The sequence below is a fragment of the Chionomys nivalis genome, chromosome 6 (genome assembly GCF_950005125.1).
Source record: "Chionomys nivalis chromosome 6, mChiNiv1.1, whole genome shotgun sequence".
Classification (NCBI taxonomy): Eukaryota; Metazoa; Chordata; class Mammalia; order Rodentia; family Cricetidae; genus Chionomys; species Chionomys nivalis.
Window position 1 is genome coordinate 89,912,190 of NC_080091.1, and position 144,179 is coordinate 90,056,368.

General features: G+C 41.3%; 3 protein-coding genes across 11 annotated transcripts; all 3 read right to left on the reverse strand.

The window, feature by feature from the left end:
* Window positions 1-1,172: 1,172 nt before the first annotated feature.
* LOC130875474 (THO complex subunit 2) lies at window positions 1,173-32,669 on the reverse strand. Of its 7 annotated transcripts, XM_057771332.1 has the most exons (9): window positions 32,480-32,669; window positions 18,974-24,293; window positions 17,484-17,525; window positions 17,197-17,373; window positions 14,032-14,185; window positions 9,143-9,319; window positions 6,333-6,452; window positions 4,226-4,333; window positions 1,173-3,036 (listed from the first exon to the last, which is right to left on the reverse strand). In XM_057771332.1, the coding sequence occupies exon 2, from the start codon at window positions 24,064-24,066 to the stop codon at window positions 19,300-19,302; it is 4,767 nt and encodes a 1,588-aa protein (XP_057627315.1). In that variant the 5' UTR covers window positions 24,067-24,293; window positions 32,480-32,669; the 3' UTR covers window positions 1,173-3,036; window positions 4,226-4,333; window positions 6,333-6,452; window positions 9,143-9,319; window positions 14,032-14,185; window positions 17,197-17,373; window positions 17,484-17,525; window positions 18,974-19,299. The 7 variants fall into 7 exon arrangements, with proteins under 7 accessions (XP_057627315.1, XP_057627318.1, XP_057627314.1 ...); XM_057771335.1 differs by lacking the exon at window positions 17,197-17,373 and having other exon boundaries at window positions 1,173-3,032; window positions 17,395-17,525; XM_057771331.1 differs by lacking the exon at window positions 17,197-17,373 and having other exon boundaries at window positions 17,395-17,525.
* A 3,507-nt stretch (window positions 32,670-36,176) lies between these two features.
* Pkd2 (polycystin 2, transient receptor potential cation channel) lies at window positions 36,177-75,469 on the reverse strand. Its single transcript, XM_057771471.1, has 15 exons — window positions 74,800-75,469; window positions 66,989-67,102; window positions 59,578-59,711; window positions 57,925-58,175; window positions 56,354-56,578; window positions 54,051-54,279; window positions 50,635-50,802; window positions 48,606-48,787; window positions 47,298-47,418; window positions 43,739-43,837; window positions 40,859-40,980; window positions 40,513-40,630; window positions 40,099-40,262; window positions 38,275-38,422; window positions 36,177-37,767 (listed from the first exon to the last, which is right to left on the reverse strand). The coding sequence occupies exons 1-15, from the start codon at window positions 75,398-75,400 to the stop codon at window positions 37,531-37,533; spliced, it is 2,913 nt and encodes a 970-aa protein (XP_057627454.1). The 5' UTR covers window positions 75,401-75,469; the 3' UTR covers window positions 36,177-37,530.
* A 13,861-nt stretch (window positions 75,470-89,330) lies between these two features.
* On the reverse strand, window positions 89,331-96,060 carry Spp1 (secreted phosphoprotein 1). Of its 3 annotated transcripts, none has more exons than XM_057772316.1 (7): window positions 95,930-96,060; window positions 94,834-94,901; window positions 94,699-94,737; window positions 92,697-92,777; window positions 92,172-92,213; window positions 90,842-91,135; window positions 89,331-90,156 (listed from the first exon to the last, which is right to left on the reverse strand). In XM_057772316.1, exons 2-7 carry the CDS (start codon window positions 94,885-94,887, stop codon window positions 89,752-89,754), a joined length of 915 nt encoding a protein of 304 aa, XP_057628299.1. In that variant the 5' UTR covers window positions 94,888-94,901; window positions 95,930-96,060; the 3' UTR covers window positions 89,331-89,751. The 3 variants fall into 3 exon arrangements, with proteins under 3 accessions (XP_057628299.1, XP_057628300.1, XP_057628298.1); XM_057772317.1 differs by having other exon boundaries at window positions 94,834-94,913; window positions 95,930-96,025; XM_057772315.1 differs by having other exon boundaries at window positions 95,876-96,005.
* Between the last annotated feature and the right edge of the window lie 48,119 nt (window positions 96,061-144,179).

Genomic DNA, 144,179 nt, shown 5'->3' on the forward strand with positions numbered 1-144,179 from the left:
TTTGAAAACTTAAAATTGCTCAGATTCTTTTTCTTCTTGTTTATTCAACAGAGACCACTCTGCTGTGGAGCAAGGCGCTTTGTTAAGAACCTATTACCTCCCTCTCTCTGCTGTGTAAAGCTCAGTTTGACCATACACACCACAGGAAAGGCAAGGTATGGATTCATCTTCCAAACTTAAAGATGACAAAGGAGGACTCATGTAAACCAGGTGTCCTGACATGATCGCATGGCTAGTAAACACTGTCGGGGCAGAACCTCAGCACAGTGTTCTCACTATGCTTCCTTCCAGCTTCTCCGTGGGCTCTGGGTGGACTACAAAGCCAGGCAGTTCCAAGTGCACAGAATTCTAGGAGGCTGAACTGTGAATGCTACACCTAAGGGATAACGTGGCACTGTGTCCAAATCATTTGTGCCACACATCTCAGTCTGTATCTACCCATCTTCAGCTATGGCTTTTTCTACTTTTTTTTCAGCCAGTCTCGTAGCCCAGGCTGTCCCTACACTGTTGATCCTTCTGCCTCCACCTCCCAGGTGCTGGGACTGCAGTCAGGCGCCATCATGTTCAGCTACAGCTCTTTTCTTGATCACAAGTCACCAAGGGCTGCTGTTTACTGCATGAAATAGATACCATTCTCCCCAGAACAGCTGTGAAACCTACTTCCTCAAACGGGGTATGTCTGAACTGTGTGGTTTAGTGTTTCCCAGAGTGGCAAAAAGAAACTACAGTTCTAATAGCCTGCAGTGCTAGTCAACTTGACAACACACCCTCTGTACACCTCCCTTTCCAGTCTTCCTCAGCCACACTATTATCCACTGTCCTGAAGGTACTTGCCCTTCAACTGCCTCACGTTGCAGCTATAAGGGATCTGAGGAGTAAGATACCCGAGTGACAGCCTCAAGCACTGCTACTGGTTGGTTACAAGCACTTGCTGTCATAAGCAGGCTTGTTTCATTGTGTGCCCCATCCCGCACATACAGACATTTTCATAATCTAGGCTATTACTAATACTCTAATAAAGGGAAAACTTAATTGATTTTAATTAGAAAATAGACAAATTTATTATATATGTAATCTTTATTAAGTCAAGTGACTAGTATCCCCTACTTCTGAAATTCTAATTGCAGAGATTTGAACAATTCACTTCCTACTTACACCAACAGAGGGCAAGGTAGAGGAAAGGGATTAAACTTTATTCTTTGACTCAAGAAGAAAAAACCCAAACAAACCAAAAAACAAACAGATGGCACTCATGGGTAAAAGGAAAGAATTTTGTACAATATTATAATAAAAGACAGTACATAATATATATCATAAATACTCTCTAGGGACTGCAGTGAATATGTGGCACATGATCAATAAACATGGATACCACATAACGGCCTCACTTAAAGTTGAAAGTTGTTTTCATGTAACAGCAGGTATACACGATAAATATATAAACTCAATATGCATGGAAGACAAACTTTATCAGGAAGGAAGAACTGTTCACCATACTCATAGAAGAGATGGAGATGAAACATATGAAAATCCCGTTAAAATCAGATGTTTCATTCATTAACTGACTTGTCGGCTCCTGTTTTCATTGGAGACATGACTAACATAGTCTAGTAATTAATACAAGAATGTAAGACAAGCACTAAAAATAGGGTTTCTCTACTGGTTCAAGAGCTGAGGGTAAATCACCCGTCCTCAACTGTATCCTTCTTATCCCTTCAGATCGCAGAGGACCATACAATACACAGTATGTTTGGAAAACAACCACTTCCAGTTGAGAACAGACTTTTACAGAGTTAGTGGACGCCTTCCTCTTCTACTAATGCAAACTCTACCTGACGCTTTCTGAGAACAGATGGGACTTGCAGCAAAAAAAGTCTTTTAATTAAAGCAAACTTTGTTTGTATTATAAATTCTATTCTGACATACTGGACCAAGAATATCTGAGACCATGTCTCTGAAAAATTAAGACTTTTGTTTTATGATTCATAATGAATTTCAAAACAGTCTCATTCTTAAACAGTTGCTTAACTGTTCACTGCACACTAAAGTAACATTTAATAAGTTGGTTCTACTAGAGAGCTTTGAATATTGAGTTTCAAATAAACTGAGACATGAAAACATTCACACTAAAACTGTTCTAAATCAAATTTAGTGTGAATTTAAGGAACCATACAATTCTCCTTTGTTGTAGTTAGAGACACTATTTGGAGATTTTCTAGGGCCATTTTATAGAGCTAAACAATACAAAAAACCAAGAAATACAGCTAGTCCCACAGATATCAGTTATGAGAAAGTAGGCAAAAAAAGAGTGCAGTTTTAACATCTTAACTATTGATACAAACTCCAGCACAATGGGGACATGGCCACACTATGGTTTATCCGTATGGTTTAAAGTTTACAAGTAGAGGGAGCCTGAAATGCACAACCACATAGTTCCGTCAGCATGGAAAGACATGCCCTCCTTTCCTTCTACACACTGGCTAAAAATGGCAATGCTGACTTGTGGCTGTAAGTGTACTCAGGAGTCTTTACAGTTCCAGCTTTAAAAAGCTACTTCATTGTCTCCTGAACAGAATTAGGCAGGGCAGCAATTGGGCGTACTTCTCAACATATTTTCCAGTTGTTTTTTTTTTTTCTTGGTTCAATATTTCAAAGTCAGATCTGTCATGTGAGGAAGTCTTCCTTCTTCCATCCATAGGTAAAGTTTATAGAAAATAAAATCAAGTGCAGAAGATTAATGATTAGTTATAAAGACCAGCATCATATGATTATCAGGCATAAATAATGTACTTGTTATGGCAAATCCACTCAGAACCACACAGTGGATTACCACATGTAGATCCTGGCACCCCCGTTTCCGTCTCCGACTTCTAGGTCCACTGCAGACTGGAAGGAGGGGGAGGACTTCTGGGTCTCACTGTCATCTGAGGATGCTGACCTGAAGGGGGCGCTGCATCATCAGCTCCAACACTCCAACCCTTGGTGCACTGCATTAGCAGATCATCTGTTCCCTGTGACCTCACTGTCACCACCTGTCTGCCATCATTAAAAAAGAAAAATAACTGTTACCATTCAGGTGATGCATACACAGAAATTATCTTAGAAAATCTGGGATCAAATAACGTTTACAGTTAGAAAAGACTCGACAGAAACAGCAGTCCCTAGCAATCCTTGTCATTGGAGTCCCAGCACGACAGTCACATATGGAGAGCCAGGCTTTCCCACCATCACTTGGTCCCCGACAATCAAAGGGTGGGGTATGAGGAGCCATACTTTCACATCATGCTTTGGTCTGCGCTCTCAGAGGAAGAAAATCTTTTCTTTGCAAAGGTTACAGAAGGTGACTACTATGACATTTCATAGAATTAAGGCTTTCTCTTTCAAAAAGAGATCAAAAAATTGGGACAAAGTAAATGAAAACAACATGTGACTGTCTAAAACATTTTAAAACTATTTTTCTTTATTGAAAACAGATTTTCTTCATACAATATATTCTGACTACTATTTCCCCTTCCCAAATCTCCCATCTGAATCCACACCCTTTGTGACTCTCCTTAGAAAACAAGCATCTAAAGGATGATAATAAACAAAGCAAAGACAAACAAACTGTAATAGGACAAAATAAATAGAAGAAAAAGAACCAAAGAAAAAGCACAAGAAACATATACACACATCTGTACACACAGGAATCCCATAAAAGCATACAACTGGAAGCTCTAATATGCTGCAAAGAACCTGTAAGATAAAGACAAATGGCCATCTATTGTTGTGAGGTATCCACCAAAGAAGACTACTCGGACAGAGTCAAGCCACAGAAGTCTTTATTAGCCTGATACCAATTGCACTGGGTTTTCAGGACCAGACTGTAGTCCTGAGCCTTTCTCAGAGTGGGCTTTTAACTACAAAAAACACATCCTGAGTTGACATACCCCAAACCCCAATTAGCCAGAGGTCCATCTAGGGATGTACTGTGGACTTCGATGGATTAGGTCTTTGCTCTAATTCTGTCAGGTGTCGCTGCCTACACACCAGGTTCCAAGGTCTGAATGGCATTTCCATCACGGCATCAGTTGTGCTAAGGTCTTGGGGCCTGTAACATTACTGCTGGGAATAGGGCCTACCCTTAAGTCACTCGTCTTCAGTATTACCAAAGAAAACTGTCACTAGCAAATCTACACAGAACAAAACACCCTGTTCACCAACAGCATCGAGGAGTCTTCCATACCTCATGTCTCTTCCAGCTCCACGATCTCGTGCCTTATGATCAACACCTGGGACTGGGACACCATACTGCAATGGAATGTTCCATTCCTCTGTTCATGCTCTTCCCAGGCTGTAGGAGACCACAATTCAGAGGACCACACTACTCAGGGTTTGCTGCTATACTGTCTTTTGAAAAACAAACAGTAATGTTTTCCTGTTTAACATTATGATCTGAAACACTTTCTAAGTGGTTTCAGCATTTAGAGAAAAAGTCATGGTCCGGTTGGAGAGAACTAAGAGCTACATCTTCACCAGTGAACATGCGATCTGAAGTCTTCAAATGTACACACCCCTACAGTCAGACACTACATTAAAAAAATATCCCAAAGAACACTTTTTATATGTGAAGTGTTTTGGCTACAAAGATATTCATTTGGAGTGCTAATTTTTAAAGAATGGTGACATGAAAAAAAATCAATAGATAGGAAACTGCTTAAATATATTGTTTATCCACACAACAAGTTTCTAAGGTGATACCAGAAATTATACTGTAAGAATACACTTAAGAAAACAGATTATACTCACAATGTATATTAAGTAACAAAGCAGTATGAAAATAATGCTCTCTAACTCCATTACTTTGTATAAAAATATTACATACATGTCTTAAAATCATGAACTGAAGACTTCTTGAACAGAGCATGTCTGTTGTCTTCCCATTGAAACAACTGTCCAAAGCTTTATTTTAAAAGAAGTGGTATGTGTGTGCAGTGTGCACATAAAATATAAATATGCCAGGTGAGACGGACTGCCTGTGCACATGCATGTGGAAGCCACAGGTCACTATGGCTGAGAAGAGATCTCTCCCTAACCCTGAACTTGCTATCTGGCTGGCGAGTCCTGGCACCTGCCCATTCCATCTCACTGCCTGGCTTTTATGTGGTTGCTGGGAATCTGAACTCGGGTGCTCATGCCTGCCTATGCAGTAAGCACTATTTTATCAAGTCATGTCTGTAGCCCTTAGAAGTGTTTTTAAAATTTTATTTAGTTGTATTTCATATACATTGGTATTTGCCTGCATGTATGTCTGTGTGAAGGTGCCAGATCCCCTGAAACTGTTATGAACAGTTGTAAGCTGCCACGTGGGTGCTGGGAATTGAACCTGCGCCCTCTGGAAGACAGCTTGTGCTCTTAACCACACTGAGTCATCTCTCTAGGCCCATGTATCTTTTAAGAACCAATTTTTGTAAACTTTTATGAAAATGAAAATTCCAATGCCCTAAAATTTTTCTTAAGGTCATACAGCAAAAGAAAAAAATTATAAATAAATAAATAAATAAATAAACCAAGCAAACAAAGGCAGGCAAACCCTGCTTAGCTCTCTCCTAGCGTGTAAGACCTTAGTCCCTCCCTTCTAGACCTTTGCATCAGCTGCCTACTCCTAAAAACACTTTCACCAGGGACCCTTAGTGGCCACACTGGCCTGGGACTCAGGTAAGAGATTCTCACTATCCTTCCTGACCTGCATTACAGTCCTGCCTTAACTTATTCCTGTAGCAGCCTGCTTTCAGTAGCCCGCCCTCCCACTCCAATACCAATCACTGGGACCACTTCTAGCCCTTTCCTGCTTTCAGAAGCCCACCATTCAACCAAAGGTCCACTCTCTGGGGACTCAGTCTCCTGGTGCAGAACCCATGCCCCCAGCTTTTGCCCTAACCTACTCTCATGTGGCCTTGCTTCTAGCCCATCTCCATTCCCTCTGCCACCCGCTGACCTGCAGAAGCTCTCTCTACTAGGGACCCACAACCACCTCACCCTGCCTAGGATCCAGATAGGACAACAGTCACCAAAGACTGGAACAGCCACCCAACAAAGACAAGACTAGATATCAACACCAAGAAAAATTTCAAACATCGTAACTCCAGAAGTACAAGACACAAACATGAACAGCCAAGACAATATGCTTCCACTAGAAGTCAGTGATTTGTTTTGCGGCTTCATAGCAGGTCCTGAGAAATACAATATAGCTGAAGCACAAGGAAAAAAAAACAAACCCTACTATAATTGAAGTACCAACAAACACTGCATGCCAGCTGAGACAGGAGATGGGAAGGATGGGAAGTGGATACCAGTCAGGGCAGGCATGAAATCCAATGGAGCCCTCTGTACTAGACTCTATCCATCATCTGCTGAAGATCATATCTGGTGTCAAGTCTGGCCATGCTCCATGATGACTGCCTCGGTCCCTCCTAAAGATGATTAAGACACAGACCAGCTCTTTACTATCCCTGGTCAAAACCAAACAGTGACTTCACCATGCAGGGGCAAAGGAGAGCGGGCTAATGGAGCCCAGTTCTCCTCTCACAGCCATGTTTCAGAGAGATTTCTGACTCCAAACAAAAGTGCTTTTCTAAGAGCACTTGGGTCAACAACACCCTTGTCACCAAGAATTCATCTTTAGAATTAGGCACTTTCCAGAGCAGAAGAGAGGCCCCAGGTTTATAACAGTACTAAAAAGAAGAAAACAAACAAACAAAAAAACAAAGGACTTTTGTTTACAAAGCAGTGCAGGACTGACTGTACCAGGGACACTGAAGGCCTCAATTCTGCATGCAGCATGTACTGAGTAATCAAGGTAGGTAAGTTCTTTTTAATAAGATACTTGAAAGAGTTACGATAACAACTACCCATTGCTTGCATAGCAAATGCTGCTTATCAGCCCTATTGAGAGATCTCTAATGCTTTGTCAATTGAAAACTCCAGAGCAAATTACTAAAAATATCACTCAATGCTTTGCAAAGGATCTCTCCAAATCTGCTGACTATGGAAACAATGCTGGTATTTACAAAGGATGATTTCTCACTAAACTAAGTCTTAAATGTTAGATTATACATACACACACAATATGCTGGTACTTTTAAAGGATGATTTCTCACATAAATTAAATCTTAAATGTTAGATAACACACACAATCTAAATTAAGCAAAATAGCTTAATTTAAAAAATCTTAGTTAATATAAAATAGTTAAGTGTTAGGTTGGGGACAGGCATGGAGGCACACAACTTTAATTCCATCACTTGCAGAAGCAGGTGGATCTCCGTGAGTTTGAGAGGAACCTGCTCTATATGGCAAGTTTCACGCTAGCCAGAAGTATATAGTGAGACTGTCTCAATCATGATGCCATAAAAAAAACAAGTGCTAAGTTAAAACAAACCAAGAGAATCAAAGCTTTTTTATTTTGAAAGTAATTTCCATTTATTATAAGATTTAAAGTATAGATAGATAGATACATAGATAGATTCTTTGCAAGCTCTTGCTACACGTGAAATTTGAACTAAGTTAGAATAAAGTACCTTACTCTTGACACGTAAATAATTCACTAAATACCACTCCTGGTACCCAGCTCTAGTCTGCCCTGTTAATTCAAAGCAAAAACAGTGGAAGGGGAGAGGAAAAGAAGAACAGTCAGGTAAGCCAGTGACAAGGACAGTACTGTCAGCATTCCCTGTGCCCAGGAAAATCTCCATTTAAGGCACCTTTACAAACAGGCACCTGCAACTTTTTTTTTTTTAAACAAAAACATTGACTAGGCATATGTAGTAACTTGGATAAATGAAAAATCACAGGAAAGATACAGCATTAAGGCTCAAAACTGACTCAATGAAAAATAAATTCGATTTTCTGAAATAAACATTTTTCCTACTTTCTTGATTTCTATTTGAAAGATGGAGTACTGTGCATAAGAGACAAAGACAGTGATTTGAACTTAGGGTCTCTCAGGATGAACAGCAGTGCACATGCCAAAAGAACAAGGCCAGAGGGGAGAAAAATAATGTAGTCCTGAAACTCGATTAACTTCCTTAACAACTGCAAAGCTTAATTCCCAAGCATGTGGGACTATGTAGAAAACAAAGTGTATTAAGCAACACGGTAATATTGAAGGATGACTTCCCCACGAACGAGGCAGCAAAACAGAAGGAAATTATTGACCTTGGAAAAATTCTTGCTGTTTGGATCAATCAATGCCTTCTGCACTAGTAGAATGTTTTCTGATTGCATGTAATTTTCACCTGGTATAAACAGCACACAAAATGTTATTTAATTGGTCCAGGTCGTGATTGGGTCTAGAATCAAATGTATACTCTGTATATATGAAAACACTGGGGAAAGACTCTAAGAAATTCCTGTGCCATCTATCTTTAAATATTATAACTTCCTTTTTCTCATTACATTATCTGAAGTTGAAACTCGATGGAAATAATAGTCAACAGGTACAAAAATATAAACTACTGGTCTTTTGTTGTGACAGGATGACCCAGAACCAAGTATTAAAGAACTGAGCTTCCACAGCCCGTACCTACAGTGCAGCAGGGTGACCCGGTAAAATACTTGCTGTCCGTACTGTGACCAGAACCCACATGGCGCAAGGAGAGACCTGACTCCTGCAAGTTTGTTTTCTGACTTCCATGTTAGTGTACATGCTAGTGTGTACACACCTTCAATAAAAAAAAAATAATAAAAACAGTTCTCACTGAGCATTAAAAAGATGTCGACCATTTCAACAGTGCTGGCTTTTTCTATTTCATGACACCTCACTATCGAGAATTGCTTTCTGTATATAAGAGACAGGTTTCCAGGTATTGGAGGTTGACCGTGAAAATCTGCTATGTAGAGGAAAGAGGTAATCTTGAACTCCTAATTCTCCTGTCTCCACTTACAGGCATGCTCGTAATGCCTGGTCCATGAGGACTGCTTTCCTGAGCATCAGCATCCCACATTTTCTTAACTTCTTTGATGGGGATGTGTTTGTGAAACATGTGGTCATTCTTATTATAAACAATCATTTTTAATACAAGGTGGCCAAATAACAAACACAAATAGTTATTACTGAGAAGATAATAACAATTAAATTTTCTATATTACTTAACAAATACTTACAAGTATTCTTGGAAGGCACTTAAGTCATCCAATTAAGTGCCAAAGATGAGCTATGCCAACTGAGAGTGTGCCACAAACAGTGAAGAACATAACGGCAAAGCTACAGAGGTCTTTGGCACAGCATGACATGCTTGTGAGAGCTGGCTCATGGTCCTGTTAGAACATGAATTTGAAGAGCTGCAAAAGAGAGGGCCAATATTATAAGACGAATGGACAACATAATGTGGTCTAAACTCACACTTGAATATAATTCTACCATAACAGAAATAGATGTGACTTTAAAACCATGCAATTGACATATACGTATCACAAAAAGCCAAGTATATGGTTTTACATGACACATTTAGATTTACTCGATTCACAAGAAACAAAATAGTGAGTAAAGAGGCTGGCAAGAGGAGAGCATGAGAAGCTGTGGCTAACATATATGATAAAGAAACAAGAAAATCTCACAGGCTGCCAAGAAGAAATCAAAAGCTGTAATGTAGCAGATCACCTTACACCATACTGCCTGGCAACCAGCCATTTACACTGGCAATGGTTAGATAGACTCAGGAAAGGCAGTCCATGTATTGTCCTTCTATTACAAGGCTTAAAAAACAAACGACAACAAAAACACCCTGCCACCACAAGTTACATCAAACTGTTGAAATCATCATTACTCCACATAGGAGGAATGGCTATGAATGAAGTTAAGACTTCATAAGGTTCTGTACCTTTAAGTATTATTTCCTTCTTAGGGTGTGTACAGACATTAAGATCTGCATACACATATACAAATAAACATATGTATATATCTTAGGTTATCAAAATAAAATGAGTATGTGATTATATTTAACTCATCCTTCAATTACTGTATAATTTTAAATAAAAATAAATCAACAAATAAGCCTTTCTAGGAGCTGTGTAGCATTCTACAAACAAGAAAACATAAGTTTTGGACTCAAACATGTGACTGGATTGAAAACTAGCATATGCGGTATTAGGCTATCACTGTGGCATTTCTGAACAATTTGTCTTAGTAGATTCTCCTTCCCCTTTCATCTCTCTCAGCTCCCCGCTTCCCTCAACCCTGCTTAGTACCCCGCCCGTCTCTCCCAATTTCAGCCACAGGAGTCCTTTTGCAGCACTCCAATTCCTCACTTCTTTGTGTTTTCGATAAACAAAGTATGGACTGGATCACTCACTCCGTGAGCACCATCATATCACAAAGTTTGCCTCCAGGATAGTCTCCTCCCCCTCCCAGGGCTTCACAGTCCACAGTCCTCAAAACCTGCATTGTCTGAAACACCGCTGACAGCCACAATGATGGCATTCATCTTCTGTGCTGTAATTTAATGGGAAGTTGTTCTTAAAAGGTTCCCACTGTAGAGCTGGCCTACTGAGACAGTGAGATGAAGCACTCCATGGCACCATCTCACCATCAAATGCAACATCCGAGCTGCAGAATTTGGCAACATCTCACCATCAAAATAAAACACTCAGTTGCAGAATGTGTCAGTTTCTAAATTTTTCCATCAGTATTACCATTGCCTCCATTTCGGGACAAGTGGCCACACCTGGAAGCTAGCCTTCCAGAATCCATGTAAGGTCTAACAGTAGCCATCAAGACAGGAGCTGTGGTAAATGAGAATTCCTCTCTTCTGCCAAATCTTCCATTCTTTCTTTACTAGTTAACTTGTGAAATGTATTTTCAACCATTACATGTGACAGCCTCAGAGTGAACTCAAAAGAGAAGAAAGTGACTTATGTACCCTAAGACACTTCTTTAGGGCACATTGTGGCACTGTATCTGTCAACTACATCTAGAAACCGACAAACTGTAAAGTCATGGACGACCTGCCCTGATTATGTTTACCCTTAAAATCCTGTAAGTGAGAGACATACTCAAGACAATCTTTGACTTTGAGTTGTCACTTATCTGCCTATCATTCTCCTGTTCGGATTTTCAGAGGAATCATTGGAAAAAGCTTGACAGTAATTTCAATGCAGTTTGATTCTTCTTAGTAGTTCCAACTGGATATTAAAGCAGAGCTGTTTAATGTGAAAACTTCTGACAAAGTATACATAATTATGAGACTGTATGAGTAGGTAATCCATGTGAGTGATGTTCAAGTATTACAACATGATAGAGAACCTACGTTAACTGTGAATCTTCCTTGCTTTGCTTGACATTTTGCTCTCTTGTAGAAGCACTCTTTATCTAAAGTACAACACAGTTTATTTTGTTTACTGCCCATCCACCATCCATCTTAAAGCAAGCTGTGTGGGAAAGGGTTTGTGTTTCCCACTGACATGTCCCAAGAGCCAAGAACAGTACCCACACAAATACTTTATATCTAAGAAGCATAAATGCATCAGCAAACAAGAGTTCCCAGAGAAGCTAGTGAAGTTTGTTTCCTCACTGCCTCCCAGAGTGGTTATGGCAACACCATCAAAGTTTATGAAAGAACTTTGTTTTTTGGGAGATTCTTAAGCATAAGCAAGCAACTGGGAATCTACCAATTCCCTCAATTCTCTGACTATGTCCTGAAAGTCTGGCTGTCAACTGTAAATGGAGAAAAGAGGGAAAGGAGGCATGGATAAAGCAGAGAAACAAGGGTGAATGTACTGATCACCCAGCAATGGCTAAAGGCAGTTGCGAGGAGAAAAAGTGCCATTTCTAGAATTGGAATGAACTGGATTAGCTTTTTTGTTTTGAGCACTTGCATGTTTATGTGTATGGGTGCATGCAGAAGTCAGAGGTCTAGCATGGATGTCATTCCTCAGGAGCTATTCATCTTACTGTCTGAGACAGGGTCTCAGTAGAACCTGAGGCTAGCTAAACAGGCTAAGGTGACTGGCCAGTAAGGGCCAGAGCTTCTATTCTGTGTCTATCCCCACTCCCCCTCCTTCCCCTGATATGGGAGGTCCTTCTATGTATGTTTTCATTTTATTGCTTAATGAATAAAGCTGTTTTGACCAATGGCTTAGCAGAGTAAAGCCAAGCAGGAAATCCAAACAGAGATAGAGAGTAGGTGGAGTCAAGGAGATGCCATGTAATTATTGAAGGAGAAAGACACAGGAACTTTACCAATAAGTCAAAGCCTCATGGTGATACATAGATTAATATGAATGAGTTCAGATATAAGAGTTAGTTAATAAGAAGCCTGAGCTAAGAGGCCAAAAAGTGTTGTAATTAATAAAGTTTCTTGATGGGGAACCTTCAGCCAATGACCATTAAGAGCCTGGACAAGGTTGGGGTGTGACCTTTTAGGTACCCAGAGAAAACCACCCATCTGCCCAGCTATCTCTCTCTCTTGTTCCCACACTCCACACCTTGAAGTTGGACTTCCCATTCCTGTTCCGTGAGTTTTTCCCTTACAATAAAGAATAATATTACAATCTTTTGGAATTAGCCTGGGATTATTTGACTTGCTGTTTTCCCCCCTTATACACATTTAGCTACAGTTTTTGTGTGATTATTCAGGTCTGGGCGGCTGGGAAAAAACGCAGTCTCTGGTTACACTCCCCACTGCTGGGATTACAAGTGTGTGCTACCATGCCTGGCTATTTCTGTGGGCTCTGGGGCTTGAACCTGGATCAACAAGCTTCCTCAGTAAGCACTTTACAGCCAGAACTACCTCTACAGCCTCGCCTCTACTTAAAATGTTCTTTGTTTGTGTGGTTGTGACAGTGTTTCATGTTGACTGTGTTGGCCTTACCTATGCTAAGTAGCTGAAGACTGAGGCTTATGAGCCCCTGCTTTCACTTCCCAGGGACAGTATTACTGGCAGAGACCACCATGACCCATTTAAGTGGTCCCGGCAATCAAGACAGATTTGTGCATGTTTTATACACGCTAGGCAAGCATTCTATCAACTAAGCTACATCCCTCAGCACCCTGGATTTAAAGTCCTCTATAAATCACAATATTCTTCTATCTGTTTGCCAAATACTCTTATCTATCAATCATGCAGCTTCAACTCTCACCTTGCTGTCAGCCTGGATCCTTAACACTTTTTGTCTATGTAGTGGCAGGACGGGTATTTTTCCCTAGCCCACACTCACAATAGAAAATGTCTACAGACAGCCAGCTAGAGACAGGAAGGGCGTAAGCCTGACCATTCAGGACAGGTTGATGCTGATGCTGCACAGTGAAAAATCACTAAAAGTTGACTGGGTGTTTCAGCCAGCTGCTTTTCTGAAGCTAGCAATGTGAGCATCTGTTCCCTCCCTGGTTCTTCTGACAAATCCAGGTAGCAGCCTGCTCCACTGAGACTATTCTCCAGTGGTAACTCTTGTCTCCTTCCATTTTCTATACAATATCACCTGTGTAGATCAACTAATTAAAAAGAACAAACAAACAAAAAACAAAAACAGGCAATAGAAACAGGTAAAACCATCAGAACACTTAAGTCTTGTATCAACTATAAATACTTGCTTCCTGGTAAATTAAGGTTTTTAACATAAATTTTTTTCACTCTGGGTAAATATATATGATATGGTGATTTTTGTTTGCTTGTTTGTTTTTCGAGACAGGGTTTCTCTGTAGCTTTGGAGCCTGTCCTGGAATTAGCTCTTGTAGACCAGCCTGACCTCACAGTCAAGAGATCCACCAGCCTCTGCCTCCCGAGTGCTGGGATTAAAGGTGCTACCACTGCCCAGCGACATGGTGATTCTTACCAACTCCTCAAGAGTTACTGGCCTTCAGAAATGAAGGTCTCAAGATTTAGGAATGTCAGTTTAGTCCTTAAAAGTATGAGGAACCCACACCAGGGATTGTCTGTCCACAGTTTCCATGGCTACCTTCCCTGGTGTGTGACTCAGGGACTAGATGACAAAATGCACAGGGAAAGGTGCCTCATTTTCAGCCTTTGTGTTTCCATGTGAAATATAATGACCCTTACCTCAGAGGCATTCTGTGAGGGAAGAGGAGGTCGTCTGTGAACAGGGTCTGGCACACAGTAGGAGCTGCACACAGTTTCTTAGCAATGACGTGCGATGAAGTAGCACATAGGAAAAGGCACCGCAGATTGAGGATGTGCTTATGCTATCTAGGAACTAGGAAAAAGGAAAAGGTGTGTTAGAAGATCAACACTGTTATCAACACACACAGAAAACATAACAAAACAAAAAAAAAAACAGCTTTTGAGATCATTTAATACCTTTTCTCTAAAATTGACTTTTACTAAATTTCTGTCTAAACAATGCTAAACAGTATATACTGGTTAGTTGACATAATCTGGTCAAAAAAAAGTGTATACCATAATGTAATTCAGATATAGGTACCATAAAATGATTTAGATATCCTCACAGAACCCAGGATATAGGGTTAAAAAAAAAAGACTTTGTCCACAACAATTGCGCAGGGAAGAGATAGAAGAAGATACCAGGAGGTCCACTCTGAAATAGCCTGAGTGTGCTAAATTTCTTTGGATTGTCTTCAATAATTCTAAGAATAAGTACCTTCACCAATGCAAAAGGTATTTAAAGCGAAGGTATCAAAATGGACAAGACCCCTACAAATATGCCCTTGTACAATAGGAACTTAGTATCATTAGCCTAAACTAGAGAAGCATAGGTTTTCTATCAGACAAAAAGAATGAGTCCTCAGCAGCTCACACTTTAACAGAGGGAAGGTGGCAGATGAGAGCTATCCAGTGCATTCATGCAGCTCCTAGAGAAAGGCTGAAAGGCAGGCAGATGGCTTCGGGGACAGGAGGGCAGTGCAGAAAGAAAAGGGAGTACAAAATCAGACAGAATTTTGTAATAAAATACAGAAGTACTACACTTTCTATTTGTAAAAGAAAAACAATCCGATTTTGTACCTGGTGACAGGGCAGGTGGGGTAGAAGAATCTTGCTCAACGGGGTCTTAAGCAAAAAAGAGAAAGAAAACCCTGGCAAGAGGCAGACACAGAATCTGGTGCTGCAGAAACAATCTATGAGAAGTGTGATCTCCACAGAGAGCCAACACTGAGGAGGGGTTCCCTGCACTTTCTAGCTTGGGCGCCAAGGTGAGGAACCACATCCAAAGGATTTTTACCTCATCAAACCCTATGGCTATAGCGGGGGATTGGTGGTCCTAGTAGCCTCTACACCCAGCTAGACAAGTGACCACACTGAGAATCATATACCCAGGAACCTGGCTGTGATTTGGACTGGACACAGGTCCATGGGATAGACAATGAAAAGGTGGATCAAACAGAAATGTGGGCAGACCTCTGTGAAGAGGAACAAATACAGCCATGTGTGGATAACGGGGGAAGGCTCAGTGTACATGGAGTGCAAACTGCTCTGGTTGGATAACCTTGTCCACTTCAGTGCCCTGGAAGGATCTGAAGGAAGAAGAGCACTGTTCAGCCACTCCTCATATTCACGTGTGTAAAAGCAGAGCACCTCTGGTGAGAGGAGACATTCCAATTGGTCTATGAATTCTGTTGCCAGAAGCAGCTTGGAGGCAGCTCATTCAATCACTGCATGGCAGATCTGCTGGAGATCAGTGCCAAACATTCACCCAGAGCTCAGACACTGGTAGATTAAGGCAGGGCTGGATTATGCCTTCATATGATCCCGTCTGGGTCTGAGAGACAAAATGACCCAGATCCTCCATTACAATTATTAAATTTCAAAATGAGAAGATTGTGGAGGGAAAATCCTAGCTTTTACCTAAATTTTTAAGGAAACCTTGGAAGTCTAGGGAATGAAGGATCAAAGTTGGATCCTAGCATGTAACGACGTAAATGAATGCAGACAGATTATAAAAATATATACAGCTTTAATGGGGAAATAGACTTACAGGACCACAGGTTCCTGCGGAGAACAGGAAAGCAGAAAAAAAGGAGCTGCTGGGATCACACCAGGCAGATTTATCAATAAACATTAGCCCGAGGCGAACACGCCCCCTAATGGGTGGGGCTTATCCCTACACTAGCAAGCAGCCCCTGCGAGAGTGGCATGACACATGGAGCTGCGAGAGAGTAGCTAGGCTCCAGCTGAGGTCCAGAACTTGGACATGCCAGGAATAGGGAACATAAGAAAGCCTGTGGGCAATGAGCAGAGCCCACAGTGAGGCCAGATGGGCTTTAAAGGAAAATACTATGAAGAAGGCATGCTATGACCTCTTCTGAGGGTCTACAATCTCACTACCAGTTTGTACCACACCCCAGACATGGGGCTACAGTATTAATGTCTGCCTTCCTGGATTCTGGTCTTGCTCTGGTTCAGGTGTTTTTGCTATTCTACTGTTCTCTTCTGTAATGGGATTTTAATCTGTACTAGTCTATCATGGAAGAACACAGCACATTTTTGAGTTTTACAGAGGTAAACCTTAGCTTTGAGTCCGAGGCTTTAGATTTTTGAACACTAGAACTGGCACACTTGGAGGTGACAACGTATGTTTGCATTGTTAAGACGGACATGGGTGTTTTGAGGGCCAGATGAGGAACGCTGCAGTTGGGGTACCAATGGTCTCCCCAAAGGACTTACATACTCAAGATTTGGTCACACATTTTATGCAGTGTTCAGAGGAGCTTTAGGCATGTGATTTGGTCATGTGGTCTCTTTGCCTTTATCAAGAGATTAATCTATTAGATGAAAAACTATATTCTAAGTACCCCAAGTAGCAAAACTAGTATCTGAGAAAGCAAAATTCAAGCCAAAATTACTTAGATGAGACTAAGGTTAGTAAACAAGAGTAAAGGTGTCAATCTTTCCCAGAAGATCGGGTGTACATGCTGGTACATGACTAGGCAGAGGACTGAGGTGGATTTACAATTGCAGATTTTGAAAGATCTGCCAGGCACTCTCGGGAAATGAAGGTACATGTCACCATCTTATGTAAAAACATGGTAAAGGAACTAACAGAGAACAATCTGTCGTTTTTATGCCTTACCTCATGGAGAATCTCAGTATCTGCTAAGTCATTAAACAGAGTGAGTAATAAAGTAGAACTGAGAAGGCAGCTCAGACACACATGATCCCTTTCCCTCGCTTCTTAGCTATGTGGGGATACACAGCTAAACATTATGTATCTAATTTGCGTCACTTATAAACAGAATTGGTGCTGCTTACCTTGTAGTTTGCTATGGAGATTAAATAGGTAATGAGTCTCTGAAGACCTAAAGAGTTGCAAGGCACCTGCAAGATATTTTCTATAACTGGTACTAAGTCACCCTTTGAAGGCAGAACAGTAACTTCAACAATGCACCATAGCCTACTTCTTATATATTGGCAAACGCACAGCAGGCCCTAAAGAAATAGAAATGATACCTAAATTATTCTTAATCTTGTGCATTAATTTAAGACAGCAAATGAACAACTTCCAGGAGAAATGAGTGCTTTCAGTCAGTTTCAAATACCTCCCAGAAGTCTTCCATTGAAGAAAAGAGAATTCCTTTTTCCTACAAAGATATAATTTTAAGTGATATTAAAATACAATATTTGCTGCATTACAAAAATTATTTTAAAACATGTTGACTCAATTATATATATACATACACACACATTTCTTTTACTTTACATGTTTTTTTTCTCAAATAATGAATAGTGACATAAATTTAAAACATGATCATTAATATGATATATAATTTCTATTTGCCTAATGTTCTCATTCAAATTTCAAATAGTTAAGTCATTAACTTTTATTAATAAAAATACATTCACGTATTTCTTAAAACCAGAGCACTAAAATTGCCTTTAGAAAAACATCATATATGAAATACTGATAATCTACATGCCATTCCCTCCCCTGCCCCCAACAGGGTTTCTCTGTGTAGCCTTGACTGTCCAGGACTTGCTCTGCAGACCAGGCTGGCCTGGAACTCAAAAAGATCCGCCTGCCTCTGCCTCCCAACTGCTGTGATTAAAGGCGTGCACCGTCACTACCAGGCTTAATTATATATCATTTCTACAGAGAATTCATACTACGTATAATCCTGGTGTCATCTACTTTAACTGTGGATACACTAGTGTTTAAGTTTAATACTTAAAAATTATTATTCCTGTCCATCAATACATGGATAAACAAAACATACAGCCATAAAAAAGGATTATAAGTACACATTAAACACGGAGGTATAAAAAAACCCATACACAAAAGCCACAATATTTCATGATTCCATTTATGTTATACTCCAAATCAGCAAACCCACAGGCAGAAAATATATCAGCAGTTTCCAGAGGCTGAGGAAGAGTAGATTTGAAAGTGGAGGCTAATATACCTAGGGCTTCTTCTGCAGACAAGAGAAATCTTGTGAGACTAGACAATGGTGGTGATTTCACAATGTGGTGAACGTGCTAAAGATCACTGAACTGTGTGCTCCAAAAGGGTGAATTAATATCAATTTTAAATTTAAAAAGTAATGTTCCAATAAAGATCACAGTGTCCATGACTGTGAGTGGAAGCATAAAAAGCAAGTTCTCTAAGATGAAGACGACATATCAGGACAATTTCTGGGCAAAAGAAACTACAGTACTTTAATTATATTTATTTAAGGTGTATATAGGTCAGAGAACAATCTGTGTGAACCAAAGTTCTCTCCCTCCATCACTGGGGTACCAGGGATCCAATTCAATTCGGTCTTTGGGCTTGGTGGCAAGGACCTTAGCCCACTGAGCCATCTTGCAGGATTGGTAAGGTAAACTGTGATGGCATATTTAAGAGCACATTGAAGGAAAACACTGCTGTTGTGCTTTACATATATAAGAAAGAGCTTTCCTACAAACTGAAATTAAAATTTTTGCAAGAAGCCAAAATTGTTAGGTAACAATCATCCCAATGTTGTAACATTATACACAAATGAAGCCTGCCCTATAACAAGGTATTCAGCCTAGGAAACAACGAACTTACCTTTCCAAGGGTGATCCAAGAATCCGCTGGTGAAAATTTCATAAATGCTGTTTCTGGATGGTGTCATTTCAAGAAAAAAAAAATGTACGCACAGGGATCTTGCTGCAAGAAACTGCCTGGAGGTAAAATAATGTTCTGAAAACCATTGACTTTGCAATGTCTCAAGAGGATGGGATGCATATTCATCTTCTGATGTAACACAGATTCTCATAAGATGAACAGCACCAGGAGCTCGTAATTTAAGTTTTGAGAGTGACCCAGAGCTCTGGCATCCTCTGCTGGGAGCCCTTCAGCTTGGAGGCCTGCCCACTGGCTCAAAGTCTTCATTATCTGTGCTTGTCTGAGGACTTATGATGCTTCTTCTCGTCCTTATCTCCACAACTGTCCCATTTCTCTTTCTTTTCTACCTTTTCTTTATCATGTCCAGACTCCTTTTTCCCACTGGATACTTTATCCACCTTTTCAGGTTTAAAGAAATCACCCTTTTCTTTGCCTGAGGATTTTGACTTATTTTTTTCCTTGTCTTTCTCATTTGGATAAAGAGACTCACAGGGGCTTTCACTTTTGTGCTTTGAAGTCCCCAATATTCCATTTTCATCTTTCCGCCTTTTGACTAAGTCTAGAGGCACTTCCCGGTCACTGTTTGAATAATCCCTTTTCCGCTCTTTCCGGTCCTTTTCTTCTTTTTTTTCTCTCTCTCTGGATCTTTCCCTTGACTTGTCCAAATCTTTCTTGTCCATTTCTCTCTCCTTACTCTTGCACAACAGTGGTGGAGCATGGTTGATGTAGAGCTTTGCTGAAGACTCCTTCAGTTTGTTGAGACTGTCCTTTATTGTGGACGAATGGGATGGAGAAGGATGGGAATCTACCTTGCGACGTTTTTCTCTTTCGGGCTCTGCATTATCTGTTCGGGAAACAGGTGATTTCAAGGACCCAGAAACTGGTGTTTTTTCTCCTCCTTTAACATTTTCTTTTGATTTCATTTCCTTTGCTAAATCTCTTTCTCTTGATGGCTCTTTCTCTTTTTCTCTTTCTTGAGTAGACTTTGACTCTAAGTTAGGGACAGTGATCCTGAACTTCTCATCTTTAGCTTTTTCCTCCTTCTTTAATTTTTCCTTATCTTTGTCAGATTTAGGCATTCTTTCCTTGGTCTCTCTTATTTTCTCATCTTTATTTGGCTGCTCTTCCTTGGGTTTTTCTTTATTGTCTTTACAAAGTACCCTAACTTCTGGAATAACAGCTGAGGTCTTTTCTTTTTTTTCTTTTTCCTTTTCCTTCCCCTTTTCTTTGTCATTTTCCTTAACAGCCTTGGTGTTGGAGCCGCTGTTTCCATTGTTTGAATTCCCTTTTGGTACGGCACTAGAGGCTTTAGTGACAGCTTTCAGGCCACACTGAGACCTTTCCCTTGACTTGTCAGTCTCCTCAGTACTACTTTCATCTGACTTAGACGTGTTTCCTATGGAAGACGGCAGCCCGCTACTAGGTCCATTTGGTACACTTGAAGCAGCATTTCTTGGAGGAGGATCTTTGTGATGAAATTCATTTTCAGGTATCATGTATGACTTTCTATTTTTCAGCTGCCCAGAGTAGACCATTGCTAGTACATACAGATCTGGCTTCCTTTCTTTCTCTTCTTGGCAGATTTTATGTACTCTTCTTTCCAAAGCCTGTCCCAGATTTAAAACTTTGGGGTACCATGGCAGTATTTTTGTGAGCACAATCAAGATATTTCTGATATGAGTATATTCACCTGTTTCAAGGCAATGTACCGATGCCTTGGTTAGTTTATAATGCCACTTATGTACAACATGTCGAAAATTTTCATAATCTAACTGATCCGCTTTATTTCCACCATCAAATCCAGTTGCTCGTAATATAGTAAGGAATCCTGGATAGTTTCCACATTCCTTCTCATAGGTGGATCTGTCGCTATGCCACCTAGTCACTGTCTCTAACATGCAGCAAAGAAATCTACCATATCGACTAGCTTCATTTTCAGTAAAGCTAGCAACCATGTAAATTATATCAGAGAAAACTCGATCATAGCAGAGAAGTGTGGAGAAATTTGGAGTCTTCTGTTGGTGGACCAACTCAACAAAATGCGCACAGTAAACAGAATCAATTGCTGAAAAAATACAACGAGGAAATATACACAGCTGGAGAAACTTTGTGATGGTCTCATTTTTAGTAGATTTTGCTAAGAGCCAGTTGTCCTTTTCCAATTTCAGTCTCTGTAGAACTCGCTGCACATGCTCCGTCTGTTTCTTTTCCTCTTCAAGAAGCTTGTCTTGAAGGGCAGTACAGCGCTCTTTCTCTTTTTTCTTTTTATTCAGAGGCATTTCTTGATTGTCATCTATTGCTTTCATCTGGATCTTAAGTTTATTGACTTCTCGTTCATAGCTAGTGTGTGGAACTGCAAGGTCATACATTGTCAGAGACCAGAAAGTGGTATAAAATTGAGGGCTGATATCTTCCCAGACTTTGGAAATGTGTAAGGAGACCACTGCTTCATGGACAGGAGCCATCACCATCTCACATGATGTAATATATTTATGAACTTTATGTTGCTGTTTACTACCCTTTTCTGATTTCTTAAGTTCATCATACTTTGATGAAATATGGTGCGCATACATCGGCCGAGACAGAAAAAATGCTGCATCATGGGGCGTATGAAATTCATTACACAGTACATCAACTGAAGGTACTCTCTTTATGTAATCATCTGTGCTTAAATTTGAAGCTAAAAACCCACCAAACTGTACCAAAGTATCATGACACTGGTCATACAGCTTCCCTACAAGCTTCAAATGTTTCTCTCCGCCTTCCTGAAAGATCACACCATTCCTCTGCTGGGCCATAAGCAAACAGAGAGGAAGGGCAAGGTCATGGTCCAGCAGTGCATCCTTCAATCTCTGAGAGGATTTTTTAGTGTTTCTTATCTGGCCAAAATATCCACCCTCAGCTTTCAGTTGCTCCCCACCAGTCATAGCCTCTAGCTGGTCCATTGTCATTTCCTCTGTAACTTCTATTCCTGCCATTTTTTGTACCACTTCTTTCAATATAAGCAGGTCAAAACTTTTGCCTGCCTTTAATTGATTGGCTACATACTGAAGAAGACCAGCAAGATCAATTGGGTATTTACGAAAAACTGCACCACAGAAACTAGCCAGGCTCTGAAGCCAGCTTGAGATGGTTGTGTCATCGTGCTTCATTCTTTCTTTTTCTGGATTAGCTAATGCTTCAATGATACAATAGGCCAAAACATCATAATTCAACGCAGTGAGATATTTCAATGAGTCTACCACAGGTGTTATTAAGTTATCATATTTCTGTATTTGTGACAAGACATAATCAAACAAAATGGTTGGATTGCTGTGGCTCAGTTTCCCAATCTGTCTTCCTGAAGGCTTCACATTTTCCTTTGTTAGACGCTTCATAATGTACTTGGCTCTGTCTACTGTGTGAGCTTTGATTTTTACTAAAAGTGGGTGACTATGGTAAGTCTCATTCTTCCATTGGCCATATAAGCGGTATCTATGCTGATAAGGAAATGTTTTAAACATTCCCCATAGTTCCTCTGACATACACGCATTGCAATCCATCAAAGAAAGAGACGGAAGAAGTACCTGGTCAGTGATGCTAAGCAAACAACTAAAGATGACTTCCATTTTCTCTTTATTTTCTTGCTTCCCATCAGACTGAAATTCCTTCATAAATGACTTGCCTATGCGCACAACCTTTGCAAATAAGATGGGATCATGAGAAAGGTGAGGACCAAGATAACAGAACATACTGAATACATCTCTCCTTAAGTCTTCAAAGCTCTCTGCTGGCTTTGGTGACTTCTTGTTTTGCAAAGAATTGACAGGTGAGCCTTTAGCACCTTTAGGAACACCAACTCTTCGGTAAAGAGGCTCAATAGTTATGTGTATAAGATTGCAGATAGCAAGGGCTATTACTTTATGTGACGCTGCATAGTATGGAGGCATTCGATCCATAATACTCTGTGCATGCTGCCAATCACCAATAACTAACAAGGCTTCCAACAAACCAAGTTTTTGATTGTCGGGTGCCTTTTCTACTTTATCATCTTTTTTCTTTTCTTTCTCTCGTTCATCACTTTTGTCAGAAGGCAATACAACCATTGTAAGTTTTCTGACAATGTGCTTAGTTTCCACAATTTCTCGTTTGTATTCATTCACAATGCAACTATCAGCTGGAAGAAGGTGTACATAAAGATCATCCAAATCGATAAGATTAAACTGTAGAAGTACTGCTGCGACTGTATACAAAGATGATGGAGTCTCACCATTTGGTTCCTGGTAAAACTTGAATTTGAATCCAAGAATATGACACAATGTTTGTGGTTCACACATATTCATGTAAGCTTCTAATAAAGATATAAAGAAATCATGGTGTTCTGGCCTACACTCAAACACCTCTAATATGATATCCAAAACTCGATTGGGGTCTAGATTAAAGCAACCTATTAAAGATTTGAGAATTTCTAAGATTAAATCACTAGTAATATTTCCAGATAAATCTTGCCCCAATTCAACAATAAGCTTGGCATAACCTTCATTTTCTTCTCTTAACAAATTGAACTTCTGTTGTTTGTAAAAGAGTTTCGTCTTGATTTTAACTGACTTCTGACTGAACTGCTGTGATTGTTTGATAAGGCCTAATGACTCCAATGTTTCTGGATCCAAGCGTTCCTTTAGAACTGTGTCTGAAACTAAATATAAACATGCTAATACCAACTGTGTAAAATGATCTCTCTTGTTCTTTTCTTCTAAACAATTCGTCTCAATATCTAATATGCAGAATATGTCGGCAAGAATAAGTGGAATATCTTCACGAAATTCACTGATGTCACTGAGAACACTGGATGCCTGTTCCGGCTTTAAAGTTCCTTTAATGACATGGTATGACAACTCATAGAGAGCTTGTTGGAAATCTCTACAAGCCAAAGTGTCGCGGCTTTTACTTTCACTGAGAATCCGGCATAAACGCAAAAATTCGCTTCTCCCAGATTTCTCCCAGTTCTTGATCCACTCAGCAGGAACCACTACAGTTGCCGCAGTCATCGCCATCTTCTCTTTAGTAGTAACAGAGCCCCAGGTGTGTAGTATGAACTTGTGCGAGGTCAAAGGAGAACCCCGCTCACGGCAAATGCTGGGAGATGAGTGTTCTGAAGAAAGGGTTTTAGGGTTGAGTTTTTTGCTGATTCGGGAACCGGAAGCTGGGAGTGCTGGATGCACAATGGTGCGGTCTACTGTCTGGGTGTCTTTGTGGACTCAGCCACTCACACTGCAGGCCACTGCAACAAAGAAAGAGTCAAATAAGAGTCCAAAGGCAAAGCTCACAAGTTCCCTAAGCCAAATGCCTCCATGAGGGGAGCGGCTGGTGGTGAAGGACCGAGTACCTACCGAGGTCTTCTCTCAACCTAACTCCTTTCCCCATCAATTTTCTAGGTATCATGATCTGATTTTGGCTTATTCATATTGGCTTATGAGAAATAGCTGACGCCAAAAGGCTAGTCAGCAGACCCTACAGCTGTCTTCAGAATCCCATATAAGCCTTGTTATCTATTTCAGGCTGAACCTGTGCTTCATCTGCTGATTCTTCTGACAGATACTAGGGGACCCTTTTGGGTTTCCCGGGTAGATTTTCCATTCCTCTTGGTTCTGATCTTGAGAATGAATATTTGGTGACTTTGGGATTCTTTGATTTCTGTGGGTTAGGGGAAGTTGAAGTTGAGTTTCCCCACTTCTGTAGTTCATTCAGTCATACTTCTAGTGTTGGCCATGGCTGCAGGAAAATCTTTTCCCTTGCAGCTACACTACGACATTCTTCTCTGATGCCCCAAACCTGGTGGTGGTAACTTCGAGTGCATCTCCTTCCCAGTTGGTTCCCTTAACTCTAAACATCTCTAACACAGTGTCTTCCTTCAACTTGCTTTAAACATCACTTTGATTCATCATCTTTTCCCTTTTGGAAGTTGAGAAATACCCATCTGCCTGAGTCTGCTAATCAAATCCTGTGTGAAAATTTCTAATCTAACCCACAAACACTCTTATTTCACACTGACAGAACCAAGGAGGAGGCAAGAAAACACAAAAGATAGCCTAGAGTTAATCTGTCCCTGCAGAAGAGCTCACAGTAGCCCAGGTATCTCGCTCACCAAACTATCAAAGAGGACTATCAAAGAGGAACGGACACTGTGTAGACACACAGCAGCGGTTATCAGCCTGTGGGCCACATAGCACATAGCCTATCAGATACATACATCAGATTATGATTCAGAACAATAACCAAATTACAGCAATGAAGAAGCAACAAAATAATTTTATGGTTGCTGGGTGGTGGTGGCGCATGCCTTTAATCCCAGCACTCGGGAGGCAGAGACAGGTGGATCTTTGTGAGTTCAAGGCCAGCCTGGTCTACAAGAGCTAGTTCCAGGACAGGCTCCAAAGCTACAGAGAAACCCTGTCTCGAAAAACCAAAATAATAATAATAATAATAATAATTTCATGGTTGTTGGGGGTCACACAACATGAAGAACTGTATTAAAGGGTTACAGTATTAGGAAGGTTGAGAACCACTGCTCTAGAGTCAACAGAAGGTTGAAGAGAGCTTGAAGGAGTAAGACACAATGAATCCAAGGACAACTAAATGATTAAGATTACTTTCAATTAATGTAAAATTGTAATAAATGAACTACAAATCATACTGGAGTTTCCGGTGAGTTTATTGCTAAAAATACTGGCTGGTGTTGAACTTGCTATCTCTAGTGGTACTCTCCTCAGCAGTCATTTATATCTCACCAGGACTCTTCCTCAACCTCCAAGATTACAGTCCATATTTCATGAAACCCTAATAGGGAGACTGGTCAGAAGAACTTTATAGTGGCAACTCAAGTTCTAAATCAGCCAGGTCTACGAAGGTGAGGTTGCAAAGGTAGGCCTGATTTAATACATAAACTTCTTTAAAGGTGAGGTTGTAAAGTTAGGCCTGATTTAATACATAAACTCCTTTTAAGGCAGAAACTAGAAGTTAGAGAAATTTCATGTTTCAGAATAACTCAACTTGTTCTGAAAGGGAAGGGAAAATCATTTAGGGAAAAATGCTAAAAGCCTGGAGAAGCTGGAGGAAGCGGGCATAGGTCCTAGGGGCTTTAGTTCTGACATCAAATGGAACTTATTCCTCTTTTAACTGGACTTTGGAAGCATATTCAGGTAAGATTCTTTAGTTGAGTTCAGATGGCTGATACTTTTGTTAGGTCTCTGGTAAGTCTTGATCACTGCTGTTTTAATATACTTAGTAGTTATCTGTTATTTCATAATGAAAACAAATACACCTCTCCTCTGCACTTCTCTAACGGAACTCTTAAGTTCCGTGGGAGTCTGTCATTGTGTGAAACACCAGTACCAAATATGTGTCCTACTCGGTGACCTCAAACTTCATGCCTCAGTGGTTTCAGCCTCCGAGAGAAATTCCATTTGCCCCCTTGTGCTTGCAAATTCCTGGCTTCACTAGGATGATGAACTGCTTTCCACACTCAACTCCATTGCTCTATCTTTGGTCTTAGCAGAACTATATCCTGGAGTTTATTCGATCTCTCTACATTTATGGAGAGAGCCATACTTACTGTGGCTCTCATGCTACTGTATTTATATAATCTAGTCTTAGGGGTCCTAGAGAAGCTATTTAGTCCCACGATACTAATGTTGGAAACCTTTTTCTTACCCAACTTAGGTCCAGTGGGTAGAGATCTGGCAAGAGTAGACAGGTTAGGTTAATCTTGCACACTTGCAGATGAAGAGGTCTTTTAGGAGTGTGTATGCTGACTTAGCAAGTGAAAAGGAAGAGGCTGTTTCTAAAGTAAATTGGCCATGGAATTCCTGGGTGTACCTTGAGTGGCAGTTCCCAAAGGTATCTCAGTTTTCAGAAAGGGTTTTTCCTGCAAGTTTTAAAATCATTCAATTTACGTTGTTATAATAGGTTACCCTTTTTTCTGATAAAATTCTCTTCTGCTTCCATCATCTAATTTAGTATTCTATTTGACAAGTATATTCAACTTAATTTTTTTCTTGTGAACACCTCTAAGATATTAAACTACAGTTAGTATGGTTATCATGTAAAGAACTTTTTATTTTTCTTCTGCTGACTCTGGTTATTAAGATAACTTTATTATTTAAGGTCAACTGGAGTTTGCTACTTCAGGTAGACCTACATAGAATATAAATATTGAACATGATAACAAGGAAAAAGAGAAAGGGATGGGGGAACAAAGCAGGCCATTTAAAAAACAGATGCTAAAAAAACTGCTCTATCTGGAAAAAAGTAACAGAAATAAAAGATTTAAGTCAGCTCTAAGATGAAATACTGAAATATCAATGGCTAAATACATATTCAAGCACTCTTGGCTCCTTAATTTCCATGACAGGAAAATAATTATTTCTATTAATAAGTGAGCTTTCATAAATTGTTGGTATGAGGAAAATCAGTTTTAAATAGCTTTCTTCATAGGTCCTTACTAAAATGTGACAGTCAAAAAAATCTAACGAACATTCAATTTAATGGCAAAGACTATAAAAATAAAGTAGCTGTATTTCAATGAGAAACACAGCAAAAGATGTAAAGTGAATTATTTTGGTGACAAAAAAATATAACTGTGTCTAATTTCACCAAATGTAAGCATTGCTTCAAAATGTAAATTAAAGACAGAACTGTTCTGTTGGAACCTCCAGCTGGCTCTTGCATGGTGCGAGAAGCCCCATTCCTGTCTCTCTCAACCCCTTCCACGCAGACAATCTCTGCCCAGGTAAACATTCTTGGTGGCTAAGACAGCTTCATCCCCTGAAGTTGCCAGCCAGCCAAGTCCCCACCTAAAATGTTCAGCTTTTGACCACACTTGGGCACAAACCCAGCTTGTGACGAACATATCATTACCTGTCACCTACAACCTATATCATTTCCCTGCTTTAGTTCTGACATGCAGCTTTTCCAGCCTCAGTCTCTGGGAATGGAGAACCTGTCTGGGAGTTGTTTTGTTTAAAAAATTCTGTTGCTATACCTTTTCAATTCAGCTTGATCTGGCTTACTACGTCAGCAGAGAAACCTATCATGGGGGGGTGGGGAGGCAGAAAATTTATAAATAATTAAGAACTAAGGCTAAAAGAAAATTAAATGCTTATAAACATAACCTACTTTTGGGTAAATAATGAAAAACAAGTTGAACATATCACAAAAGGGTTGTACAAAATGAATGTATAAAAGTTTATCTATTTTATATATGAATGCTTTGTCTGCATTGTACAGACCAGATGAGGGAGGATCCCACTATAGACAATTGTGAGACACCATGTGATTGTTGAAAATTGAACTCAGGACCTCTACAAGAGCAGGAAAGCCAGTGCTCATAACTGCTGAGCCATCTCTTCAGTCCCCACAAAATGTTTTACAGAAGGAAATAGATGTATAATTTAGTTTGCTATAATTAGAAATGTACTTAAGTTTTTCTAAAGAGATAAAATTTTGATGAACTAATATATGAGAATTTGATTCTCTACACTTAAAACTAGCTTTCTGAACACAGATTTGCTCTTAATAGAATTTGCAAGAAATGAAACAGGAAATGATTTTATGTTGTGTTTTCTGTCGACATAAGGTTGAGACTGGTTAGAGAAAACTACACTTTAAAAGAGTTAAGATTTGTAAACATTTATTCTAATGTCTTTTAAGAGATTATAGCTCTGGTTAAATCTGGCTTATAACTCTGGTTAAGCAAATGCTTTGATAGTATGTTAATATAAATACAAAAATTACATAAAATTTATTTTTAAAAAATTATTATTTTATGTGCATGGGTTTTGCCTTAATGTATACCATATGTGTGCCTGGTACCTAAGGAGGCCAGAATAGGGTGTCAGATCCATCAAGACTGGACTTACAGGTAGGTGTGATCCTGCTACGTGGGTTCTGGGAAGAGGACCCCAGGTCCTCCTCAAGATCAAGTGTTCTTAACTGTTAGGTCATCTCTCCAGTACCATGGTTATAGACAATTATAAAAGCCTCCTGGTGATGGTAAACACTGTCAGCCAGAATTTTTATCTTAAAATTCTATATACAATAAAACTGACAAGATCTCCTGAGTTAACTGGGGTGTGAAGGGCAGTGAGGAGGGGGGACGATGAAAGGGAAAGAGGGAAGGGGAGTGGAGAAAAAAATGTATAACACATGCCTACCAAAACAATTAAAATGAGGATATAAAAAATAGAAAATATTAAACTGTCTTTGATATGGGATAATGCTCTGGTACACTGTAAAGATTTGTCACTCATATTAGTTTAACAAAACACCGACTGATCAGTAGCCAAGCAGGAAGTATAGGCAGGGCGACGAGACTAAGAGATTCTGAGAAGAGGAAAGGCAGAGAGACACAGACATCAGTCAGATGCAGAGGAAGCAGGATGAGGATGCCTTACTGAGAAATTGTACAAAGCCATGTGGCTACACACAGACAAGAATTATGGGTTAATTAAAGTTGTAAGAGCTATTAATAATAATCTTGAGATAATAGACCAAACAGTTTATAACTAATATAAGCCTCTATGTGTTTCTTTAGGACTGAACAGCTGCAGAACTGGGTGGCACAGAAATTTATGTTTACATGTCTTAACTGAGGAACTCATTACAATTCTAACCATGGCTATTCTAAGCCTTCTCATCCACTTTTGTTTCTTCTCTAAAATATCAACAATTAGATTCATAAAAAAAGATGTTAACAACTATGTTTAAATGAAGCTTTCTAATAAAGCTAATTTTACAAATTAATTTTTCTTGAATTGTTTTTTAATGACTATAAAAATAATTGTTTCATGGTTTAAATTAAGTATACAAACTAAATTTACTTGATACTTATTGGGTCACTTTATATTTTTCCTTAGATGTTATTCAGTAGTATAACACCTACCAAAGTAATGCTGACCCAGTTTGAGATAATAGATATCAATCCCCTAGAGCAGTGGTTCTCAACCTTCCTAATGCTGCAACCCTTTAATACAGTTCCTCATACTGTGGTGACCCCCCAACCATAAAATCATTTTTGTTGCTACTTCGTGACTATAATTTTGATACTGTTATAATCATGATGTAAATATCTGTTTTCTGATGGCCTTAGGTGACCCCTGTAAAAGGGTTATTCAACTCCCTAAAAGTGCTGTGACACAAAATACCGAAAGTAAAATCTGGGTTTTCAAAAATGGTTCAGTGGATACTTGCTGCTTAGGCATGAGAGCCTGAATTTGGATCCCCAAAACCCAAATAAAAATCAGAAGCACACATCTGTGACCCCACGGTTGGGAGACAGAGATGGGTAACAGATAGGTAGACCCAGGATGCTCATTAGCTAGCCAGCCTAGCCTAAACTGTTAACAGGAGATCCTATCTCAAGAGGAAAAAGTGGAAAGTGAGACACCTGATGCTGACCTCTGATCCTGGCAAGGAACTTGTGGGTGAGCACATTTGCAAATGCATGCATGCATATGTCACACACTTACCAAGTAATATTCTAAAAATTAGCTTCAAGGGCTGGAGAGATGGCAGGGTAGTTAACAACACAGGCTGGTCTCAGAGTGGATGGGAATTCAGTTCCCAGAACTTACACAGTGGTTCACACCTATTAGTAACTCCAGGGCCAGGGGATCTAATGCCTTCTTTTGACTTCCATGGGCACCAAGCCCACATGTGGTGTGTACATACATATACACACACACACACACACACACACACTTGGTACACATAGACACACACAAGCAAAACATTCATACAAATCAAATACAACAATTTAAAAAATAGCTTCCAATATGAGAAATTATCAATTTAAGATGATTAGTTTCATTACCAAACAGTATATTTATGAAATACAGGTTCTTTTCTGACTTTGTTCAATAAAAGGTGACAGCATTATGATTAACTTGAAAATTATTTGGGTAACGTCAGGAGTTAATTCAGGAAGTAAACTAATCTCTCAATATGAAAAATCACCAACTAAAATGTCTTAAAATTTTGAGCAACAATATGGTGAAAACTTCTTTGCCATGATTTAGATGGCTGGTTTTAGATCTATTCTGAGTGAGAGGAGAGAAAGGGAAGGAGGACAAAAAAACCCTTAAATTATCAGCCAAGTTAATATTTTCCTTATTTCCATCCAGCTGGTTCTGATATATAGGTATCTGGTATGTTTTACAGACACACACACACACACACCTCCATATTGGCAGTGTTGGAAATTAAACCTAGCCAACAAGCCTACATGGTTTATTTTCATAATACCAGAATCTTCCATTCAGCTCACTGTCCTGGTATGCTTTGTTATGTGCTTTCTTTTCATTTTTGTGTTTTCTTTTACCTCTCTGTCAGTGGCTCTCAACCTTCCTCATGCTGTAGTGACCCCCAAGCATAAAATTATTTGCATTGCTACTTCATAACAGTAATTTTGCTACTGTTACTAATCGTAATGTAAATATCTGTGTTTTCTGGCGGTCTTGGGTGACTCCTGTCAAAGGGAGGTTTGACCCTAAAAGAGTCGTCTCCCGTGTGTTAAGAACTCTTGGAACTACAGAGCTTGCTGGTATCAAAATAACTGTTAAGAGTAAATGAAGCATGTGTGTACTTGTATGAGTCTTTAAGACTTTTTTGAAAAGCATCCAAAAGAATAATTTCTGCCAAATGTTTGGGCATACCAAGAAAACAGACCTTACCGTTTGTTAAAAGCACACACTGAGTATTTTCAGTACTGTAAACAACCAGTGCTCGTGTCTAAACACCTTGGCTACGTTTCTTTCACTGGGCGAAGAATTAACAACAAGGCTCAGTGTTAATTTAACACAGCTGATAGTCTGCAAATGTGATCTTGAAAAGAGCTACTACAGGTGCTAAAATGTCTGAGGGTCAATGCAAACCCAGAGACCGCGATACACACTCCTAAAAGCCTGGTACCCCGTCCTTTCCTTGAATCTAAACTAATCGCTGCCACCCGGGTTGCCAGCATTTCTGCAGCCTCAGAATAGTGCAGAAACGTACTTAATACAACAGTGAGAGAAATACTGAAACCATTCCCGGTAATGTTTTCAATCTCTTCACCCCTTTCGCTCCCGTTTCCTGATTTTACTGAACCTGGGCCCCAGTTTAACTCTCCGAAGTTCACTGTCAGACCCCGCCTACTGCCCGTCAGGTGGGCATTTTGTACTGAGTGATGCCAACAGGAGCCACCAAACGCCCAGGCTCAGGGAGCGCCTGAGGACACCAGAGCTAATGGCCTCTGTTCGTCCGGGAAAGACTTGGAGTCCGCGGCTTCTCCCTGCGTGTTTCGCGACGGCCCGGTCCGCGGCTAAGCGCTTCGCGGAGGGTGGACGTCCAGGCCGAGCGGGATGGAGGCCGCTGCCCACGCCTGGCCCGCCCGCCCGCCCGCCCGCCCGCCCGCCCGCCGGCCGAACTCACCTCCTCGCCCGGCCCACGTCGTCGGTCGCGGCCGCGTCGGGCCCGCGCCCTGCTGCCCCAGCCACCGGGAACCGCCTCGAGGCCGCAGCTCGGGAACGGCCTTCGCCTCCCGGCGTCCACCACAGTCGGCTCGACGGAGACCCAACCAGACGCGGCCCGCACCACGGAGCGACGCTCGCGGGAAGCCGGGCCGGAGCTGCCCGGCACCTGGATGACGTCACTGCCGAGCGACAGCGGTTTCCCTCGCGTGCCCTGGGCGCATGCGCGGCCGGACCACGGTTAAGCGGCGGCTGAGCTGGGGCGTCCGAGGACGCTAGGGTCGCTGGGGTAGCTGTGTGGTCCCTCACCGTTTCATGAAGGAGAATGCTAAACTCAAAGGATCCAGAGAACTTTCTGACGGACGATACCTGGTGGTGTGTTAAGGGAGCAGTCAGTTTCTTTCTGCAAGTTGGCAAGTTTCTGCAAGTCTGGACTTTCTGCGAGTCCAAGCTACGACACAGGCCACGAGCTGGGGAGGCACGACGAAAGTGGTTGTTCAGCGTAGACACTGCTGTCAACATTTGCTCCCGACCGAACTCGGACGCATACTTCATTACAGAAACATGGACATATTTTACAAAACTACTGCAGGTTATACTGGGGGAACTGGGCTATTGACTAGTGGTTTTCTGTCATGATCTCCATCAGCCATGAAAAGGTTCTTTGATGAAGAGTGAGAGCTACGTCTTTTTCTTTAGATTAAAAGTCTTTTTAATAGCCGGGCGGTGGTGGCGCACGCCTTTAATCCCAGCACTCGGGAGGCAGAGGCAGGCGGATCTCTGTGAGTTCGAGACCATCCGGGTCTACAAGAGCTAGTTCCAGGACAGGAACCAAAGCCACAGAGAAACCCTGTCTTGAAAAACCAAAAAAAAAAAAAGTCTTTTTAATGTAAAAAGACATTAAGTTTTAAGTTTTAAACACATTAAGATTTGAACTCCTTTTTAAAATTATCTCTGAAAATTACCATTTCTATTGCTATCTGCTTAGTGTACATATATATAATGGTTCATATGTGTGTATGTATATCCAACCACTTTGTCATAAACCAGACAATAATGTATAAAATCAAGTAAGATATGCATCTTTTCTCCTGAGCATTAGTAAGGTTTTTTGTTTTCATTTTTTTTGTCTCAATAGTAGGCTCTGCACAGACGGGGACCTACTTTTTTAACCCGCCATCACCAGGAGGTAACACATTGCCATGCACACACCAGTAGGTACTGTGTAAGTGGCATGGTCACTCCCTTGGCAGTTGTTTTTAATTTAGATGCCATTCTCCACTGTGAAATAAACTGAGCACTTCTTTTTTAAAGGTTAAATCACTTCTTCAGGAAAATGCCACTCAAAAATCTTATTTTTAAAAATTGATTATTTTGTAATTTCATACACATACATAATGTTCTTTAGTCATCGGCTCCCTCATTACCCTCTTTTATTCTCCTCCCCTTCCTTGCCCTCTTCTAAGTGCCCCTCTGACTCTCATGTCTCTTGTCTCTATGGCCTACTGCATTTAATTAAATCTCCCAGCATGCATGAGCTTGGGTGGGGGATTACTTCCTTCCCTTCCTCCAGCAACCATTTAATGTCTTCAGCTTGGTGAGAACTATACTTACCTGCAAATTTCATGACTTTGTTTTTCTTTAAAGCTGAATATTATCCCATTGTGTATATACACATTTGTATTACCGATCCATCAGTCGAAGGGCATTTAGGTTGTTTCCATTTATTAGCTATTGTGACTAGACAAGCAGTGGATATTACTGAGCAAGAACAATGTCAGGTCCTCTAGCCATATGAGGAGTGGAGCTAGGTCAAGCGGTAGATTCTTGAGCAGTATTGGCCGTGCATGGTCTCTTGTATATGGTCCCCATTTGGTGGAACTATTTGCTAAGTATTAGAAGGTGTTACCTTATGTCACTGCGGGGTGGTCACTGAGGTTCCAGTAGCACACACCATTCCCATTGAGACCTCTCTGCCTAATATTTATTAACCAGATGTAAGTTGTGAACTAGTGCTCCAGTGCCATGCCTACCTGCCTGCTGCCACACTCCCCACCCTGATGGTCATGGGCTCATCCTCTGTAAGCCACAATAAACTCTATAAGTTGCCTTGGTCATGATATCCATCCTAGCACAGCAAAAGATAAGTGCTATTTTCTCCTCCACTATATGGGCAATTGAGAAAGTCATGTGAAACAAGTCCCCTCATTGTTTCCATTGTATCTAGGGGAACAAGAGCCCGTGGGACTGAACCACGCATGGTATACCTAGTACATGATATAGGCAAGCCCTCTGTGGCATATCTCTGGAATGTGCCTAGTGAGTGTCAGCTAGCAGGTCTACACGCTTTTCTTTACCCAGAACTCGTGAAGGGTTGCTTTGTTTACTACTAGTACACGAGAATTACAGCCATTCTCGGAGGGTGGAGTGAATCTGAATTGTGCATGGCACGCTGCTTCTCAGAGTTCCAGCAGCCAGTAACATTAACAGTGCACTAACACACCCTCTACTGACATTTCCCTGCTCTGTCTCTCACACTCTGACATTCCTATGACCTGTGTGTCCCAAATGTCCTCCTGTCCTGAAGTCTTTGTCCTGGATTATACTTCTGTGAGGAAAAAGATAAAAGACTGTGTGGTGGTTTGCTGCTAGTCTATAAATGTATATTTAGTGTAAAAAGCATAGAAACGTGTTACTTGTGTCCTTACTGGACGCAGAGAAGAAGGTACTTTTCCAGGGTCTATGCCACAATAAAAGGCAACTCTTTCTTATAAGGAAGCAGACACTTTTTTTATACCTTGGTACCATGTCAAGTCTTTATTAAGTAATGTACAAACTATTACAGTTAGGAAATTCTTGATTGTCAGAAGAACCTTGAATATATATCTTAACTATACCTATTACAGAGGGGAATACAAGAGAAAAGAGATTGGGACTGAACTTCCCAGGACCAAAATAGAAAAATATATAAATGTATATGTGAAAAGAGAAAAAAAGAGTTCTGCAAAATTTTACAAGTTAAATGAGAAACAGTATAATAACAAGCATCATAAAAAGATGTTCCAGTGACCATAACAGATATATGGCACGTGGTCGAGGCACATGGATACCACATAATGAATGCACTTCAAGTTGAAGTTTGTTTACATGTAACAACATGATACACATATGTAAATACATACATACAATATACCCCTGGACTGCAAACTTCAATACCCAGGGAAAAAACATTAGCATAGCATATTTAAAAGAGAATACAATAGACAGGGAGTCATCAGAATTAAGGAAATTCAACAAGCTTTGCTTCTGTAGAAGCTTCTAGAAAGGTCTGTCTGCTCGGCAGTTTGTTTCAGGTCTGATAAACTAAATGAGTGCTGGAGAATTTATTTCAAGAACAGCACTCAAGTCCGGAGCTGTCTTCTACCTGGTCTCTATCTGCTGAATGCCGACCAGCATGGCTTTTGTCCTTGGCTCTCAAAAGACCAGCCAAAAAAAAAAAAAGCTGGGCGGTGGTTGTGCATGCCTTTAATCCCAGCACTTGGGAGGCAGAGGCAGGCGGATCTCTGTGAGTTCGAGACCAGCCTGGTCTACAAGAGCTAGTTCCAGGACAGGCTCCAAAACCACAGAGAAACCCTGTCTCGAAAAACCAAAAAAAAAAAAAAAAAAAAAAAAAAAAAAAGACCAGGTTACTCAGCACTTTTCAAAACAATCATTTTAGCCTGGTGTGATTACACATGTACTTAATCCCAGCATGCAGGAGGCAGAGAGCAGATGTATCACTGTGCGTCTGAGGCCAGCCAGGATTAGACAGTGAAACCCAGTCTTTAACACCAACAACAGCAACATATATTGAGAAATAGATTTTTCCCATCAATTTAGAGAGACCCTTGCCTAATGAAACCATTGCTGATATTGCAACATTTAGCTGATCCCTTCTAAAAATGGAAAACCCCTTAATATTAGAGGCCCCTTACATGAAACTGAACTAAATTTACATTGTATGTTTTCATTCTGAAATATAAAATGAAGAATATTTGAGAACTATATTTTAGATAAAACATAAGCCAAACCTTTACTTTTATAAAGCTTTTATGCATTTTTAAACTTCCTTAAAGTACTGCTTCATATGTACATATTTACTGGATTAAAACTTTCACTGCATACGAAAATAAAATATTCAGTAAGTTTGTCTTACTCATTAGTTATCTTAATATTAGATTCAGGTGCAATGAAACAAACAGGAGAAATTCCTATGCTAACAAAGAATTGAAAAGTCAAGTTTAGTGACAGATTAGGACTCTTTCCAATTCTCCTACCTTTTAACCTATAATTTATCCTTTCGGCTTTTCTTACCAAGTGTCCAACAAAAGTTAAATAATACAAAAAATAAGTGATATGCTTAGTCCCACAAACTGGGAATATAATAGCAAAAAAGGCACAGCACTTAATATCTCTCCCAACTATTGATACACATTTCAGCAATGGCTCCATGTGCGTACTCTGCTTGGGACTTCTTTCCTACTCTGTCTGTGAGAAAAGTTCACCCGAGAAAGGTTGGTGAAATAAGACTCCTTTCTTAGAAGGAAGCTTGCAGTAATTTCTCAAGTTATGTCTCAGTGGGGAAAAAAGCCTGGTTTTCCCTAAGGCATTGTGCAGGACTGCCACTGCCGAATGCAGGGACTGGACATGAACTCAGAACAACTTTTAAAGGCTTCTTCATTGTCACCTGAAGACTTGGACAGGGCAGCTACTGGGCATACTTTTCAAATTTTTTTTGTTTCCTGAACTCAATATTTACATCTAGATTTCTCACATGAGAAAAAGTAAAACAATCCTCCTTGAACCATGGGTAAAGTTTACGTAAAATAAATTAAAGTGCAGACAATTATAACAATTGGTCACAAAGACCAGCATCCTCATGTAGCCAGGCATATAAATATTGTAATTAACATTACCATACTGGACATCACCTCTTCGTGTCTGAGGAACACACACGCAAACACTCGCGGATTATTACACGTGAACATTGGCACTTCCATTTCCACCTCCGCCTTCTAGGCCCTCTGCAGACTGGGAGGAAGGAGGCCGGGAGCTTCTGGGGTGCGGCTGACCATTGAGTCCCACTTGTGTGCCCAGACCATGACCTGTCTGCGACGCCGCATCATCTGATTCCCAGCGCTCCAACTCTTCCCGCACCAGGCGCTCCATCTGTTCCCTGTGGACCTCGCTGTCACGACCCAGTCTCTCATCCTAACAAAGAAATTAAAGAAACAGCAGAAACCTGGGCATGCTATTTGTTAAATTATTCCACAATGCAACTGAGTTTTATGTAAAATATAGTGCAGTTATGTAAGTCTGGAGGTGGAGACAGTACGCAATAACAGTTCTGAGAGATGGTGGACTACTGTTCACTTGATTGTTTGCTCCACTAATGGGAGCACTCTCAAACGGGTATCAAGAGCCATGCCTCCAGATTGTTTGATCTAAGGTTATATGAGGAGGATGATAGGAATCGGGTTAAGAGTTACAAAATGGGAGGATTACCTTTGTGCTCTACAGAACTAAAGAATGTTTCTGCTTAAGGGGGAAAAACCTGAAAACAAAAGTGGATAGAAAACAGTATTTGTGAATGATGTAAACGCAAACTTTAGTTTTTCCTCCTCTTCAATATTTCCAAGTGAAAAGTGTCGCGTGTGTCCATTCCTATCAATAAAGACCGAGTCCTCCAGTCAGCGTCTTACGCTCATGACTGCTCACCTCAGTCACTCCATCCAGCAGCCTCCCTAGCACCTCTCGCCTCTTGAGCTTCGCCCGCTCCATGATCTCAAGCTTGACAATCACAGCATCTATCTTGGACACGATGCTGCCTATGGAGTGCTCCATGCGGTCCACGCGTCTCACCAGCCTGCAGGGGGCGACAGCGAGCACAGAAGTCACATCTCCATGTCCTTCAGCCCACAGGACTCATTCACAGAAACGCCAAGTTAACGTGACAGCACGAAATACTTTCTAAGTGTTTGCAAGACTTAAAGACAAAAGTTTCGGGCTGCTTGTGGGAATGATAACCTCCATTCTTCCTGCCAATAAAATTGTGTCTGAAGCTTTAAAAGCCTTTATTCACAAGTACCATTTTTCGGAAAAATTCTAAAGGAAGTTTCATATATGTAATTTTGTGTTACAAATGTATTCACATACAGCATTGAACAGTGGCTATGGTAAACAACTAGTGGGAGATTATGTAAATAAATCATAATTCACCTAGACAGTAGGTGTCTAAGGTGACACCAGAAATTGCGCTGCATCATGTCTCCTGAGAAAGAATTATAAGCAAACAGAACTGTTAGAAAACAGTGCTCCTTTAACATCTCATTATTTTGAATACAAATATTTAAATGCCTTAAAATATGTCAAATGGCAACAGTTTGAATTCTCCCTCCTTGGCCCTTCTCCTTGTGATTCAGCCACTAACTGTAGCCCCTGAAGACAACTTCTCCAATGATAAGAATACTAACAAGGACCAGGTGGTGGTGGCGCATGCCTTTAATCCCAGCACTTGGGAGTCAGAGGCAGGCCAATCTCTGTGAGTTCAAAGCGAGCCTGGTCTACAGAATGAGTTCCAGGACAGCCAAGGCTACCATAAAGAGAAACACTGTCTCAGGGGGGAAAAAAAGAAAGAAAAAGAATTAGCTATTGAAAATTATTTTTAAAAACTCAATCCTTCTGAAGGTCTGGAAATTTTCTTACGAACATATGACAAATGAAAACCACTTATCAAAAAGGCAGCTGAAGAGAAGTGAGAATATATGACATCTAAAATGCTAGAATACTGCACCTTCTTCAAATAATACTTTCCCTAGGTTTGACAAGGAACATTGCAAATTGAAGACACTCGGGAAATTGCAAGTAGGATGAAGTAGCTACACATCTAGACACACAGTGAAGGAAGGAAAGATAAAAACAAAGAAAAACTGAAAACAAAAGTAAGGGTTCACAATGTACGAAGAATGTCCCTGAGTTACGCTCTCATGAGGAAAGCAAAACATCTCACCTAGGGTAAAGACATGTGAAAGGGGACCTGGAGTATCGAGACTTCTTGTTATGAACATGCATGCGCCTAGCAGCCTCATGTAACACTGAGTAGAACTTTCTAGAATTAAAGGGAGAAATGAATAATTGACTAATAGAGATGTGATTACCTCACTCTCTAAAGCAAATAGAAGTAAACAAGCATAAAGTCAACAGGGAAATAGAAGGCAGGAACTGACAGCTGTCTAATCTCCTCAAGGACAGACCCTGTGTTAGGCCGTAAGACGTTTAAAAACACTGACACATATATGTAAAAGGAGACATGGACTCTAAAATTTGTTAAGATATTTTGGTTGGAAGGAACAAAGAAGATATTAATGTTTTTCTCTGCTTCCCTAATTTCTTATAATGCAGATCTATTATAAAAATACTCTTAAAACCTATTTTAAAGAAATGATATTAGACATGAAAAGAATTAAATGTTTAACACCATGAGAGCCGTGTCATCTCACTTTGACCCTGGTCAACAGAAACTGGGGAAACCTTTGTACTTACACCTGGAACTCTTCATAGGAAACCCCGCTGGAGATGCTGCCCCTCCTCCTGGAGCTATGCCCACTGTCTTCATCATCCTCCTCCTCCGAGTCATCCAGGCTTCTAGGGAAACTTCTGCTGCTCATGGGACGTGGCAAAGAGCTGTGTTCTAAGTCCAGGTCCTCCTGAAGAATATGGAGTCTTCCAGTAGGGGCCAACATACCAAGACCTCGCAAAAAATTTTACCAACAGGAAAACTAGTGTGCTCCAGATCGGTTTCCTAGCTTTTATTTCATGGACTGACATTTTAAAACAGGGATGAACAAGGGAATAAGCAGACTATCAGTGTGTAGGTTGGGGGTGTGAGGAGAGAGGATGAGGAGAGAATACTAGAATATGGGGCTACTGAGTCCAGGCATCCCCTCAAGTGCTCACCCTCTCTTTCTCCAAGTCGTCTCTCATCTGTTGATGCTCACGTTCCGTCAGCTCCTGATCGCCATCCTGGTCATATTTAGTGAATATGGCCTCAATTTCTGCATCAGTATGGCCTTTCCTGAAAGCATTGAGAGGGTTGAGGTGAATTATTCAGTCTTTGGTCCAGCCCGAACATCGAAACATCGGAATGCAGGAGGAAGGGAGATATACAGCATGCTCCAGAAAGAGATACCTGCTTCCCCAAATGAAAAACATTTCTCTACCAGTACTTGGAGCAGAAACAACCTCTCGTCAGCGAATTAACATGTACAGTAGGCGCTCCCAGGTTCTACGGTGCAGCCCTCACCCTTTCAGGTCCTGCCGAAGCTCATCAAAGTTTAACTTGCCCCCACCTTGCCGGAGACTCTCTGAGATGTCGTCTACAGTGTTTCTTTTAAGTTTTAGTTTGACCAGTGCTTTCTGGTAGCCCTATTGAAAAGAAAAAAAGAAGACATGATTTTGTTTATTTTCCCTTTGAATTTTGTCAGTTACAGTGAAACTATTGAAAGTTCAGCACTAGGTAGAATATGGTAATTCAAGAAAAATCTGTTGGTGAATGAATAACAAATGTAATCTCAGTTTTCTATAAAACTTGCAGAAAATTCAGCATCTTTCAATAAATGAGGAACTAAAGATTTCCTCTTTATATATGTGTGTATGTATATGTATGTGTATGTTTACAATGAAATAAAATTGACACTTGAAATATAAAGTTAAATATACTTCAAATGTAAACCACCTTGAATTGTATAGCTGTTTGCTCCCCAGAATATAAGGGATTGTAGAGAAGCTATGGATTGTTCATTTCTCATACAATAGCGAAGAATTTTCTTAGAGGTAAAAACAACTTTTAAGTCAGTGAAATAAGCCTGAGGGTGTTCAAGAAACTGGAGGCAGGGCTAAGGAAATATCCCACTGATCAAGGATTGACTGTCATGTGTGAGTCCTGAGGCCATCCCAGTACTGCAGAAGGGAAGCAGAGAGACACAGTTTTGTATGATAAGCAGGGCTATAAGGCTGAATTGTGTAAAGTGATTGAAAAATCAAGAACAAAATTGTTTTATGACCTTTATTAATTATACATTTATAATTCTATATTCAGTTTTATATTTATAGAAACATAAAACCAAGTCCAATATTTACTGAATGAAAGGAAACATACTATTATGAGCTCGGAAAACAAGTCTTTAACGTCTTTGTAAACGTATCCAGGATTCACAACAAAAATGTGGGCTGAACACACTTGCTCTGTTGGTGAATTGTCACACCCTCTCTACAAACAGATCAGTTCCTAGCATTTTTTCTTTTTCTCATTTATTACTGAAAAACATCTCTCTGTTTGAATAGCGGCTCTCACCATATCACATCTTTAAACGCTTGGTCCACAGTTGGTGAAAGAATTGGGTGTGGCCCTGGAGGTGGGTAGGCTTTGAGGTTTCAAATGCTCATACCATTCCCAGTCTCCCTCTCTCTCTCTCTCTCTCTCTCTCTCTCTCTCTCTCTCTCTCTCTCTCTCTCTCCTCTCTCTCTCTCTCCTTTCTGCCTGCAGCACACAGATAAGACATAAACTCCCATCTCCTGCTCCAGTTCCAGGCCTCCTTGCCTGATGCTATGCTCCCACTGATGACCATGGACTCAGCCTCTGAAACTCTAGGCAAGCCCCTATAAATGCTTTTCTGACAAGTTGCCTTGGCCGTGCTATCTCCTCACTGCACTAGAAAGTTACTAAGACACCCTCCTAAGAGTTACTTTAACATGACATTTATTTGCATGTCATTTCCTCTAACACGTTTTCATTAAATTGTATATTATTTCTTTTGTGATAAACAGATCTTCGCTAAATTGTTTTAGCTGTTTACCCGGATCCTTCAATCGGCATCTGAGACTACCTTCCCACAGTAAGCTAATACTTCTAGCAACCACGTCTCTCTCTTTCTCAGTCAGGTCTTTTACAAAATATTTTTATGTGTGTGCATGCACAGGTGTATGTAGCACATGTGCCTGTGGGTGCTCACAGAGGTGAGAAGAGAGTGTCAAAATCCCTGAACTGGAACTACAGCCAGTTTTGAGCTTCCATGAGGGTGACAGGAGCCAAACGCCAATCCTCTGATAAAGCAGCAAGTGCTCTTAACCACCTAGCCACCTCTGCAGCTCCCTTCTCATTTCCTATAGAAAACATGGATTTGTCAGAGAGGCAAGAAGGCGAGGCCGCATGTTTTGCGTACGTGAACTGAAGCAGAGCTGCCCCGCGGCCATCAGAACAGATAAAGGATCACACCTGTTACTTAGGTGGGCATCTGTAGACTCAACAGCTAACAGGAGAGTCTGTACTCTACACCATGTCCCACAATATTTTGCAAGAAAACAAATTTGAGCCCTTGTGGTTGAGGGCCTGACGTTATGTAACCATGCCGTAACGGAACTTTCTGAATGTCAGAAGTCTGCTGTGTGGAGTGCTCTTGCTCACACTCAAAAATAGCAAAACGCCATCAACTGTAGTGGAACACTCAAGACAACAGGCACTTAAGTTCTGTCCAAGGAACTTTATGAAGCTGAAGTTTTCCCTTAAAACAGAATTCACACACCACGGGGCTTAGGCTTGAACAGAAAAACAGTAAAGGAGAGATTCCACCCTACTAGGATGGGAGGGTGTCTATACACCTATTTATTTTTATGTAAGTTTTAGTTTTAAGCCAAAGGAAGCCACAGAGAGAAGAACAAAGCACTTCCCTACCCTTCCCTCCTAGTTAAGGATTACAAAGAACTCAGCCCCCCAAGCTGTGGCCTGGAGTTAGGAACTTTTCCTTTTGGTCTTCTACACAGAAAGGCCAGAGTTAAAGGAGAGTGTCTGCCTTCCTTCCATCTCAGCTCAAGTGCTAACTGAGACAGAAGGGCAGAATTAGATGTATGTGGCCCAACCCCTTTTAGTTAGTGTGAATTCAGGACTATGGGGCACTAAGAACCAAAAAAAATCATTTTAAAATTAAATTCAGATCATAAAAGGATCCTCAAAATTTAAGTCCTAACCTATCTATCAAGCCTCCCAAAGAAAACATTTAAATTATTTCTGAAGTAAGGTGACCTACCCTTCAAATAATTTCAGGGAATCAGCATTGATTTGGTAAGCTGATTAAAATAATGTTCCTATATATGTACGAAAACAGCTGTGGGATTAGGCATGGCCTACCTTTCTGATAAGGTCTGAGAGTTCCATTTCCGCTTTCTGCTGGGCCAGATCCGACTTCACTTCCGAATAAGTATCATTGATGATGGCCAAAAACATGTTCTGTACGTAAAACAAAGAATGAGACTCAGATACATTTTGAAAGCAATCTAAACACTGACACATGCCCTTTTGGTTTACCGTTTTACCAAAACTGAATAACCATGCAGTTACTAATTAGGTTTTGCTCTCATACTCTTTGAAGCAGTATTTCTCCACTAAGTCACTTACAAAACCAAGCTATGCTGGTGAGCTGCTGTCAACTCGACACAATAGAGAGTCTCTTGCAGAGAGGGGACCTCAACTGAAAAATCAGCTCTCTCAGACTGGTCTATAGGTGAGTCTTGAGGGCAGGGCAGTTTCTTGATTGGTGATTGGTGTGAGAGGGCCATGGCCAGTACTGCCCCTGGGCACATAGGTGGTCCTGGGCTGTATGAGCAAGCGAGCTGAAGAAGCCATGGGAACAAGTCAGTAGGCACCACAGTTCTGAGTCATTCAGTTCCTACCTCGGGTCCGGCCCTGATCTCTGCACTGTCTGTGTTCACGATGGGCTGTTGCATGTAAGGCAAATAAACCTATTCCTCCTCATACTGAGCTTGGTCGAAATGTTTTATAACAGAAGTTAGAACACACCTTTTGACATATTTTACAAAGAGACAATAAAAAGCTACAAACTATTAGTGCATTTATGTATAGATGGAAGAATTATTGTTTTCTATTTTTAAAACATTTAAGTTATTGTGTAGAACTTTGAAGAGCTCTTCGAGTTTTAACAATCAACTTACTCAAACTTTTTCCAAATTCTATCATCTACTCATGTAAAATCACAGAACATATTTTAAAGAATTGAAATGACTTCAGCAAATAGGCACAGAGTAGGCCCAGTAGAAAGATCAAGGAAATCTCTGTGAAAAGGTGAAGACTTCACAGTCTGTCAAGCTTAGGTTCTCGTCTTGGTGTGACTGAGAGGAGATGGGGAATTACCTAGAACTCAGCAGAGATCAAAGGAAAAAGCAAACAACCAGCAACAATAGCCAGGAAGGAATGCAGAAGATGAAGAAACCCCCACAAAGTTCACCTCACACTATTTATCCTACAGCTGGGCTCAACAACAGGCAGATGGGCTCTGGGTTACAAACAACTCCATCATGTCAGACCTTCCAAGCCGAACCCTCACACAACAAAGAAATGAGATACCCCATGTCCTGACAGCTGAACCTTGGGCCTCTGTAACCTGGAATCGCAAGTCCCAGAATCATATAAAACCCAGGAAGGAAAGACTATAATATAGGACTCTCTCAGGAAACCTGCACTCACTCTTCAAATGGATACGTGCCCTCTGTAATAAACTTCCGAGCAGTTCTTCACTTGTACCTCTTCCCTGACAAGAGACAAGAACCAGGAATACAGGGCAGTTGAATCGCCAAGGTTCTTCAGCAAACAGGGCAAGACCCACATACGTCGTCTGGCCTGTGTGTATGCATTGTGGTGCATGTACGCCTGTGTGGATGTGAGCATCAATAAGTGCACACGCAAAGGCCTGAGCGAGTGTCCTCTCTATTGTCTCCATCTTACTGTCTTCAGGCAGGAGCTCTTAGGAACATAAAGCTCACTTATTGGTTAGGTTGGCTGATAACAAGATCCAGGAACCTGCTTGTCAACACCCGCCTCCCAGCCCTGGGGCACTGGCATACTTGGTCTGTTCTGGCTCTTTACTTGACTATGGAGACCAAACTCAGGGTCTCAAGCTTGCAGAGCACCACTCTTACCCAGTCAGCCATCTCCCAAGACCATGTTTGATTTTTAAAAAATATAATAATCTCTTTACTTTTTGAGATTATAGTATAATACAAGAGTTTGTTTGGGGATTTGTTGTTGTTGTTGTTTTGTTTCGTTTTCCCTCGTCTGGCAATGTAGCAATACAGGGTCCTTCTCTTGAGCCAGAGCTCCCTCATCTGGCTAGCCTAGCAATACAGGGTCCCTCTCTTGAGCCAGAGCTCCCTCATCTGGCTAGCCTAGCAATACAGGGTCCCTCTCTTGAACTAGAGCATACACCCGTGCGTTTATGTATAATTTATGTTCTGTTTTAATTTCTGGTGTCCAATCTTAATCAATATTCCTCCTTAATTGATGGATAATCATAGTTCTCCACTAAAACAAGAGTCTTAATCTTCATCAGTCACTGGATAAATATTGCCTGAGCCATTATATTCTCCTACACTATATTCTTACCTACATAATATAGAGTGTAACCTATAGTGCTTGTACATTCGGTGATGTGTTTTACAGCTGAGAAAGCCATGGGAAGGAAAATAGAACTTAGACCTTCTCAGATTCTATGGATTTGTGGGGAAAGCAGACAGAGTTAAGTATACCTCTATGCAGCTATAACCATCACCAGATACAAACAAACGGCATGCAGGCGGCACATCTGATTTATCAGGTACAATGCTCTGAGAAAGTATGTTGCAAACGTATGGGAATATTCATTACCTCTGGGAAGGGAAAATGTCAGAGAAGTGTCTAGACATCGACGAGTGACAGCAGCTGTAACATTAGCACTTAGAGCTGTCACTGTTAGGACCCGTCTTGAGCACTGCATAGATCATATCACTAGCCAACACAAGGGAGGTAATGCTTCCTTCTCCATTTTATAATTGCAAAGCTAGGAGCTAAGGAGATGGCTCCACGTGTAAGCCTAAGGACTCAGGATCAGATCCCCAGCCCCCACGCAAGTGTGGTTCGGACATGGCAGCCCGCCTATAATCCCAGCACTCAAAGGGGTAAGGCAGGACCCCTTCCACAAATTGGCTAGATGACCGTGTTTGGAATATGCCTTCTCCCGAAGTCAAGCAACTTTATTTTATACCTTTTCACTGGACAAGTAGAATGCAGAAATGTTAAGGAAAGAAGAAAACACCTTTAAAAAAATCTTAAAGTAAATGGTAAAAGTTGTTCCAAATCAAGAGACTCAAAGACACTGTATTCTTGGAACAATTCCTAATTGCTGTTAGATTTGCTTATAAGTTTAATACACACAGATTCTTTCTGACAGTGTTTAGGCCTGTGCCCTGTGAGAAAGCTGAAATTTTACCTTAGCCTTCACCAAACTATGACTCTTGACATTCTACTTCTAAGTTGCTTTATAAATTCCTATTTTCTCAAAGAAAAGGGGGGAACAGAAGTCACACTAGCAAATGGCGAAGGTGGCAGTAAGAGACAATGTACTGTATAAGCAGACAAGCACGTCCCACGGGGGAGGCAAAGTGCCACTTAGGAACTTGATAAACCTGCACTCGTAATTATTTTATAATGGCTAGATACACATATATAGATGATTGAAAGACCATGGGAAAAACAATATGTCTGAAAACTGTAAATCAATGAACATAATAAGTTTCTAGAATGAATATTTTTCTGTTTTCCATGTATTTATTTAAAATGATAGGTGATCATGCGTGAGAGAAAGAGCATAAAGTTTAAATCACCTCATTGTAAAATACATATATGTACATATACATACCAAAAGAATGAAGAACATAAAGAACACAAATGTAGTGAAATAAAGGGGTCCCAAAACCCGGTTAGCTTCCTCAATCTCTGCGAAGTTGATGTCACCCAAAATGATGCGAAACTGAGTGAAGCTATGGAAACAAAACAGAACACAATGCAAAACCAACCCGTTCCAGTTGTGGGCTCACATTTATTACAGATGATTTCATATGCTGGGACAGTTTGGGAAGTTTGAAATAGCTGCCAAGAAACTGAAAACTGTCGACCTCTTTGGGAAAGTCTTGTTATTTCTATTGTCAGTTGAGAATAACATGGTTTCATATTACATATGTCATCTCTACTCAATATTAAATCTGATTATTAGATGATTTGTATAGCAAGAATACATAATCTGGGTAAACGTGGTAACTCAAATCTTTGTAATAGTCACGCTTGCTTTGAAGTTAAAATATCTTTAAACAAAAACAATGACAATGCGCATATTGAAAGATGGACAAAATTGTAGGGTTCAAAGCTCCAGTGCTGTCACAGTCACTGAAAGTGAGGTCACAGCGGCTAGACATTGTCAGTGACATCACTTCCTTTCCTGGCTTTCATCAATAAGCAAGATTAACTAGGGACCCCATCCCCAAAGCCACACCAAGTCCTTTGTTATGATCCACTCTTTCCCTCAGTAACTCTGAATGGCACATAACTGCAATTCAAAATATTGTGGGGATTTTTGTTTCGTTTTGATGACTTTTTTTTGGTATATTTGGGGACACTGGAAAAAGACTGAAGACTTGTAAACTGGTTTTAGTTTTTTCTATAATATTAGAAATATGTCTTATTGCTTAGAAGTCGAAATTTAAGATACAAGGAAACACTGTTCAGGAGGAATGACAACGCAGGCAAATGGCCTCCTTATATGAAGGGAGGGGAGAACTCAGGGCTAAGCATTCCACACGTGTGTACCTCCCTGTAAACGGCCATTTAAAACTCCCACCTGGGCTGGGTGTTGAGGAGATCTCGGTCTTTGAACTAATGCTATCTTTTCATGGCGGTTCCACTCTCTCTCCCTACCTAAAGGCTGTTCCCTAAGAATCAACATTTCCAGACACTAGATGTCCTACGCTGCGACAAAGCTTGAAGAAGAAGTTTTCAACGTGTCTTTGTTCTGAACATTTGCTAGTCAGATAGTGACAGAACATTAGCTTGCTGCTAGAAATTCTATGCCAGCTCTGACTGAACTTATCCTAAAATAAATTTTAAAAATATTATTTGACACTTTCACACATTTATAGAAAAAACTTTTCAGTTTTATTTCATAGATACTTACATACACTCTTGGAAAGTGCTGAAGTCATCAACTTGAGTGCCAAAGACAAGGTATGCCAACTGAGCATATGCCAAGAAAACAATGAAGAACATAATGGTGAATCCAAAGAGGTCTTTGGCACATCTAGACATAGTTGTGGAGAGCTGGCTCATGGTCCTGTTAAAGCTGATGAATTTGAAGAGCTGTAACAGAGGAGAACTGTCAGTAGATGGATGGACGGTACAATGTGCTCTACACACACAATGGAATTGTCAGCACATGAATGGACAATGTGCTCTACACATACAATGGAACTGTCAGTAGATGAATGGATGGTACAATGTGCTCTGCACATACAATGGAACTGTCAGTAGATGGATAGACGGTACAATGTGCTCTGCACATACAATGGAATTGTCAGTAGATGAATGGACAGTACAATGTGCTCTATACACACAATGGAACTATTCTACCATAAGAGCAAGTGTAATGTGTCATGTCATATGGCATGAACTTTGAGAGTGTGCTAAGTGAAATAAGGCAGATGCAAAACCTCAAACGTCGTATGCCTTCATCTACTTGAGGTACTTTGAACAGTCAAATTCACTGGGACATGAAACACAATGGAAAGTTGATGAGTTGGGATACAGCATTTCCTGTTTGGATTGCAAGAATGTTTGGGGATGTGCAGTAGTCATAGATACAACACTGCTGGGTACTTCATGCTTCTGAAGCAAGCATGTAAAAGGGTGAAAATGGTATTATGTAATTTACATTTATCATAGGGGAGACATTATTTACTTTTTGTCTCTTTCAAGTCTAGAAACATCTATCTTACTATAAAATGTGTTTGTTGGGCACCTAGCCCATGCTAGGTACTGTCCTCAGGGTTGGGAATTGTAGCAGTATAAAGTATCTGAGCACCTAGTTCATGCTTGGTACTGTCCCCATGGCTGGGAAAGTAACAGTGTCAAGTATTTGAGCACCTAGTTCACGCTAGGTACCATCCCCATGGCTGGGAAAGTAACTGTGTCAAGTATTTGAGCACCTACCCCATGCTAGGTACTGTCTTTAGGACTAGCAATATATTAGTGTAAAGCATTTGTTGAGTATCTAGCCTATGCTTGCTACTGTCCTCAGGGCTGGGAATGTCACAGTGAGCAGAACAAAGCTTCTGCCTCATGACGTTCACATCCTGTATCAGTTATAATACAATAAAAACAAGCTTAAATGTGACTGATAAACAATGATAATGTCCCCCAAAGGATTAAACTGAAAGAGGGGGAAACAAAACGGTAACAAAAAATATACCAGAAAAATAGTTTTGGTGCATCGTTGCCATGTCAGAGTTACCCTACATAGTGGTAGTCAGGACATAACAACATGAGAAATGCAATGTGACATCCACACTTCTGGTTAGCCCCAGGCCTTGCAGTGTCAGCGTTGCTGGTAAGTACCCTCTCTGGAAGCTGCTTCTGAGAACCTGCTGTGATGGTCCTAAAACAGTTGCCATTAGCAACACGTAGATAAAATGTGGCTATGGGGACAAGGGAAGTCAAGTTTCAATTATATTAAAATCTTCGCTTAAATGTACACTGGACATGTGACCAGGAGTTACGTTTGCACGGCACAGTCACAGAACCTGGCCTGGTGCCAAGTTGGCAGCTGCCTCAAAATGGCTAAAGTTTTCTGTCTGTCTAGAATCTGGCCTCACTGTCCAAGAGATGCTCTGCCGTTTACACAGAGAACAAGTGGGAAAGCTAGGCAGAGCTTCCTCAGATCTGAAAAGAATCCAGCAGCCAACGTCATCTCATCCACAGTTACAGGAAGATTCACAGAAGCCACCATTTACACGATGTAAACTATTCAACAACCTTGGCTGGTCACGTCAACCCGGCCACATCGACCCGGCCAGGTCAACCTCGCCATAAGAGAATGGCCCGTGTGATTTAAGTTTGTGTGTGTGTATGTATGTATGTATGTATCTGTATGTGTGTGTATATGTATGTATATGTATGTATGTATATATGAAGAATGTGATATAACTTACCTTGATCCAGACCAAAAATACATTGACAGCGGCTATATTGTTGAACTGGATTTGCCAGTATGCCACATGCTCGAAGTTGGGAAAAGTATTTTGATCCTCAAGAAACTGCAATAGACCCTCTACATTTGACATTCGGTAAATGTTAATTACCACAGCCACTATGGATAACTGGAAGATAAAAAAATTTATATTTATTACATCATTTTAGAAACAGATAATCCCCCTGAAATGACTAGTTTTCCATACGGATTCGAGGCCTGACCATATCACTCATCAAAGTCATCCGCTAAAATACAAAAACAATATACAGCCAACATTCCCTTATCAACTGAAAATATGTGCACAGGTATGTGCATGTATGTACACAGAGCAGATCATACAAAAATAAGCTCACATGCAAAAGAGAAGGGCTTCTTCTTCCCAGCTGCCCATCACAGCTAAAGAACCAGACTCTCAATCCTGTTTCTCACACAGGAAGGCTCTGTAGTGAGTCCTATATCTTCTCCTGCTGGTCTTCATACTTTCTTTACACTCCTGGATGCTCTGACAATGTCAGGAGAAAGGGGTGAAGAAGCCCTTCTGTTGTTCGAGCAAATCCATCAACCTTTTATCTAAATCTCAGATAATTTATCATTCAATCAAGATGTTTTTAATACAAACAAAAACAAGATCACATTAACACACTGACTTTCCTTGAGTTTTCTTTCAAAATAGGGAAAGAGAAGGAAAAGAGAGTTTTTGTGAGTACACATGTTGTTTGAACACTAACATTTTTTGCAGTTCCCACTTCTATCTACAAAAGACCTTCCCCTCCCAAACTAAAACATGACTTTTAGGGGGGCAGAGGGTTGGCTGCCTGTATACCTCTGTGTCTCTAAGGCCTAGAGCACAGCTCTGTACCTGGAATCTTTGTTGAATAAATGACTTGTTTTCACTCAGTGAAGCCAAGCCAACAGCATTATTTGAATTAAGACTTCTAAAGTATTTTTTTCTAATAATCCCAAAAGATAATGAGCTATGACAAGCGACCAGCTAACTGACCCAAGCCTGGAAGTTTCAGTATACTTGCTGGAGAAACAGAACAGAAAAACACAGGGAACAATATAAGCGTGATTGCAAGATGTTGGGTGTATATATAATTTTAACGTGGACTTAAATTTCACCTGGGTAAAACAAAACCCCTGGCCTTCTTTCAGAGCGCTCCTGACCCAGGGGAGCAAGTTGCGCCAGCAGGGATGCCCCTCCCTCTATGTATGCAGCAAAGCTTCCAAAGGAGACCTGCATGAACCTGATCAAAGCCCAAGTGTCTGAATTGAGTACTGGCAGCACTTAGATTAAAGTAAAATTAAAATATGGAAGAGAGAAGCCTTCAAAGAGATGTTAGACCTACTGACACATTCAGTAAACCAGGGTACACAGTTAACTGTTGTAATTGGTGCGGCGGGGCTGCGTCCCCGTCACCCGGCCGCCCGCATGGCTTATGCCTCAAAATAATTACACGGAAACTGTATTCTTTTAATCACTGCCTGGCCCATTAGTTCCAGCCTCTTACTGGCTAGCTCTTACATATTGATCTAACCCATTTCTAATATTCTGTGTAGTACCACGAGCTGGCTTACCAGGAAAGATCTTAACCTGCGTCTGTCTGGAGTGGGAGAATCATGGCGACTCTATGACTTGGCTTCTTTCTCCCAGCATTCTCTCTGTTTACTCCACCCACCTAATTTTCTGTCCTATTAAAGGGGCCAAAGCAGTTTCTTTATTACTTAACCAATGAAACAACAGATAGAAAGATGACCCACCTCCATCAGTTAACTTTTTGACTGACCAGTGTTCAAGATTTAAAATGTTCAATATTGACTAATTTTGGTATTATTGGTTTAAAAAAATCTGAAATTAATTTCCATATAGCACTTGCTTTTTGACAGTTCTAGTCTCAGTAACTTGAATATAATTATATATAAGCCAAAAGGCAATTTTTCACATTCTGGTTCCAAGCATTGTCCTGTAGAATAATTTGAATGTGTGTAGTCTGTACTCTGCCATCACCAATACAGAAATATTCTTAACAATAATTTAGACACCTGTTGCCTCTCTTCTTTCCTTTAGTACTGATTTTTTTTTTCCTAACATTGCTCGGGTTTAATACTTCAGTAACACGTGGCTCAAGTAGTTAACTTGCCATGCATAACTGTGATATGACAAGAACACCATGAAGGGGGGTGGCACCGGAGTCTGGTGGGTCTCGGGCCGTGCATTCTGAAAGGACTTCTATTTCTAGTGGAAGCGCTTTCTGAAGCACACAAGTACACGACTCAGTAAGGAGGGGGCTGAGCAAAGGAGAGAGCCAGTGTATGGCTGGAACAAACCTTTTGCTATGAGACGTCTGGGCATGTGCCAAGCACACTGGTCTTAAAGCCTAAGCCATTTTCCTACTATTGTTATCATTGGTGCCGATGCCACTGTTGCCACGCAGTGCCCTCCCACACGGTTCTCCGTCGCGTCTTAAGTATTTGTTCTTTCACACATGAACAACATGCTCCGTATTTTACCAACAAATTCTAGTGGACAATACTTGATAAAGACTTAATAAATGGGTCACAACGGTGAAGCAGCTTTAACTTGGAATGAGGAAAGAATGCTGTCAGTGAGAGGGCTGACAGGAGACTGCTCATTGGTTAATGCAGTTCTCGCGAGATGTCAGAGAGCTCTGTGGAATGGTGAGACAGTGGGAATCGGACACACAATGGCACCTGGTACAGCTGTGTCAAAGACACTTTAAACATACAACAATTAGGCACACTGTTATGAACTTAAAAATATAAGAAGACAAAAGTTTATATGCTGTTGAAAAAGAAAACGCTTAGAAAAATGAATTTTTATACCAAGGCTCTGGAAGAGCGATGGATGTGACTGATGGATACAGTTTGAATTTTGCTTCCTCTGGACTGTGTGACAGGAGTCCCAAACTACAGGATGTCTTCTGCGTTACACAAAGATTTTCAGACTGTTTCTTCTTGTCATAATTTGATATTTGCAAAAAACTCAATTTTCACTAGCAGAAAAGTATTACTACAAAAAATTCCCCCCACACAAATCTCATATGACATATCAAAGACCAACTTAATTACTTATGTATTCAATTAAGTCAGAGTTCAATAAAAACATCCACATTATAGTCAGGAAGGTTCCTAATACAAAATGAGAAATGAAAAGGTGTAACACAGAAGTTAATATAACAGAAAAAAATTAGAATTTTTACTAAAAATATCAAGATCCCCAACATTGAGATTAAAGACTGCAAATTAGCAAGCTTTTAGAATACAGAGAGAAAATAAAAGAAAGACATCAGGGAAGTTAGGAGACACAGAGGAAGTGAGGGGTAGCGGGAATGTCCACATTTCTTTCCAACCTACCACAACAATCACAACATCCAGACAATTCCAGAAACTCCTGAAATAGTGTAGTCTGTGAATGCGAATCTCCAATATCTCTTCCACCACATAGTAAAGGATAAATAAACAAAAGATAATCTCACAGGCTGCCAGGAAGAAATCAAAGGCTGTGGCATAGTGGATCAGTTTCACAGGCTGGAACTGCCAAGAGGGCACCACGCCCCCTGTTGCTGGGAATTCCACCAGTAACCTGCATTGCAAAAAGAACAATTAAAATAGCAATGTGGGGGAGAATCAGGGAAGGAAGCATGTTCTGTCCCTGCACTGTGAGGTGAAAACCACGGCCTCAACAAATTACCTCAAGCTGGGAAACATGGATGACCTGGGTGGACACAGGACATGCATTTAGAACTATAAAACGCTGGAGTCGCTCATTTATTCAGCAACTATGTAGCATCTAATGAGCTCTTCAGCTTGCACTGCTTTCTCTTGAAAAGGCTGTCTATCTATGACTCAACACCCAGCTGCTGTCTGGAACTGGACGGTCCCTGTTTTATATTAATACCGTTAGCACTGTTTTGTTTTGTTTTGTTTTGACTACACCTCTAACTGAGCTGTGGACTTTTCTTGCCAAATTCCACTGTGCAGGTGTCACAGTGTGATGGTTCAGTGATTTTTTTTTTTTTTTTTTTGGTTTTTCGAGACAGGGTTTCTCTGTTGTTTTGGAGCCTGTCCTGGAACTAGCTCTTGTAGACCAGGCTGGTCTCGAACTCACAGAGATCCGCCTGCCTCTGCCTCCCAAGTGCTGGGATTAAAGGCGTGCGCCACCACCGCCCGGCCGGTTCAGTGATTTAATAACTAGAACTACCTCCGCATAAGTAGAATGTCTCCTCAATCATGTGTCTGGCCTCACAATGTCCTCACCCACAGAACAGTGGCCAAACCTCGAACCCAAGTCAAAGTCAGGACTCTGGAAGATGGGAATTCCTATCAGCTCACTGTCAAAATTTTCCTGTTTGATGTCGAGCACTATTCTAAAAGCAATGGGTATGATTCCAGCCTTAGTGTGAGCAAGAGGGAAGCAAGAGTCCCCTGTGCGTCACAGCACCTCTGCCCCACTGAGGCTCCAGGCTTGTTAACCACCTAGGGACTTGGAAAGAAATGGAGTAACTGCCTTGATGGCCATCTTAGAATTCTAGGGATAATGTGGAAATAAATAAATAAATAAAACAAAAACAAAACAACAAACTGAAGACATCCTGAAATCAAACATTTTCTAATGAGTCAGAGCAGCCTGCCTACGAGCTAGAATCCTCTTCAAATCAACACTGGGGTCGTTATGAAAAGCTTAATGGCAATTATAATCAATTCCCATTCATCTCATTCATTTCTAAGAAAAAGATCTATTTAGTTTAAAGAAGTATTATGTTCAGCAAAAGTCGATAAATACAAGCATTTGCAAAACCCAATTGCCTGTTAAATCAGAGTTCAATTTAATGTGAAAATTATTTTTAAAAAACACTAATATTATGAGAATCTGTTCCTACTTCCTGTGGAAATGTATATGCAGATGACTGATGGGAGTGATCTTGGGGTGCTGATGTGGCATGGAGGGTGAACACGGACTAACTCTTGCCTTGCTCTATTCCTTGGTTTTAAATAGCACTTAAAATTTACCATACTACACGACTTGTTTCTTTTGTTTATCTTTGTTGAATGCAAGTTTTCCAAGTGCAGGGCTGTTTGATTTGTTCTCTGACACATCTAAATAGCTGAAAACAGTAACTGGACCCCTGCGCCCGAGAGCAGCTTAACGGACGCAGAGTGGGACAAGACGACAGAACCGTTGTCACAGTCTTCAACAGTGGCCACGGCAGCAGCACAGTCCACGCCTCGAGCCTGATGTGTCTTTTACGAGTTTAAACCACAAAAGTGGGAACACTGAGGGAGGGGAGCCAAGGTTTGATAGCCAGAGGGCTCGGGGAAGGAGGGCGGCCATCCTTATAATGGCTGAAGATAACAGTAAAAGCAAGCAACTCGACAACAGAAACCTACCTACAGTGCTTTGACTGGACAGACTCTGGAAAAGAGGCACACCTGACCAGAGCTAAGGTTCTTTTCAAGTCGCAGCATTTCAGGCTTTTAACCCCTTCTCCAAATATCCATCTCAGCGAACCTGCAGTTACCACCCTTCCCCGGGTCTCAGCCATGGTTCTTGGTACCCCCCTTAGCCAGCTGCAAGAAGGGTTTCTCCAGGTCATCTCCAGAAACGGATATACGGGTAACTACCTAGAAATAGGGAGGCTCTAGCCCACGGCACACACCTGACCACGCAGAACAGGTTAATGTTGGCGTTGTACACTGAAAAGTCAATGAAAGTTGCTCGGGTCCCCCGGTCCAGCCAGGAGTTCCTCCTGAGGCCGGCAATCTGAGAAGCCGTTTCGTCCCTGGTTCTGGACAGATCCAAGTAATAGCCTGCTCCGCTGTAAGCTGCGACGATCCCCCAGTGGCTGCTCCCGTTCAAGTCCTTTTCACTTGTGTAGATCCACCTGATCAAACAGAAACAACAGTGCAAATCAGGGAAAGCCTTGGCACAGAGTGGAAGACAGTTGCCACCTGCTGGGAAAAAATATATAAAAATGACCGCTGGGAAAAAGGCTTTCATTTGTTTTCTAAGCGAACCCTCACAGTTACTGGCCTCAGTTTGGTGAGGAGGGCCCTGATGCTTAGTAAATTAAGTAAATTAAGATGATTTATTCCCAATGTGTTTGAACTTAAGAGTCTTGACCTGTCTGCCCATAGAGCAGACACCTTTGGCACCATGTTCCCACTGTACCTTTTCTGATGACTGATTGATGTTTACATCCCTCAAAGGCCCCAGTGAAGACTGCAGACAAGAAGGACAAGTGCACTGAGTCACTCACTATCTCTCCTTGTTTCCTATGACACGAGAGGACACCTGCCTGAGAGGGATTCTGTAGGGTGGAGACGAGATATAACTATGAATAGGGTCTCACATAGAGTAGATCTATTAATGTCTCTTATCAATGGTGTGGGACAAAGTGACTTTCCAGGAAAGGAATTATGAATCTGCATGCCAGCAATCATATTCTGGAGGGAGCAGGATAAACATAAGGAAAAATAAATGAAAAGAGATAAAAAAGAAATAAAACAAAATGTAAACAGTGTGATGGAGCTAGTTCCAGGACAGGCTCCAAAACCACAGAGAAACCCTGTCTCGAAAAAACAAAAAAAAAAACAAAAAAAAAAAAAAAAAAAGATTCATTTTATTTGTGTGTGTGTGTCTGTGTGTGTGTGAGAGAGTCTCTATGTTCATGTGTGCCACGTGCAAGGTGAGAGAGACACAGAGAGAGACACAGAGAGAGTCTGTGTGTTCATGTGTGCCACATGCAAGCTGGCCACAGAGGCCAAAAGAGGATGTAAGATCCTTCCCTAAAACTGGAGGTACAGGTGGTTGCAGGGCCCCTGGGAGCAGGGCTGGGATCCAAACCTGAGCCCATGGAAACAGTATGTGCTCTTTACCACCAAGCCATTTCTTCAGGATCCCTAAGTCTGCACCTCAAATAATTACATTCTGAACAAAAACATGTTCCTAAGAACTACTAAAATGAGTCAGGGGACAATCCTGTTTGCCCTAAAACGAAGTAAGACCGAAGCATCTTAGACCCTCTAAAGGCTCGGACCACCTCCTTTTCCTGGATTATATGTCAGACAATTCAGTCTTTTTGAAATGTGTGTGTAGAAACTAAAAGGGGAAGAGAGGTCAGAGAAAACAAGGAGAAAAGGTCAGCTTGACCCAGGCCTATTAGAGGGATCTTTTTGTAGAGAATAAAAACATGGACGCCACCGACCAGACATGGTCACAGTCACTTACGCAGTTCCGTTTCGCGGTCCAAACGGAGCCCTGTCCTCACTACTGACAGAGTAGACGTCATAGCACTCTTTAATTTCATCTCGCAAGTCCTGAGGAATGGAGCAGGATCCGTTTCTGACTCTGAGCTGGCGTAGACGAGGCACTCCTAGCAGCAGGTTCTCGTAGAAAATGAAGCTTCGGTTATCGGCTTGCGTGTGGTTACCCGCCTCCGCCTTCCAGTAGAGCCCGTCCAGGAAGGAGCCTTCTGCAAACTGAAACAAAGGATTCTGGAGAGGGTCCACTCAGAGGCCGGCTGGCTTCTGCCTGGAACGTGTTAGAACCGAAACGTCACCAAGTCTTTGAACCCATAGAGCTATAGCATAGGCCACGTGGTCAGAAATATTTGGGCGTGGATCTTGCAGTCATTTGTCAGATGTGGGCCCTTGCATACGCCTCCCTAAACTGTTCCCAAATTTGGGAAACTACCCTTTTCTGGTCATGCATCTGACACAGTATCAACATGCCGGAACTAACAGCCGAGATGGGTATGTTTCATAAACACCGTTAACTCTACTTTCCCCTAGAAAAACAGCATCTCACATAGCCATAACTCTGGAATGAAAAGTTAAGGGTGCCAATGACCTTTTTGTGCTGGATCTTTTCTCTACCTGGATTATTTCGCTACTCGTGGAGTCCTTCAACCCCGCCCCTTCTCTTCGGGGTTTGGCCTTTATTGTCACGAAAGGGTGCAGGTGAGAAGGTTCACATTCAAAAGGCTCTTCCTCCACGGGCAGCAGATCTAGTCATTCTCTGTGCATCCACAGAGACCGGCCACACTGAGCAGGGCCAAGGTCAGTACTGCACAACTGTGGGTTTTAACAAGTGTTCTTACATTTAAGGAGGTTACCTTCTCTATGCCTGGAACCAAGAGCTCTGACTTCAGGGTTTAATAGGAATTTCGCATATTGCTTCTCCTGGGAGAAACAATAAGTTCCTTTTAAATTTCCTCTCCAGCTTTCCTAGGTTCTGAGAGCCACGCCATCTGGACTGGCTTAGCCACCATCCTACATTGCTCACGGCTTATCGTCTGCTACTCGGAACTTAGAATGAAGGACGAGGCAAGGGTGAATTTTTACGGTAACAGATCTTTGAAATTGTGGCCTTGTCTTATTAGGAGCTGGACATATTCTGGGAGTTGAGGGCACATGCCACTATCAACAAAGACAGGAATCACTAAAAGTAAAGCAGTGTATGTCACACAAACTGCCTACGTGGGACCTATGTCATAGGACATTCTCAACCATCATTTACAGAATCACGAATGACAGCCAAAAAACTAGAATGAAGCAGCAATCATTAAAAAAAAAAAAAATCCAGGTCTTTCCTTCTCCAACCATGTGACCATACAAAGGTAAGCACCCTGAATTTTACCTACCCCAGTTTTCAGACTGGGGCACGTGTATTGTATGTACCCGATAAGATTGCTCTAGGAATTAATAAATGTGTCAAACATCTGTGCAAACTGCTTTCAATGTTTGCAATGAATACCAAAAGGGCCAGGAACTCTCTATGACTCACTCACGGCTCCTGAAGACACTCATGAGCGGAACTTACAGCATGAAGTAAATAATATTCGGAGACAAGGAAGGACTCTTAGTCACGGTAAATAAATACCTTCCAGAAATCTTCCATCGAAGAGAGAGTTTTAAAGTTGGCTTTCTCTGTTTTAGACACTGGGGTGTCTATGAAAAGCTGGGACAACGTCCGCGTGTAGTAATACACATTGGAACTCATCATGCCGTAGGTCACTGGAACACAGAAAGAACCAAATGAGCATCAGGGGAGCCTAGACACACATCTGCACAGCCGACAGCCTCCGTGAGGGACCTCCTGAAGGTGGGCATTTTGCATAGATCGGTGTTCACATAGGTCAGTTCTCACCGTGCCTCTCCTCTCCCACCAAACTCTAGTTATCCTATCTCTCCGCTTACGTAAGAAACAGGAGCATCGATGTTGGCCTGTGGGAAGCAAAACAGGCCCAGTACTGAGTACTGAACTGACTTCCGATGTGTGTATTGTTTGACCTCCTACTGTCCCCTGGATGACCTCTTGCAGCTGTTGAGGTTGCTGGGTTCAGAACCCAACACAGCCTTGACATCTCCTGAGTCTGCATTTGACTGTCTGTTCCCCTAACCCACCCACCCCCACAGTCCCTTCTTAGTTCTCCCAAACTTAGTTCTCCATCCCTTCCCTCCCACAGCTCTGGGGCTAACCTCTACTAACTCACAGCTCTGAGGCTAACCTTTACTGACTCACAGCTCTGGGGCTAACCTCTACTGACTCACAGCTCTGAGACCAACCTCTACTAACTCACAGCTCTTGGGCTAACCTCTACTGACTTGACACCTGAGATCTCTGCCCTTTTATAGGTCAGGGGAGACAAATCTATTTTGTCCCCTGGTGTCCTATGCTCATCCACTGACTGGTGTCCTATGCTCATCCACTAACCATCTGTATGCAAGGATCCTTTAGCTTGGCCACAGATGTTGGGAGAATCCTTAAGGACAACTGTACTGCTCCCTCCATGGTCTCTATGCCTGCACGTAATAATCTTTCCCAAGGGGCTCTCTTCGTCTGCTGGCCCCTTAACCTGTCACATCCTTACAAATAGCCCCTTCATTTAATTTGCTTTAATTACTACTTTGGATTGCTGTCTGCCTCCCACATGCCAACCAAATCCTGTATGAACACTGCAATCCAAGTGATGCCCCCACTATCAGTGCTCATAGACCATAATGAACAGACCGTGGAGGAGACAAGATGACAAGCTCACAGGAGTAGAGATTCTCATTGCTGGTAATGTTTCTTACCTCCTGAGTCATTGTTTTTACTCTACGAGCTTCACACCCTGCTTTATTTAAAATAACTAAAATAAGTACAAGGATAGCAGCTAAGAAATGTCCAGTCTTGCTGACTTTTCCTTTCTAACTGGTCTGCTACAAACATCTATTAGAAACTGGGGACTTCTGAGCCAGCAAGGCGGCTTAAGTAAAGGCACTTAGCACACATCCCTGGAGACCTGAGTCTAACTTCTGAAACCCAGGTAAAGGTGAGAGGAGAACACTGGAGCCCTTTGCCCTCCACAGGTGCACCATGGCATGCCTGTTTCCATGTACACATCATGAAAATTAAAGCTTCTAGCACTTTAGCGAGTCCCGTTTTAGGCTGGAGTTATTATGACTACAGGTGTAACATGCAATAACTCCTATGCTCTGCTACAGACCAAAAGCTTCAAGGAGGAGAAATGTGTTTTCTGTATCTTTTGGGCACAGTGATGAACACGCAGATGATTATCTCTTGATTCTGTAATAACTCATATTAAACTAATTTTGCATAAATTATTGATAAACCTATCTCTCTTGTCCCTCCATTGTCAAGCAGCATATCAAATTAAAGATTAAAGAAGAATGAAGGTGATAATGATGCAACATGAGTGTGTTTGATAGTTTATCTCAAACAATCACTTAAGCAAGAAATTAACAGAAACCCACAGTCTGTGCAGTTGTGCAGAGAGTATATTAAATAACTTCCAGACCCTCGCCTGTGCTTCTATGGTTTAATGTATACAGAATAAGAACAACGTTCTTCAGATCATGCCTGGCCAACTTCTTACTCCAACACCAGACTGGTCTTAGTTCAGGATTTAGAATCTTAATCCATCCAATGGGACAGTTATTAGACACGAGTATCAACAAGAAGTGACCTCTTCCTCCAAACGAGGGACTCATATGTCCTCACAAAGTCTTCTGCCTGTCCATCTACCTCGCACAGAGGGATGGACAGAGGGGCTGCCTGGTGTAGGAGGTCCTTCTGTTTATGTATTGCCTTCATTGGTTAATCAATAAAAAAACTGCTTGGCCTGATAGGGCAGATCTTAGGTAGGTGGAGAAGACAGAACTGAATGCTGGGAGGAATAAAGCAGAATCAGAGAGCAGCCATGGCGACGCCAGGTCAGACATGCGAAATCTTTCCTGGTAAGCCACGACCTCGTGGTGAACACAGATTAGTAGAAATGGGTTAAATAAAGATGTGAGAGTTAGCCAATAAGAAGTTAGAGATAATGGGCCAAGCAGTAATTTAATTAATACAGTTTCTGGGTGTAAGCTAGCTGGGCGGCCAGAACAAACAAGGGACCCACTCCTTACAACAGCTGCCTGTCCACCCTCGCACAGAGGGATGGACAGAGCGGCTGCCTGTCCACTTCCCACACACAGAGGGATGGACAGAGAGGCTGCCTGTCCACCACCCTCACACAGAGGGATGGACAGAGCGGCTGCCTGTCCATTTCCCACACACAGAGGGATGGACAGAGGCGCAATGCCCTGAGCGGCAATGCCTGTGAATCCAGTCAATACAAGGAGCAAAGGAGACACAAACAAGTGAGGTGGAAGAGTCCTTGCAGTCAAATAAATGATTAGTTGGTTATTTTTAATTAGTGTGAAACTTTGGGGGTACTGGTTAATATAGGACATTTTGGGGGTGTTTTACCTACTAGCTGCTGTTGGAAATTACTTGTTGATAGGTTGAAATTGTAAACCTCTAAACATGGTATAGACACCTTCAAAAGGTGTCCTTTGTTTCCATTATTCTTCAGATCAGACACTGGCGTTTGCTGCTGAAACTCTCGAGATCAGTATTAACTTTCATGGCTTCACTCAGAAGCAAAATTCCACTATTGTGTAGCACCCCCTGCTGGACATCGGGAGATGATGCTTCTAGCACTGAAGGTAAAAAATTATTCGGCCACCATGAACTATTTCTGAATTGTGTCAAAATACAGCTGACCCAGTTATCCGGGAACAACATATCTACATACACCCAGAGCAGGAGGGGTGTGAGACCCTGTCAGTGGCAGCTCAACATCAGACAGTCTGGGGGAGACCCCCTGCCAGGCTCCACACAGAGGATCTGCCTCCGGGCTCACAACAGAGGCGGCTGCTGCCCCAGATCTTGAATAGCTATTAACTAACCTTCCTGAGCATGAACGTGAAAATGAGCATAATAACGCTGGCAGCTCTTTGTGAAGCCCGTGTAAAGGGATGTCTGTGAAGGAAGACATCCGCACAGAGTGAACTGGAGTGGAAACATGTCAGTTTCACGCTGTCCACTCCCAGTGGAGGAAGTCCACCGGCAGGGGCTCCGCACACGCCAAGGGACTGCAAGAGAACACTACACTGTGTGGAACAAACTGGATGGAGACTGGAGCGGAAGATAAACATACATTTACATGATACCAGGCAATGCATAGGTATGAATGTGTGTGTGCACGCACACGTGAGCACACACATGCATATGAGAGAGTGCATGTGTGTACCATGTACACATATCCCATCTGCCATTTCTTCTCTTAACCCCTCATTTTCCATTTTTCCAAAAGATGTCAGAACAAAGTACATTAAAACACAGGCTTCCCTTGAACACACTGGCCCCGGAGACAACTTCCTGAACAGAACACCAATAGTGCAGGCACTAAGAAAGGCAACTGATAAATGGAACTCATGAAACTGAGAAGCTTCTGTAAAGCAAAGGACACGATCAACAAGACAAAGCGGAAGCCTACAGAATGGGAAAAAAATCTACACAAACTCCACATCGGACAGAGAGCTGATCTCCAAAATATTTAATGTCAAAAAACTAGACATTAAAATAACAAATAATCCAACTTAAAAATGGGACACAGAGCCGGGCGGTGGTGGCACACGCCTTTAATACCAGCACTCGGGAGGCAGAGGCAGGCGGATCTCTGGGAGTTTGAGGCCAGCCTGGTCTACAAGAGCTAGTTCCGGGACAGGCACCAAAGCTACAGAGAAACCCTGTCTCGAAAAAACCAAAAAAAAAAAAAAAAAACCAAAAAAAAAAAAAAAAAAAGGGACACAGATGTAAACACATAATTCTCAATAGAGGAATCCCAAATGGCCAAGAGACTCAAAGAAATGCTTAACATCCTTAGCCACCAGGGAAATGCAAGTAAGAATGACTCAGATTCCAAATTATACCTGTCAGAATGGCTAAGATAAAAAATACAAGTGACAGCTCACGCTGGAGAGGATGTGGAGCAAGGCGAACACTCCTCCATTGCTGGTGGGAGTGCAAACTTGTACAGCAGCTATGGAAATAAATATGGCCATTTCTCAGAAAATTGGAAATCAATGTACCTCAATACCCAGCAATATCACTCTTGGGTTTATACCTACAGGATGTTCAATCATACCACAAGGACATTTGCTCGATTATGTTCACAGCCACTTTATTTGAAATAGCCAGAAACCAGAAACAACCTAGATGCCTCTCAACTCAAGAACAGATGCAGAGGACCAGTCAGACACAGGGAACAGTTGGCCCACAGTCATAGCACAAACAGGAGGGTCCCACTTCAGCTCACACCACGGAGCTTCTCCCTGGACTTGGCTCCTGCGCTGACCTAGAAGCACAGTGACAAGGACCCTCTGCTTAGCCCTACAGTAGTAAGGCTCCGGAACCTTCTAGGTCAAGCTTACTCTTCCTTGTAAAACTCAGCCTTGGCAAGGAACTGCTGTCACCCTAGCCGAAGCCTATAAACCCTCTTCAGGCTCTGATCGGGTGACTCAGTCTCTATCACTGCCCGAGAACTGTCCAAAGAGTTAGAAACTGTTTACACCAATGTTCCCTCTAAAAAGTATAATCTTAATTAGTAAAAAATGTAGCAGCTGGTAGGGAAAAAAAGCAGACAAACTTGTGGTTATAGTGAAATAGTGAAAAAAAAAAACCCGGATATTTCTAAATAAAAAACAAGAACATATGATTGGCTGTATAACTCTAGTCAGCTTTCTAAAGCTCTTGGTCTTAGGTTTACTTCTTTGACCTCGTTCACAAACTTAGTCTATCTGAAATCTTACTTTTCTTCAAATCGTTTAGTTTTGCTTTAGATAAATCTGGTAAGCTATAATTTTTTTTAGGTTGTTTTGGCAGTTGATGCTCTGTGTGGATATTGACTCAAATTCTAGACGTACTTCGCATTAGAAATACGCTTGCATCTGTAATGTTTGAAGACGCTGAGTAATTCTAATGGACAGGTTCATGCAGAAGCCAGTGTGGTTTAATATTTAAGTGCCATTTCTGTTCTGGGAACAAACCCAACGTTGGTCTTCTGTGCTTCAATGGCTCCAAACACGAAAGTCTGGAATATCCCATCTCTTGCTTCCTGAACTTCAGTGTCATGTGCACCTTGTCTCCAGCTTTCGCATTTCAGTGTTAGAAGGCATGTCTTTAAAGAGGTCGCACTGTGTATACAAGGAATACAATATGCTGAGCTCATAGCAGCAGGATGGTGACTGCCAGGGCCGGCAGGAAAGGCAGGTGATAGTCAAAAGATCCAACCCTCCAAGTGAGCAGAATTCCGTGATATAAAAGCTGAAAGACAGTGATGGGAGAGAGGCTTCAGCCAACAACTGAAACAATCAGAACTGAGAGGATGGAAATGTTCTAAATTTGGATCATGGGGGTTAAGCCTCCGTGCATTAGAAAAATAAAACAGACGGTTATGTGGATGGATCTTAAGGCATATAAGGTATATCTCATTAAAGTTGTTTTCTAAATAAAGCTTTCTGCTCCCAAAGGAGAAAGAAAAACAAACTAACATCATTTTTAAGCTTACTTGTTGTTATTTATTTTAAATTTGTGGATTTTCTCTGTTGGCAGATTGTACTTTGCTACTCGAGGTGCTTACAGTTCAGAGCTGCAGAGGGACCATTATCTTCATAGCAGGTATTAAGCTAAATATTTAATAAGTGCAGCACATCTACCAAGCACCAGGAATAAATGATGGGTCATTAAAACAGAAAGTAATAACATGAAACTTATTTAGACTTTTTTATCTAAGCAAACATTCCTGGGTCTTCTCTCCTGTAAATTATACTCTTGAGAAAATAGTTTCCATTTTTTTTTCACCTGCCAGCTTATTATAGGGCGTATAAATGAGGAAAATGGATGAAGGTGCACACAAGGAAAGGCTGCTCCTAACTGGAGTCATCTCTCCAGTCTCCCACCCAAAGAGCATTATTAAGTTACGGATTAAATTCTGATCCTCTCCACGTACAAAAGTGACAGATTCTTTTCTATGTGGCTGTCGGCTGTTAGGCATCTATCAGTCTACACTGGAAGAGGTAGGTTTCTCCTTAGGAGTTTAGTAAAAAGCCTGAGGACGGGCATGGCACAGACTGGCTTCCTTGTACCCATAAAAAGCCTCAGAGAAGACATAACAGAAACCAGGCCAGCAAGATGGTCAGTAGTTACAGCACTTACCGAGCAAGCCTAATGGCCTGAGTTCAAGCTGGAACCCGTAGAAAAGGGAAAGGGAAAGAAAGGGCTTCACAGAGTTGTCCCCTGACCTCCACAAGAACACTGGTGTGTGCATGCATACATGTATGCAAACACACACACACACACTCTTTAAAAACCCATGCTTCAACATGCTTCAATTCAGGATACTTGTAACTTTTCTGAACTAGAAAGCAAAGAAACAAAAGAACTGAGATGGGCTCTGAGCTACGGCTTCCCTCCCCATCTCTTCTTGAAAAATGCATCCCGGAATAAGAGAGGAGGGACACGAACTAGGTCAGCTAGGTTTCCTTTAAGAGTCTAGTGATTGTTGAGGACTTGGGAGAAATAAGGCACTGTAAGGAAAGCAATGACCCAACTGTCAGGATCCTAAAGGGGACTTTGAAGGCAGGTGCCACCATGAGCAGTCTGTCACCTGAGAGTTCAGCACGGATGTGTGATATTCACTGACACGGAAGCTAACATCCAAACCCTTCACCTGAGATTTTTGTAGACAGCAGGTTTCCTGTGCACCTCACATGGAAATCTGTCACAACTAACAATGAACTGGCCAGCAGGGCACTTCCCCAAATCCCAACCTGAACCGGAAGCCACAGAGAAGAAAATTGCTGGCTTGACCTCCTGGTGCTCACATGCTTCTCCTCCATTGTAGCAATGACAGGCCAAACACCTTCAGAACATCTCCGCTAGAGGGTAAGCGTGTACTCACGGATGCACAGGACTACGAGGAACAGGAGGTAAATGACCAGTTCCCGCAGCACGCTTTTCAGGTATTTCTCCCGGTTAGTGCTGCGCTCCTCCATGAGTCTTGTTCCCCAGAGACCTTTAAAACAAGGAAAAGCAAACACAACAAGGTCATCTTTCTTAAGACATTTCACAAGTGGCAAGAAAGAAAATGAAATTAATAGTGCGCCAGTTCTCACAGGGAAACAGATACCCAAGAATATGTAGGCAGGCAAACTGCACGTGATGCGGAAGTGAATTTATTTAGTATACACCATGCTCCACCCTCCTCAAAAGTACAAGATCCAAGGCAACTCAGTCATCTTTGTAGCTTCTAGGACCATTAGCAAATCTCGTTAAAAGTTTAGGAGGATGGGAAATGAAGGCAATTTAAAAGACTTGGCAACTGTGTACATCTACTTGGTAAAGGATACATCTGGTACCCTCCCTGCTAGGCCTGGCTAAGAGGATGGTGTGGCTGCAGGATAAACCACCTCTGAGGTTGTGACAGTGCAAAATCCGAGTCGTTGATCATTTCCATCTGGAAACATCTACTGAGCTTCTAACAGAGGGCAGAGATGTCGCTCTGTGTTCTCCTCTGTCCTATAAGAAACACAGTGACCACTGACCATGCTTGGCCCGTTGATGCTTAACAGGTGTTTTCAAAGCCAATTAATATGATTTTAAATTAACAGCAACCGTTCATGTGACTCCTCTGTCTTTCTTTTTGGGAAAAACTACGCTCAGCAACCATGTTGTGTATTTCCAGCAGATGGAAAGTGTCGGGTGGTGAAGGAAAGATGATGTAACCCTCGGAGAGATTGCTGGAGAGAATTACCGGTTTGGGATTCGGCCAGCAGGCAGCACGGTGGCTGTCCAAGCCCCCGTTAACGAACAGTGTGGTTGAATCGCAATGCTGGTTCCTTGGGAGAGCCTTAGTATCTTCCCCCAACACTAACTTCTCAATCCTTCCAGTTAGGCTATTAACAGACACAAACCTTGCTCCCCCATGTTAGTTGTAGCTCAATCTAGACCTTTACCGCCTCATTACCCCAAATTCAGACCACACATGAGCCAGAAACAAGTCACGGGAGAAAGGGGAACAGTATGGAGGAAATGAGGTATCTTTAAGGTTGATACACTTTTTAGGTCTTATAACAACACAAGAGCTCTACTCCATTAAACTTATATATTCCGTTTCCCTTACTTCCTTTTCAAAAATGAGCATCCAAACTTCACGGACACCATGTTACTCATCACAGGCTTTGCCACTCTGAAAGTTGGACACAGTTTATGACCAGGCCTGCCAAGAGCTGGCATTCGCTCACGCAGAAGAAATGCAGCAAGGGGAATGTTTACTCATTGCAACCCTATTATATTCAAGAGTTTTTACAAACTTAGACGACATGGAAAGTTACAAGACAGGCTAATGCCACAGTCAAGGCTCAGGCTCGGCGGCCTCAGTACGACCATTCTTCTATCTTAGGGTACAGTTCTGGAGACCAGTTCCACAGTGTCCACGTGGTGACTGCTAGTCTCTTTAGCATCTTTACTGCTACGTGGTCAGTGATTTTATTCTTCCCAATGGTTTATAGACAGCTATGCGCTAAGGAATAGACATAAGTTTATGCAAATGGTATTCTCTGACCTTTACATAAAAACAGACAAAAACGATGTCAGGTTTTTCTCAAGCCAAATTTGCAATGAATTATGGCAATTTAGTTCAAGGCCTTAAAAGGAAAAGAAACGTCTCCCCTTTCTTATCTCTATTATTGTCATGGATTTACTTTTTCTAAATCACCCTACCTACTTCCTAAATATTAAAATTGTTAATTCCCCCACCCCCACACTGGATATATAGAGAGGTCTATCTTAGGAGACAAGGGCCCCTCAGATTCATTGTCCTGCTGCAGATTACTTTCCTGGTTCATGAGTTGACAGGAGCACGTTACACAGATGACTCAGACTTAACATGCTCTCTAGAAACTTCTATTTGAACAAACGGCATCAAACAAGAAAACTGAGGTCCATCTCACAGACAGCTCTCCTGGTAGCCTTCTCCACATGGAGTTGCTTCTGTAATTATTGTATGCGCTGAGAGAGGGGCTCACTCTGTAACTCAGTCTGGCCTTGAACTTGGACTGTCTCCTGCCTCTGCCTCCTGAGTGCTGGGAAAACAGACAGGCACCACCACATCAAGCCTGAAACTGTGACTCTGCCTTTAATCTAGGCCTGTAACGTCACAGCATGGATGCTGAGCTGCAACTCTGATCCAGCTCTCTCCTGACCATCCATCACTCCCAGGATCCTCTACACTCTTCAGTCTTGCGTATGGCTACACTAGTCATGTCTGAAGTGCCCATAACTCCAAATCCCTACAGGAAAACCTACCAGCTCCCACTGCAATGTTCACGCCTGCTTAGCCTTGTTCCTGCTACTGCTCCCTGAGAGAATCTGCCCTCCCCGCTTCAAAGTGTGGCTCACTTTGAATCCCTGTGAAGGAAGACCTTCATTTACTTCCTCAGGGAGGCTTAGACTACCTTGAGATCCTCCCATACCCAAGACTTGGCACTGTAACTACGTATTTGCAAGTGTTTCACTCACTAGACTTTGAATCTGAGCAGTCTGAGATTTTGGGACCTTGTATTATTCATCCATGCATGTCTAGGATCTACCACAGGAGCGATTCTCCATGAGTTTATTGACAACATGCTTCTGTTACCAGTGCAACTTCAGGACACCCAGCAAGCCCCAGAGGACAAAGGCAGCAATGAGAAGAAAACTGTTCAAAAGGTCGGTGCAAATGAAAGAAGGAAAAGGAAGAGGGAAGAGAAGGAGGCGTGGACTAAAGCTAAAGGGAAAGTCTCTGTGAAGGCCAGAGGACAACCACAGGAGCCTCCCCCACCATCTGTCTTAGGTAGGGTTTCAGTTGCTGCAACAAGACACCATGACCCAAGGGCAAGTTGGGGAGGAAAGGGTTTATCTGGCTAACACTTCGGCACTGCTGTTCATCACTGTAGGCAGTCAGGACAGGAACTCAAGCAGGGCAGGATCCCAGAGGCAGAAGCTGACTCAGAGGCCATGGAAGGGAGTTGTTTACCGGCTTGCTTCCCATGGCTTGCTCAGCCTATTTTCTTATAGACCCCTAGACCAACAACCCTAGAGTGGGGCCTCCCCCATCAGTCACTAATGAAAAAAAGGCCTCACACCTGGATCTTATGGAGGAATCTCCTCAGCTGAGGCTCCTTCCTCTGAAGACTTTAGCTTGTGTAAAGTTGACCCACAAAACCACCCAGTACACTGCCCACCTTGGTTTTGTGACAGAATCCCACAGGCTGGTCAGGAATTTACCAAATGAGCCGAAGGGCCCTGTCCTGGCTTCCCTGGTGGTGGGATTGCAAGCCCGTGTCACCACCACACACTCAGTTCTTTAAATATGGGCTCTGAGGATCAAACTTAGGATCAAACTCTATCTCTCTAGACCAAGGGAAAGTCCCCATAGCCAAATGTAAAGGGTGGGGAAAAAAAGAAAAGAAAAACAAAGGAATAGGCCCCTCCTCCCATTGGATTGTGTCTTTCTACTCATCATCTGGGGCTGAAGGTCAAGATCAGCCCTCAAATATCCTTGTTAATATTATGGGGACTTGCAAAATCTTGTTTCCTGCCTCAGTCATGATTGGACTTTGGGTGTCTCTTAGCCTCTACCAGGCAGATTGAGCAGAATTAGGACCTTTAGCACCCGTCCTGAGGAGGAAGACTCTGGCTAACCTATGATAGGGTAGAATTACATCTGTCCTATGTGTCCACCACCCATGAGGACATGGGCTACCCTGCTACCCTCGAGTGAAGGGGCTTAGCCACTCCCCTACTTTTCTGGCTAAAGTGGCTATGGCCCTAGGAAGGTTCCAGTATGGGAGTACCTGGAGAGGCAACCGACACAGCAGGGAGGAAAGAGCACTACAAAGGACTGTTGGAGACTAGTTCCCTGGGGCACAGCCTGCCCATCAAACATATTAAAAAATTATATTTATTAAATAAAAAACCATGTCCAGCAACCAAATAATAAATATGCAAAGTGTAACACAATGAAATAGAAATTAGTCATCTAAGGAACATAGTTCGGATGCATGCTGCTGTAGGGAGGTGATTGAAAACAGGCGACACAAAATAAGCCACACAGCAGGGCTGATTCTGAGTCCACGTGCAGTGGACTTGGACATGATCATGAAAAGTCTGGGAGGAAATACTAAACAGAAGCACGCTGTTAGAAATATATCTAATACCCAGCCAGCTGCGGCCAGAAAGGTAAATGTGATGCTGCACGTAGTTTGGCACAATTTAAAAAGGAAGGTTCTTGTACTTCAGATAAACTAGGGATCTGGATATACAGAGTAGTTGATATGGTTAATCCTAAATGTCCTGATGAGTCAACATTTAAAAACCAGGGAAATATGAAAAAATGACTGGCTAAAGTTAGGTATGAGCACTGCAGGTACTTGTCATAGCAAGAACAGCTATGGGCGCCAATGCTTGTAATTAAATCCTGGTTCCAATATTTAAAAGTTGAGACCTTGGGGAAGTCAGTTAAGCTATAAAAGCCTTGGTTCCCTCATCAGGAAGATGGTGTGAGGCTAGAGTCTACCCTGAGGACAAAACAACGAGGAAAACCCTGGGGTTGTAAAAGCTCCCAATATCTCCAAATATCCCTTAAGGGACAAATGGTCCCCTGTGCGCACTTGAACAGCTAGGCTGGTGATGAAGCACAAGTGGACTCTGGAGACTCCAACCAGGCTGGGTCAGTCACTGCACACAATGATCATGAGCGGCAGCTAAGAATGGAGAGTCATACTGGTTTTATCACTTTGGGGTGGTACTGTTTGGTATGACCACCTTCAGACTTTTACAAACCTCAATAACCTTCCCGATAATTGAATTCGCCCCTCTGTAGACATCAGAAGGGAAGGTGGAAGAAACGCAAGTTAAATGTGAGACAAAAGAGTGGCAGCCACTAATCAAACAGTACACGTCAGTGCCAAGCTTTGATTGTTTCAGGGAAAATAAAAGTAATCCTCGTGTTCATTTGTGCCCTAGCAATATGTGACAGGAGTTGCTAGCTGTGGACAAAAACCCATTTCTCCCCTGCTGGATATGTGGCTCTATTATATTTTTCAGCCCTCCTGACAGTATTGTTAGTTACGTGAATTGAGAATTTGCCAGTGCAGCAGGAGTCAAAGCAAGGGTTGTTTCCAATCGGGGCACTGCCATCGAATCATTCAGCTGTCCTTTGCTTCCTCTGGTTCAGGCTTCCAGCACCTCCACACTGGCCTCCTGACACACCTGCCTGGCTGATGTCTCCCTGCCTCGCTACCTACCTCTGGGAACCATCCAGGATGCCAAGCTGCCAAGTCCGGTTCATCTAGCATGCTCTGTTGCAGCTGAGAAGCCTTCAACTACCTCCTAATATCTAGAGATACAGTTTAATTGTCCAGTTAGATGCCATGTACCTCAGAACAAGACTTTGAACAGTCCTGCAACCTCAATTCCTCACTGCTAAGGAGGTAAGTCCACCCACTGTCCAAAGCATAGGGAGCACTGTTTGCTGTCTACCTACTATTCCTGGGGGCAGGAGAATGGAGACTGAGCCCAACAGACCCAGAGGAGTGACAAGGGAGAACCTGACAATCTAGATTCACTAAACTCCTTTAATAATCCCCACTATCTGTGAATATAGCAAAAGTCACTTTCCGTCCCAATCCTTGGGGATTATTTACATGTTATATATGCAGTTTTCATTACTGTTATCCCACAAGTCAGAAAGAAAAAAATCCACGTCTCATTCACTGTTAGTTATTGCACATTTCTGGGCTCTGTTCTTTGGGAAATAGTGATATACTACTATAACTTATCTTCTTTTATAGCTGCTAGCAGTCCGCCATCTTCATACTTAATATTTAATACCTGTGGCTTATTTAATAAGCCACAAGAGGTCAACTACATTTCTTCCTAGCAGAAATAAAATCCTCAAATTTTTCTATAATTAATAATTTCTCAAGTTTGTTCTCTTGTGAATTTCACTTTTGATAAAGGCACCATCCCATTATGTTATTACTGTTGTTATTACCATCATTATTTTTAGAGTTTACTAGGTATTACTGAGGGAAGAGAGGCAGAAGTACACAGGGCAAGATAGTGGAAAGGGACTCACAGTTACCAAGGCCTCTCCAGTGCTCCTCTCTCTCAGGACCTCAACAAAGTTCACACTGGTCAAGTATGTAAGGCTCACTGTGAGTTTACTGAATGCTTCCTTTAAAGAAATAGATATTTATATGTGCCTCAATATAAAAGCATACTTTTATTTCATTGTGTCCCATTATTCAGTTCAAAGTTAAGTATATAACCAATCGCTGAAGCTGATTTTAAAACCATGTGACTTTCCATTATCTATTAACTTACAAGAAATGTGTACTTCACGTTGGTGAATACGTTTTAAAAGCACTTCTGACATAATTTAAGATAGGAATCTGTTTCACAGGGTTCTAGACATTAAAATAAACTTTAGTGTTTCCCTCTTCTATCTATTAAAGTTACCCCACAGGGATGTTTTGCTTCTCACCATGCCCCACATCACATTAATTGCACACATATGTAAAAGCAGGGCCTGAGTGAACTTTCATTATGTGTAATATTCACGAAGCACAAGGCAGCAAGGACATGCTGCCCATTTTAGATGTCTGCTCACTTAATTCTTTTCAACACTGGCCATTTCTTTTCTAAAAGAAAACTCAAACTCAAGGACTGGAGCAGTTAAATGGCAGGTTCAAGGTCAAACAGTAGGAGAACCAGGATTTAAATGTAGGCCTAACCTGTGTAAACCACACTGCTTCAACATCACTGAGAACTGCAGACAAAGAAGAGGGGGGGTGGGGGGGGTGGATGACTACAACAAGAAATACCAGGAGGAAACTCTTAAAAGCTGGAGAGTTATTTAACTAGGTGGCTGAGAGTTGGTGAAACTTTCCCTCGGATGCCTCTGGTGGCAAAACATTGAGAACACGGGGTTCAATGTGCTATTGGAAAATCCGCCTCCTCTCCAGCCTTGGGGAGAGTTGTGCACAGCGAACGCTGACACATTAACCAGCTAGTATCTGGAGACGCAATCATCTTGTTGCGATGGCAGAGAACACTATTTTGAAACATACTTTCAGTCCTTAAACCCACGCGGGGTGGGGGTAATATTTTCTTTACAAGTGTTTAAGAAATATGTCTAGAGTTAGAAATGGTCAAAAATGTGTTTCTACAGACCGTACTGTATTATTGCCAGCAACAACTACCCTCTCAACCAATTGTGCCCATCTAAAGGTCATCACTCTCAAAACTTGGGTAGCACTGTTGGTTCCTTCCTAGACTGGCTGAAGGGACCTGCATCGTCGCCAAATGAAAATCTTGAGAGCTGGAATAAACTACCTCCTCGTTTTGTGACATTTAACAAACACACAGTTCTAACTATCATCAGTTGCACTAGAATATTCTCTTTTTGTCCACTACAAGTTTCAGATACTCCCCGCAAAATAGCTTTCTCCTATTTTCCAAAGTGTGCTAGCTCCTAATGAGAGGGGAAGGCGCCCGACGAATTCGCACCAAGGGCGCAGTGGAATTCCATGCTGGGTACCGGAAGCCAGGCAGTTTGCAGAGGTAGGGAAGGAGCTGGGGTGGAGACGGGAACGTGAAGGACGAGGGTTCGAGGTCTCTGGCAAGCAGTTCTCCCGCGCTCACTGGACGGCGCGGTCCGGTTCTTACCTCGCAGCCCGCGCACCAGTCTCTCGGCCCAAGCCACTCGGGGCAGCTGCCCATCCAGCGGGAGGTGGCGATGCAACGGGTCCCCGCCGCCTGCGGGGCTGGGACACGGCGCGCCCTGGTCCTCTAGTCGGCGCCTCCTCCCGCTCGGGTGCCCGGTGCCCCGGTAGCTCCCCAGGGCTCGGCCGCGGGCTCCCGTCGAGCTCACAGCCGAGGAGGAGGCCGACCTGCGACTGCCCGGACGCCACTCCACGTCCATCTCCACCACCATTCCTCCTTCCTCCCCTTCCACTTCGTCGTCGTCATCGTCCTCCTCGGCCTCGAAGCCCGGGTTATCGCGGCTCCACGCCTGCCGGGAGCACGACGAGAGCGGAGGGGATGGGGAAGCCGAGGCTCCGGCCGGAGGATCTCGCGCAGCCGCTTGCCGGATGCGCTCCATCTCGATCTCCAGGCCCCGCTGCTCCCGGAGGCCTCCGGGGACCGCCAGGCCGCCCCCCACAGCTGCGCCTCCCGCAGCCAGCCGGCCGGGTCCCGGAGCTCGCGGCGCGGGCGAACGCTTCGCATCTCCGGGCGGCTGCGGCTGCACGCGGTTGGAGTTCACCATCGCGGTCACTGGCGCCCAGCGCGCCCCGGGGCGCCGCTGCCCTCGGCCGCAGGAGCCATATTCTTTTCTTCCCGGGGTCCGCCGCCTGCTCCCCGCCTCCGCCCGCCCCCTCGGCCCGCCTCCCGGGGCCGGGCCTTGACCGGGGTGGCTTCAGGCGGGTGTGTGTGTGGGGGGGTGGCCCTGGCTCCCAGCGCAGGCCCCGCGCTCCCCGGGCCAGCGTTCCAAGTGGAGCCAGGGTCCAGAGCGGCGCCCACATTCCTATGGGGTGGTTCGCGAAAGGAGGGAGTGTTTGGCCCGCCAGCTTCTCTGGAAAAGGAGGTCTGGATTTGTGCGTGCCTGCATGACCTCGAGATAATGCTTAGGCCCTGTCCATCTCCTGCCTAGGTTTGCCAAGGCGCAAAAAGGGGTGTAAAAACAGACCTTCGAGTAGGATAGAGTGAACTTGTGAAATCTTGCTTAAACTGAAGTCTCTAGGCGCGCAAAGAAATCTACCCTTCATTTAAAAACAGGAACAGATCACTAAGTATGCCTCTCCTTGCTCTTGCAGCCCTCATCCTCCTGATTCTCCTGTCTCCTCTCTCCGGAAGTCATGGGGATTTGAAGGACTAGGTTTTGGGACTCTCTCGGATTGCTAATGCCTGCACCATGATCTCATTTCCTACCCAGCACTAAGCTCTGGGGAACGGAATCCTGCCTCAGGCCTTACGTTTAGCTTTTCATTTCTCATTCCTCACCCTATGCTCAACTGACACATCCAACTTAATACTTTGCAGTTGGTTCGTGATAAGCCTGCTGCTCCAAGCTCGGATTTCTATGGTGTCCCCATCTCTTTTAAATTTCACATCCCTGGTTGGGATTTCCCATCTCTCCCTTCACTTCTAAGGTTCACTTCTAAGGCTTCTCTTAGGACATTATCATCTGCCTCTACTTTAAGTGCCTCACGGGTCTTCTTGTTACGTCTCCCCTCAAAGGTTTCTCTGAGAAACCTTCTACTCTTTGTTTTTCGAGACAGGGTTTCTCTGTGGCTTTGGAACCTGTCCTGGAACTAGCTCTTGTAGACCAGGTTGGTCTCGAACTCACAGAGATCCGCCTGCCTCTGCCTCTGGAGTACTGGGATTAAAGGCGTGCGCCACCACCACCCGGCACTTTTAATTCCTACCGATGGTGGTGTCATTCCACACTGGAGCAAATGATTTCAGTCAGTCCCACCTCTCTTCTGTCATTCCAACACTAATCCAGCCTCACCTTAGCTTCGGGGATAAGACTGGATTAGAAGCCTTCAGAAGTGCTATGGCCCCTGTGCTTTCCCATGTCCCCACTGTTTCCAGATTATAGGGTCAGCCATGTTGATGCATAAAGGAGTCAATGGAATTCTAGCTTAAATAATAACATTTAATTTCTGTAGTTCAGCAAATAGGCATGATCTGATCCTAGATTTGTTTGCTAGACTTGTTATCACAACCTACCTCATGATGTGTTCAATAATACAAATGTGTTTTCTCAAAGTAGGTTGGTTGCCCTCTCCTGAGGTCTCCCTTGACTTGCTGACGGCCCATTTTGCCTGTGCATCCCCTTTATCTTTCCTTGGATGCTTTCTCCTCTTGCACCTTTTCCTCCTCCTCATCATAGTGGTTACAGACAACCATAACTGTATGATTTAAATTTAGTTGTTATGAGAAAGACCCAATGACCAAGTATAGTCATATCCTGAGATGCTAGAGCTTAGGAATTCAACATATGATTTGGGGCCAGGGTATACACACTTCAGTTAGAATGGGCCCTACAATATTTTTCTAGAATGGTCTGCCTATCATGCATCTATCTGTGCAGCATTATTTGTTGACCCTGTGTGGATTTCCTGTATGTAAAATTAAGAACTGGGTAAGTTAAGTAGAATGTAATAATGACCCTGGTCTCAAGAGAAGATGGATCTAACAAAGAAAGGTGCAACAATCTCCCACTGGAGAGGTTAGGATGTCTGTCTTTCCAGGGCCCTTTAGAGAGGCAGTTTCTGAGTTGTCCCACCTGCAGTGTGCTAACAACAGAATAGCTGCTTAACAGGCATCTTCCCAAAGAAGCCAGGTATGAGGAGAAAGCACAGACTCGACGAGAAAATAGGTTCAGTGCATTGATTCTTTTGGGGGGTAGGGATTCAAGACGGGGTTTCTCTGTGTAACTTTGGAGCCTGTACTGAAACTGGTACAGTTTGGTTCTGCAGACCAAACTGGCCTTGAACTCACAGAGAACCTTCTGACCCTGCCTCCCAAGTTCTGGGATTAAAGACGTGCACCTCCACCACCTGGCCAGTGCATTGATTTTTAAATGTGTTTCAAAGAACTGTAGCCATCACTTAAGGTGCTTAGAAATAGAGACCTCGCATCTCTCACACCAGTCTTACTGATTCAGAAATTCTAGAAGTTCTGCTCTGGAATTCAGAATCTCATTGGAGGCTTCTGACACCCTAGTGTGAGAAGCAACGCTGTGTTTCAGATGAAAGAGTTTTCACACAATCCATCTTGTAGCCCCAGTGATGATATCACCCAGAAACCACTCCTAGAAGAATTTTTAGCAGTGCTCTCCTTCTTTAGTGGGTCTTTGTTTACGTCCCACTAATTCATTATCAGCACCCTAGAAGCAGATGACTGCATGGTCTGGGGGAAGTTACTTTCCTTGTGCCTGTGAAAACGGAAATAGTGCTAAATCCTGCCTCTCAGGTTTGCAAAATTTTTTCCCAACTAGAAGACAGTAGGTCACTGCTGTCTTCTCATCTGTCCTCAGCATCTCTTGCTAGTCCCTGTGAAGTTCCTTGCTTTAAGCAAGAGTGTGTGGAGAAAAGTGCCTTCATCAGGGAAGAACAGAAAAAAAACAAATTTATTCAGTTACTTTCTGTTTACCTTGAATGTCCAATTCTGTTTTTATCTGCATGATAAAAATATGATTTTAGATAGGATGGAATAGGCAGATCTTTCATGGAGCTACAGTCTCGTTGGAGAGATACTCACCCTGAATCTAAATAACGGCAGAAGGGGAACTGTTATTTAGTATCTAGTAAAAAGTGGGAGTTTCCAAGTCAAGAAGGGATTCACAAGAGAGAATGGGTAGGAAAAGCGGTAGGACCACATCATGGAAGGTCTCAGAGCTGATAAACAAATCACCAAGTTCATAAACTTATTAATAGGTCTGTGTGTTTTTACAGAGTCAATTACTTAAAACAAAATGTGAAACATTTTTCCGAAAATGACATCCTCACCATTAAAAGTAATCCAGATTTCTTGAAAATGTATCTAAATAGCTTAGAGTTGGATGTGTGTTTACCTTAAAAGAAAAGCAATTTTGAGAGAATCTATGCAGTTTGGGTGAACTATAACTCAAACAGTGTTTGGCCCCTTTTGTACTGAATCTTTAATCTTAGCTTTCCTGAGCTTAGGACCCCTCAGTGAACATATTCCCTGCTCCAATGTCTTCATTCTTTCCAGTGTTTACTTTAATGGGTTTATCCCTTTACAGAGCAACTGGCGCTGGCTCAAGCAATGTCTGAGGCTGTCGCTTGTTCTCCCTGTGGACAGAATGGCTTCCACAATTCTCTTGTATTAAAGATTTCAATAATTTAATACTGTAGGGAATGGATGTTGTTTGATTTCTTATCTTTGTCGTGGGCTTTTCTGGGGACACACGGTACAAAACCCACATTTAGTCTGAGTGCTGCTGTAGACATCAGAGAAACTTGCAAGCGGCAGCCTTAAGAAGAGCCCAGGTAAATTTAACTCACAGCAGGGTCCATGCATCCAGTGGCAGCACTGTTGATGTTGGAGATCTGTTGACTGGGTCACCTTAGTTTTCCAGTGAGAACTGGTGAGACAGAAACTGACCGAAGTACCCGTTGGGCTGGACATCTCCACCTTTAATAGGAAATCCAAAAAGAGTTCCTGGCATGTGTGGTGTTGCTTAGCAACTCACCAAATAGACACTGTTTTCCCTCATCTTCCCCCAAGGAATTATTTAACAACCTTGTAGGGTAAACTTGTTACCACTCAGCATCTGAAATCATTAGCAGAACATCTGACATTGGGGCCATTATATGGAGAAATATTTTTTTTCTTTTTAACTTCGGTTTGTTTCTCATTTACTTCTCATCAGGCGAGGCACAGACTGGTGGCATTCTTCAGTCTGGTTTGGGTTTAGATTGGTCTGCCTATGTCTGCCAGGCGCTAACTTAGTGACCTAACCTCTCTGTCTTAGTTTCCTGTTCAGAATAATGAAGTTTAACATCCACTTTTAGATCCTCTTTGGAATTCAGACTGAATGCTAACAACGGGATATTCACAAATTCAACAAGCTTTTAGCAAACGCTCCTAAAACAGTAGGAGCCATGCTGGATTCCAGGGAAGCAAGAATAAGATGTAAGCTCTGTTTTCAAGAAAAGCAAATTGTAAAACAGACTACCTGGAAGCCCCTTTAACTAGCTCTCATCCCCTCTCTTTATACTTCACAGAAACTATGGGTCTCTCTAGACTCAGACACTCAGCTGCCAACTTCTCCTGGCACCTTCCTTCGCGACAAGCCCGTGTAAACTCTTGTGTCATTTGTACCCTCTGTCAGTCATCTTCCTAAGTCAAATGCATGCCCAGGGTAAGTGGTGACCATGGTGACTTCTCTGGTGTCTGCAGCTCAGCAACCTGCCTCTTTTTGAGTGACAGTGGTAGCCAGACTTTCTGGGCAGCAATGATTCTCCCCTATTCTGAGTGTGGATATGACTCAGAGGTGGCTGGCACTACCTTTAGCACCCCAAAAATGAGTCAGGTACTTGAACATGGCCAATCAGAGTGTCCAGTCCCTTTACCCCTATGATTGTATTTACGAATACAGTTGCCAAGTTTGATCAGTGGTACTCAAGCCAGAATGTGGGTTATTTTTCAGCAAGAATTAAAAAGGAAACCTTTTTTGCCTGCTGGATTTGTGTTACAATTCTAAGTCCAGACAAACCAGCAGCCAATGTGTTGATACTCACTGAGGGAGAGTGGAGCCAAGAGCACACACACTAAAAGTTCTTCACACAGAATGTGAGCACTAGAAGCAAACCAAAGCCAAATTAATGCTAGGGTAGCCAGGCTATTATAGAGCACACACGCACACACATACACACACATACACACACGAATGCACACCATCTTATTTCACATAGCCAAGCTGACCTGTTGTAGAAAATTATTTTAAAGTGTGTGATCTTTATTTATGCTGCATTTGTTTAACTCTATGAAGCTGTTACTCTTTGCCTGTCTAAAATACTTTATGGTCTACTAAAGAGTTGAATGGCCAATAGTGAGGCAGGAGCAAGGATGGGCAGGGCTGCCAGGCAGAGAGGATAAATAGAGAAAAAAGAGAAAGGAGGAAGAGAAGGAGAGGAGGACAAGAGGGGCCATGCAGTTACCCAGCCAGTCCCAGAGAAGGAAGTAAAGTATACAGAAATAGAGAAAGAAAAAAGCCCAGAGGCAAAAGGTAGTCAGGATAATTTAAGTTAAGAAAAACTGACCAGAAACAAGCCAAGCAAAGGCTGGACATTCATAACTAAGGATAGGCCTCCGTGTGTGATTTATTTGGGAGCTGGGTGGTGGGCCCTCCAAAAGCAAAAAGAGTAAAACATCACACACTGACCTCAAACTCAGTATGTAGCTTGAGCTTCTGATATCCCTGCCCCACTGTCTGAACTCAGGAATTACAGGTGTGCACCACCATGCCCTTAATTCCAACACTCCCAAACTAGCACCACATCCAGCCGTGAAATAGATATCTTGTCCTGTGCCATCTCCTAGTTTGGTCGAGTCGTGCTTTTATCATCTGTACCTTTATTCATGGCGGAACTAAGAACAGAACTATTTCAACTACTGTGTAAGACTTCATCTTGACTAGCTCTAATACACAATAAGTTATTAGCGCTCTTTGGGCATGCTCGCTAAAAGACTTGAAGCTATACTTCCACCAGTCCAGACTTTCCCAAAGTGTATTGCATCATTTTTCAAATACCTCTTGACCTCAACATGAACAAGGATCCCAGCCTTCCAAGGCTCAGCAGACTTTACACAGCACTTGTTTTGTGTCCATCAGTTCAATCACAGCTACGATGAGTCACAAGGGCTGTCTGCGCCAGCAGTAAGTTTGTTATTAGGTTGCCACAGGAGTGAAACATTTAACCAGCGTTTAATATTTATGACATTCTTCCAGAAAATTGTTTTGTTTTAAAATACAGATCCTGGAGTCTAACTCTGAGGCTTTCTGATTCTCTGTCTTTGGTAGGTCATAGAAGTCTGCATGGTAAGAAAGCAAAATAAGAACGCTGGGAAAGATGTTTTGATACCATTTGAGGCCCTGAGTCAGTACTCTCTGAAGCTATAGCTTTTCCTCTTTTGGTTTTCCAAGGTACAGTTTCTCTGTGTAGCCCTGGCTGTCCTGGAACTCACTGTGTAGAGCAGGCTGGCCTCAAACTCACAGAGATCCACCTGCATCTGCTCCCCAAGTGCTGGGATTAAAATCATGCATCACCACCTCACAGCTGTCCCAGTATTTTTTCTTGGTCATATGGGAAGTGCACATAAGCATCAATGCCCAAACTACTTCTAAGGAGAAGTATAATCTTACATTCCCATCAGCTCTGCATGATCACTCTCTCCAATCCTCCACAGCCTCTGACATTGTTGTAATTTTTAGAATTATATTGGCCTGACTATTATATTGACTCTTCATATCTCTCTCGATTTCTTCTTACAACATTCGTCATTAAGTTCTGCACACACTTCACTGAGGTAAGGATACCTAATTATTGAGTTTTCTTTGGAACAGTTGTAATGGCAAATGGCATTCAATTTTGATTTTTGTCTCCTTTTTGGAATACAGGAATTCAATTGATGTTGATCTTGGATCCTGTGACTTTAAAATTTGGTTCGAGATATATTTGTGTAGATACTGATGTTGGCTGCTTTTATGTCAACTTGACACAAGCTGATACCATCTGAGAGGACAGAACCTCAATTGAGAACAAATGTCTTTGTAAGACTGAGCTGTAGGCAAGCCTGTAGTTCATTTTCTTAATTAGTGATTGATGTGGGAGAGCCCTGCCTACCGTGGGTGGGTCTGTTCTTGGGATGGTGATTATGGGTGCTGTAAGAAGGCAGACTGAGCAAGTTATGAGGAATAACAGTAAGCTGCACCCTCCATGACCTCTGCATCAGCTCCTGTCTCTAGGTTCCAGTCTGGTTTGAGTTCCTGCATTGGCTTTCCCCATTGGATTGTGATATCTGGATAAGTAAGCCAAATAAACCCTTCCTTTCACAGGCTGCTTTTGCTAATGGTGTTTCATTGCAGGAATTGTAACCCCAGCTAAGGCAGAGATTGTGATTTGCCTTTTTCTTTTACATTGGGTTGCAGTTAAGAGATTGTCTTGAGTCTCAAAGGAGATGTGAACTTTGGACTTTACTATGGGGACTTTTGAAGTCAGACTGAATGCATTTTGCATTACGATGTGATTGCAAGCCTATGGGGGCCAGGGACTGGAATGAGGTAATTTGAGCAAGCCTATGGAGGCCGTTCTGGTGCAGAACCAGAGTCTTTATTGCGAGTTAATCCTGACCCTCCATATATCCAAAGAGGCAGCTGCAGCAACAACCACGACAGCAGCAGCAAGAACAGCATAGTAGAGACTCTGAGCCCCAAAAGGGGGAGTTTATATAGGGGAATTCCAAGACGCTGGGCTTGTGATTGGCTGCTCCCGAGTGAGATGAAGGGAATTCCAGAATTCCAGGCGTGGGATTGGCTGTCCCCCTATCATGTAAGTGGATTTCCAGGCCTGGGGGAATTCCCAACTGCCAGTAACTACCTGAGAAGAAGTCCAGGACTCTAGGGGCTCAGCGATTGGTCCCTTTCCCCTGCTCAGGGATTGGCTAGTTTTGTGTCGGGGGCAGAGATAGCTCTAATTCTGGGGCCAAACTGTGTTTCTGTGTTTCTTTCTTTGGTTCTTTTTATCTTTTTTACTCTAATTTGGGGACCAGGGCAAATGTCTTTGATATGCTCTGAACCTAGGGCTTAGTGCGTTCTTTGGGTCCTAGTTTCAGAGTCTGGGGACTTTTCTCTGGCACTAGGTTCAGGTTCAAAGTGTCTCTTCACCTGGCTCTGGTCCCCTCTTCGGGGTGCGTTTCCCTCCCTGGTTCTGAACCCAGAGCCAGGCTGCTCAGGGTTGTGCTAGGGCTACATACTTACAGACTCACTGAATCTGTGGGGGCCTGGGGCTCTCAGTTGGAGGAGGTGTGTCACTGAGGGGTGGCCTTTGAGGTTTCAAAAGCCCATGGCAGGCCCAGTCTGTCTCTCTGACTGCTGGCTACTGATGAGAATGTAAGTTCTCAGCCCCAAACCTACCTGCTACCATTTTCCCTGCCATGATGACTATGGACTAACCCTCTGTAGGCAGAAGCCACTCGTTCATAAACAACAACAACAACAACAAAACCACCCTGACTGCTCAGACCTGAAATAATCACACAGAAACGATGTCGTTTGAAACATTGCTTGGCCAATAGCTTAAGTGTGTTTCCAGCTGGCTCTTACACCTCAGTATTTAGAATCAGTTTTTTTCTGCAAGTTCCTATGTATGCATGAATGTATGTGTGTGGAGGGGACAAGCTGAGGAATAAACCTATGACCTTGCATGTGCTGGGTAAGAGAAAAACTGCATACGTGTATTTCATCACAGTGGGAAGAATGTGTTAGTGAAGCTGAATTTGAATGCTAGGCAAAAATGAGAAGAATCACACTTTTTCAGCTAACAGCAACCTCTTTCTTTCAGAACTGATGTGTCGTATTTAGACAAATCACCTCTTGTGCAATGAACCTAACATCCATTAGTGGCCATTTCCTGAGTCAGTTCTTACGGTGTGATGTATGAAATGCTCTTTTCTAAATTTGTCATTCTGTCTTCATGTGTTGTTAGTTGGGCATTTGCCTGCTAAGAAGAGTTTTTATTTTATTCTCTCTGTCTTTAAGTATTAGGGAAAGAGAATAGAGACGAAAAATACCCAGGAAAAATCTTTTGTTTTCAAATACCCAGGAAAAATCTTTTGTTTTCAAAGATATGAGAGGCAGGAACTGAGCAAATGCTCTATAAAAGGATTCTGAAGTTTGTACCCCAGTTCTTTGGGAGAACGTGCCTTTCTTGGCTCACGAGCACACTCTCATTCTTGGGAGTGTTTTTCCCTTCCTAATAAAATGTCTGCTTCTATTTTTAACCACGTATCTCTGGTCTAGTTCTTTGCCCAGGGACACAAAAACCTGAATAGTTAAGTAGGTGCCTATGGGACTCAAATCCTCACTTATAACAGTATCACTCTATCCATTAAGATTTAATACGGCTTGTATTAATCCAGTACAGCTTGCAAAAACACATTCTGCCACAGTCATTTCCTTGCTTTGCTTGTTGGCCCGAGGGAGACCCTTCAAGTCTGCTTTTTGGTTCTGTGCATATGACCTCATCTCGTCTTTGGGGTGTTTGTTTTCATTTTAACAGAAAAAGAAGCTGCAGATCATTCTGTACCTTTCTTGGCCAAGAGCAAGAATTAACCTTTCCCCAGTGATCCTGTCCAGCTATCAGCCTAGTGTCCTTTTGTCAAATCCATTGCCTTCGATCTGCAGCATGCTTGCTTTGCCAGCTGGCCCAGCCACAAGACGTCAATAGAGGGCACTAGGGACACTGCAGATCTGCACTCTGGCTGTCCCTGCTGTCCTTGTTCTTGCTCGGAAAGCAAGGCTGTGAGGCCCTTATCCGCAGAGCATCCAGCAGAGCTCACAGGAGTGTCTTTCTCCCTCAGCTGCCCTGCCGGCGTCAGTGTGTTGAAGTCCTTCACAAGCACACTGTTAGGCAATGTCAGTTGCCAACCGGCCCCGACCAGGAGTCACCCACCAAACTCGTGTGCTCCTCTGCTGGACTGCATCTGCCTCCTTTCTATTGAAGAATTGTAGGGAGGAGCCCCTTCTGGGCAAACTGTCCCTTATGTGGGCCTCCCATCCCTATTGTTATCATTAAAATTGTCTTTTGTCTTCTATTAACTCATTATTTCTGATAATTTTTTTTTTGTATTATAGTCTCCCTGTTCAAATTGGTTGTGTGATTTCTGCCCCCCCGTATAAACCCTGTCTGACAGAAAAGCAGAACGGTCTTTGAACTATGCCAGCACTCACAGATGTCATTTTGGGTATAAGATGCAGATGTCCTTGGGTTTCAGTGTGTGCTAACAGAAAAGAGGCTGCTTCAGTTCCGTGGCGTGTGGAGATGACACAACTGACTGTGACTCTTAGGGGCTGATTGCGATGGCGTGCCAAGAGAAGCAATACACCAGGAAGCTATGAGTCACTTTCATTGACTTCTGGCATCTGCAGGGACAAGTGATATGGGGTTGTAGTCTTATATCCTAGGTGGTGTCGGACACCATCTCTGTCATACAGTGATTTTCTACATGCATTTGGGCTTATGCCTGACCTTACTGTTTTCTTTCCTGAATGTTTGTATGTCAGTGCTGCAGTGCTTCTGGAGTGTGTGTATGTGTGTGTGTGTGTGTGTATGACAGGGATGGTGTGTGTGTGTGTGTGTAACAGGGGATGGTGTGTGGGTGTGTGTGTGTATGACAGGGATGGTGTGTGTGTGTGTGTGTGTGTGTGTGTGTATGACAGGGATGGTGTGTGTGTGTATGACAGGGATGGTGTGTGGGTGTGGGTGTGTGGGTGTGTATGACAGAGATGGTGTGTGTGTGTGTGTGTGTGACAGGGGATGGTGTGTGTGTGGGGGGGTGTGTGTATGACAGGGATGGTGTGTGTGTGGGGGGGTGTGTGTGTGACAGGGATGGTGTGTGTGTGTGTGTGTATGACAGGGATGGTGTGTGTGTGGGGGGTGTGTATGACAGGGATGGTGTGTGTGTGTGTGTGTGTGTGACAGGGGATGGTGTGTGTGGGGGGTGTATGACAGGGATGGTGTGTGTGTGTGTGACAGGGATGGTGTGTGTGACAGGGATGGTGTGTGTGTGTGTGTGTGTGTGTGCATGACAGGGATGTTGTATATGTATGAGTGTGTGCATGGGAGCAACTAGGACAAATCCTTCCTTCCTTATTGCTGTTATTTCTTTTAAAAATTTTTCATTATATTCTTATGTGTTAATTTCTATATCAACTTCAAAGTTAGCCTGCGTAGCTCTAGGAGAAATGTTTAATTTTATTTGTTATTTATGTATTTTTAGGATTTGCTATTTTTTAATTAATGTTATGTACATGTGTACTTGCATGTGTTTATGTGTACCATATATATGCAATATTTTCAGAGACCAAATGAAGGCATGTCACAGGCGGTTGTGACCTACCTGGTATAGGTGCTGGGAACCAAACCCAGGTCCCTAGTTTTATTTTTTGTATGGAAATCATATTACATTTTTATATTACTCAGAGGAAATCAACACATTTACAAGGTTTAAAAGTCCTATAAAAATAAATGCTACCTATCTTTTTATTCAAATACTTTTCTGGTGTCAATAAATTTCAATTTTGAAATTAAAATATACTCTTACCACGTTCCCTTCCTCAGAAAATTAGGAAACAACCTACCTCAAGACCCAGCAATACCACTTTGGGGTATATACCCAAAGGATACTCAACTGTATCACAAGGACATGTGCTCAGCTATGTTCATAGCAGCATTGTTTGTCATAGCCAGAACCTGGAAACAACCTAAATGCCCCTCGACCAAAAAATGGATAAGGAAAATGTGGTGCATTTGCACAATGGGATATTACAAGCAGAAAAAAATAACACATTGAAATTTGCAGGCAAATGGATGAATCTGGAAAGCATCATATTGAGTAAGGTAACCCAGACCCAGAAAGACAATTATCTTATGTTTTTTCTGCATTTTGATCAGTTGTGGTTTTCCGTATCTGTACCAAGAAGATGTTGCTTTGATGAAAAGAGAAATTTATAATTATCCGTGTGTTTAAAGACAAATATTTAGAATGTAGTTAGGGATTATGTTAGTTTAGTAAAGTGACAGTTGTGGGTTCTCCTTCACTAGCCCTGGTTAACTGGCTAAATTTCTAATATGAGGCATGATTTCCTTCTCATTGAACGGGTTTTAAGTCCAAGTAGAGAGCTATTGGTTGCTGCCAAGATATGCATGCTACTGTTGCACCCTTAGTTGGAATCATGTCATGTTGATTGTTGTTTTCGTTCATAGGCATCGTGGCTTGGTATGACAATTGGTTGCTTCCCTCCCTAAGAAGCTTGCATGGCACCTTCTGGCCATAAGAGTCAGTCCTCAGGGAGGAGGTTTTCAGGTCAGATCCAATTCCAACCCTCTTGGTTTTATGTCTAAAGACACCAATAATATCTTCAACAATAGGGACTTTTATCTTCAACCTCTGGAAGGCAACTAATGGCAACAATAGCCTATAACGTTTTGGGGATTTCTTGGGCAACCCTGACCAACAACTCCAAAGAAGACATCTCATAATTGGCCTTGTGGTTTTGATAGACAGCCTATAACTCTCATGGAGAACATTGTCAACCCAGATAGAAATCTTTCTTTAAACTCTATTTATATATGTATGCATAGATATATATGTATTACATGTAACTTTAGCTAGGTAGATAATAATATGATTCCTCATGGCCTTTTCGGATAACTCATTGTTATTTATTTTCCTCTTCTGTATTTGTCTCATCCCTTCCCTAATCAAAGCTCACTCATTTTCCACTTCGGATCTCTTACACCCTGCTATTCTCATCTCTACTGCTCCCCTGAAACCTACTGTACCTTTTTGCTGTTTTGTTTTCTGTAGTTACTTCTGACTATACATTCACATCTGAAGATTTGGAGCTAGGAACCACAGATAAGAAGAACATGCAGTGTTTTGTTTTTCTTGGTCTAGATTACCCCTCAATGTGATCTTTTCTTTCTTTCTTTTTTTTTTTTTTTTTTTTTTTGGATTTTTCGAGACAGGGTTTCTCCGTAGCTTTTGGAGCCTGTCCTGGAACTAGCTCTTGTAGACCAGGCTGGCCTCGAACTCACAGAGATCCGCCTGCCTCTGCCTCCCGAGTGCTGGGATTAAAGGTGTGCGCCACCACCGCCCAGCTTCAATGTGATCTTTTCTAGTTCCATCCATTTACCTGCAAGTTTCATGACTGAACTCTTCAAAGTTGAATAATATTCATGTATCAGTTGAAGGGTGTTTAGGTTGTTTTCATAAGTTCTAGACGGGATAGCTAGTTATTTTTAAATTGAGTTTTATTGAGCTCTGCATTTTTCCCTGCTCCCCTCCCTGCCTCTCCCCTCCACCCTACAACCCTCCCCAAGGTCCCCATGCTCCCAATTTACTCAGGAGATCTTGTCTTTTTCTACTTCCCATGTAGATTAGAAATATGGGATATCTAGTTTTAAAGACAAAAGGTGTGTGTGCCACTCGTCCTTCTGAAATTTCACATCTGAATGAAATTCAGCATAAATTTGTTTTCACCTCATTAAATTATTTTAATTAAAAATACATATTGCTTCTTACCTAAGAATGATAGCTAGAAGACCTAGAGAAAGGCAGGAAAGCCACAAATTTACTAAGCAAATTAATAGATAATGATAGAAAGCAGAAAAGTAGACTTGATTACATCCAGGCTTTCATTAGCTTTTACATTAGCTGGTGAATGTTATGATTAGGTAAGAATACTCCGTAGAAAAGCCTTGTGGTTCTGCCTGCTAACAACTCTCAGGGAGTAGCCCCTGTTCCACCAATCACTAAAACCCTAAATGGCTTTCACTAAAGTGGACAAGTTCATTGAAACAGTTACATTTTAGAAATTGCAGAGGAATTGTGAGAAACCAGTAAGAAATAATTGACACCACCAGACCTGCTACATTCAAGATATATGATTTATTCACACCAACAAAAATAATCACAACAAAATATACACTAATTATAAAAACAAAGGATGTGGTGACATAGGCTGGTATAGGTTCTCTTTTAACCATGTAAAGGCATTTTGCTTGTGTCTACATACATTTTATTAAAAGAGTAACAATCATTAAGGTGCAATGGGCATCTGCATTTCCTCTACAGAAAGAACAGAGGCAAAGTGATGAAGATTTTAGGTTACAAGGATTTTTCATGAAGCAACAAACTAAGCTAAAAACCCCGAATATTATCTATTTCCTTCTCCACATACACAAACCCATTAAACTGAGAAATGAGCAGTTAATATTCTTGCTTAGCCCTTACTAATAGTTTTTCCTGTTTTCCTTTTTAACTAAAAGCAAAATAAAGAACTGCTGTTTTGCCTCTTTTTTAATTGACCTCAGAAGATGAACTCTCTATTTCATGAGAGATGCGAAATTTCAGAGAGTTAGCATCTTCCTTGCTCTTCAAGCTTGGAACTAGCTTGTCTTCGTGACTGTGAAACTCATGACTCTCATGTGCCTGGCTGGCTCTGGAACTTTCCTTGCTGTCAATCCCATCAGAAAGCTCAGTGCTCTCATGACTGGCTTTCTGTTTATCCTCCTGGGATTGCTCATGGCTTTGGGTTTCCACACTTGGTTCATCCAGCTGACTTGATTCGTGGCTGGCCTTGCCAGTGCTGTCCTGGTCAGACGGCATGCTCAGACGGTGGACAACAGGGATGACCTTGAGGACATCATCCAACTCCTTGCTCTTCATGTGTGAGGTGATATCCTCACCTATTTCATCAGAAAACTGAACCAGAACAAATGGAAGGATTACACAAACAGCCAAGGATAAGAGCATTATAATTCTTTATCTCCAACTTTTAGGTCAAACTGCTCTGAATATTTTAAAAATTTGAATGAAGAAGAAAAAACCCTAGCATGTACTTTGTCTGTCCCCATGTCAGCCATTTCTAGTTTACTAGGTTTATCATTTATGTCTGTGATAAATAAAACCTGTAGGATAGCCTCATCGTCTCATTATCTCTGACTTACATAAAAAAGACATTGAAAGTTAACTTGTAAACTGAATAGTAAATAACAAGGCTGAGTCTAAGACCCTTTGCTTACACTCATTATAATTGTGATTTTTACAGTTCCTCTTACACACGTGGTTTCCAAATATGACCATTATATTTCACACACAAAAAAATCTCTCTGCAGCAGTTATTGAGCTAACATAAATGCTTGTTAAATATGGCTTAGAGACTGGATTTGGAAAGACGGAACTGTGTGTGATAGACAAAATTAGAAAGACTTTAAGCATACTTTAAGCAAGACTTCAAAGTAGGAAAAATGCTCTGTATTCAAAGGTCAAAAAGCAGACCTCAAATAAATGTACCGTGCTCAGTGAATAGCAAGTGAATTTGTAGACTCTGGTTTCCTGGAAGTGAGTTCAAGCCATAGCCATTCCATGTGTCTGACAAGGGATTTACCTGGTCACTGGGAATGTGGATCTTCCTAGACTTTGACTGCAGCCCGTAAGCCAAACTATCGCCTCGGCCATCAGGGATTTCTACCGTAGGGACGACAGGAGTGAAAATTTCTGTTTGTGTGGTGCCAGTAACGGACTCATCAGACTCATCAGAATGGTGAGAGTCGTCAGGCTGGTCATCGTCATCGGATTCGTCAGAGTCCACAGAGTCCTGGCTGTCTGCTTGGTCTCCGTCATCATCATCGTCATTGTCATCCATGTGGTCCTGGCTTTCATTAGAGTGGCTAGGGAGAGTCTAAATCAAAAACCAAGATGCCTCAGTAAATGAGAGCTCAGGTTTCATGCTGTGCTAGTTTGGTTGAAATATTTTAATTTACTTTCAGGATCTTCGCAATTGCAGTACATTTCATCGTTTTAAGATGAGGAAATGGGCCTCTTTCTTGCTTTTTAGCACAAGAATAAATGAAATAGCATTCAGAGACACTTCTTTGACTTCTTAATGAAATGTTATTTTCTTAGATATTTTCAAGGCAAACTTAACAAGTATGATGTTCATATCGCTAGCATTTTACATTGTAAATAGTGTACATTAGTAATTCATAAAATTCAATGAGGTAATAATCTTAAATAAGGCTAAATTGATTTTTTTTATCTGAAATGTAATTTCACAAGATATCAAATCATCTCTACCTTAATATAGAAATTAAAATCTCTCTGTCTATCTATATATACATATATAGTTGTCTCCTTATTATCAAGGATAGTCAAGACATGACTCTGCAAGGCATGGGAATACAAACTATAGCCAAATCAATGTCGTGAACTAAGGAATAAAGACTATTAAACTACAAATCTGCAAATATTATGGCTCTTTTAATCTAACTTTCCTTATCAGAGATCATCTGTATATTTTAATTGGAGCTTAAGGGAAATTTTATTTATTTGCTCAGCAAATAGGAAAGATCACCGACCTACCAAATAATCTTTTAATATTAGCAACATAAATGTTTTAAAGTAAAAAATTGTGGCTTTGTTAAACACTAATGATCTGCTTATCAAATATTAGTTAAAACATCTTTAAACTACCTTTCATGCTTTACAAGAGGCTTAACATTTCTAGCACCAGGCTTGAGCAGATATTTTCTGTAACACTAAACTTATCTGCAGAATCTGTGCATTTTGACAAGGAATGAATGCATTTCCTTCCTGAGCAAGCTTTGGAATGGATATTCGCTAGGACACTTGCTAGTGGACTGAAAGTCTGAAGAGAATGGTGCAGCCACTTCCTCCAGGTCTCTTCACAGCGGGTTTCATTGCATGTGAGAACTTACTTCTTGCTTAAGGTCATCCGTTTCTTCAGAGGACACGGTATTCTGAGGAAGGAAGGCCACACATTAGCACACATGTTACATGTTCAGCTGCCTAATGCAAAGTTATTCTTTTCAATCTAAAGCAGGTCATATTTTTCAGCCTGACTGATGATTTACAGTGGGACAAATCATGTACTGGTCTTCTAGACACTTATTTACCTATAAGCAGGAAGATCCCACTAAGTAGTCTGTATGCTTTGGTTAGTCAGAGTCTATTATTATTGTTTAAGGCTTTTATTTGTTTTGTTGTTGTTGTTTTATCATTTATTTGTTTTATTTTGTGTGTTAAGTGTCTTGCATTATATTAGTGTACTGTGTGTATGCAATACCCCAGGATATCATTAGAGGGCAGAAAATCCCCTGGAACTAAAGTTAACAGAAGGTTGAGAACTGAACCCAGGTCCTCTGCAAGAGCAGCCAGTACCCTTAATGGCTGTGCCATTGCTCCAGTCCTATTTTTCAGCTTGAGAAATTGAATAACAGTACCTGTGGGGTTAGGAGATTTTGCTTCTGAGATGGGTCAGGCTCCAGCCAGGTGGCTACAGCATCTGTATGTTTGCTGTAAAGCTATTTAAAAAAAAAAGTGTGCATTTGTCATTATTAAAACATAAACACAGGGATCTGTGTGCCATGAGCTTTCCCCTGAAGGGAAAGTGTGACATATATTCCCACTTCCTTGCAAAACTTCAGAGATCATTTTTATAACTTATTTTTTGTTATTGATTCATTTAATGGCATTCCAAATAGCATTAATCATGGGGCAGGTCTTTCAAAGTGATTTATAAATACTGGTTCAGTCTTTTCTACCCCTTATGAGGTAGACATCAGTATTTCCCTGATAACAGCACAGAAGAAACTCCACCGCAATGTGCTAGGTAGGAAGCAGCGGCAGAGCTGGCGTTCAAGCCCAGGCACACTGACTGTCAGCACTGGCCAATGATGTTTGCCTCGTCTGCCTTTGCTGGATGAGGTTTTCATTACGATTGATCCCATCATTTTTCTCTCCATAGGACTAAAGAGGAATTCCCCAAGGCAGTATTGTGAGCTTACCCACAGGTAACTATTTAAATGTAAGTTAAGATTAAATTAAATGTAGCTAATTTAAATGTAAATTAAGATGAAAAAAACAAGACAACTAAATCTCTCCATTGAACTAGCCACAGTTTGATTACTCAATGGGCACTTGAGTCTAGTGGTTAGCAGACAGTCATAAATACGTTAAAGTCATTGCACAAAAGGTCTACTGTACCAAGACAACGGTGGAAACAGAATCTGGAGAACGACTACGCTAATTCAGGAAGTAAGTGTCCCATGGTCAGCTGTGTTGGCCACACTCGGTCACGTCACAGTATAAATGACATTTATCACATGACATAAGTTATGTTAATAATGAAAAGAATTGTGCTTTGAAGGATATGTAATCAAAATACATAGGCTAAAGAAGATTTAGTGATCTTAACATAAACAACTAGTGTTCACCTTCGGGGGCATATCCTTAAACACTTTTCCATAGTTTCTTTTACTTCCATGTTTCTTAGATCCTAAAAAACTGACTTCAGCTTTTCAACTATATACTAAATACCATTTGATGAACTATACTGTTATATCTTTTTAAAAATGCATTCTTATATTTTTTAAACATTTCTTTTATTCTGTTTCTAAAGTACTAATTATTGCCCCCTCTCTTTCATAGAAATGGTAATTTTCCTATTTTGTTAAATTATGACTCAACACCTGTGTTCTCAAGTCTGTTGGAAAACAGATAGGTCTACCCACCCCATTTATACACCCCATTTACAAATGCCTCCCTGAATGTCTTCGTGAAGCTTCAGTGGCCCTTAGGCAACTCTGCATCTGCTCTTATTCTGTTCATCAGGAACTGAATTCTGTGTGCTTCTTTGTCCAGACTTGGGACAAGGCCCATCTGGGTTTGCCTGGCACATGTTCACCTATTATGGAGGGACAGTTAACCAAGGCTGTTCATCAAATAATTGTAATAAATACAGATGTTGGTTTGATTTTCATCTTTGTCTAGGAAATGTGGTCTAAAATCTGCTGACAAGCACAGTAGAGTTAAACAGCACAAACGACTTTCTTTTTATGATGGGCTTCTTAGCAAGTATTGTAAATATTACGGCCATACGAACAGCTCTGGCCAACATCTGAGTGGTGTTCTAAATTCAGCCTCTGGGACTTTCTGCTTCTAGGCAAGCATTCTGACTCAAGGAGAGAAAGAGTCAGTTACTCAAGGTCCTAAGACCTGTTTTATATAAGTAGCAATAGCCTGGAACATGCTTTTAGTATATTAAAAATCTAATTAAAAGTGAGTCTGTTCATTAAAAACAATGCCCTGTTTGGTCCTGTCTCCGTCTGTACTTTGAAACAAACAGGTCTGATTCTGAAGATAAATAATAAAATACTGTTCCTAGCAACCTTTGCAACACTTGTGTATGTTCTCCAGTTAAATGATCAACCTAAAGGTGCTTACCAGCTTCTCCTCGGAGCTGCCAGAATCAGTCACTTTCACCTTTTAAGATAGAAAAGTGAAGGGAAAAAAACACATGAGAGTGCGCCAAAACCCATTAACTTTCAAGAATTTTCTCTGAGATTCAGTTGTACTCACCGGAAAGGAGGAGGCAATGCCAATGAGGCAAAAGCAAATCACTGCAAATCTCATGACTGTAGCTGGTCCTGCAATATATTCTGTGAGGAATACTTGGTATCTTGACAAGTTCAACATAAACATATCTCTTTGCACTACCACATTGCTACTGAGCCACTAATAAATTCTGGAATCTTTTCTGCATCTCTGAGAAAACGTCAGAGTGTAGGCTTTTGAGTCAATGTTTGTGTGCCTTTTCCTTCTCTCAATCTCTCGCCCTTGGCAAGGGCGGCGCAGTTTCCCAGCCTCTGTTTATCCAGACTGTACATCTGGACTGTCAGAGCTTATCCCACCACCACGTGATGTCTCCAGCTCTCCACACCTAAGATCAGTTTCACAGTGCTTTGATAATTAAGTCAGAGAACTACAGTGGCAGTCCTTTGTCCAAGGAGGAAAATCAAATAAATAAATAAATAAATAAAATAAAAATTGCTTTTCCATTTTTCAAATTTGCATTTCAAATGTGACTTTTAACAAGTTAACACCATGCTATAAAGGTAAAAGAAAGATAACTTTGAAATCGAGTAAGATTTTCCATTTGCAATGAAAAGCCCTGAGAACAGTCAACAGCTTTTCTGTGTGTGATAATGAATCTACATGTTACCACACAAGGATCTTGGTGAAAGATTTAAAAGCCAGTGCAGAAGCAAGACATTGAGAAAGCTCACACCACATGTAGATGAGTTAATTAAAATTGACAGTATCAATGATTTATATTAATATATAATACCTTTCTTTAATTGCCTCCACAGTCATCCAGCAACTTTAAAATGATATAGAAATTTGCTCCAAAGAGACAGAGAACTTTGTGTGTGTATGTGATTAGTAGCAATTTTCTCTGTCCTTTAAAGAAGAACTCAGTTTATTTTTGACTTCTGTATTCAACTGACTTTGCAGATACCTGGAAGCCTGCAGAGTATCCAACCTGCTTGTTCAGAAAGCCTAGAGCAGTGCAATCTGTAGCTGAGGAGTGCTATGGTTAAAGCGTATTCTTTGGACTCACCCACAGAATCCAGCCGGGAGAATGTGCAGCTTCCCTGGCCAGCTGCAAGCTTACCTTGGCTGGCTTCCTCCGAGAATGCGCCTGGCGAGAGACTGCAAAGCTGGGATGCTGATGCCTAGCTCCTCCTGTCCTGCTGCTGACAGCTCCGACCTCCCAGAATTTAAATGCTGCTCCAGACAGTCTCCACCAACCCGGGAGGCGGAGTGATGTGTCATGAGGTTTTTGCCACTGCTCGGCCCACCTGCTCCCACAACTTCCCCGTCTGGTTTTGTGGTTGAAAAAAAAAAGAAAGAAGAAAAGGAAACACAGAAAACATTACTTATGTACAACATCGTTAACTCCTCTTTTCATTTATGGGATGCATTTAGAATCCTGGCAGGGCACGTAGGTTCATAAGGAGGGAACAGCTAATCATTCTCACAGATTTCATTTATAGTTGTTGAATTAGTGGATAAACATCAATGGGAGTGAAAGGAACTGGGGGGCAGTCTCTTTCGACCTAAGTTACAGGTAGAGGCCACATGGCTATGCATTTGTCTCTGTGGGACTCACTGAAGACTAGGAAGCTGCTGTTTCTGTAGGCAGGATTTTGAGACCACCCCCCGCCTTGTCTTTGTATTTGATGGCTGAGATCAGCTAGGGTACAGCAGGTCAGGTTTATAATCCCAGCACTCAGGTGGACCATCATGAGTTCGGGGCTAGCCTGGGCTATGTACTGTGTTCCAGACCAACTTGGGCTACAGAATGAGACCCTCCTACACATAAAATATAAATAAAATAGAAAACAGCAGTAACAGATGAAATGAAAACAAGACCACAGCTCAGCTTTGACACGTCAAATATGCAGGAGCATGCCATTTAGACAAAGCACACAGTGACCCCGAAATTCCACTCGTGCCTGTGAAGTCATGCCCCTGTGACCCTTTGGAGCCTTGAATGTCTGTTGCACTGTTGGGGCAGCTGGGAGGTGATGGTGTTGATAGTCACGTAAACTGTGTCAGCGTGTAAAACATTAGAGCGTGAGTTACCCTAGACAGAGGCTGCCTAAGCAAGCCTTTACGAGTGGGAACTGCATGCCTGCTGGGCAGTGAAGCTGCAGGAGCCAGACTCGGGCTTTTAGGCCTCTGTCACCAGTGCCCTGTGTGACCTTGGGCAAGTAGCCTTTCTATAGGACGCACAGTTAACAGTACTGGAGGGGTTGCTGATCTCCCCTCTCCATTTTAAACAATGTGTACATTAACTGGTAGTGAAATCTTCAGCAGGGGCGAATGTAATGTCTTTATATCGGGATGAGGGCAGAGATAAGAGATCTTTAAGCCAAAGACATTAAACAGTAGTCTGGATCATCTCTAAAGACAGAACTGAAGTTTCTGAGTTGTCTTTTTTGAGTTTTATTTTCCAACATATATAAAGTTGGCTACTTAATAAGAAAATCAATTTTTATTATCTGTATTAACAAGACTTTACTGAGAACTTAAAAGCAGATAAAATTATAGACGAAACAGAGCTGCTTTAAATATTTAATATTGTTCTTCAATTACTTCCTTTCTTCCGTTACCTGAAACAGAGAACATGCTCCTTATTAGATTACGTGTGCCATTGTAAGAGGCACACGGTAATTGAGAGCCAAGGTAGATCAAACCATTATTGTATTCGTTGTCAGTCCTACTTGCCAAATATTACTTTTAATATGAATTTAGACTAAGTCATCTTCTACAGGGTTAGAATAAGAAGGGCAAAGCTGTTTTGAGCATTTGGCTTATCTCTTGGTGCATGTACTCAAAATGAATAAATATTGTTCATTTGAAGGTCACTAGCTAGCGCATGCTTTATTAAGGCGGTACCTGTGACTATAAAATATAAATTACACAGGTTATAAAGTTGTGAAAACAGGCTTCTTATTTCTGCTTTTAAACACTTTTTCCCCCCTGTAAGCACAACACCCGCATGAGTCTGCTGTGTTTTTGTTGTAGTGAAGGGAAATTCCACAAATCCTAAAGGCAACAAGATGTCCACAGAGTTCACTGCAGTTTGTCCTGCGCCCACAGGAATGACTCAACACGAATTAGGGAGGTATAGGAATAGATTTTGCTGGAGCTGCTAACTTCCAGTTGAACCACATGACCTTTCCCAGGACTCTTCCCGTTGTAACGCCCAAGTGCCACACGATGGCGGCATTTCTGGAAAGACAGACTGCAAAGGCTTCAGCGCTTTTCTGAGCGCAGCAGGGGAAAACATCCTCGGAGGCCCACTATGTACACCCGGCTTCCCAGAACGCCGAGTAAGGAAGTATTTCTCAACAGTGACCCGGTTCACAACCAGGGCCAGGGACCCTGAGAACCAAAGCACCCTGTTCTGCTCTGTTGATGCCTTCAGCAATCCTAGGTCGACACAATCTGCTTCCCTCTTCCTACACTCGCCCCGGGTCCAGCTTTGTGAATTCACAGTTCAAGAATGCCTGTGCCTCTTGCCTTGGGTTTGCACTGAGAGCAATTCAGCCAAGCAGGGGAGGACAACGTGCCCTTCTGACTCGAGGAGGCGCGTGGCTTTTGCTTTCTGAACTCCAATATGCTGCTGACGTTTTCCCTGAGCGGGATTTTCCAATTGCTAGAATCCACACATGAAACAAGTTAACCCCGGGAGTGTTGTCTCTTGTATATCCATGTCTCACTCTCAGATAACTTTTGGTTGATAGGACCAAGAGTTTAAAATACCCAAATTCCTTGTAAATCTTGTCAACGGAAATAAAGAAGCTTAGCTGCAAAGAGTGATTGGTGATCTGAAAATGTAAATGCTGTAAGAAGGTAAATAGAAGCATATAAAAATATTGCTATTCTCTTGTTTTTACATGAAAATTCCCACATCACTGGAAAAGTTAGGTGCTTAAATGTCACCTAGGTTGGAGGGGAATTTTATTATATTGACTCCTATCTGGAGGTTGCTAATTAGATTCTGCCAGGTATATAGCTTTCTCAGCGCTACAGATGTCCCTCTTGTCCCTACATAGAAGTTCCGGTGCCTCGGGGTTGTCTTGACAGCTTGACTGCTCTGACAGAAGCCCAGTCTATAGACAGGGGACATTATTAATCAGAGCATCGGTGAGATTCTTAGGTTTAGGCATGAAATTAAGATGTTTTACAAACACCCTTAAGAAATACTACAAATTCTTTCATCCCATTGTTAAATAACATAGACAACAAAATCTGCCTCCTGAAAAAGTGGTCTTCTATGGGTAAGCATTAATTTTGAATGGAGACAAAAGAGGAGTTTCACCTTAAAGCTTGAGAAATGTTACAGAGCTTTAAAGAAATGCTCACTGAATTGATTATTTTAATTGACAATTTTGGGTTAGAACACAAACAGGTTTCACTGCGAGATATTCATGCACATATATCATTTAAGTTTGTTCTTGCTCTTTCTCATTCTCTTGGCCCCTCTTACTGGTCATCAACAAGTCCTCCCTTTTGGTTTCATAATAAGTAGTGCAAATTGCATCACCCTCCCTTCATCTTGTCTCACTGCTTCCTTTAGACCTCTTCCTTTTCTCTCAGGGTTCCCTTTCTACTTTCAGACCCTACACCCCCCCACACACACACAGCCTCACAGACACATGCACATACACACGCTCACACACACTCACATACACAAACACACTTGAACACACACATATATACACACTCACATACAAATTTAAATCTATATTTGAGTATGTTTTTTCTTTTAACATAAATGAGCTCTACTCCCATCTATTTTTCTATGACTATCATAATTTTGTTCTTTATAACAGTAAAATCCCGTTGTGTGTATATGACACCTTTTCTTTATTCATCCATTGACAGACATAGATTGGTTCCATGTTATGGCTTTTTTGAACAGTACAGCAATGGACTTGGATATGTAAATGTCTCTGCAGCGTTTTGGAATCCTTATTATATGTGGCTTACATATCTATAAAAAAGCAATTATCCATATATGAGTCTGGTTTATTTTGTTTAAGACAGTGATCTCAAGTTGTATGCACGTTGCTGCAAATTACATAATTTAATTCTTTATGGGCAAAGCTCTATTCCATACACATATCACATTTTCTTCAACCATTCATCTGTTGACAGATATCTAGGCTAAGTCCAAAACGTCAACACTATGAACAGGGCTACGATCAATGCAGGGAGTCGGTACCTCTGGGTTTTGTTGACTTGAGCACGTAGCTAGAAGTAGCATAGTTCTGTCATACGCTCCTTCTATTTCAGGATTTCTCTGTATAACAGTCATAGCTGTCCAGGAACTTACTCTGTAAACCAGACTAGACTGAAACTCACAGAGATCAGCCCGCCTCTGCTTCCCTATTGCTGGAATTAAACATGTCACTGTGACCTGCTAGTTGTTTTCTTTCTATTTTTTTTATTGATTTTATTGAGCTACACATTTTTCTCTGCTCCCCTCCTTATCTCTCCTCTCCCCTTCTACCCTCTCCCATGGTCCCCATGCTCCCAATTTATTCAGGAGATCTTGTCTTTTTCTACTTCCCATGTAGATTAGATCCATGTATGTCTCTCTTAGGGTCCTCATTGTTGTCTAGGTTCTCTGAGATTGTGAATTGTAGGCTGGGTTTCTTTGCTTTATGTCTAAAAGCCACTTATGAGTGAAAACATGTGAAACTTGTCTTTCTGTGTCTGGGTTACCTCTTTCAATATGATGTTTTCTAGATCCATCCATTTGCCCGCAAATTTCAAGATATCATTTTTTTCTGCTGTGTAGTACTCCATCGTGTAAATGTACCACACTTTCCATCTCCATTCTTTGGTCGAGGGGCATTTAGGTTGTTTCCATGTTCTGGTTATGACAAACAATGTTGCTATGAACATAGTTGAACACATGTCCTTGTGGTACGTTTGAGGATCCTTTGGGTATATACCCAAAAATTATATTGCTGGATCCTGAGGTAGGTTGATTCCCAATTTTCGAGGAACGGCCGCACTGATATCCAAAGGGGCTGTACCAGTTTGCACTTCCACCAGCAATGGAGGAGTGTTCCCTTTACCCCATAACCTCTCCAATGCAAGTTGTCATCAGTGTTTTTGATCTTGGTCATTCTTATAGGTGTTAGATGGAATATCAGAGTTGTTTTGATTTGTATTTTTCTGATGACTAAGGGTGCTGAGTATTTCCTTAAGGGTCTTTCAGCCATTTAGATTCCTCTGTTGAGAGTTCTCTGTTTAGGTCTGTACTCCATTTTTTAAAATTGGGTTATTTGTTCTTTTGATGGTCATTTTTTTTTTTTTAGTTCTTTGTATATTTTGGAGATCAGACCTCTATGTGATGTGAAATTGATGAAGATCTTTTCCCATTCCGTAGGCTGTTGTTTTGTCTTGTTGATTGTGTCCTTTGCTTTACAGATGCTTCTCAGTTTCAGGAGGTCCCATTTATTAATTGTTTCCCTCAGTGTCTGTGCTGCTATTTAGGAAGTGGTTCCCTGTGCCAATGTGTTCAAGTGTACTTTCCACTTTCTTTTCAATGAGGTCCAGTGTGGCTGGCTTTATGTTGAGTTCTTTTATGCATTTGGACCTGAGTTTTGTGCATGGTGATAGATATGGGTCTGTTTTCATTCTTATACATGTTTTTTTTTTTTTTTTTATTTTTTCGAGACAGGGTTTCTCTGTAGCTTTGGTGCCTGTCCTGGAACAAGCTCTTGTAGACCAGGCTGGCCTCGAACTCACAGAGATCCGCCTGCCTCTGCCTCCCAAGTGCTGGGATTAAAGGTGTGCGCCACCACCGCCCGGCCCAGCACCATTTGTTGAATGTGCCTTCTTCTTTCTATTTTATACCTTTTGCTTCTTTGTCAAAAATCAGAAGTTTGTAGGTGTGTGGATTAACATTCAGATCTTTGATTTGCTTTCATTGGTCCTCCTGTCTGTTTTTATGCCAATACCAGGCTGTTTTCAGTACTGTAGCTCTGTAGTAGAGTTTGAAGTCAGGGATTGTGATGCCTCCAGAAGTTCCTTTATTGTACAGGATTGCTTTGGCTATCCTGTGTTTTTTGCTTTTCCATATGAAGCTGAGTATTGTTCTTTCAAGGTCTGTGAAGAATTTTGCTGGGATTTCGATGGGCATTGCATTAAATCTGTAGATTGCTTTTGGTAAGATTGCCATTTTTACCATGTTAATTCTACCTACACAAGAGCATGAGAGATCTTTCCATTTTCTGGTGTCTTCTTTCATTTCTTTCTTCAAGGATTTAAAGTTCTTGTCATACAGGTCTTCCACTTGTTTGGTTAGAGTTACTCCGAGATATTTTGTGCTACTGTGAAGGGTGATGTTTCTCTGATTTCTTTCTTGGTCCATTTATCATTTGTGTAAAGAAGGGTTACTGATATTTTTGAGTTAATCTTGTATCCTGCTATATTACTGTTTATGAGTTGTAGAAGTACTTTGATAGAACTTTTGGGGTCGCTTATGTAAACTATCATATCGTCAACAAATATGAGAGTTTAATTTCTTCTTTTTTGATTTATATCCCCTTGATCTCCTTTTGTTGTCTTATTGCTTTAGTTAGACTCTCAAGGAGTATATTGAGTAGATATGAGAGAGTGGACAACCTTGTCTTGCTCCTGATTTCAGTGGGATTGCTTTGAGTTTCTCTTCATTTAGTTTTATATTGGCTGTTGGCTTGCTGTATATTGCCTTTATTATGTTTAGGTATGTTCCTTGTATTCTTGCTCTCTCCATCCAAGACCTTTATCATGAAGGGACATTTATTCTGTCAAAGGCTTTTTCAGCATCTAATATGATGATCATGTGGGTTTTTTCCAGATTGTTTATATGGCAGATTATATTGTCAATTTTTTGTATGTTGAACCATCTCTGTATCTCTGGGATGAAGCCGACTTGATCATGGTGGATGATTTTTAGGATGTGTTCTTGAATTCGATTTGCTAGTATTTTATTTAGTATATTTGCATCAATGTTCATGAATGAGATTGGTCTGTAATTCTCTTTCTTAGGAATGTCTTTATGTGGTTTGGGTATCAGGGTAATTGTAGCCTTATAAAATGAGTTTGGCAATGTTCCTTCTGTTTCTATTGTGTGAGACAATTTGAGGAGTATTGGCATTAGTTCTTTGAAAATCTTGTAGAATTCTGTGCTGAAACCATCTGTTCCTGAGCTTTCTTTGGTTGGGAGACTTTTGATGACTGTTTCTATTTCTTTAGCAGTTATCGGTTTATTTAATTTGCTTATATGGTCTTCATATAATTTTGGGAGATGATATTTATCCAGAAGGTTGTCCATTTCCTTTAAGTTTTCCAATTTTGTGGAGTACAGTTTTTCGAAATATGACCTAATGATTCTCTGGATTTCCTCTGTGTCTGTTGTTATGTCCCCCTGTTCATTTCTGATTTTGTTAAATTGGATATTCTTTCTCTGCCTTTTGGTTAGTTTGTATAAATATTTGTATATTTTGTTGATTTTCTCAAAAAAAAAAAACAACTCTTTGTATCATTGATTCTTTGTGTTTATTTTGCTGATTTCAGCTTTTAATTTGATTATTTCCTGTCATCTGATCCTCCTGGGTGAGTTTGCTTCCTTTTGTTCTTGTTGTTTGTTTGCTTGCTTTTTTAGAATGCCCCACGCTTATTTCTATAGTGAAATGATTAAACTAGTCGGCACTCCTCCAGCCATATATAAAGGTGCTCTCTTCCCCCACTTCCTCATCAGCTGATTTCTCTCTGAGCTGTTTTGACCAGAGTGAGATGGGGTCTCAGTGTACTTTTACTTTTCATTTTCCTGCAGGCTAAAGATGCCAGTCACACATTTTTATATGTGTACTGGCCTTTTGCATTGGCCTTCTGAGAAATATCTACTTCATTATTTATCAACTGAATTGTGTGATTTTATGAAATTTGGTTTCTTGGACCCTACATGTAGCACCCAGTGTGCAGTCCCTTGTGGTGGGCAGGTACTGTGTATCTCTAAGCTAGGGCAGGATAGGGTGCTGGTCCTGCTTATGTTGGCCCTCACAGGGTGAAGTGAGGACACTCAGCTTTTCTCCAATCTGTTCCAGCCTACGGCTCATCCCAGAATTCCAGCTCACAGAACACTGCAGTTTTGACTCAGATTTCCCCCTCTAGTTAGATGTATTCTGCAGCCAGACTTTAGATTCTAATTCCCAGATACCTGTTCTAGGTTCTCAGAATGAGATGCAGAGAGGGAGGGAGCTGATTCACCTCTAGGGCTGCCTTGTTGCTGACTCAGCAAGAATCTATTTTTAAAAAACCTTTCCAGTAGGCAGTTCAGCTTTAGTGCTGGGGGAGGGGCGGGATTTTCCCAGCACAGCTCCTCCTTACCAGTGTAGTTAAGCCCTGTCTTGTCTTTCATTCTCTCTCTCTCTCTCTCTCTCTCTCTCTCTCTCTCTCTCTCTCTCTCTCTCTCTCTCTCTCCTTTTCCTCCTTTCTCCCTTTCTCTTCTTCTCCTCCTCCCCCTCCCCTTACTCCTTTTCTCCCCCTCCTCATCCTTCTTTCTAAGGGTGCCTAGGATTGAACCCAAGGAACTAGAGCCAGTCAGCCCTGTCTTCTGCTTTGCTTCCTGTTCTACACTGAAATAGTCACATGCTCTACCAAGGAGCTACAGTTTCAATTTCTAATATTTATTTATTAATGTGTCATTGTTCACACTGGGGACACGTTAACGTCCTTTAAGTGACAGGCCCTTTAAAGTAGATCTAATTAATTTTATTGTCAGATGACATCATTCTTGTCCTGATGGAGCTGGTTATGCATGGAAATAAACGAAGACATTTGACATTTGTGTAGTCACTGGGGTTAGGGGGCATGGTTGAGAAGGGAACTCCAGGATTGAGAGACTCAATCAAAGAGCATTGTGGGATTGGACTCAAACAGGAAGTCTTCCTTCTCATCTAGCATCATAGGAGGATCCAAATCTACACTTACAGCAACAGTGATGCAGGCACTGATAATCAAAGAGATTCTGAAGAGAACAGTGCTGCTCCCCACAATAAGATAAACATCTGGCAGCCACAGGCCCTCATTTGTGCAGAAATCCAATTGTAACAATAAGCAACAATGACAGATGTTTTGTAGAATGTATGAAGGGACAGAAACATTCTATGAAATCAACTTATGAAAATACTTGTTAAAATCTGATGTTAAAATAATTCTGGGGAGATAATCCATGACACATTGATATACAACTGTGATGATTTCAGTGCAGAGCAAAGAAGAAAACTAAAAGAGAAAGAGACCAAAGCTGGGCCTTAGGAAAAAAGGCTAAGGCGGATATTCAAACCCCACTTTGCTTGCTTTTTACTGTTGAGGAATCCTGGGACACACACACACACACACACACGACATAAATAATTGCAGCACAAGCTTGATTTCTTCCTGAATCTTTAGTAAAATATAAGTTCCTATGTTTCTGCAGCTTAGGTGTCAACATTTATTTAGTGAAAAAATAAATTAATCTGCTACCATAAACACTTGTTGTTCTTAGGCAGGTTAAATGGCTCCTGGCATTTTTTTGTTTCTTTCATAAAGCCCCATCTTAAACATATCCACCAGATCCCACTGAAAGTAACTTACGTTTCTCCCCAGTTTTTTTTTTTTTTTTTTACAGGATTCTGCTCTCTGATATAGTTGATCTGGCTTATTTTAAGGTCAGTATCAGCTCTAAGCGTCTATGATTTATGTTTCATTTAAGTTCCTGGGAAATACAATATTGACATCACAACAGGAGAAGCAGTCAGGTGGCTGAAATATCAGCAGCTAGCAGAGTCACGGATAGAACAGGAACCAGCAGGAAGTCGAGAAGTTGAGTTGTTTATCTGTAGCAGAATATCATGCATTCTTTCCTATCCTTTAAATAAAGATTAAAAAAAACAAACATTATTAAACTGGTAAAAACCAAGCTGTTTTTATTTTATTTAACACACAGTCTGTGTTGTGTGTGTGTGTGTGTGTGTGTGTGGTACACGTGGGGGTCAGAGGTCAACCTTAGGTGCTATTCCTCAAGAGCTGTCTGTCTTCACTGAGCTGTCTTGCAGGCCCTAAGCCACATTTCTAGAAACATGAACTCATTCAACAAATGACTTTACTGTCAGTCTCTCATGCGCTGGAAATGACTCTCCTGGTCGCCACAACATAGGTTTTCTCGGGGCATTTTCTCAGTGTGGGCCAGATTCTGTCACACCCTGAGTAGGAGATCGAAACCAAACAGATTAGCTGTTTCTTTCCTGGAAGAGGGAGTCTGCGGCTTTGGGGGCAGTTTTATTGCCACACAGATCGGGCATATCAAGCCTGACCATAGTCTGAGACGTTTTTAGATTTCGTTTTCGACGCTCACATCCTCTTCATTTCCAAGCATCCGTGGATGTGATGTCCAGACAACCTTTTAATTTCACTTTGCATCCAATGAGATTGTTGGAGAGTTATACAGAATGAAATCTTGTGACCAAATGTTGGGCCCTTTCTACCCATGCTGCCCTTAAAACAACTTCTGCTGCTATTCTTTCTATAAATATTTCCCCATAATCACAGGGCTCTCAGCATATACTTCTTTCTGTGGTGAGAAAGAGCAACCACAAACCCACCTTTGCTTGTTCAAAACTGAGACATTCAAAATAATAATTACAATACTGACAATTGTACATGTTTCATGAGACTCATATATCATACAGAATGTTTAAGTGTGCATGACGTCAATTAGTCCTAACAATAATCCTAGTTTGGCATTTATAACGTGAATATTTTTCAGATTCTTTTACTAGAAGCTAGTCGTTTCTATTTATCAGATTTACTCACTTCTTGAGCATAGATTGCAGGGATCGGGAGATAGCTCAGCCAAGGAAGACTGCCTTACTGCCTTTTAAGCACAAAGATCTGAACGGAATCCACAGAATCCTCCATGGAAAGAAAGATGAACAAAGAAAACAAACAAAGGGAAAAGAAACAAACCAAAGTTAGCCAAGTATACTTGCAAAGGCTTGTGGTTCTAGCCCTGGGGAGGGAGAGACATTTGAATTTTCAGGACTCATTGGGTAGCCTAAACTGCTTGGTGAGTTCCAGGCTACTGAGAGACTTTGCTTCAGTAAATAAATGGTTAGTTAGATAGAAAGAAAGAAAGAAAGAAAGAAAGAAAGAAAGAAAGAAAGAAAGAAAGAAAGAAAGAAAGAAAGATGTATATAGACAGCACAAGAGGAATAAAGCCTGAAGTTGTCCTCTGGCCTCCACATGCATGCATATTGACACATGTGTGTATACAACCAGTACTACATTATACAACACATACTACATTGTATGTGTATGTGTATTATGTGTGTGTTAATGAGAGAAATCTCATAAAAAGAGTGAATAGTTTTGTCTGACAAGCTCGTATCTAATACAAATGAAAAACTTTGCATGTTTTTTCAACATATGTCACCCCGAAAGCTAATAACATGCAAAGGTCATGAGCCACACAGCATGAAAGAATGTCATTGTACTTCTTTGTGGATAACCAATATGAAGCATACTCTTACACACTGTGGGGTGATAGCAGCTGTATGCTGAATGCATAGGGCAATGACCTTGAATACTTTTCTCAATCTAGTAAAGTACAAATGAATTGTTTATATTTTGGCAGGTGCCATAGAGAAAGGCACATTCTGTAGTTAACCTTGCATTACTACATCTGAACCCCTTCTAGTATCTAAACTAGTAGCGGTAACAGCGGCTGATGCTCTAGCAAGGCTGCATCATCCTCGAGGTGGTGGGTGGGAGGTGACAACCATCTGAGGCCACACTTCCAGTCTTCCTGGCATCCAGATGTGACTAGCTTTTGGCAGTGGGATGTGTCTCATTCTCAGATAGAAGAATCCCTAATTGTCTTATGTATTTTCCTCACCATTTGTCCAAATGGGGTGATTTGGAAGCATTTTTGGAGGAGCCTAGTGGCAAGGACCTGTCTTAGGTCGTCTGCTGACCGTGGACCATGGTTGGGTATCATGTGACTGAGATCTATGTTTCCCTTGACTTCAGGATCTGACATTAGTCAGATGTTGTCCTAATGAACACAATACTGTGATGTTATAATATTGCTCATCTACAGATTTGAGTTTGAAACTTGTGTCACTAGATTCACAGGACTAAGTCATGTGACCAAAATATCATACTTACATATTACATACTTGCATATTTACCAGTGTTTTGCTTCCTAATTTCTAAAATTTATGTGATGTTACTAATATGCTAACTAGGATCTGGTTACCAGATCAGATATTATGTTGGTGGTAAATTCTAGGAAACCTAAAGTATTTTAAAGCATTTCCCCACCCTAACGTGACGATAACCATAATTAGAGGAAGCAGTGGCCTAGGCCAGAAGCTGTTCTGGTTGGGAGCTAGCATTTGACCCTTTCCTGTGGAGTTCAATGTCCTCTTACCATTGGGGGATTTTGGTCTGGGGATTCGAAGCTGGTCAAGGGGTTAGCCAGAGTTCTCGGCACAGCTTCTCAAGATCTTCTGTGCTCCTCATTGGCAAGGCTGGCCCACACACTCGTCTGGGTTGTGGAGGAAGTGGAGGCTGGGCCAGAAAGTGGCTTTTTTCTGCTTTTAGCCATTTCTGAAGCACCTCAGACTTGGGTTTCATCTTTATTTTTGTTTATGGAGAGCTGCTCCAGACAGAAACTGTGGCATTTTAATCTCCGAGAAGATTTTAATCAAGTTTGATCAAGTTCTGTCTCTCAGGAATCCACTTTATACCCCTGGCATCCTGATGTTAGAAGGAGAAAGGTAGAGCTCACTCAATCCTATAGTTATGGCTGGTATGTAAATAAATGAAACGCATTTTGCTTTTCAATTTTTTGAAAACAATAAAAAATTTTATTATATCTAATATAGTACATTCATTTTTTAAAAATAAAACATACTATTTTCACAGAGCTTTAACAAATTGAGGCAGCTGTTGTTTCTTATGATCCTGGTATCTATCCTGAGTGTCATCCTCATAGGCAGAAGACAAGGCCAAGCTCTTAGCCCACTACCCAAAGGATGCAGGAACACATGGCTGGCTCTTCCACTACCCAAAGGATGCAGGAACATATGGCTGGCTCTGTTTCAGCTTTAAAACTCAAATTCTAGTTACAAAAAAATCATAAATATAGACACAGGTGAAATTTATGATTCAAATAAGAAAGACTCAGTGGGGTTGATTCAGAGGACCCAGGAAGCAGCGGTAGATTGGCACCATGAGAGGAGGTATTTCTTCTTGGCATCTGGATGTTTTCTCATCTGGGCATGCTTTTAATTGGGTGCCAGATTGAAAGACCTCAGCTTCATAAGCCCTTTTTCTTTACCAAATTATGGTGATTCAGGCATGTGAGCAAAGTCAGCCAGGCGTTGGGACAATCTGTCTGCCAAGTAATTTTGTAAATTAAATGTGTGTTCATCAGGTTTGTTGTTGCTGTCATTGTTACTATGAAGAATAACTGTGCATAGTTTTGGGGGTGGGCCAAGGGCTTAACGCCTGTATCAGCATAATTGTGGTACAGAGATCCTTCTACAGAGGCATAGTGTAATATGATAGATAACAATAATTGATGGTGTCATAGTGTGGGAGATGACAATGAAGAAAGTGTGTGAGGGACAGCAATAAGTTGTGTCTTGAACCAGGAAACTAGAGACAAACTAGGGTTTCACAATTCCTTTTAAGATCACATCCTACAGACATTTAAGATCAATGTCCTACAGACACCCTAATTTAAATAGGCATACCATATCAACACTTCCACACTGGGAACATGATGTGGGAGTGTCATATATCAATCTGTTGATTTCATTGGTTAAGTAATAAAGAAACTGCTTGGCCCTCATAGGTTAAAACATAGGTGGGTGGAGTAAATAGAACAGAATGCTGGGAGGAAGAGGAAGTGATCTCAGACTCGACCGCTCTGCTCTCTGGAACAGACGCCATGCTCCTCTCTCCCTGGCAGATGCAATAAAGCTCCGACCCAGGATGGATGTAGACTAGAATCTTCCTGGTAAGCACATCTTGGGGTGCTACACACATGAATAGAAATGGGCCAAGCAGTGTTTAAAAGAATACAGTTTGTGTGTCATTATTTTGGGGCATAAGCTAGCCAGGCAGTCATGAGCCGAGCTGTGGGAAGAGGCCCACAGCCCCCACTACAGGAACAAAATCTCTGACATATTCATCCTTGGAGGATAAGACATGTCCAACTAAAGTAACCTTTTATTAGAAGATGGCAACATCCTCCATGTATGTATCAGCTGTGACAGTGGAGCTGAGCCATTGTGAAAAGCCCTCTCTGGTCTGCAAACCATGAATAGTTAGTGCTCGGCCCTTTTCAGAAGAGGATTGCATCTTTTTTCCGAGTGAAATATACTCTTCCTTATATCTATCTGGGTTTCGTTTCACTTTTCTGTGTGTACATGTGTATGTGTAGAAGTAGGTAACATGTATGAGGGATACACATACATGCATGTGTGCTTGTGCCTACTGGCCAGATGTGGTATTGGGAGTCTTTCTCTATCCCTCCCCACTTTGCTTACAAGCTGAGTCTCCCTGTGGCTCCCTGTGGCTCCCTGTGGCTACTCTAGCTGGCCAGCTTTCCCTCTGAGATCTGGATTACACGCCAGCCTGACCTTTTTTATGTGTTCTGGTATCTGAACTCTGTCCTCATGTGAACAGACGGTGCTTCACACACTGAGCCACCATGGTTGCCCTAGTCCATTCTTCCTCTCAGATGTGAGTCATCATTCCCAGTACTTCTGACCCTGTTGTTTCCAGTCACATGAAGGTATTTTTGAGGAGCAATGAACAGTATTTTATATATAGGGTGGATGCATAGATTATTCTTCCTGGCAAAGAGTGTCTTGCATTTCAATCCTCATTGGCTATATCAAAGGTTACATGAGGGGTGCACATGTAATGATCTTCAGATCAATTTCTTATTATAAGTAATAGGTTTCACATTATAAAATCTTATTAATATTAAGGTGTTTGAATTTATGGAAGTTGTAAATAGCACTAATATACCTGACACAACTCACCTGAAACTCTTGAGTAGCTTTGACTGTCTTCTTCCCAGGTACTCACATAGTGATTCTCTATACTCCTATCTAACCCAAAGACCTTCCTTTGAGGCATGTGTGTGGTATATATGGGTATTCACATGCATGTGTTCACATATATGTGTAGGTATGCATGCATGTGTAAGCATATATAGGTTGATACCACTTGTCTTCCTCAAGCTCTTGCTACCTTGTACATATGCAGGGTCTTCTGCTTGAATCTGGAGCTTACTATTCGTCTAGTCTAGCTAGCCACTTTGCATTACATTTCTACAAGTGCTAGAGTCAAAGACAGGGGAGCACCCTCACCCGGCACCCAATTCTGATCCTTGGGTTTCTGAAGGAAGGGCTTAACCTACTGAGCCACCTCTATAGCCTGACTCTAAGATCTAGACACAATTTGTGCATCATAGAATTTTGATAAAAATGATAATGTCAGATATTCTTATTACAGATTGTTGTTAAAAGTTTTAAGAATTGTAAGATTCTCTAGAAGAGTACTGGTGGTGACTCTTGCTCTGGTTAACACAGTGAGAAACGCGACAGAAATCTTATAGCTTTTAAGTTTTGTAACATCCATGTATTAGGTATGTGTTACTGAGTATCAAACCATCTTGACATCACTATTATAAGGTAGCATGTATGTCCGCTCCAGTGTCCCTGTGGGTCAGGATGTGTGCCTGGGGCCCCTGTAGAGAGTCTACAGAACTGATGAAGTGTCACCCAAGAGGGAATGCTTGATTGTGGAAATGTCGTTTCCAAGTCTATGTGGCCATCAGCAGGGTTCAGTCCCCGTGGGCCGTTGGACTGAGGACCCCAGTTCCTTTTCGTCTGGAGGACCCCTTCTCTAATAGAACAGCTTTCATTACAGCATGAAAGCAAGGATGGCGATGGTGGAAGCAGCAGTGAGGGGGAGTGAAGGTTTTCTGTAACCTCGCCATGGAAGCAGCGTTCTGTCACCAGAGTGTGACTGTTAGGATCCCCACTGTATCCCGGGGAGGGGACTACGAGAGAACCCAAACATGATCCCATGTCATAAGGGGCATTGTAGAGTCAGAGCATTAAAAGGTGCATGTATTACATATGTGTTAGAGTTAAATAAAAGAGATTTTTTAGAGATCAAGACTTTTAAATGAAAGTATAAATTTTGGTGTTTTTTTTTGTGAAAGGTGTTATGATTTAGCTTTTTCAAATAAAAAGGAACATGTGTGTACATGCATGTAAACATAAGAAGTGTATGTAGAATGAAGGAAATGGCATACCTCTAGTACATGATGGGCAACAATTCCATTTGTGGTGTAGTGGGAGTTGTGGGCTGCGTTTCTACCGCCCCAGCTCCTGGTCCGCCTGGCTAGCTTATGCCCCAAAATAATGACACACAATCTCTATTCATTTAAACACTGCCTGGCCCATTTCTATTCATGTATGTAGCACCCCACGGTGTGCTTACCAGGAAGATTCTAGCCTACGTCCATCCTGGGTCAGAGCTTCATCGCATCTACTCTGGAGAGGAGAGCATGGCGTCTGCTCCAGAGAGCAGAGCTGTCGATCTGAGCTCACTTCCTCTTCCTCCCAGCATTCTGTTCTGTTTACTCCACCCACCTATGTTTTAACCTATGAGGGCCAAGCAGTTTCTTTATTACTTAACCAATGAAATCAACAGATTGATATATGACACTCCCACATCACTTCCCCTTTTTCTGTTTAAACAAAAAAAGGAAGGCTTTAACTTTAACATAGCAAAATTACATATAACAAAACAGTTATCAAGTAAGAATTACAGTTACAATATTTACATCTATTTTATCTTTTATAACAAAGGAAAACTATAACTAACTATTCTTCAACTCCATCAAAGACTCCAGAAAGATACAATATTACCTAAGCAAACAAGAAATAAGCAACTTACAAAACTCTAGAAATCACAGAGACATCTCACTGCCTGGACAGTCACTCAAAGTTCCTCTGTACCGTTGGGACATCCATCTTCGGCCTACAGGTCCATAGTATCCAAAGACATTTCCATGAAGCAGGAAATTTCAAAGGCAGTTCAGTCACTATCTGCTGTGTCCTGCAGAATGTCTTGCAGACTCTTTCATGAATCAGGAACCCCAAAAGATCATCTCACCTTTAGGCAAGTTCAGCAGTCCTCTCTCTGCGGGTTCTTTGTGTCCAGTTTATGCAACAGTCCAGGCAAGAGCAGTTTCTTGCCCAAATGGCTATCAAACTCCATAAGGTGCCTCTTCGATGCCCATCTTCTTTCTTCTTGAAGTAGATTGGTGCTGCCAGGAGCAGATGTGTCTCATTGTCATGAAAACCTTAAGTTATTAAAACACTTAAAATGCCATATTTTATAATCTTTGAAAGATATAAAGAATGCCTATCTAAAATATATCTATGTACATCTGGAAAATCTAACTAACATGACTACAAGCTTGACTATTATTGATAATTACCCATTAACAACCTATATACATTACATTTTTAAGTGAACTACACAATCACAATACCTTAATCAATATCAGAAATACATATACATATAACAAAATTGACCTTAAATTTATATCAATAAACCAAGATTCGTATCAATGCAAATTACACACATCTATATCATCTCCCTCTTTAAATGTAAAAGAACATTTATAAACAATATATGGGAACATGGGCGCAGTTTTTTCTCTCCAAACTGCTTCCTGCTGAATGGGGGCACTGTTATTCAGATCTTTCATGGTATAACCTGTGTGCCAGGGTCATCTCAGTCGGCAGTTGAGTGAAGTAATTTTCTGAAGGTGTTCACAGCAACCTTTCAGGAGGGCGTGGTCTATCATACCATATTGGAATAGAAAAAATCGACAGGGTCTCATCCTCTGTGAAAACAAAAGAAGAAACTCCTTTCCAAAGCATCATGTCCTTAGATTCAAATTTTAAAGTCAAGGTATTTTGAAAATATCTATCTTGGATTAGTTCAGCAGCATTTATAAACAAATATCTTTTAGCATCTGTTGCTCCTTCCTCAGCATTCAAACAATTCAAAGAGAGCATAATAGCATACAGTATCAAGATTCTCTGTGTATTTTCCATCTTTGTGCAGCTTTATTTTAACTCTATTTTGTTTATTTTTACTTTTGTTTTATATTCTCTGTATATATTTGTCCTGGAATAACTCTGTAGACCAGACTGTCCTTGAACTCTCAGAGATCCTTCTGTCTCTGCCTTCCAGGCATTGGGATTAAAGGCGTGTGCTACCATACCTTGAAGTCACAGAGGTCAATCTCCCTCTGCCTCCAAAGTGTTGGGATTAAAGGTGTGCACTACCACAACCAACTACTCTCTTTCTTCCTTATTTTACTTTTAAGAATAATTTTCAGCCTGCATATATTTTTAAACACACTGTAAATCATTTAAAGTTTTTTTTGTCTTTGAATCTCTCTTTACTGTATATCTCTCTTTTTCTGACCACATGAGTCTTTAATTTACCAAGCAATATCAGTAGGATGAAAGCCGTGGTTTTGACGGCTGGATCCAGCCATTCCCTAGCTTTCCAGCCTCATGGCTGAGGTACCGGCTGTAGCCATGTTTATCACCACAACTCTGTGGCGTTTCAAGGTCCTTGCCAGCAAACAAGCTACAACACTCAATGCTCTCTCTGTAGCTGACCTCCTGCCTCAAAGAGTCAGAGTTTGCCCTGGCAGGATGGCCCACAAAGCCGGCATTTTAAAACAGCACAACCTTTTTCCTGCTACGGCTGAAAACCAAAAAGCATGCCTTCAGCTTTTCACCAACACCATTTTAAGTGTTCATGGCAGGACCTCTTAAATGAGCTGCAAGGTTTCACAGCTGAAGCTGAGTCAGGAAGCCTCTCTTAGATGAGAGTACTTGCTTGCCTCTAGCAAGCAGAGCAGACCCGAGAAATTGCTGCTACCAAGAAAACATGCTTTACTCTATTCTTTCCCAAGCTTTCTCAGGCTTTCTGTGGAATCAGTTGTCCACACGTTGGGGGCCATCTGTAGTAGGAGCTGTGGGCTGTGTTCCTGCCGCCCCAGCTCATGGTCGCCTGGCTAGCTTATGTCCCAAAATAATGACACACAATCTCTATTCATTTAAACACTGCCTGGCCCATTTCTATTCATGTATGTAGCACCCCACGGTGTGCTTACCAGGAAGATTCTAGCCTACGTCCATCCTGGGTCAGAGCTTCATCGCATCTACTCTGGAGAGGAGAGCATGGCGTCTGCTCCAGAGAGCAGAGCTGTCGAATCTGAGCTCACTTCCTCTTCCTCCCAGCATTCTGTTCTGTTTACTCCACCCACCTATGTTTTAACCTATGAGGGCCAAGCAGTTTCTTTATTATTTAACCAATGAAATCAACAGATTGATATATGACACTCCCACATCATTGTGGAAACTCAGAAAGAGGTGGATATAGAAGAGCTTCCACAGCTCAGTCTAGCTCTGCTTTCTCTCAACATTATAAGAAATTAATTACAAGGTTGCACAAGGCAATAATCTTCCAAAGGCATAATTATTTAATGTCAGAAATTAAATTCAGAATATAAATACCTCAATATCCAAGCTTTTCTGCTTTTCAACCACTGAATTCTTAATTTATTTTTAAACTAAATGGTTTTACTCAAATAAATTATTAGAACTTTAAAAAGATTATTTATACAGATGCTTATAATTTTCTCTACTTATTCCTAGTTAATCTTATTGTGTAACCAAGTCTATCTAATTATGTCTGGTTATGAAAGAGATTCTTAGTTACAATAAAGCATCAATTTGATTTAATCCTATTGCAGATGCCTTGTTTTGAATGTTTTTGCCCCTTTGAAATTTATGCCAATATTTAATTTCCAATGCAACCCAAGTGTGGTTTTTAGGAGGTGATTGCCTTGTGAGGGGTTTTGCTTCTGAACGCTCAGATTCTGCTGTAAAAGGGCTTGACAGGGGTCAGGAAGATGGTGGGAATGATAAGGAAACTTTCCAGATTAGTATGAGGACCTGAGTTCAGATCCCCACCCCAACATAGAAATATAAATCCGTAATCCTGTTGCTAAGAGAGGAAAGGGATGGAGACGAAGATTTTAGAAGCTTCTTACCAGGAAATAAAAAACTCAATCAGTGAACTCTCAGTTCAGTGAAAGATCCTGTCTCAAAAAATAAAGAAGGCACCAGACATCAATATCTGGTCTCCACAGTGACACACATGTGTGTGCTTTGGTGCGAGCATGCACACACACGTGGGCACGTGCATACATACACACACAACTCTTTCTCTCTCTCTCATTCTCACACATGCTCAAACACATACTCTCAAACAACTCTCTCATTCTCACACACACAAGATTTTGGAAAGGGGAGAACTGTGTGCTCATTTCTGCAATAATGGTAACTTGGATTTACAGGGATAATTATTTACTTTCCTGTTGAGACTTGAGACCCTTTCCCATGGAGAGAACTCAGGCCTTGTATGGCAAATTTGACCACAAGCTGGTTGCTAAGGCCATTGTCGGGAAACACGTTACTGTTATTTTGCTAAATGGACATGTGCTCAAACTGCCTTCTAAATACTCAGATTTGTATCCATGGTTTTGTTCTGCCCTCAGCTTTGGTCACAGATTCTTCTTATTGTAGGGGTGGCAGTCAATGAAAAGACTTGTGATTGCCTGCGGTGCCCAGAATAAGAAAACTGTGCTATTAGATCCGAAATGGGCCACTAACTCTGCCCTCTCCAAGGCTCGGAGAACACCCTGATGGAGGGGGCAGAAAGAATGAACCAACCAGAGGACAGTGAGGTGAACGGTGTACAGATGCTTTCAGTCCATGGTGTGGGCATCACCTGATTACTTCCAGATTTAGCCCTCCAGTGCTGCCGGCTCTGGATCAGAGGGACTGACGGTGGGGTAGGTTACCTTCTCAGCTTCCACGTCATTGGCTTGGCTAATTTCAGTGAATGAGACTAGAAGGAGGGAGGGCAGCAGGAAGTGGGGGAGGCCAGGCTCTCCTTCCCTCTTGTGTGTCTACTGAGCACCATCTCTGACCAGGGCTGGCTCCTCCTCCCAGCCCCAGTATTCCTGGGATGACCTGTTTCTATCTGATGCAGGGGTGGCAGCACCTCCCTCATGTCTCCCTAAGCCTATGTGGCTTCTCTGACCTTTCGTGTGACAGTATCCTGGGCTGAATCCTTTCTGCCCTGTGTATTTGCCATAACTTCTAGTTTCTTGAACTGATGCAGGAAGCACAGGTATTTTTAGAAGACTATTAAGTAATCAAGGAATCACGCTCACCCCTTTGGCATTTTCCTCAAGAAATTTCACATAAACAAACCAGAAACTGTCCCTCTAGCACTAGTGTTTGCTGTATGGCAGGAACCTGGCCGCCTCTTCCATGTTCCCAGGGATAACGGCAGGAAGAGTGTGATCCTGAAACACCATGGTTTCCTTCACTTTCCCAGTGAGCACAGACAATTTGCTTTCTAATGCAAGAGCAGTGTTATTACTTCTATGTCAATAATTTTTAAAACCAATGTGTAATGGAATTGAGAATAAAGGAAATAAGGAAAGGGGAATGAGTTATGAAGTGTTGAGATATCACCAACTCCAGAATGTTATTAAGATTAAATGATCTTCATACATACATAGATAGCTTAGTCAAATGCCTGAGATCCAGTAGTCACCAGGTTAAAGATGCAGGTTATTACCTCTCAGAACTGAGGTATTTGAGGGCTGGAATATGGCTCAGCTGGTCCAGGGTTGACTGGTATGCACAACACCTGGAGTTCAATTCCCAGCAATACATAAATGGGAGATGGCGATATATGCATACTTTTAATCCCAACAAATCCCAAGAATGGAAGGCAGAAAGATGAAAGATCAAAGTCATTTGGCTACATAGATAAAAGATACATGTCACTGTACCTTAATCAGAGGGAGGGGGAGATTGCAGTGCAGATCTGAGTTTGAACTCTGAAACCCACGTAAAGGTAGAAGGAGAGAACCATGAAGTTATCCTCTGACCTCTATGTACAAGCTGTGCACATATGGAACCCCTCGTTTTATTTATATATATATATATAAAATGTAAATATATATGCATAATAATAACAACAACAATAATAATAAATGAATATAAAAGCAAAATAAAGAAAAACAAAACATGACACATATTATTTAGAGCATTGTAAAATCTAAACTATGGAGAAAATACTTAAACATCTAAAGCTATAGAGCACATTAAAGGAAGGGACTTGTGTTGGTTGATGACAGGTTTTATCTTACAAGAAGAGAGCAAAATCAGTCACAACTGGGAGACTAAACTGTTTAAAGTCAGAGCTCCATTTGTCAGGTATGTGCTGTACCTACAAGATGGGGAGACACAATTGTATCCTGTGAGAGCATTCAGTAGGATAAGGGGCTGAAAAACCAGTAGTAAATCAAAATTACTAATTATAGATAAGTGATATGTTGAGAAATATTAGGTCTGGAACCATGGTTAATATTCAGCTTATTTTCCGTGGTTTCAGAGAGGTTTAGCTTACTGAAGTCATATGACATCTCTTTACAGATGGAAAGTCATGAGGTGTTTATGGTAATAAGCACATGCCCTAAGCGGGCAACATCATCATTTCCATGCGAAGAACAAATGGTGCTTTTAAAAACAGTTTCGACAGGAAGCCCTTGGCATAAACTGTTCTTGCTCTCCCCCCCCCTTCCTCCCTCTTTCATTGTCATTGTTGGGCTCTTTCTCTGCAGCAGGTTGTTGTGAGGGTGTTGATGAGTGTTAGGATCATGAAGGTTTTCCCACCCAAGAACTCTTGAACTAAAGAATAGTTGAGAACAGCTGAGTTGTATTATTTGTACATGTGTTCACATCCAGGGAAGTACAAATAATGATATATTTACTTTCAGAGAGTTATCATCATACTTTCTTCTTCCAGAATGAAACTAATATCTGTTGACTCTAATAAATTGATGTTATCACCTCTGACTCACTTGGCTGGAGCAACAAGTTGACATGCCACTGTGGGGATGGGTCCATCACTCAATGGCAGATAGAAAGGACAGCATTGGGATCAGGAGCTGATGAGAACTGAGTCCATACTGCCTGTGACTACTTCATAGTGAACCAAGTGATGTGTGCGTTCATGCATGTGTATGTATGCTTTATTGTTTTTATAGGATCTTGTAGATGGATATTTTTGTCCTGCCCAGTCCTGCAGCTGTTCTGTCCCAAATAAACACAGAGAGACTTATATTAATTATAAATTGTTTGGCCTATTGCTCAGGATTAATGCTAACTAGCTCTTACAACTTAAATTAACTCGTAATTCTTATCTGTGTGTAGCTGCGCGGCTTGGTACCCTTTCTCAGTAAGGCATTCTCATGTTGCTTCCTCTGCGTCTGGATGGTGACTGTATCTCTGCCTTTCCTCTTCCCAGAATCCTCCTAGTCTGCCTGTGTCATACCACCTCCTGTGGAGTCTGTGTGATCTCTCACCTAAGCTTCAAGGAAGAGTGCCTGCAGAGGTGTGTGTGTGTGTGTGTGTGTGTGTGTGTGTGTGTGTGTTGTGCTTCTTGCATCAGAACCCTTGCACTTTTTGGCATTACCTGCTTATGTTCTAAGAAATAGAGTCTGGTTTCTTCTGGAAGGGAAGATAGTGTGTTCAAGTTTCCAGAGTCTACTGATGAGCCATTGCCATATACAGGAGTATTGATGCTAATGGAGGAAGATGGGTTAGCATTCAAGGGAAAAAGGTTTCCAGGTTTAATCTGGTGCTTAGGAAATGAAAAACAAAAGACAAACTTAATTAAGTAATTAAGACAAATTCAGCAATGATGGGATAAGGATAAAGGAGAGAGATAAATGCCTGTATCTTCTTGAGATTGGTTTGGGGGAAGGTTTAAAAAGGAGTTAAAAATATGAAGGAGAAACAAAGAAGAATTTCTTCTGCATAGATTGCAGAAATAAAAAAGACTGTAAACCGTGTAACTGTTAACCACAATCATTTGCCCTTATCTCAAAATGTCATAAACTTATAGCCCAACTAAAGATTTATATCAAAACTAATGCCAAACCATGACTAGCATGAACATCCATAGACTCACACTGGGGACATCTGTCTGATGAAAATCTATTCTCGTGTATCATTATCTCAGCAATCTTTTCTGTATAAAGGATGTGCCTCATGCCTACTAAAGACACATTTAGAAGCAATTCCTTTGAGTCTCATGTCTGTTTGTCATTCTCTGACTTCTTTCCCACCTATTCCTGAGACCCTGTCCTGTTGGTCCCAGTGCCCTGGCTGAGCTGGTCCATCACAGGTGGCTCCCAACGTGGGGCTCAAAAGCTGTGCTTTCTTCAGACATCTCTCTGGATAGGTAAGCTATCTCTCCTCTTTAAAAAAAAAAAATCAGCATAGGACCTCGCCAGAGCGCTGCAGGCTCACTGATAAAAGATCACCAGTTTAAGATGGCAAATAGGTAACAAATAAAATCATAGGGCATTCACATTCCAAAAGTAAAGACCTGTTGCTTCTGTGTTGAGTCACATGCTTGAAGGCAGAGAAAACAAAGTTTCTAAAAATTCGTTAAATGACTTTTATGATTTTATTTTAAAAGTGAGTCCTTGGTTTCATGAAGAGGGGACTCTTGCTCTGTAAAACTGGAAAAGAGTAGGAAAGGAAATAAGAAGGTATTATGAAGAACATGGCCCTGGGGAAGTCACTACCCTGCATTTTCTATTTTGGTCCAGATAAAAAATCTTTTAACTGATAAATCAGAAATTGAGTTTTTAGCTGAGGAAGCTCCTTCAGAGCAAGACAAGGAGTTTGATAAGAATCCTAAAGGCAAAGAGAAAGAGAAAAGGGTTTGTAAAAACCCTTTGTCTGAAAATGATACAGGAAGTAAGACAGATTTGCTTAAAGCAAATCCTGAGGAGGACAGGTATAAAGATGAGGAAGATGATTGGCATTCAGAAGAGGAGGCAGCTGGATATCAGGAGGGTGATGAGAAAGAGACCACTTTCATGACCAGCATCCTCCAAGAAGCCACTCACTCGCCTCTGTCCCCCTCCTTATAATAAAAAACCAGAAAGAAGGAGGGCATTGCCTCCCGCTCTAGGCTTTATGGAAATAATGCAAGAGACAAGGAGGACTGGATATATGTCTTTTTGTTTCCCAGTTACAGCATGTGATGATGAGCAACCATAATGGGAACCCCTGCCCTGAAAAACATTAAAGAAATTACAAATGGCAGTTAAATCTATGGGATCCTCTTCTCCCTATACTCTATGAATTTTAGATATGATAAGAAGGATATGGTTAACACCATATGATTGACATCAGAAAGCAAAATCAGTCCTGTCTCTAGGACAATATGTCATTTGGAAAACAGAATATAAAAATGGAGCATGGGATATAGCTCAAAAATCTCTCCTAAAGAGAGGGGCAAAACCAACTATGGGCATCCTTCAGGTAAAGAAAAATATACTTCTTTACAAGCTCCAACTAAAATACCAAAACAGTTTTTTAAAGAAGTTTCAAAATTAGCTGTTATGACTTGGAAAAAGTTACCAATAGGAAAAGGCAAGGCCACGGTCGTCACTGGTATTAGACAAAAAGCAGACAAACCAAATGAGGATTTTATGGCTGGATTAGAAGAAGCGTTGCAGAGAATGCTTCCTCCTTCAGAAGAAACTAAAATGTTATTAATACAATTAGCTTAGGAAAATGCCAATTCCCTTTGCAAAGAGCTTATAAGACCAATCAAAAAGACAGGGATAACACAAGATTATATTAAAGCATGTATTGATGTAATTCAAGGTATGGCCTATGCTGCGGCAGTTAAGGGACAAATGTTCAATAATACCTATAAACAAAAACTTAATAAAAATACCCAAGTCAGAGGGGTATGCCTCTCGTGTGGCCAACCAGAACACATGAGTAAAAATTGTATTGATAACAATAAAATATTTCGTCAAAAAATTAAAAATAAGTATCTACCAGGGTTATGCCTGGAAACACTAAAATATAAATGTAAATGAAAGTTTAATAAGAAAGACAACTTGTTAAGTCATGATAAAGAAGCTGATTATGCAAAAAACGAGAAGAGGGGCAAGCCCTCAGCCCTGTAGAAGAAAGGGGGTGTATAGAGTAGAAGCCGTCAGCCTGTAGAAGAAAGGGGTGCATAGAGCAGAGGCCCTCAGTCCTGTAGAAGAAAGGGGGTGCATAGAGCAGAAGCCCTCAGCCCATAGAAGAAAAAAAAAAGAACTTTAAAAAGCTTCAACTTTCTCCTTCTGAAAAGCTACACCTCCTAATTGGGGTCAGATTAAAAAGCTCACACACTCAGCTTAAAAATCTATGGTTTCTAAAAAAAAAAAAGACTGTTACTGCTGAAAATATGTTTCTTGCTATGCTGTTCTTACCACCCGGACAATGTTAGTCACAAAAAAAAAAAATTAAGCCTATGTTCCAAACCCACTTATACTTCATTCTATGGGCTAAAAAATAATCACATAATTAAAATGACCACAAATAATTATAACCTATTAAAAAATAAAAAAAATTTCTAATATACATTTAGCATCCTATATTATTTCTTATAAAAATGTCAAATACTACTCTTATATATGTCTCTATAACAAAAAAAATTTCTTCAAGATGTTTGCCATTAAATTATAAAACATTCTTAATTAATGCCCCAAACCAATCGACTAATAAAAAACAAAAAAGACTTACATAAAAATTAAAAATAATGGTCTTAAAATATAAAATTATAATAATTCTTTTGTAATACCTAAAAATCAAAAATACCATAATAAAATCCAATATTAAAATTCATAGATCACAGTGCCAAAATGGCTTAATTATGACTTTCAAAAGGCTCTTACAGCCCTATGGTACTGTAGGCAAGATATATAATTTTTCAATAGCTAATCCTACTTATAATTATACATCATATTAAAAAAAATTTTCTCAAAGGTTTAATAAATATATGCCTAATACTCTTTGGAAGCCTTTAAAAAGATAATTCACTCCTAAATGGATAAAACCTATGCTAATTAAGTCACTCTTACTTTCATAATAAAACAAAACATGGCCAGGCTTGTTTAAACTTTTCACTACTGCTAATGTGCTATAGCTAAAAAAGCCAAAAAACAAAACCAAACCTCTCATTTTTGGGGTAAGAGCATACATAAAATATTTTGCATACAAATGGACGGAAATAGAAAACACTATCCTGAGTGAGTTAAGCCAGACCCAAAAAGAGGAACATGAGATGTACTCACTCATATTTGGTTTCTAGCCATAAATAAAGGACATTGAGACTATAATTCATGATTCTAGAGAAGCTAAATAAGAAGGTGAACCCAAAGAAAAACATATAAGCATCCTCCTGAATATTAACCTTCATCAGGCGATGAAAGAAGACAGAGACAGAGACCAACATTGGAGCACTGGACTGAAGTCTCACGATCCAAAGGAGGAGCAGAAGGAGAGAGAGCACGAGCAAGGAACTCAGGACCGCGAGGGGTGCACCCACACACTGAGACAATGGGGATGATCTATCGGGAACTCACCAAGGCCAGCTGGCCGGGGTCTGAAAAAGCATGGGACAAAACCGGTCTCGCTGAACATAGCGGACAATGAGGACTACTGAGAACTGAAGAACAATGGCAATGGGTTCTTGATCCTATTGCACGTAATGGCTTTGTGGGAGCCCAGGTAGTTTGGATGCTTACCTTAATAGACCTGGATGGAGGTGGGAGGTCCTTGGACCTCCCACAGGGCAGAGAAACCTGCTTGCTCTTTGGGCTGAGGAGGGAGGAAGACTTGATTGGGGGAGGGGGGAATGGAAGGTGGTGGCGGGGAAGAGGCAGAAATCTTTAATAATTAAATTAATTAATTAATAAAAAAATTTAACTACTACTAATTTAGGGAAATCTTTTCATATTTTATGTTCTCAATGTATTTTTACTAACTGCATTACTTCTGCTTTAGATAAACAATATTCTGTTTTTATGATCCTGAAAAGACCTTCATATGTTATATTACCTATGGATATTCATGATAATCCCTGGTATAATAATTCTACTTTATGGTTTTTAAAGGTTATAGATTTAATGCCATGACCAAAGCATTTTTTATGGCTTTAATTTTAAAAATAAATGCTTTAATTGGAATATTAATTTCTCTTGCTGTTTCCACAGCAACTTTGGTTTCAAAAATAAAAACAACTAATTTTATAAATAATTTAAACAAAAACATTTCACTTGCCTTAAGAAAACAACAAATTATAAACAAAAAGCTAAAAACAAATAAATACACTTAAAAAATGGGTTTGACTATGGAACAAGAGGTCCAAATTTTAAAAACACAACTCTCAACAAAATGTCATACAAATTTTAAATATATTTATATGATTCTTTAAAATGTAATTCTACACTCAAAATGCCCCTAAAATCATCTATCAAAAATATAACAAATCAATAATGTTACTCATGATAGGGCTCAACTTTAGACAGTCAATAAAGCTCATCTGTCTAATAAAAATCTGTTCTCATATATCTAATATAATATTCTAAAAATAATCTATACCACATGAAAACAATACATACTGTTTAACAATCTTTTCTATATAAAAAAATAAACCTCAGGCCTACTAAAAACACATTCAAATACAATTCCTTTAAGTCTTATGTCTATTTATCATTCGACAACTTCTTACCCACCTAGTCCTAAAACCCTGTCCCGTCCATTCCAATGCTCTTACTAAACTAGTCTGTCACAGGTGGCCCCGCCTATACTTCCTGCCTGGCTACTGGTCAATAAGCATCTTATTAAACCAATGCCAGTGACAAATCTTTACCGTGTACAAGAGCATCATCCCACAGCAGGATCTCATGTAGCCTAGTAACTTGAACTTATTATGTATGTGAAAATAACGTTGAACTTCTTATTCTCCCACCTCTACCCCTTGAGTGCTGGGATGAGAAGTGTGTCTCACCAAGAGTAGTTCATAGAGCGCTGGGGGAGGAACTCAGGGCTTCCTGTATCCTGGGTTAGTACCGAGCAACATCTCCAGCTTTTTATGATACTGTGTTCCAATGCTATTTCTTCTTTCTTGGAATTTGAAGAGAAGCAGCCTTTTATTTGTTGAATGCCTCCACCTGCTCATGTGTGTAATGTATATAACAGCTCATTTACTTCCAATGATTTCATGCACCTGTTAGGACGGCAATAAGAACAAAAGGCTGGACATAAAAGCAATGAGACAGACTCATTACGATGTATCTGTGTCCAAAGTGATAGGCTTGAGGAGGGGATGGCGGCTCGGAAGTACAGGAGGTGATCCCTGACTGGTTTGACTTAAGATCAACAGATTTCTACAGTGTTGTTGCTTCTGCCTGAAATCCTCCTACCATGAGACTCTGGAGCACTCTATCTAAGAGGAGTTTAGGTGTAGGTAATTAATCACAACCTTTTAGTAACCTTAATGGTATTTTAGCAGAGGAGAGGAATCAATTCAACCTAGGGAAAGCGTGGGATTTGGCAAAAGGGCAGCAATTGAACAAAACAAATAGGGTAGAGGAACCTGGGCTCAAATGACCAACTGCTGTCCTTTACCCGAAGGGTCACACTGGTCGCATGAGCTACCATGGGTGAGAAGGAAAGATATCTCTTCCATCATAGTGTAAACAGGGTGTCTCTTGCAAAGCCCTCAGGAGCATTCCAAAAGAAGTGTTGTTTTTACCCTCTCACCATGTTCATATGCGTCTTTCCACCCACTGTCCTGGTCAGTTACATGGGGGTGGGGAAGGAAGGAAAATAATAACACAAATTAAATCCAAGGGGAAACGTTCAGTCATTGCCGATTACTTTTTTAGGCTGTGCAACCAAAGAAGACTTCTAGAGGCAGGTGATGTGTAAGTTGGAACCTAAAGAATGGACCAGAGCTGACTAGAGAGTGATGGCAACCCTCCACAGAGGTCCCAAGGAAAGGCCCAGTCAGACTGGCCCCCAGTAAATGTTCCATACCAGTAGATAGCCTGGCTACTAAATCTAATTTTATTGGTTAAAATTTTTTATTAAAAATTTTGGTTTTTTTTGAGATGAGGAAGGAGAAAAGCCATAGAACCTCTGTGGAAGTCAGGGGACAACTTTGGGGAGTCTGTTCTTGCCTTCTACCTTGTTGGGGCATGATCTCTCTCCTAGTTTCTGCTGAACAGCTTGCTTCAAGCTAGCTGACCCATGATCTCTTGGACTTTCAGCTTATTTTCCTCTTTCGAAGTGCCTTCTCAGTGGAGGGGGCTGGGATTATATATGCCCACTGGAAGAGACTGGGATGATATGTGCCCACCTCCCGTGTCCCTTCTCACTGGAGGAGGCTAGGCTTACCTGTGCCCACCTCCACAGCAAGCCTTTTACATGTGGGCACAAGGGTTGAAGTGAGATCTTCTGGTGTTGATGGCTAGCTAGCACTTTTACTTGCCGATCTGTCTCCCTGGCCCAAAATAGTTTTAAAAATATGATTTTGTTAGGAATGTATTGCTAGGCTGTGTAGTAATAAGAGCGGTGGGGCTGCGTCCCTGGCACCCGGCCGCCCGCATGGCTAGCTTATGCCCCCAAATAATTACACGGAACTGTATTCTTTTAAACACTGCTTGGCCCATTAGTTTTAACCTCTTATTGGCTAGCTCTTACATATTGATCTAACCCATTTCTGATATTCTGTGTAGCCCCACGAGGTGGCTTACCAGGGATATCTAAGCCTGCGTCTGTCTGGAGTGGGAGAATCATGGCGACTGCCTAACTCGGCTTCTTTCTCCCAGCATTCTGTTCTGTTTACTCCGCCTATCTTAATTCTACCCTATCCGAGGCCAAGTAGTTTCTTTATTAATTAACCAATGAAAGCAACAGATAGAAAGATGACCCTCCTCCATCAAGGCTGAGCATAGTAGATTTATTAATATTATTTATAGTGTGTTGTCCATAGAAAACACACCATAGAAAAACTAGCCATAAAAAAGCTTAACTCATAAAAGTTATTGATGACTAAAGATATTTCTATTTAAACCAGTTTAGTTCCCAATTGGTATGAAGCTTGCTATGTTTTAAGAAAGTAACTTAAAGCTAAAGGATAAAATGTCAACATGTTTCTGGTTTATTCAAACTCTTTCTGTGTGTGGAGTCAACCTTGGGAGGAGTGTTCCAGGACAGCTCATCCAGGAAGACCTTCCCTCTGTAGGTAAGTAGTCAGAGCTCTGGAAGATGAGTCAATGGTTCACCTCAGCGTGTAGGCACATTGTACTGAACTGACCAAAATGGCACAGCTTTGACTTCAGTTTCAGAACCTGGGAATTGTACTGAAAAATTAAGTTCTAGTTGGGTGGTGGTGACACACGCCTTTAATTCCAGCACCAGGGAGGCAAATGCCGGTGGATCTCTGAATTCAAGGCCAGCCTGGTCTAGAGAGCAAGTTTTAGGATAGGCTCCCAAACTATACACAGAGAAACCCTGTCTCCAAAAACAAAACAAAACAAAAATTAAATTAAATTGTAGCCAATAAAACGACACTTATAAAAAAGGGCAGTATTCAAGAAAAGTCTTGACTACTGTTTGGAACAGTAATTACTAAAGACAAAACTGAGAAAACAATCCTCAGACTTTCAGTCATGAAATGAAAATTTGTCTTCATAAAGTGAAACTCATTATGCAGCTGAGAGACAAATACAGCAGCTTCCCCTATTCTAGCAGCTTTGTTGGAAGGATCTGGAAAACGCCTAAAAGAAGCACACAGACCTGAGATGTGCATTCCCTGACCTTTCCTGTGTGCGTGCCCATGGTAACATATAATTTATTGTTAGGCATGGTTATCAAGCTAAATGTAAGCAGGGAGTTTATAATGACATGCTGTAATAAAAACTTTATGAATATGGTCTCTCAAAATACATTATTATAACGTGCAGAGATTGTAGTAACCTCAGCATACACATTCTCCTCTTCTCATCGAGTTTTCCCCTTTTGGGGTGGTAAGCATATTAGGGTTTCTGTTTTGAATACCTTAATAGGCACTTTACAAGATCCATATGTAAAGAAAGGTCACCTGAATATTAGCATCTCAATACTGTGTCAGTTGACCTGCCAACTGGAGGCTGATAAATAATTAACAAGTAGTTAGCCTGCAGCCTGGACATGTCCACTAAGAGCATCATTTGTGTCCTGGGCAGGTTGGAGAAGAATGAGGTGAGATTTCATCACCCTACTCAATGCACAATTTATAAATTGTTGCTTCTAGAATTTTGCATTTGATAGTTTTAGACTGTGTTTGACCTTGGATAACTGAGCTAATTGAAGAAAGTGGAACCACAGATGGTGGGGTAAGCATTATGCAATATTTTAAAAGACAGTAGTAACCCTCTACCATAACAATTTGTTTTCCACATTAAAATTTCACATCTTTTAGAGATATTAAAGTATTTCATATTGACACCTGAGGGTATTTATCACTATATAGCTATCAAGACAAAGATGAGCACCAAGATGCTATGCTAGGCATAATTTGATTGCCTGTTAAATGTAGGGAGACAGATTCAATGCATAGTATCTAAATTCCAATTTTCTACTAATATTAAGTCAGCATAACATTTTATGTTATGTTTACTTCACAGAAATTTTTTTAGTCTTCAGAAAAATTGTGTCTACATGTGTGTTTATATATGAATGGGTGCACATGTGTGTGGGTCCACATGAATGTGGGAGGGAGGTCAAACCTTACATGTCATTCTGCAATGGGTAGTTTACTTTGTTGAGACAGGGTCTCTCACTAGCCTGAGATTTGCCAAGAAGATTTGACTGGCTGCCCAGCAGGCTCCAGGGACCCAGCCATATCTGCCTTCCTAGTGGTGGAACCATAAGGGTAGCACTAGGCTTGGTTTTTCATATGGGTTCTGGAGATTGAATTCAGGTCCTCATATGCACGTATTTAAAGCTGAGTCATCTCACATCCTCTAACGAATTTCTTCAGAAGCAACCTGAGCTCAATGACAAGGCGTCCCATCTACAGTTTTAATGCGAGAGCCTACGAACCTGTGTAAAGCAGAATCCCAGAACAATTTTCTATCGAGCCCCATCCTTTGTCCGTATCTGTTTAGGATTCACTAGCTCTTTCAAAATCTGTCTGGGCCTTGAAAGACAGAAGCCAAGCATCTCCGTGGTCCCAGAAGCGGCTCCACTTACGGCTCCTCTCGCGCTGTGGTATTGGCACCAGTCCAAAAGTTCCTTTCTTTTTCTCTTGTTTCATGTAAGTACGAACATTTCTTCAAAATCACATTGCTACCCTTGTCCAATTCCTTGGTTCCTTCGTCAACCAAAATATTTAAACACACATACACAAGGTGTTGTAGATAGCACCCCATCAACAAATATTTGGACTTTTAATAGAATTATAGAACCACTAACTTCCAGCCAAAAGTTAAAATTTAATAAGCAGTCCTACCCTGGCTGCCTACCCACTCACCCTTTCTGTTCTCTCTCTGGGCTTTGCTCTTCCTGTGGTCATTGCCCTGCTAACTCATTCTGTTGTTTCCTGAATAAATCTCGGAATGCCAAACAAAGGACAAAGAGAGTGGTTTAAATGACTGGGATTTAGTTTTTCATGACTATGGAGGGGAGCAGGCCACAGTCGGATTGTGACAGGGATGGTCTCTACTTGTTTGGAAGATGGTTGCCTTCTTGTGTTTGTGTGTTTACAGGACCTTCCTTTCCAGTTCTCACTCTGTGTTCTCATCTCCTCCCCTGTAAGGGCAGAGATATTGGGGTATGACCAGCTTCATTTACATGACCTTACTTCACCTTCATTACCTCCTGGAAGGCTCTATCTAAAACAGTTTCATTCTGAGGCCCAGGGGTTAAGATTCAACATGTACAATTTTTGGGAGGCAGAATTCGCCCCATGACAGTCTCCACATTCCCTCTCTTGGTCTAGCCTTGGTCCATGACAATCTGCACACCCTTTGCTCTAGCCTTCAAATACTTCATCTCAGCTCAGCATCTCATGAAAAACACCCACTCATCAATGACTTCTCTATAGAGACTTCTAATGTAAACCACAGCTCGGATGGATTAAGTCAAACAGCAGGGTCCGCTTCACCATATCTCCATGTTCACAGGAGAGACACCTGTGGGGTCATTGTCCTGAAGTTCCCACAGAGCCTCTGGAGAGCAAACGGTTCATTTCTCCATCTATGAACTCACATGTTTTCTCTTTTTACATATTTGAAATGCAACAAGAAATTTCAGTAATTTAGTAGTAAAAAGAAATACTACTTTTAATGTTTTATTAAAAGCAAAATTTTGTTCAGTTCCATCAATAAGGTAAAGAAATGTATTTGACTTCCTAAGTCTCTCCCTTCCTAAACCCTCCATCCTGGGGATTCTCCTTTAGTTTCCCTTTTGGGGGCTTTTTTTTTCAATTCAAGGGCACTCTCATTAATTCACCTTTATTGATTAATTACATTATATCATCTCTATATCATCTCTAATCTTTATGACATTCCTACAAGATAGATATCATTAAACATTTTACAGATAAATTATAGGTCAAGGTCCTAGTCATATTGTGTTTATCAATAAAATATTTATTTGACCCATATCTGTTAGGTTCTTACAATTCTACGCTGTTCACTATCCAAAAGCAGTAAATATACAATATTTACACTTTGAAACTTTAAGCAGCTGCAGAGTTCTTGTGATCTTAGTCTGGCCCTTGAGCACTGGGTTTCTGTGTGAGTGTTCTTTCTCCCCTCATAGTTTTAAAATCGAAGAATCAGCATTCTCCTTCACTTCACAATTTTCCATTTATCCCTGGCCTCCTGGTTGATGTTGGTTTACATATTATCCAACTCTTGGCCATCCTTTTCTGCTTTGGACAGAAAGAGAAGTTATTCAGCTAGTCAGGGTCATAAACAGCAGCAGGAGGTGCTGGACAGTTGCAGGGAAGCCGTGAAGGGAAGGAGACCCGGGACAATGCCAACGGAGTAAATGACTGACACACTGTTCCAGGAAGCAGGGAGTCAGTGGGGATGTTGGGAAAGCAGAAAAACACCCACCATCTATGTAATAGTTCAGTGAACATTCACAGTCTATGGAATAGCTGAGCACTTCTGCAATCTAGGGACCAGTTCAGTCATTAAACCAAGATGAGAAACTAGTAGGAAACAAGAGAAGGAGTGTGGTCATGGGTCAAAGGAAATAAAAGAAGAGAAGAATGATCTAGAAACCAAATGGTTGATTGTGTTCATATAAATGTTTGTTCATGTCTCAACAAGTCACTAAGGCCCAGTTAAAATGACAGTTTTGGGTTTACCTCTTTGTAATAAGATATGATTGAATTATAGGCATCTAAGTTGAACACTGTTTAGTTTATCTGAGTTTATTTTTTTGTCTTTCCTACCATTGTTGAGGAGATAGAAACAAGCATAACCAGTGGATGATGGGTATGGAATGCACCTAAAAACATGATGGACAACTATATTATTGTCACCCAACAGAGAGAGAACACAATGGCACAGAAATGTCAAGTTCTTTCCTGTGACCCCAAAGAATAAGTGATACAGCAAGGATCTGAGTGGCTGCAATGTGTCAGGACAGAAGAGCAATGCCAGAGTGTTAATAAATGGAAACACAAAGTCTACTTACAAGACAACCAGAGAGAACCTATCATGATAAATTACACTTCTTAGGTCATCCTATTATAAAGCCATGTAAGATTACCTCTGACTGTTCTAATCTAAATTCAGTACTGATACTGCTCTCCTTGCCTAGATACTTAAAGAAATACATGAACAAAGACTTCTACTGCCATTTTTCCTTTTACTAAATAGTCCTGTTCTCAGGATATTCCCATCTTACAGGGCATGGTGTCCCATTCTAGGTCATGCTTCAAAAATTTTATCTACATGCTATAAGGATTCATTTTTATAAGAACTACTGGGGAGTAGAGAATGAAAAGATAAGGATATACTTAGGAGGAAATATTTCACAATCATGTCCAGAATATATATGTGTGTGTGTGTGTGTGTCTGTGTGTGTGTCTGTGTGTATATATATATATGTATATATATATACATACTGATGCATATAAAGAGTAAAGTGATTCTGTGGGGCTTGGGATTGAGGGGAAATAAATGAGGATTGCTTATTGAATTTATTTTTGATAGAGTGATAATGTCCTAGAAATCCAGAGTAATAATGGTTGTGATCATATTAAATTTGATCAAATTAAATTCTGTTCATATTAAAAATTATTGAGTTTTGCTATCCAAATAGGTAAATAATGTGATAAGTGAATTATAACTTAGTAAAACTACTTAGAAACAAATGCTAATAGTTATATAAAAAGCAGTAATTTAAATAACACATCAAAACTGCAGGACAATTTTTATATCTCAGGCAGTTGGAGAGATGAAATGGTGTTGTATAGAACAGGGCTTTCTCATGACCGATTCTTCCTGTGTGTATAATGCAGGGTATAAGCATAGGCTAGAAACTGTATTTCAATTTCCTTCTCAACAACCTGGTTCTTTAGCATGAACTTTCACAAGAGAAGCACAACGGAACCAGGACATTAGATCTGTGTGCTTCCCAAAGGGTTTGTCAGTTAGTACAGAATGTCCAGATCTCTGCATTTTCCATTTGTTTTGTATGATGGAGAATAAAATGCAACAAAAATGTCCACTCTATATGAAGCCAAGAAAAAGCTACCGCTAATCTCAATGCGCTGGGAACATGGGGTTCTACTAATTGAGGGTTTATTGAAAGTGCCTATCATTGAAGTCCTAATTACACCTCATTATATCTGTCTAGTACATGTGGCCAGTACAGACACTGAGGTCATGGACTAGGCTGCTTTTGGGGTGCATTTTACTAAAATGAAGCAAAATAAAAATATAGAAAACAGTTATTTTTTTTTTACTGTTTATACTTTTCTAATAATGCAAAGATAGTTTATATTTTATCAATCTTACTTTCATTAATTAGGTCATTTGGGAGGTTTAGTTTTAAGTTTTTATTATATTTTAATGATATTATTGTTAGGATTGGCAGAAACTTTTTATTACAAATTAATTTAATTACTTTAAGGTTCATTCCTGCTTGGGAAATTGATAAATGAGGAACAGAAAGTGCTGTAGTTAGATAGGTATTCTTCAAATATTTCAGATACCCTCAAAATATGGCATTTAAATGTTTTTAAAATTTAAGACTTTTCATGAGAATGAGACACATCTGCTTCTGTCAGCAGCAATTACTTCAAGAGAGTGATGGGCACTGAAGAGGCTCCTTATGGAGTTGGTTAGCCATTTGGGCAAGAAACTGCTCTTGCCTGGACTGCTTGATGCTATGCTGTATGAACTGGACATGCAGGACCCACATAGAGATGACTGCTGAACTTGCCTAAAGGTGAGATGGTCCTTCAGGGTTCCTGCTTCATGAAAGAGACTGCCAGACATACTGCAGGACACAGAAGAAAGTGACTGACAAACTGCCAACATAGGCAGAACTGTCTTTGAAATTTCCTGCTTCATGGAAAAATTTGCTGGACACAATGGTCCTGTAGGCTGAATATGAATGCCCCAACGGTACAAAAGAACTTTGGGTGACTGTCCAGGTAGCGAGATGTCTCTGTCAATTCTAGAGTTTTGGACAATGTACCTCCTGTTTACTTAGGTAATATTATATCCTTCTGGAGTCTTTGATGGAGTTGAAGAACAGATAGTTATAATTATAGTGTTCCTTAGTTTTGATCAAAGATAGGGTATATATAAATATTGTAACTATAATTCTTGCTTGATACCTGTTTTTTATATGTAATTTTACTATGTTAAAGTTAAAGCCTTCCTTTTTATTTAAACAGAAAAGGAGAGGTGATGTAGCATTGCCCTCTGTATGCTGTGAATACCATTGGTTAATAGAAAAGCTGGCTTGGCCTGTGTGATAGGGTAAAGCAGAACTAGGCAGGGAAAACTAAGCTGAATGCTGGGAGAAAGAAAGTGGATTCAGTGAGAAGCCATGTTGCCCTGCCAGAGACAGACACCAGAACTTTTCCTGGGTAAGTCACAGTTTCATGGTGATACACAGATTAATGGAGATGTTTTAATTTAAGATATGAGTTAGCCAAAAATACTCTTAAGCTATTGGCCAAAACAGTATTGCATATAATATGGTTTTGTGTGATTATTTCAAGAGTCTGGGTAGCCAGGAAACAAGCGACCTCTTACTACATTCTATTTTATGAAAAGGTTTGAGGCCTTTGTACTTATTACTATCAAGCCCTTAAAAATTCCTTATAAAATTCATGAGTTCTTGCAAAGGAGAGATTGAAATGTAAATCTAAGCATACTGTCAGCATCTTCAAGGCCTCTCTCCCCACCTCCCATCAGCTGACACTCAGGCAAGTTTGAGTGGTCATCATCTTCTTCCCCAAGCTATGCTCCCTAGCACATGGGGCTGGTCAGAATTCTGACACACACATGAGCAATTATCATCTGGCAGATACAAAAGCTCTGTTCAGTACAAGTGGTTAAATTTAATGCAATTGTGCTATGTTTCAATGTGGATGATCCAATCATTTAATAGGTGCAGGTAAACAAAGTCTTTTACTGAATGTAGCTGTGTATGAGTATATCTCTGTGGTGTGTGTGTGTGTGTGTGCACGTGTGCAAGCAGGTTTTTGTGCAGAGGTCAGAACATGCAGACGCAGGACCTGTAGAGCTGCAGGACAGGAGCCCTGGAAATGCGAGTCTATTTAGTGTTCCAGATTTTATGCTTTTCATGCAAGGATGAAAATGCTTTAACAAGCCTCTGAATAAATAGTTTGTGTTTACCAAGTACTAGTAGCCATAGCAAGGAGACATCATTCCTGGTACTCTTAATATTATTTCACCAGCATTTTGCTGTATGTTTAGGTAGTGACACTTGGAACCCTTGTTGAAAGCGTGTCTGGAATGTGGACTCCTGATTATGGACCTACCAAACCTAAAGTACTCAAGTGTGAATTACTACTGAAAGCCCTGCGGATATTAGCCAGCTGCCCCAGGTAGTTGGTTACAGTTAACACAGTCCCTCCCAACCTTGCTTAAATAAGCACTGTAGACTCTGAACCCAGTGGCTTAATGGCTTCACATGTGTTCTATCATACGAACCCAAACCTAAAATCCTTTCTCAGACCATAACGTGGCTGCATGGTCTTCCCTATACTAAGCTCTGCACAGTCTACACACCCTTGACTCACTGGCTCAGTCACACACGTGTCTTGGCCATCTCTTGCATCTTGTCACCCCAGCATCTTGGACAGCTGCCACTTCCTCGAGAGGGCACCACGGACTGCCTTGCATGCCACCCTTTTCATTGTGTTCCTTTTATTTTATTCATAGAAGTAACCCTTCCTTGATATTTTGTTAGACATTAATTAGTCACTAAGCTTGTTTATCACTACAATGGGAAGTTATGTACATAGGAACTTTCCCATGTGGCTGTTACTGTATCATTGACACCCTCGTCAAGTCTGGAAGGTGAGAGTTGCTCAAGAACTTTCCATTGGATGAACAGATGAATCAGCATCCTTCCTGATCACAACACTTTCCCCCTACAGTCTGTGGTGCTGCAGACTTTCGCTTCACCGTGCATGACTCTGGTATTTGATGTATGCATTGCAGCTTTTAAAACCCACTGTAACTCATAAGCAATAGATTGAAAGGAAATCTGTGCCGGAGTCAGCTGGCAGCTGACTTTGATAGCGACTTTGACTCTTGGCAGCTAGTGCTGAAACCAGATCTGACCTTTGTGACATTCATCTTCCCCTCGGGCTTATGGTATTTCAGAGCCTAGTGTGTCAGACACCATACTGGGAATATCTGTCCTCAAGAAAGACAGGAAAGCAATTAAAATCAACTACTGGAAACTGTCATTGCCAGATTTAGTAAGAACATTTTAAAATTGTGTTGTTTGATTTTTCACTTTAATAAAAATTTACTCTTCCACAATTTTATTTTATATATGTAATTTTGGTGTTATTTTCTCCTATCTGTACTTCTCCCATCAAATCTCCGAAAGCCTTTCTCCTACTTTCATCTGTGTGTGCCCCACTGTGTTTAACTAGGATTGCTTGCTAAGTGTATGTGTGGGGCTATTAACTAGGCCAAGGGAATAGGACTCTTCCATCCTCCAGCAACCATTAGAGTCCCAAAGCTCCTCAGCGAAGGGAGGGGTCTCATGAGTCTCTCCCTATCTATGATAGATTGATGACAGGTTTAAATTGTAGGAGTCTCTTATATATTTTGCAAGTTAATGCTGTATCATATATGTTGTTTTACAAACATTCTTTCACAGTCCACAGGAGAAATAAAATGCTCATAACAACTGAATACACCATGCATACATGCAAAGACAATATATAGTTTCAAAAACTGTATTTATGAGAGAAGAGATCAAAGTTGGTGGTGGGCACCCTCAGAACATCCCTTTTCACCAACGTTTTCTGTCCCCTTACAAAAGGGACACTCTCCACCAGATGTTATAGCATTGGCAGATGGCAGCTCTCCCAGAGCTTGTCTTTTGGGATAGCGGTGGTTGGGCAGAGTGGCTCAGCCAACTCTTGCATCCTTCTGGGGTTGGGGGCTTCCACATACAGGAGCTGGTTGGTCTGAGGTCACAAAGTCCTGGATTTGTTAGCTCAATTCAGCACTGTTTGGAGGGCAATCACTCTGTCTCCATGGCTTTCGGCAGTGTCTGAGGAGACCCAGAGTTCCTCAGAGGATGAAGGAGAGCTACTTTTCCTTAATGTCACCTTGAATCCAGAGCTTCTGTCTGAATCAGCGGGGCCTTGTCATCTTCAAGGCAGCTCATCTCCTCCCTGGTCTACTCTTGCTTCCTAAGCTCCTTCCACAGATAGGCACATCAAGAGCACTTTTGAAAAACCCGATGAACAAACATCATTGTCCATCCCTCTATTCAGGTCTAAGTCCTATTAACTTCAATTGCTCCTTTAGTAATGTAAATTGAAGTTTAATTTTTTTCTTCTTTCTGCTGTGCTGTAATAGTTTACTTCAAAATTCTTTTTAAAATGCTCAGTCTTGGGCCACCTGGCTGCAGAAGGTCACGTGGGAGAGTCTGGGGCTGCTTTAAGAAGAGTATTCTGTGGCTGCTGGGAATTGGTGCCACATAAAATATGTTTAGTGATGCACCTTTAAAAAATGCTCAATCTCTTACCTTGGAGAAGTCATTGCTGGGTGACATGGAGCCATAGGTTTTTATTTCCGAGTGAGGCCTGAAAGGATATTTCGTGGCACCAAGCAAGCATTGGGTGTTCCAAATCCTTTGATAATCAACACATTTAATCCTGTTGTGGGCTCAATTGTATGCCCTTCAAACTTACACTTGGAGTTCATCACCTTTATTAACAGGTTTTCACTAGTAACCCAGGTTGGCCCAGAACTTACAGGCAGCATAGACTTGTCTTGAGCTAATGATTATCCTCCTGCCTCAGCTTCCCAAATACTGTGTGAGGTATAACCCATACATGAGGCTTCAGGTATTTCCTATGGTTCTGTATCTGGTTGTCCTTCTAAAGATCAGGCCAAACAAGCTTCTTCAAATCTCAGCTGGGGGCAAGAAATGTTTGAAAAATGACTTAATGGATTCTGCGAAGAATAAAATATCTGTAGAACTGATGTGTACAGTTTGAACCCCAGAGGCCAAACCTGAACTATGGCTGCTTACAAAATGTGTATTCATAGAGGTATAGGCCAGAGAATGTTATTTCCAATTTCTATAACCTTTGTAATCTACAGAACTCACCAAAATATGGTTCTCAAAAATTAGACCTTTATTATTTTAATTTCTGAAAGTCAGACCGAGAAAGGACTCAACCCCGCTGTGGGATGTGTGAGCTCCTGTTGATGGAAATACCTTCCCCACAGCCGGTACATCATCAGCCCACAGGCGGAAAGTGAAAATCAACGGAAGTAAATTATACAAACTCTGTTTGTAGAGACGTTTTTGCCACTTCCAGTCTTTCCATTTGTCTTTAGACCCCGCTCTGAGCACCCTAATAAGTACCCTGCAATGCTGTTGATCTGTAGCCATCATTATAACAAATACAGTTCTTGAATACTTTGTGGTCATGTGTGGAATATTGTTGGTTTTCTGTGAGAATCTTGCAGGATGATGTAACAAATAAAGCTTTCTTGTTGTGGGAGATTTGTTTGTGTTCACTGTGAGACCGCCAATGCAGAGGGCCATGGAGTTTTCTGGTGGACTCAGAAGAAGAGACAGAGATAATAAGGAGGGGATTAAACGATGTGTGGTCTTTTTTAATCGGGAAAGGTAGAGAAGAGGGTGAGGTGATTGTTTCTCCATTGCTCCATGGATCAATCAGGTTTATTTCCTAATATTTGACTCCCAAGCTTTATTGAATAATAATACATTATAAGAAGCTGCAATACTTTCTCTCATTCTTCCCCCTCTCATTCTTTCTCCCCGCTTCCATTCCTTCCTTTTCCTCTCCTCCTTGTCTTATGTTGGCTTAAAACCAGAGCTCTGCACTCTCCCACTGAGATAACTCCCACCCCAATGATACGTTGCATAGAATAATTTGTTTAAACAGATATCTAGAGATTTTTGTTTTTTCAGTCTCTGAGAAGAGGCTGTGGCAGGCAGTCAGGGTCCAAGCCTAACTTCCACTGAGCTAAATAAGGCACTGTTTATTTAACCAACTAGAGTAGGACTATTGAATTTGTCAAAAAGATGTAAAATCCAATAAAGCAGGGCTTCCAATTTCTGCCTGAAGACAAAAAACCTCCTGGTGGTTTTTCAGTCATTATGCAACTGGGAAGAAACAGTAGAGAATGCTTTCTTTGTGCTGGGGCGAGAATAATGTGGAAAACCACAGCCCTCGGGCAATTACTCTACTTTTCTAACTGTGTTGAGAAGTCTGTATTTAATTAAGAAGTAATGGAGTGAGCAGAACTATTTTTACAGCCACAGTTCTCTTAGCAATGTTCTTTGTGAAAACATGTGAAAGAAATCAGTTTTCATTTTCATTCAAATAAGATCCTGCGGACCTTCTCTCAGAAGGGCGGGAGGAAGTGCGCCAAAGTCTCCTTTCAGCACAGCCTCTCCAAGGTGACAGCTTTCAAACAGTCTTCAAGGGTGATGTGATCACAGGCTGTGAGTTCTCAGGAGAAACCAAGGGTCAGCCTTTGCTGTAGGCGCCTCCTTGAAGGCCTCTGCACTGTGTTCTCAAGGCTGGTGGCCTCCTAGGTCTTCCCAGTTCATTGTCTTGCTCAAGTGAATTACGAGCACAGTCTACACCCTGCCTCCACCTTTCCTTCAGTCACCAGCAGATGGAAAATGCAGTTCTGATGGACAAGGATAGACGTTTGTCACCATTCCCTAACCCCGCCTCCCCAGTATGACATATACTGGCATAGAGTTTACATTGTATTATAAACAATTTAGAGTTGAAAGTATATGGGAGAATATGCATAGATGCAAATATGTCATTTTATGAACTTTAATAAGGAGTTTGAATATGTAACTATAATCAATTCCCCACGAATATTAAAAGATAATCATCTTTTAATAACTGCACCCAGAAAAAAAGTACTATTTAGAGTCTTACTGAATAAATACAGTTTGTTCTAGCTGAATGTTGCCTGCGTGCCAGAACACTGAAACCCAGTAATTTTTCAGGGTCCCAGCTTTCTTCTCTGTGGTGTTGGCATCCAGCCTCTGCTTTTGCTGGATCCTAGTTGCCATGAACGTGCCAGGCACCACCATCCACCACAGCTCCTCAGAAGGTAACACTCCTGGCTCCTCTGAGCTGAGCTGGACTACCGAATCCACCGCTGAATGATTGGAGGGTTCTCAGGGGCTTTAGTTCTGATCCATTTCGTGGCCCAGCCAGAGTTTTGGCAATTTCTAAGCAGAGTGTAGAGCTCTGCTTCCCTCAAAATTAGCACCCAATCGCCCTGTAAACTCAAGGAATCCAACTCCCTCCTGGAGTAAGACCAGGTCTGCTTTTGACCTCAAGACTTCAAGTCTGCCACCAAGCACTAAGAGGATTACCTAACTTTACTTCTACTCTGCTCCTGAAGCCTATAGGTTTTAATGCTTTGCTGGGCAAGCGTGCCAGCTTTCATTTAGCAGTTGGGAAAATTCATTAAGATTCCAACATTTTATTTAACTATGTGTGTGCCATGACACATTAGCACAAGTAAGAGGATACTGTGGAGGGTGACTCTCTTTCCTCCATGTGGATTCTGGATGATGAGCTCTGGTCATCCGACTTGACGACAAGCACCTTTACCCACTGAGCAAACCTGCCCAAGATACCAATTTTTTGAGCATTTATTAATGACCAGGTTATTAGAGACATAATAAGATGTCAACTCTGGTTGTAGTTGAAGTGCTGGCTTTGTGTCTTCACTGGAATATCAGCAAAGGCCTGTCCTGCTGCGGAGTGTACCTATGGATCCAGCAAATGGTGTTTCTTTCAGCTAACTGCATAAGAAGCTGCTTGTTTTCAAGTAATTGGGACAACAGATTGTTACTAACTTGCTTACATCCATTCAGTTCATCTTATCATGATGTGGTTTGCAGGGGACTTGGTCATTTTGGCACCTTCAGGAAGCTCTGCTAATACATTGCCTTCGTGAAATTATGTGAGAGGCACCTTCCTGATTTCACAAGGCAACTATGGAGCATGGGGTAAACCAATTTACTACCAAGGGACCATCACTCAGAGAGGTACTTTTAGGAATCTAGTCATCTTAAACAATCATTGACTTTTCCTAAGTGAGATCTACCTTTCTATACCTTGTCTGGCCCACTGCAAATGTGGAGACCACATTGTGTGAGTTCCTCCCAATCCCATGAATAACAGTGCTGGTGGCTAAGGTTTTCAGCTTAGACTGAACTGAATGTTGATTGATTGGCAGCTCAAAGTAGTCATCCTGGAGTATGAGGCCAGACAGGAAACTGCAGCTCATTGGATCCCCCAGCTCCTTCCCCCAGCCTTGCCTACAAGGATCTTCAGGAATGGACCCCATGTCTGGCACCATTCACTGCTGCGTTCATCCAATGGGAAGCAGCCCAGACTGAGGCTGCAGCTCCTTCTCTGCTTCCTTCTGCCATTTCTGTTTCCTGACTGCGAAAGCTCTGCTCAATTGCTTTCTCTATACATTTCCCTCTTTTGTATTTGCAAGGCTCCCTTCCTGTTCCTTTAGGCTGATAGGCCTCCCATTATTATTACTTCATTAGATGTGTATCATGTTGTACAGACTTAATGAGGAGTTATTGTTTGTGTGTAGAAAAGTAAGAGGGGGCAATTTATAAAGGTGTCTTCTGAATTTCTTATGTGTAGCCCATTCGGGTTTTCTGAAAGTCAATCCTTTTGTCACATTTAGTTCTGCCAAGTTTTTCTATTTCTCTACTCAAAGCACACGTTATTTCTGACTCTCTGACTATTCTACAAGTGATGGAACATTTGAAAGTCTATTATAACTTTCTTCTGCTCAGATCCAGACAATGTCAAGAGGGGTATGGTGGTCACTTGTCTCATTGCTGCTGTACTGTCTGTACTGCCCATTATAGGTGTTCCTGTGTAATAGGACTTATTCTTTAGTGACCCCAAGGGATAAAAAAAGATTGAGTAACCAAGATGTCATGAGCACAACGGTACCTCATCGTATAATATCTATGAGTAACAAGAATAGTTTTTCCCTCACGAACTTTAATTTAAAAATGTGTTTAAAAAGTGTTTTCTAAGCTATAGGAAGACTTTAGTTCTAAGTAACTGAACAGGCTGGTTCATTAAAATAGACTGAAACAGACTTGGGGATGACCGCGTCTCTGTTCTTATCACCTCTAACTTTGCATTGTCTTTCTGACTTTCCTGACAGTGTAGTTCAGTTATTACTAAGTTTAGACTTTGTAACAGAAGTAAAGGACAGGCAAAGAAGCAAATATGGCAGTCACAGAGTTCTGTGTCCTCGAACTCCTTTGTCTCTGAAAGGTCTCGATTTGAATTTAAGAAAGACTCACCTCACCGGGAGGTGAGCACCAAGTTGTGTTCTCAACTGAGGAGCTATTGGCAACTGATGGCTTCTGGGAGACACAAGGACAGTTTTCCTTAAATGTGTGGCTTCTGGTACGTGGATCAGCTATTCTCCATGCCTATGAATTTTTAGGTAACACAAAGTGGTCAAAAAAAGAACAAAACAAAAATAATTCAGTGGGGTTGGGTGGGAAGGTGAGGGTGGATCTGGGGAAGTTAGGAGATGGGTGTGAAGGTGATCCAAACACATTGTATGGGATTATCAAGGAAACAATTAAATATTGTTCAAGAAGATTAATTAATGAATAAACAAAACCCACTATACTGTAAAATAATGTATGCTAGTAAAATCCAAAAAGTTCTTATGAATTTTTAAATAAAAAGGAAGTCTTCTGTGATGATACCCAAATCTTTCCCATTAGTTCTGTGACTTCCTGAATCCTCCTGTGTCTCAGACTCCTGCCTTCTTGTGCACATCTCTCCCCAGCCCCAAGATGATCCAGAAATGAAACACGGCCCCCTTTTCAGATTCTACTGCCTTTCTGTATACACCACACATCCTATGGAATCATCTGTGAGTTCAGATTTGTATCTCAAAATGGAGGACATGGGAATCCCAATTATTCTCAAATAAGAACCAAATTAAAATTACAATTAAAGATCTAATTATGTGTACAAGGTGTTGTGTGTGTGTGTGTGTGTGTGTGTGTGTGTGTGAGAGAGAGAGAGAGAGAGAGAGAGAGAGAGATCATATGATCTGACCATGAGAGAGAGAGAGAGAGAGAGAGAGAGAGAGAGAGAGAGAGAGATCATATGATCTGACCATGTGATTTGCTGACCTTCTATCTTTGGACAACACAGTATGGTTACCTTGAATCAGTGAATCTGCCTTCCTATTGAGAATAGCTAGAAGAACACACACATATATAGTTTAAAAAGAATAAGTGAATAAATGAAATCCATAATACTATATATATATGTATATATGAGCATAAGTAAACATTAAAGATCTAACCTTTCTAAAAAATTTTAAGTCTAAGGACCAAGAGAAGAAAATCCATGGAGGTGAGCTCAGCATGCTGGGACTCTACCAGGGAGACTTGGTGAAATCTTGAAAGGCAGGGAAATTCAGACTAAGTACAACTTTGGAAGCATTGCAGAGAGCTGTGAGAACCAAAATCTTAGACATTCCTACTGGCATAAGATGAAGTCTCAGAGACCTTTAATCTGCATCTCCCTGATGACTAAGGATGCCGAGCATTAAAACAACATTTCTTATCCATCTGTATTTTCTCTTTGAGAACTGTCTGTTCTGTTCCCTAACCCGTTTAAACTTGTGTTCAAATAATTCCAGTGTCACAACATTGTGCTCTTACCCATTTTTATGTCCCACATTTGCCTTTTAAATTATTTTGTGGAAAAAGTTAAAATAAATAACTCATCTTTAAAAACAAATACCACTCCAAAAGCTGTTTACTAGTACAAACTAAAATCCTATTAAGAGAGTCACATGCCTGTCTGTTCTCTGGGAGAAAAGAAGTCTGAACGGTCAATACTGTTAACCTCGACCTCCCCCCACCTTAAATTCTTCAGTTGTTTTAGATTTTTTCCCAAAATCCATGTATTTGTAGGATGTGGAATAAAGTATATACATTTATTTCTGGTTTCTATAGTGTCTGTAACTTAGGAGCAAGTTAGACGCCAGTCCTCATTGTAAACATTAAGCCATGTATGCTACTGCACACTTTGTTAAGTCCTCTGCCTGTGTTGTGTGGTAAGAACGGAAACGACATCCCCTCAGACTGAGGCTCTTATCCATGCGGAAATGTCTGCAGAATACAGGTTGTGACTTTCTGGATGTTTAAGTCTCGGTTTTCTTTTGGTTGTATTTTCTGGTGGAAGTGTTTTGCACGACTGTTGGTGTGGGGTTTTCACTCTTCTTTTCACAAGAGTTGCTACTTCTAGAAGTCTGAGACTCACAAAGCCAGCCTGTGCTATGTCCAGAGGAGTAGTTTCCAAAGAGTTTATTCCAGGGTGTAAGATCTGAATTTTCATCAAACCATTTCACCAAGATGAAAGTAAGATTTAAAATTTCAATATATTTGAAGGGACAC

Coding starts and splice junctions, on each gene's coding strand:
- LOC130875474 (XM_057771332.1), bottom strand. CDS start 24,066: ATGGCGATGACTGCGGCAACTGTAGTGGTTCCTGCTGAGTGGATCAAG.
- Spp1 (XM_057772316.1), bottom strand. CDS start 94,887: ATGAGATTTGCAGTGATTTGCTTTTGCCTCATTGGCATTGCCTCCTCC. Junction 92,214..92,696: donor AAAATCTCCTAACCCCACAG/GTACTGTTATTC, acceptor TTCCTTCCTCAG/AATACCGTGTCCTCTGAAGA. Junction 90,157..90,841: donor TCCACATTCCCAGTGACCAG/GTAAATCCCTTG, acceptor GTTCTGGTTCAG/TTTTCTGATGAAATAGGTGA.
- Pkd2 (XM_057771471.1), bottom strand. CDS start 75,400: ATGGTGAACTCCAACCGCGTGCAGCCGCAGCCGCCCGGAGATGCGAAG. Junction 58,176..59,577: donor CGATGGAAGATTTCTGGAAG/GTATTTATTTAC, acceptor CCTTTGTTTCAG/TTTGCAGAAGGCTCCTTCCT. Junction 40,631..40,858: donor CTTCGGCAGGACCTGAAAGG/GTGAGGGCTGCA, acceptor CAATGCTTTCAG/GAAAGGCCATACTGATGCAG.